The 134600-nt window shown below is 44.0% G+C and overlaps 5 protein-coding genes across 9 annotated transcripts; 2 read left to right on the top strand and 3 right to left on the bottom strand.

The window, feature by feature from the left end:
- Window positions 1–9612: 9612 nt before the first annotated feature.
- On the bottom strand, window positions 9613–15413 carry HSBP1 (heat shock factor binding protein 1). The gene is made up of 4 exons (XM_034426534.3): window positions 14970–15413; window positions 14326–14392; window positions 13294–13413; window positions 9613–11779 (listed from the first exon to the last, which is right to left on the bottom strand). Exons 1-4 carry the CDS (start codon window positions 15246–15248, stop codon window positions 11769–11771), a joined length of 477 nt encoding a protein of 158 aa, XP_034282425.2. The 5' UTR covers window positions 15249–15413; the 3' UTR covers window positions 9613–11768.
- Window positions 15414–26442: 11029 nt separating this feature from the next.
- KCNG4 (potassium voltage-gated channel modifier subfamily G member 4) lies at window positions 26443–59951 on the bottom strand. 3 transcript variants are annotated; one of them, XM_087876976.1, is made up of 6 exons: window positions 59358–59951; window positions 54791–54900; window positions 52348–52412; window positions 41584–41687; window positions 39109–39897; window positions 26443–29918 (listed from the first exon to the last, which is right to left on the bottom strand). In XM_087876976.1, exons 5-6 carry the CDS (start codon window positions 39850–39852, stop codon window positions 29136–29138), a joined length of 1527 nt encoding a protein of 508 aa, XP_087733102.1. In that variant the 5' UTR covers window positions 39853–39897; window positions 41584–41687; window positions 52348–52412; window positions 54791–54900; window positions 59358–59951; the 3' UTR covers window positions 26443–29135. The 3 variants fall into 3 exon arrangements, with proteins under 3 accessions (XP_087733102.1, XP_087733101.1, XP_034282427.2); XM_087876975.1 differs by lacking the exon at window positions 59358–59951 and having other exon boundaries at window positions 54791–55088; XM_034426536.3 differs by lacking the exons at window positions 52348–52412; window positions 54791–54900; window positions 59358–59951 and having other exon boundaries at window positions 41584–42188.
- WFDC1 (WAP four-disulfide core domain 1) lies at window positions 54624–74088 on the top strand. Of its 3 annotated transcripts, XM_087876977.1 has the most exons (8): window positions 54624–54863; window positions 55231–55365; window positions 63155–63333; window positions 68912–69107; window positions 70737–70820; window positions 70904–71044; window positions 72443–72484; window positions 73810–74088. In XM_087876977.1, exons 3-8 carry the CDS (start codon window positions 63187–63189, stop codon window positions 73866–73868), a joined length of 669 nt encoding a protein of 222 aa, XP_087733103.1. In that variant the 5' UTR covers window positions 54624–54863; window positions 55231–55365; window positions 63155–63186; the 3' UTR covers window positions 73869–74088. The 3 variants fall into 3 exon arrangements, with proteins under 3 accessions (XP_087733103.1, XP_087733104.1, XP_034282430.1); XM_087876978.1 differs by lacking the exon at window positions 54624–54863 and having other exon boundaries at window positions 55048–55365; XM_034426539.3 differs by lacking the exons at window positions 54624–54863; window positions 55231–55365 and adding an exon at window positions 62733–62814.
- A 3799-nt stretch (window positions 74089–77887) lies between these two features.
- Window positions 77888–110207, top strand: ATP2C2 (ATPase secretory pathway Ca2+ transporting 2). The gene is made up of 27 exons (XM_034426540.3): window positions 77888–78161; window positions 84692–84802; window positions 85930–86046; window positions 86637–86726; window positions 87060–87095; window positions 87191–87252; window positions 87661–87769; window positions 88272–88421; window positions 89886–89954; window positions 91001–91076; window positions 92058–92124; window positions 93135–93259; window positions 95519–95616; window positions 95911–96012; window positions 96666–96755; window positions 98122–98223; window positions 99032–99188; window positions 100350–100520; window positions 101296–101393; window positions 101490–101540; window positions 102885–103051; window positions 104439–104507; window positions 104608–104724; window positions 105936–106083; window positions 107184–107279; window positions 108970–109111; window positions 109535–110207. Exons 1-27 carry the CDS (start codon window positions 78057–78059, stop codon window positions 109651–109653), a joined length of 2844 nt encoding a protein of 947 aa, XP_034282431.2. The 5' UTR covers window positions 77888–78056; the 3' UTR covers window positions 109654–110207.
- Window positions 110208–110758: 551 nt separating this feature from the next.
- On the bottom strand, window positions 110759–123216 carry MEAK7 (MTOR associated protein MEAK7). The gene is made up of 9 exons (XM_034426542.3): window positions 122907–123216; window positions 121160–121352; window positions 118937–119133; window positions 117948–118178; window positions 116788–116932; window positions 114651–115091; window positions 113675–113793; window positions 111981–112160; window positions 110759–111036 (listed from the first exon to the last, which is right to left on the bottom strand). The coding sequence occupies exons 3-9, from the start codon at window positions 119105–119107 to the stop codon at window positions 110914–110916; spliced, it is 1410 nt and encodes a 469-aa protein (XP_034282433.2). The 5' UTR covers window positions 119108–119133; window positions 121160–121352; window positions 122907–123216; the 3' UTR covers window positions 110759–110913.
- Between the last annotated feature and the right edge of the window lie 11384 nt (window positions 123217–134600).

Here is a 134600-nt window from a genome sequence, read left to right as displayed (position 1 = left end):
GTAACTAATTGGGATGCATTTGAGACCAAAGGGTTGCTGGAATTTGCTGCATTTTTTTTTTTCATTTCTGCAAATTAAAACATCTTTCCGTTGTCTGTCTGTCTGTCTGTCTATCTCTAAAATTCTCATGTTTGTTCCTTCACGTTTATTCCTGAATATCTCTTCTCTAATCAGCTGTTTTAACCCCTGGCTCACTCCCAATCTAGAATCCAATCTCCTCTCTTTAGAAGCTGTGAACTTGTAGATGTTGTGAATTGCAATATTCAGAAGCCTGGATCTGTTTTAAGGCAATTACAATGGCTTTACAACAGGCTCCAAATGGCAACATCGCCACCTAGTGACCGGTCTGGGATGCTGGTTTTGCGTTGCTGAATTATTACAATTTCCCCAAAGTTAGATACACTCCCTGTTCTGAAAAGGACCTTGTCAATGGCCACACTTACTTGAGGTGTACCTCAAATGTACCTCCAAAGCACCTGAGGGCAGGACAAGAAGCAATGGGTGGAAACTAGGAGAGAAGCAACTTAGAACTAAGGATAAATTTCCTGACAGTTAGAACAATTAACCAGTGGAACAACCTGCCTCCAGAAGATGTGAATGCTCCAACACTGGAAGTTTTTAAGAAGAGATTGGACAACCATTTGTCTGAAGTGGTGTAGGGCTTCCTGCCTAAGCAGGGGGTTGGACTAGAAGACCTCCAAGCTCCCTTCCAACTCTATTATTCTATTCTATTCTATTCTAAATGTACTTTTTGGTTGTTTGCTTTTAGAAGCAGAAGTGAAATCCAGGGATGAAATCCAGCAGGTACTGACAGGTTCTGGAGAACCGGTAACGGAAATTTTGAGCAGTTCGGAGAACCGACAAATACCACCTCTGGTTGGCCCCAGAGTTGGGTGGGAATGGAGATTTTGCAGTATCCTTCTCCTGACACACCCACCAAGCCACGCCCACCAAGCCACACCACTACGCCCACCAAGCCACGCCCACAGACCTGGTAGTAAAAAAAAATTGGATTTCACCACTGGTGAAATCATCAGGATATCTCAACAGCAGCTCCAAAATTAACTATCAGGAATTAATTTAGTCTATTACCGTACAGCACTTCTGGATGTCAGCAACTTACAAGATGTGAGGCTATCAACTCCCTGAATTCTCCCAGCCAGCCGTGGAATTCTGGGAGTTGACATCTGCATATCTTAAAACGATGATGAGGTTGTGAAACACGGATCTATTAAAACAAAAACCAAAAAAAAGTATCTCAATAGGTTTGTGCTTTGTGGGCATCCTTGATGTGTGAAAAAGAATATTGTGTCTCTAGATTTTAAATCATAACACTGCAAATCTATGGGAACAGAAAATGGCTGGCTGGGGTATTCTGGGAATTGAACATCTTAAAATGGCTAAGGTTGGGAAACACTGGTATACAGGAACCCCTTGCCAATTGTTTGTGAAACAATTTGTGTTTATTTCAGCCAGTTATGACTCAGTTTGGATGGCAGAGAATTCCCTTTTGAAATGTACTACAAAGGAAGAGCGTTTGAAACAACGTGACTTGGCACTTATAGATTCAAAATGAACTCTCCTCACCTTCTTGAAAATAAGGATTTCACAGAGGTTCCAAACTTTTGGGGGGGGGGGGTGTCAATGCTAGGCAGGCACCCACCATTCTCTAACTCTTTTCTTTTGATGCGTAAGAGGACACCATCACCTCTTCACCTATTCTTGCATTCAAGAATTGACTGTCGGGACTGGACATCAATAGATGGGTCAAGATGGCATTTCAAAGCACTGCAATTTGTTAGATGGGGACTTTTCTGTTGCTTTGAGAGAGGTAGATTAAAGCTAAGAGGAAGAAAATCTCTTAAAAGTCCGGAATCAAACAGGAAAAATCATACATTCTCTCGTTGGGAAGATTGAGTGGATCTTTCATCATCTAGTTATCCGTTCTGTGGGATCTATCAACAGGACAGAATCTCTGGGTGAGACATAAGCCGGTTCGATGGCATTGAAGTCCACATTCAAAAGTTTGGGCCGATTTTGAGTTCTCCCAAAATTCTTCAACAAATGAGATGTCATCCAAAAAACATAAATAAAGGAAAATAAAGAAACTGGTGAAGAATCAACCGTTTATATCGACCATGAAGTGCACAGCTTCAAGTCAAATGCGTGATGGTAATTATGAACTGACAAGTGTTGGTACCAAATTATTTCAATGTTTAGGGCAGAAGAAATAGTTACTTCCCCTCAATTCCGAAAAGATAAAAGGAAAGCTCACTCTCTTATCCATTATTAGGAAATCTACACTGGCACCCCAGTCAACCGGATAAAAAGCAACATCAATCTTTAAATCTGAGTCTTGGACAACTTAAAAGTCTGCGTATCGCTTTGTATCGTTGGCTTTAATAGAGGTTTATTTATGGACGGTTGAAAGCAAGCCATCTATTGATTGACTTCCTGTTCTGGGCTTGGATAATATGGAAAACTCTGATTTAGTTAAACTGATCTAAAATGGGGAAATTGTGATTAAAGTTAACCAGGATCGCAACTATTGTATGGTCTAAACATGTTAAAATAAACTAATGACATGGCTTAGCGTCAGAGGTGGGTTTCAGCAGGTTCTGACCGGTTCTGGAGAACCGGTAGCGGAAATTTTGAGTAGTTCGGAGAACCGGTAGTAAAAATTCTGACTGGCCCCGCCCCCATCTATTCTCTGCCTCCCAAGTTCCAGATGATTGGGAGGAAATGGGGATTTTGCAGTGACCTTCCCCTGGATTGGAGAGGGAATGGAGATTTTACAGTATCCTTCCCCTGCCACGCCCACAAAGCCACGCCCACAAAGCCATGCCATGCCCACCAAGCCACACCCACAGAACCGGTAGTAAAAAAATTTGAAACCCACCACTCCTTAGCGTGGCTTATGAGAACATCCAGAGAATGTCCAGCAAAGGCAAGCTTTAGCCGGAAAATATGGCCTTGATCCAACCTCAGAAAAACTTTCTTTGTTCTTCCAATTAATTTAGCTTCTACTTAGCGTGTGGCAAATCTACAATTAGCCCTGAAATGAGACCAAAAAAAAAGGAGAGGTTCTTCTCGAATAAACGAAGGGAAGATCCCAAAGAGACCATCCAGATGGCTTTGTCAATGTGCTTCCTGTTGTATCCATTTCCGTTTAATTACTCCACTGTTAGCTTGATTAAAGCAATTCCATGGGTCTAGTATTCTCCACCGGGGTAGGGAAGCAATGGGGCAGAAAAAGTTGTCGGGGAGGTATTTTCTGCAGAGGGAAGGGATGCAAAACTGCCATAAAGTTTGACATTTGAGCCGCATCTCATAGGGTCTTTAACATTTGGAGAAAATGGGAGTTATAAATCAACTGGATACGCCTTTTTAGAAGAGTGTAACACCATAAAACAATTAAAATGTATCAGGACACATTTTCCTTTTGGAAGACGAAGGCTTCCTAATTTCCATTTTAAAAAAAAAGTAGTAATAGTAAGGAATCAATAAAACCAAGTTGAAAAAGATCCTTCAGATACTGAAGGGTTCCAAAACTCAGATCTTTCTTCTGTGTGCTTCCTCTTGGCACTTTCTTAAAACAGCAGTTCGAAAACACGTAAAAAAATGCAAGTGGAAAAACAGGGACCACCTTTGGTGGGAAGGGAACAGCGTTCCGTGCACCTTTGGCGTTGAGTCATGCTGGCCACATGACCATGGAGACGTCTTCGGACAGCGCTGGCTCTTTGACTTTGAAATGGAGATGAGCACCACCCCCTAGAGTCAGGAACAACTAGCACATATGTGCGAGGGGAATCTTTATCTTTACCTTAAGATATGATTTATCCTGGCTGGAATATCTGCTAGTCCAACACACTAACCAATAAACAGAGCTACAATGGGTGGGTTTTTGCAATTTGCTAAGCCCAAAATAAACCAGGACAATGAAAATTTAACCTCACACCTGCCAGTACCAATTAAGTGACTGCTTCAAAACTTTCAGAGTCAGCTTGATGTCAGCGTTCCAAGTAATGCACCCATAGAAAACAGAACTCCGAGGCAGGCAGGTTCCTCATTTTATTGCAGGGGTCTCCAACCTTGGCAACTTTAAGTCTTGTGGACTTCAACATCCAGAATTCCTCAGCCAGCTCTGCTTAAGATTTTCTTTACACCACGTCAGCCTTTGTACTTCCTTGCTTAAGCAGACTCATTGTTCTTATTAATGAGCCTCACCACTGTTGTGTCATCCAAAAATTTAATAATTGGGTTGGTGTTATACAAAACCATAAAAAAGCGAAAGTTAGAATATTTCGGACATGTGATGCGACACCTGGAAAACTACGCCATACTTCCTTTAATCCTCCAGGGAAAGATTGAAGGCAAACGAGCTCCAGGCAGAAGAAGAAGATGATCGTGGCTTCAAAATCTAAGGGACCAGTTTGGACAAAACTCAGCAGCATTTTTTCGTGCGGCTGTTGATCAAAATAGGATCGCCAACGTCCGATGATGGATATGGCACAAGAAGAAGAAGAAATTGCAAGTCATAAATACGAGCCAGTTGCAAGTGTCTGGATTTTGATCACGTGACCACAGGGATGTTGCAAGTCGTTAAGTGTGAAAAATGGTCATAAGTCACGTTTTTCAGTGCTGTTGTAACTTCAGTCACTAAATGAACGGTTGCAAGTCAAAAACTTCCTGTCTATACAGGAAACAGAAGCCTGCTTTCCTATGTCATAGCGTTAATGTTAGCAAAGTTTTGTTCTGCTTTTTCTAGTTCTCTTCAAACTGCAAAAGAATGGTATAAAAGTCAACTGTGGAAGACTTTATTGTGCATTAAAGAAGCCTCAGGGAACATAATGGAGAGTAGTAAGATTCCTTCATGAAGCTTTGCATCCCAAGAGGTTCTATTAAATACTTCCTAGCTCTTTCCACTTCCTTAAAACGCAACCACCCTTGAGATTTAAGCCTCGTTGTTCAAATTCCCAAATCATTTACAAGCCTATGTGTCTTTAGCTTGCTCTTGGGAATGTAAGCATACAAGTTAAGAGCTAAATTGCAGGATGAGCTGATAATTAATCCCTGGTAACATTTTTTTTTTACAGCAGGCTGCAGAACATGATGGATGAGGGGCTGATAATAAAAACTCAATGACGGCATGTTGACCAGTAGCAAATTAGCCACTGCTGGAAAGCAGGGTGATTGCCTGCTAGGAGTTTCCATTGTGATACACAGAACATTTATAGAGCCATTGTGAGTTGATGCCCTGATAGGAACTCATGCTTGAGCAGGGGACTGGACTAGAAGACCTCCTGAGCCCCTTCCAGCTCTATTCTGATTCTAATTTTTCAGCATACTGAAAAGCAGAGACATCACTCTGCCAACAAAAGTGTGTATAGTCAAGGCAGATGGTTTTCCCAGTTGCAATGTATGGCTGTGAAAGTTGGACCATAAGGAAGGCTTAGCGCCAAAGAATTGAGGTCTTTGAATTATGATGCTGGAGAAGATTCCTGCAAGTCCCTTGAACTGCAAAGCAATCAAACCGGTCAGTCCTAGAGGAAATCAACACTGACTGCTCCTTAGAAGTCCAGATCCTGAAGATGAAACTCAAATACTATGGCCACCTAATGAGAAGGAAGGACTCACTGGAGAAGATTCTGGGAAAGATTGAGGGGAAAAGAAGAAGGAGATGACAGAGAACGAGGTGGCTGAATGGAGTCACTGAAGCAGTCGGCGTGAGCTTAAATGGACTCCAGAGGACGGTAGAGGACAGGAAGGTCTGGAGGAACATTGTCCACGGGGTCACGATGGGTCGGACACAACTTCTTAACTAACAACAATAACAAAAATTTCAGGATGTATTTCAGCACCATGGATAGCGCCCTGATTAGAAGTGCTGCTCCATTGGGTCATAAGCGAATCTTTCACCCAATCAACCACCTCTTTAAATTGGATTTGGCATATTTATCCACCTACCAAGTCCCTTCTTGAGGGCTTGGCAAAGGCAGACTTTGTCATTGGAGGGGGGTTAAAGGACGCAGATTGTAAACTGTTCCAAGGAAAGCTGCGTTATTGCTATTATAGTGTGACACAAGATTCCCGGCCTGACAGTAAAATTCTCCAGCTATCTCAGGCAGCCAATGCGAGGCCAAGTTGCTGCCAGGAAAGTAATGGCACACAAATCTTAGTACAAACAAGATACAAAAAATAAGTTAAAATTCAGGGCCTGCGTTCTGTAATTGTAGACAGCTGTGCACTAGAGGGCAGTATATGATCTACGAGTGGATTTAGATTTAAACTTCCAAGAGTTGAGAAGCACCAAGGAGGAGGTCAGTCAAGGAGAAAGCAGTTGATTCTTTCTACTGCCCGAAGTAACAACCTTCGTTACTAAGTAATGGAGAAACACGCAGAATAGACCTGGTTGAACTTCCAAATCAAAAGTGCTTGTGATAGTATCCATAAAGGGAAAAACCCGACGGCCTACAGAACAGGACCTCTGCTTTCTCTCTCATGAGAGGGATTAAAAAAAAAAAAAATTTGTCCAGCTAGGAATCAGCATGAAGGAAGGGTTAAGCTTTTCTCTGAATGCTGAAGACCCTGATGCAAATCAGGGGAGCTATACAGATGGATGGATTTATAATTGCCTTTTGGAAGCGGCCGACATGATGGGGGTTTTATTGGACGAGTAAATCCATCTTCCTGTTGGCTCTACGGTGTCCATGAGATGCCTTACCAGGCTGAATGCTAACGAAGCCATTAGCTTGCTGACATTTAAAAATAAAATTAGAAAGGATAAATCTCCCAAGGATCTTTTGACAGGGAATACGGCACCTTCTCTGCCGCGGAGGGAAAGGAACACACACAATCTGAGAGTTGCGTTAATATCTAGGCCTGATATCAGGGGTGGGCTGCTGGGGATTCGCAGGGGTTTGGGAGAACCTCTAGCTAAGATTCTGTGCAGTTCGGAGAAACCCCAAATCCCACTCCTGGCTGGCCCTGCCCTCCCTCCCCTCCCCTCCCCTCCCAGGAGTCCCCACGTGGCCAGTTTTGGATGCAGGTAATGGCAGGGCACACATGGAGGCTCAGGGAGAGCAAAAAACAGGCTACCGGAAGTTTGGGAAGGCCGGAAAGGGACCCATTTCTGGCCTCCAGAGCCTGGGGAGGCCGTTTTCACCCTCCCGGAGGCTCGAGGAAAGCCTCCGGAGCCCAGGGAAGGCAAAAACGCCCCCCCCCCCATGGTGCAGGAGGCCGACTAGGCCACGCCCACCCAGCAACAGGGCAGAGAACCCCTTGCTAAAATTTTTGAAGCCCATCCCTTCCTGATATCCATTTTATCCAAAGGCTGTGTGTTCCCTAGGAGGGGGGAGGCTGGGAATTGGAGAGGGGGGACAAATCAGTGGGAATATTTCAGAAATGAAGAGGCGGAAGGAACAGGCTTCCTGCTACGAATCCTCTAGCATCATTGATCTGTAGAGTTTGTAAAAAAAAAATGCAAAACTGCACCCATGTTCCTAGTACGCCGATGTCAGCCCGTTGCTACTGCACACAAGCAACTTTTTTTGCTGAAAAGTGCAAAAAAAACCTATGCCTTATGGTCCCCTGTGGTCTTGAAACAGAAAACCTATATTCTTAAGATCGAACCATGTTGGGTTTTTTGGGGGAGAAAAGGTTTCTCTTAACATCATCTTTTCTTTCGAGAAAGAGCTTTTCTGTTCAGAGAATAAATCATCATCATTTTTTTTTTGGAAGCAGAACACTTGCAATAAATTGCTTGGGATATACAAAATATCCATTAGTAACAAATAAGTGATTAATTGGTCAGCCTTTGAATGCAAATCCCTATCCGTGCAGCACTTCATCTTTATACAGGTTTCGAAAAGTCCCCAAAATATACTGCAATATTTCATCTTGTCGTAATATCACCAGAGGAAGGTCATTTGGGGGCTGAAGAAGTATTCTTTACATCTTTTGTGTTTGGGTATAAAAAGGAGATCCAGGTACAAGTGCAACTGTGGCTTTTGCACTCGAGTCTTTAGCTATTAATAAAAGTTTCTGTGCCTCAGCTGTTCAGCATAAACAAAGGCTCAAGATTCTGCTGATGAAAAAGTATATTGGGGTTATTTTTCCCCCTGTTGGGGAAAATTTTGGATAACTTTATCGATACTGTCTGTTGGAACAAATTACAGGTCGTCCTTGACTTACGAATGGTCACTTAGCAAGCATTCAAAGTTACGACGGACCCCCCAAAAAGGGGACTTTTGATGGTTGTCCACCCAGTCATTATCACCATTCTTTGGGAGCTTGGCAAAGTGGCCACATTTACAGCATTTTGTCCTGTGGTCACTTGACAGCATTTTATGACAGTTTTGCCCCAAACTGTGACTCGTTTCTGGTTTTTGACAAAACTGCTCCCCTCGTCAACCATGAATTTGATTAAAAACTCCGGTGTTTGCTTTATGGCCACCACAAAAAAAAAAAAAAAAAAAGTCAAAAAATCGGGTTGGCCACATGTCCAACTTGTTTTGCAACTATTGCAATTTACAACCGTAGTGGGCAGGCTCCATTACGGTCGTAACTCGAGGATTTCCTATAATTTATTTTGAGTAATTCGGTATTTACACTTCCAGCTTTCCAAGAAAAGAACGAAATTGTTCATCAAATGATGATTTGGAATATCAATACTCCGCTGTTTCTGAAAATACTCTTACAGGAGAAGGGTTTTTACTGCTCCTTACATCCTGTTTACTGCTACTTTTTAAAGCCGAGTGCACTTCTTGAGAACTTCTGCTCCGGATTCATCTCCTGGAAAATGTTCATGAAGCTCTCCAATTTCTCAGCAAAACCTTTAGCCAGGTTGTCCCAAAGGAACTTTTCCAAAAGGCAACAGGGCTTTCTTGGCTGTTTTTTTTTTTTTCCCTTGAAAAGTTTTCGCTTCTCATCCCAGGAGCTTCTTCAGTTTTGCAGAATGTACAGAATTCTGTAAAAGGAACTGCAGAACTGAAGAAGCTTCTCGGATGAGAAGTGAAACGTTTTCAACAAAAAAAAAAAAAAAAACCAAGAAAGATCCAGTTTGTATTTTTTGGGGGAAAAAAGGTCCTTTGGGACAACCATGACTTGGATAACTGAGAATCTCCATAAACCTAAAGACTATCCGGACAGCAACCCAATTGCAACAGGATAAGCAAGCAACTGCCGTACATTTAATTGCCACACTTGGGACATATAGGAATGCTTTTCAACCACACACTTTAAAAACCCTCCAAAAATCAAAACTAAGAAAAATAACTTGCCGGAAACTCTACTTTGCAAATCAGCATTGGCCATCCAGATGCTTCAGGGAAGCTCAGAAGCAGATGGAAAAGCAAAACCCTCCTCTGGTTTGTCCAGAGCCGGTAACGTTAAGTGCCTCTAAAGTTTTGATAGATCCTGAAGGCGCCAATTCCCCTTTCGCAGCCATTAAAGCCTGCAATGATTGGCCCGGAGGGAAATAGAACTTAATTGCGCAGTAAATAAAGTGCTCTTTTATTTTCTCAGCCCAAAACCTGCCTCCGAACCACCACTTGTGCGTCAAGCAAACTGGAAAAGAGGCTCCAATTACATCATCTACAGTATAGAGAAATATTTAGTGCCATTTCAGCATTTTATTTAGACATGTTTAAGAGCAGGGTCAGAAAGATCTAAGGCTGGTTATACAGGGTATTATTTCAAACCGTCTCCCTCTGCTTTTCTTATAACACAACTAGGATGACTTCACAGACAGGTCAAAAAACGATTATTCGGATGTCAGCAACCATCACAAGTGTCACGAGTGTCATTGTTTAAAAATAATAATAAATGGCTCCTATGGTTAAAGTGCAGCTCTTCAGCTGTGACTGAATGTGATCATTTCCACCAAGTCTTTCTCTTTCTACTCTGCTCCATTAAGAAATATACAGCAGAAATTTTCCAGGGAGAGAGAGGTGGCCCAATTATCCCTGTAACATTTTTCCCATGCAACCCAGGAAATTTGCTGTTCACATTTCTCTCAGAGCAGACCCATAACTACCTATTAAAGGAACAGGAATCAAGTAGAAAAGCAACCTAGAACTAAGGAGAAATTTCCTGACAGTTAGAACGATTAATCAGTGGAACAACTTACCTCCAGAAGTTGTGAATTCTCCAACAACTGGAAGTTTTTAAGAAGACAACCATTTGTCTGAAATGCTATAAGGTTTCCTGCCTAAGCAGAGGGTTGGATTAGAAGACCTCCAAGGTCCCTTCCAAATCTTTGTTGTTCTATTCTATTCTTTAGGGATACAGTTTTCTTTCCGTATTTTTGTGGGATCAAGCACAAGATACGGCAAACTTCTTTGTTCAGCCACTGCCGGTGTACAAGGGAACAAACACACACACCAGAGGGCATAAAAGAGCTAAAGACCCAAACTTGGAAGAAAGAACAGAGTCCCGAATCAAGGAAAATGTCTATTTCCATCCCAGCGAGATCTACACAATGGAGCCAAGGACCCACCGTTTGTTTTTCTTAATGTTCCTAACCTGAAACAAACACACCCGGGAGAGGGTCCCTTCTGAGCTCTGGCAAGTTTATTCTGCAGCTTTAGGAGCTAGGCAGTAATGGTCTAATCCGCTCATGTCCTCAGCAGTTTAGCACTCCGAACACAAGACTTTTCTGTAAGAAGGCCGCACAGAGTAACTTGAGGGAGAATTTTAGCACGTTTTCAACAATTGTCCATGTTTACCTTGAGCTAAAACTATACATGTTCCTGAGGTTTAGAATGGCGACTCCAGTGGCATCGACCTCCATTGCTGCACACACTTATCACAATTCCATCGAACTCTGGATTAAAAAATACTAGACTTCCCTCTTCAACGATTACTAAAGCCATCAGAGGGAGATTTTATTTGGACACCGCAGAACCAAAAGTGCATTTTCAGCCGTGATTTTATAAAGTCGCATTTCGGGCATTAGAACAGCTTCAATATTAGATGCATCTAAGCAGTCATTTTGCAGCTACTGAGATGTAAAAGCCAACTGGCACTCCAAGGACAGAAGCCCACTGGTCATCTTTGAAAGAAAATGTGCATTTTATTATAAATCCAAGGAACTGGTCTCCATGGTTAGAACTATCAATAGTCCTGCTTAAGGGGTACCCAGCCAATAACAAAATACTGCTACCATGCCAATATTATTGACAATTTACTTCAAAATGATTAACCATTCAAATTTTTCAATTATCAATGTCCTCAAATCAATAATAGAAAATGAAGAAGAGTTACAGCTCAAGTGATCCAAAATGGATTGTTTCCTACGTTAAACTTATTATTAATAGAGTAAGAGATCTGTAAATGACTCACAACACATTTTCATCCTTGTGCACAAAATAGGCTGACGGAAAGCACAACATTATTGACCAAGTAAAAGGAATTACAAAAAAGGAACCAGGAAAAGGAACGTTTTTAACATCCAAATTCACAAAAGTCCACTTGTATAGCATTAGCACTATAGTTGACTCATCAAGCTATCAAATTATGTTTTAATAATTAAAATTAGTATAGAACACCTCAATTCCAAAAAGTGTGTGAAACTCACAATGCACAAGAAGTCAGAATAGAAACTGTTCCAAATCTAGTTATACAAGGTACATTAAGAACACAAGTTCTACAGCCGTAGAAAAACGTTTTTACACACTAGTCGTTGGAAAAATAAAAGAAAACAAAAAATGGTGTCTGGAAACCAGTCTAGGCTTGTAAAAATGTCTCTTTTCTGTGACCATCATAGATTATTGGCAGGCTGTTGAGAGAAAGGTAGAACAATTAGTAAAGATTGTTAGAAGAAAAACCAGTCACATTCCTAAGTGAAATTTTAAAAGGTTGCATCCTCCTAAAAAAGATATAAGTGGGATATTTACCTCATTCAGGCACTTAAAAAGCCCAGTCAGTACTTATTGACATTTCTAGACCAATTTTTGTTCACTTTTAAGTGTGCGCAACTCTCTACTTTTCCCTCCTCTTATAAGCAAATAAAACAAATAGATAACCCTTGACTTACGAGTGTAATTGAGCCTGGCAATTATGGTTGTAATTTGTGACGGCTTGTAGAGTTATGTCCTGACCGGATGTGTTTTTAGGATCTTTTCTGCAATGGTTGTTAAACGAACACCACCGTCCTTAAATGAACCCATGGCAAGGTGTTGCAAACGGCCATAAATGAGGGTCAATTGCTGAGCACCCAAAATGTAGTCAGTTATATGACCATAGGGGAGGAGGGGGCAACGTCATAACTTTGAAACCAGGTTGCAAGTAGCTTTTGTGGGGGGAAGAGTCTGTTGTAACTTACAGCTGGAAGTTGAAGACTATCTGTATTATATCACATGCAGGCTGAGAACCTTTATATTTATTAAATTCCTGTGCCCTCCATGTCTGTTATAAGGTGTGCAGCGGCAGCCAAAAAAGCCAATGCAATCCTAAATTGCATTAACAGAGGAATGCAATCAAGTTCAAGTGCGGTACTAATACCACGTTATAAAGCCTTAGTAACCCCACACCTAGAATACTGCATTCAGTTTTGGTCACCACACTATAAAAAAATATGTTGAGACTCTAGAAAAAGAGCAGAGATGCTTAGGGGACTAGAGGCTAAAACATACGATGAACGGTTACAGGAACTGGGCATGGCTAGTCTAGTGAAGGACCAGGGGAGATTTTTAACCCTGTTTGTGAGATAGTAAGACCCTGATGTTGGGAAAGATGGAAGGCAAAAGGAGAAAGGGACAGCAGAGGATGAGATGGTTAGATAGTATCACTGACACTGTGAAGAGTGAAGAGAAGGACCAGGGGAGACACGATAGACATGTTCCAATGTTTGAGGGGCTGCTACAGAGAGGAGGGGGTCAAGCTGAAGGCCAGACAAGGAATAATGGATGGAAACTGAACATGGAGAGATTCAACCTAGAAATAAGGAGGAATTTTTCTGACAGTGAGAACAATCAACCAATGGAACAGAAGCTGCCTTCGGAAGTTGTGGCAGCTTCATCACTTGAGACTTTCAAGAAGAGATTGGACTGCCATTTGTCACAAATGGTGCAGGGTCTCCTGCTTGGGCGAGGGGTTGGACTAGATGACCTGCAAGCTCCCTTCCAACTCTGTTAATCTGTTAAAGTGACTCCGGGCAGCTTACAAATTATTGAAGTAGGTGAAAAATAATGTAAAAGATTGGTGATCTCAACCCAGCAGCTGAGAGCCATCTCAGTCCTCCCACCCCATTTAATCTGCAGGAACATCGAATCATTTCCGAGTCAAGCTTACTTGAAGTCTTGGTGGTGGCCGCCTTGTTTTCTCCTCCTTCCAGTTCCTCCACTCCGGCCTGGGTCATGAGATCCGCGATGTTCTTCTCCAGGTCGTCAATGCGGCAGCTCATGTCATCAAGTGAACCCGAGTTAAGGAAAAAACCACCTAGAGAAATGAAACTGAAGGGAACCGCCCACCCCCTTTTGACCCTAGATCACGGCATTCCCACCCCCAACCACGTGACTGTCATTTTAGCAAGCCAATGGGGAAGCCAGCAGGAAGTCACAAGACACGTGGCGTTGCGCTTAATGACATGCAGTGATCCATTTAACGACTGCAAGCAGAAGTGACATTGAAAGTCAGTGTGGCCACGACCTCACACTTTTAATGACCACAGCGCTTAGTCATGGATTTGCAATTGTTAAGCGAGGAGCACCTGCACATACATATAGCAAGTTTCTTTGGTTTATGTGCATTATTTAAAAGGAGAAAGTGTCCAACATTTGTCCCAAAGGTGCTTTTTTTTCCCCAAGAGGCAAATGGACTTTCTGGTTTTTCTTTGAAGACGTTTCGCTTCTCATCCAAGAAGCTTCTTCAGCTCTGATTGGATGGTGGGGAATGGAAAGCTGAAGAAGCTTCTTGGATGAGAAGCGAAACGTCTTCAAAGAAAAACCAGAAAGTCCACTTGCCTCTTGGGGGGAAAAAAAGCACTTTGGGACAACCATCACCTGGATGGCGGAGAATCTCCATGCCCGACATTTGCACACCGAGTGCTAAAGCTGTACAACCTTTGGACAACACATTTGGGAAGTGTGATCGGGGACACTCATCCTCTCCTAATGCTGGAGAGGACTTTTTTTTTAAAGAGAGAATGAAACAGAAGCACACGCGTGACATTATTCCTGTGCAATTGTCACAGGGCTGTGCGGCTTTGCTTCAGTGTGTGTGTGTGTGTCCGTCCCCACACATGGGGAGTCTGGCCCAAGGAAACCATGTGGTGAAAATCTTCCTGATCTTGGCTTTTTCTTACTTCCAGGCTCAAAAGGATATTCCTGCCAATGATTTGGTCCGACATGATCTGGAACTTGTCCTGCATTTGTTGCAGGAGGGTCTGCACCTGATTTTTTTTTTGGGGGGGGGGTGGAGGGGAAAAAAAAGAATTTGGTTTTTAAGCAAGAAAGTACACACACACACACACACATACACACATTACAAAACTCAACTGGGTGCCACTGGCTTCCCTTGCAAGTGGGAAGAGGCCTGGCCCCAAACTCTGGGCCAAAAAAAAGAGACCCCCCCCTTAAGCCCCCCCCACTCACCCACCCACCCAGGCGAAGGACAACCTTGGAGAAAGGCAAAGGCCGCATTCCCACAACCCGCATCAACCCGGGAGGCTCTTAACCCGAGTTGGCCGTGTGAACGCAAACCCTGGCTATAAATGGAGACGCTCTTTTGAGCATCCCCACCTCCGTTTCCACGGCAACGGAGACCGCCCGCCCCCGAAGCGCATCGCCTCCCGCCGTATCCAGGGCGACCCCAACGGCCGCGCCCGGTTCCCTAGCAACGCTGCCACCGCCCCTCACCCGTCGCCATGGCAACTCCTCCCTCTCATTTCCCCCCCCCCTTCCCAACCCCACCCCAGGCTCCCCTGCGACCGGGAGGTCCGCTTTTCCGTCCGCGCCGAGGCCGCTCACCACGGCCGTGAGGTCCTGCACGGTCTTGGGGTCCGTCTCCGCCATGTCGGTCCGCTGCGGTTGCTTCGCCTCCCGGTCACCCGTCCAGGCCCGACTCCCAGGCTCTTCTGGCCTCCTCCGCGAGAACGCCGGCCCAACCGCGGACCTCTCGCCGAGTCTCGCGAGAGCGAGGCCCGAGAGTTGCATTGTGGGAAATGAAGTGCTTTCTCCGGTCGGGGACGCTCGCGGGCCTTTTAGGCTTTCTTCACTGACCCGGGGATGGTGGTGGTGGGGGAGCATAAGGACCTGAACCCTCGCACCGCTGTGTCTCTGAGGATGATGTGAATTGTAATCCCAGCGAAGGGTTCCGCCTTGAACCAAGGGGCGGGGGCGCTCTAGCCCTTTGCGCCTCTATTGCACTGGGCCAGTGACCGGAAGTGCCCTTTCAGTAGTTCGACGGGGGGGTACTTGGCCAATCAGCCGTGCAGTCACGTGACTAGACAGTTGCAGGAGCATTCTGGGAAATGCAGTTTCAGTTTGGGCAGAGTATATTTCCCTCCCATCAAACTTGCAAAGGGAGGGATGTTGGACTCCAATGATCATAGTGCTCTGCCAAGAGGGTTTTTTTTGACCCTGTTGTCCCAGAGTTCCAAGCAAAGCACTTGTTTTGGACTACAGCTCCCATAAACCTCAGTCAACATATCATATATCATACCATATCATGTCATAAATTTATTTGTCAAGCATATAGAAGAGGTAAAAGTACAAACATAATTTGAATACATGAAAAGAATAAGTAAAAAGAAATATTAGGACAGGGACAGTAGACCTCTTAGGAATGGGGTGAGGTATTAATAGAATGGCAAGAGTATGGGATCATGGGTATTGTAGTCCACAGCCTTTTCCCTTCCAGACTGTAATCCTATATATGAGATATAAAGATAGGGTTAGGATCTATATATCTCCTTATATGAAAGAGATTGCCTGGTTGAACTAGTTTGGCAATAAATTTAAATATAAAAAGTCATTCAACTCTGGGTATCTGTGTGTGTATATATAAAAATAGATTTATATACACACACACACACACACAAACGTGTGTATATATAAATATAAAATGCAGAATAAAAATTAAACAATATGGTTCTAGGTGCATGAAAATCAGGAGAATTAAATGTTTGTGTGGAGCCAATAATGGATTACTTCCAATCTATGGGATACACGCAACTTCAACTAATAAACTTTCAAATTTTGATGCTTGAAAGCAGTCCATGTTTATTAGACTAGACCACACAAAGTTTAAACACATCATTCTGTTGTATATTTTGAGGACAAACATGGACGCAAAAAGAAACGATTGCAGTGGAAGAATTTGGGGAAAAGATTACACAGAGACTGGCATAAAACTACTCTAAATACATGCTCTGTTTCTTAAACTTTTTTTCTCTCTGCAACCCTTCCCACTTTTACAAATTACGTTAGTTATTTGTTAGTTGAGTGCTGGGAGGATTGCATTGCCTTCATCAAACCACACTTGTTTTCACCCTTTCCTGTATCATTGGCTCCTTGGTGCTCTCTGAGCTTGGTTGCTTCCTTGCAGACATTTCACGACCCAACTAGGGAACATCATCAGTGCTAGAAGAGAGTGCGGTTGCTGTCTGTTTCTATACAAGTGGCATGCCCTGTCAGTGTTGGTGGGTTGATGGCAGAGGTGGTTTTCAGCAGGTTCTGACCAGTTCTGGAGAACCGGTAGCGGAAATTTTGAGTAATTCGGAGAACCGGTAGTAAAAATTCTGACTGGCCACGCCCGCATTTATTCTCTGCCTCCTGAGTCCCAGCTGATTGGGGATTTTGCAGTAACCTTCCCCTGGAGTGGGGAGGGAATGGAGATTTTGCAGTATTCTTCCCCCGCCATGCCCACCAAGCCACACCCACCAAGCCATTCCACGCCAACCAAGCCACGCCTACAGAACCGGTAGTAAAAAATTTTGAAACCCACCACTGGTTGATGGTTAGGAAGAGAGGGAGCATAACTCCACGTCCGGAGACCCAGATTCATTCGGGGCAAACTTTCAGACAAAGATCAAATGGTTGGGAGATCATTAACCAACGGGACATCATTACGAATCAACAGCTCCCAGCAATCTGGACTGGGGTCTTTAGCAAATCTATAGCCTCAAAATGAGAAAGGGAGGGGGGAGAAAGAGGTTGGGGTAGAAGGTTGGAGGAAAGCCAAAAATAATTTGACTAAAGCCAAAAATAATTAATTGGCTGCGTGTAACAGACTGGGAAACAGCCGGTTTGCCCTATGGATAATGTGTTTGGAAAGCAAGCGTCTGGATTTTCGTTTTAGGCCTGCTGAGCGGGCTAAAACTAACGAACATCGAAATCCGACTTGCTTCGTTACAGCTTTGTCTCCATCCTCCCTTCCCCCCCCCCCAGTGATGGATGGCAAGGTTAGGGGATGTCATGAAAAGTTATTGGAGCGGAGAAAGTTTTCTCATGCTTAATGACATCAAGCAGAATGTAGAACACGACGGCCGACTAATTAAAGAGAGGCAAAGTCTCGGGTCAAGGGAAGTTCTTCCGGATGATTTCGCTCGTCTGGGGTGGCGAAAACCTGAGAGCCCCCCCCCCCCCCGAAGTCGGTCACAAGGTTCTTTTTCCAGCACAAAGGTGTGACTGGGGTTGGCGTGGAGCTGATTTCAACACCCCCCCCCCAAAAAAAAGATGCTGAAGGGGTCAGCTTGCAGGGGTGTGAGGAGGAGATCTGATAAATGGCTTCGGAAATGTGCATGTTTTGGAAAGTAGCAGGAGGAAGCATACATTTGCAAGAAATGTATAGAAAATACAGGGGTTTTAGGCAAAGGTATCACCAAGTTGAGATGGGCAGCTTGTTAAAAGTTGTCTCGTTATCTATCTATCTATCTATCTATCTATCTATCTATCTATCTATCTATCTATCCCTCCCTCCCCATCCCTCTATCTATCCCTCCATTCCTCTATCATTTATCTATCTGTCTGTCTGTCTGTCTGTCTGTCTGTCTGTCTGTCTGTCTGTCTGTCTGTCTATCTATCTATCTATCTATCTATCTATCTATCTATCTATCTATCTATCTCTCCCTCTATCTCTCCCTCCATTCTATCATCCATCTATCTATCTATCTATCTATCTATCTATCTATCTATCTATCTATCTATCTATCTATCTATCTTCCTTTTTCCAATACTTACAAATGAATACCTTCAGCTAGAGTTTGGCAATTGATGCTATTTCCTACTGTTCTAAAAATGGGAAGCCTGCTCTAAATTAGATTTCTTTTCAAATTACTGTACAGGGACAGCTGAATTAATGCATTTTAAAGTGAATTTCAGTGACTCGCTCTCAAAACTGCAGGCTGCAAAGTCAAAGGACTTTGGGATGTGTCAAGATAATTCTAAAGCCTGAATCTCTGGTCTCCCTTCTCTGACAGCAATTAGCCCTGCCAAAAAGTATCTCCCCTATGTTTAATATTTGTAATAGGATTTTGTTCTTGTGTCCCCGCTGCAGATTTGATTCTCTGGCTTTCTCCCTGCCTCTCTAAAGGTCAGGTAAGTTGTTAGTTGCGAAGTCGTGTCTGACCCATCATGACCCCATGGACCACGTTCCTCCAGGCCTTCCTGTCCTCTACCATCCCCTGGAGTCCATTTAAGTTCACACCGACTGCTTCAGTGACTCCATCCAGCCACCTCGTTCTCTGCCGTCCCCTTCTTCTTTTGCCCTCCATCGTTCCCAGCATTAGGCTCTTCTCCAGGGAGTCCTTCCTTCTCATTAGGTGGCCCAAAGCATTTGAGTTTCCTCTTCAGGATCTGGCCTTCTAAAGAGCAGTCAGGGTTGATCTCCTCTAGGACTGACCGGTTGGATCGCCTTGCAATCCAAGGGACTCGCAGGAGTCTTCAGCTGAAGAGGTTGTAGAAAAAACTCTTTTAAAAGGCTCTGACGATGCCAGCTGAGCCGCACTATCATCAGAGGCTTTTTTTTAACTTTTAAAAGCATTTTTTCAGCCAAAGAAAAAATGCTTTTAAAAGTAAAGAAAAAAGCCTCTGATGATCGCACGGCTCAGCTGGGTATGGGAGGGGAGGGGGGGAGCAGGGATTTTTGCTACCGGTTCTCCGAACCATCTGCCGCCATCGCTACCGGATCGGGTGATCCGGTCTGAACCGGGAGCATTTCACCCCTGGGTCAAGGACAGTTAAGTGACCTGGGCATTTTCTGAGGCTAAATCCAGGAAAATAATCCTGCCTAGCATTTCTCTCATGGAGAACTTTCAACAACATCTTAAGGAAGAGCAGGGTTTCCTTCAACAGTGAAAATGCCTGTTTCAGAAAAACAGGAATAAGAATGAACTGTTATCATTCAAAGCCACATACTTTCTTTCTGGCCCATGGGGAAGAGTTGCAGCAGAGGACTCACGCTGTTCCTTCATCTGCAAAGGAGCCTGTAGCGAGACTTTTTGTATTTCTGCACCATCTGCTAAACAGAAATAAAACAAAGGATCCGATGTGCTCATCAAACGCCACAAATATAGTCGAGCATAAATCAGGGATGAGGGTGGGGGGTGGGGAGCAGATTAGTCTTAGACCCCTGTTTTGCTTGCGGGGAGGGGCTCTTGTCGAGACTCTCCTTTCATCCATCAGGGTGAAATGCAGGATTAGCGATATAGATTGGGAATATTGGATTATTTGCGATGATGTGTTATTGGGAGCTTTTGGGAGGGGTATCTCACACAGGCATAATATTTTAGGAAGGAAGGAAATTAAATAAAATAAGAAGGAAAGAGAGGAAAGAAGGAAGTTGAAATAGAAAGGAAGGAAGGAAGGAAGGAAGGAAGGAAGGAAGGTAAAGGAAAGAAGGAGAGGAAGGAAGGAAGTTGAAATAAGGGAAGGAAGAAAATAAGGAAAAGGAAGGAAAAAGGAAGAAAGGAAAGGAAGGAAGGAAAATGAAATAAAGAGAAAGAAGGAGGGGAAGGAAGGAAGTTTAAATAAGGGAAGGAAGGAAATAAGGAGAAGGAAGGAAGTTGAAAGAAGGAGGGAGGGAGGGAGGAAGGAAAATGAAATAAAGAAAAAGGAGGGGAAGGAAGAAAGTTGAAATAAGGGAAGGAAGGAAATAAGGAGAAGGAAGAAATAAGAAGGGAGGGAGGGAAGGAGGAAAAGAGGAAAGAAGGAAGTTAGTTTAGCAACATTATTCTCAATATTTGTGGAAAATTCATGGAAAAGTCCTAGTGGCTTCACGTTCAAAAGAAATCCCAAATGACAAAGATGTTCATTTGCTTATGGCACAGAAGACAATTGTGTGCTTTTACTCTCTCTGCCAATCTAGAGGTTTCTTTGCTTCTCAAACCAGAGGAACCTCTAGATTACATCACTGTTCCCATGTACTTCCTGCTGAGGATTGTGGGAAAAACACATCACCATTTCTCTGCGGTTTCTCTGAGACCTCTGCAAAGAGAAAGCAGGGTTGGAGGTCACGTGAAACTCGGGGGCCGCTGGTCGAGGGTCTCTGCCCTACTTGCATCCTTGCTTGAGGCAATCACTAATTACAAATGATGATTTGCCCATCGCTTTAATGAGTGGTTTCCTTCCCCTTTGCAGCTTCCTCTGAAATTTTTCCACAGCAAAATTGGATTATTATTTTTTTGCGGTTGGAGATTAAAGGAGACAAAAAGAGCGGATTCAACGTGCTGAAGCTTCTCCCCATCCTGGGAACCGAAAGAGGGATCAGACCAATTTAGAAAGGCTATTCAAGGAGTAATTAATAGGAAATGTTGGTTACTAACTAACCCCCGGCTGTGCTCAACAGGAAAGCAATAAAACCAGCAGAATCTACCGTTGGCATCGGGGGGGGGGTCTTGTTAGCGCTTAGCTCCATACTGCAAATGGCAGCACTGTGAGTGTGTTTTCTTACTCACTCACCCCCAAACACAACAAAATCAACCCTGCGAGATTACAGATACTTTTCCACTTACGACCGGCCACTTAGCAACTATTCAAGGTTACGAGGGACCTCCCCCAGGCTTCGAACCTATTTAATCTCGATTTGATTTGTCAAAACTAAGGGGCATCGGAATCAGTGGTGGGATTCAGCCGGTTCGCGCGAACCGGTAGCGGCGACTGCGGTATGCCCTCCCACCAGCCCGGACGTAATGCCGTCTTAGTTCACCACGTTTTGGAGGCTGTGGGCATGCACAGAAGGTGCGCGCATGAGCAAAGAGCCTGCGCGGAAGGCTGACCATGCGTGGAAGGTGGCATACATGCTTAAATTTGCGAACCGGTAGGGAAGGTAAGTGAATCCCGCCTCTGAATTCAGAATGTCTTCAGATGAGATGAACAAGTTTGTTGAACGGTGTGTCTCTCTCTCTCTCTAGAAATAATTGACCAAAGAAAAGCTTGCTTGCCTTCCAAACTCTGTTGGGCCAGGTTTTCAAGGTGAGCCAACTTAAGAAACCGAGACTACCAAGATTCCAGAAATTATAGGGTACATAACAGAGTCTTGAAGGCCTCTAAAGACCTCTGCTGCCTTTTTGAGGACATGTTCCAAGGCAGAACTGTTTGGAGGCTCTTTCTCCTGCTTTTTTTTTCTTTTTTCTTTTTCTTTCCTAGGCTGAGTAATGGTGTCTTCTCACCCACTTCCTTCTCAAGGCCAAAGTTAAATTTTTCTGCATGCTGGCAACCCTCAACTCCACTTCTGGACGTCTTGCCCAAGAAGAAAGAGGCAGAGAAGAACAAGAATCGCCACAGCTGAGAAGAAAACAAGAGGTTGTCCCTGCAAACAGAAAGTGGAGACAGATAGACAGACAGACGGATGGATGGACAAGGCAGACAAACAGAAATGCATACACATATTTTTGGTTTTGAAACCATTTCCAGCTGGGAGATTTGAAGGATTTGAGGGATTTGGGGGGGAGATTAAATTTTGACCTTCCTTCCCTGAGGCTTATGTGATTTTCAGTTTCTCCTTGATCAGATTCATGGGCTGTTTTTCGAGAAAGAGACGTTTTTGCTTTGTTGTCAGGATTTCAAGAGAGATTCCACGCCTGCCAGTGGTTGGAAGACAACAAAGAGAGGGCTTCAAGATTTCCACATCCCTTCGGTTCAGCCTTCCATCTTGGACACATCTGGAAATGAAGGAGGAGAATGCAGTGGAGAGGGCAGGATAAAAACCGGACTGCAAGCAAAAATTTACAGAAAACACTTCTGGGAAAACTCCATGAATTCATTATGCCACCACACTGACCACCTGAGAAGATCCAATGGTCCATATACTCAGATTTTGATGATCTTATTTTGAAGTCCATAAAAAAAGCCAGTTCTCCCCATCCTTCAGGTTGCTTGACACAATACAGATAAACTAGATGGACCACCACCTCCTCCTCCTCCTCCTCCTCTTTCTCCTCCTCCTCCTCCTCTTCCTCCTCCTCCTCCTCCTCAACTTCCTGTTGGTAGCCCTTCTGTTCCTGGTGCTTTGTCTTTGGGTGGACCTCTTTAGATCTCCAAAGCAGGGGTGAAATTCAGCAGGTTCTGATAGGTTCTGGAGAACCAGTAAATACCAGTTTTGAGTAGTTCGGAGAATCGGCAAATACCACCTCTGTCTGGCCCCAGAGTGGGATGGGAATGGAGATTTTGCAATATCCTTTCCCCAAGAGTGGGGAGGGAATGGGGATTTTGCAATATCGTTCCCCTGCCACGCCCACCAAGGCACGCCCACCAAGCCACACCCACAGAACCGGTAGTAAAAAAATTTGAATTTCACCACTGCTCCAAAGTCTTCCTCGTGGGATGTGGAACTTAGCAAGATGGTGAGCTTCTATCTCCATCAGCCTTCCGTGAGTTCCAGATGACCACTTGAGCCTGGAACATCTTCCTATGTTAACTTGAATGTTTCAATCTAGCTGGATCTTGGCCAGGCTCCACCGAAAGCTTTCGGCAGTCCAGATCCTGGTTTGAAACGCTACCTTCTCCATCGATTCCACTGAAATCGGAAACTTTCCGCTTCGTAACAAAAACAGCAGCAGGAGTCTGAAATTTCTCCTAGCTTGGGCACAAAGGAAGAGGTACAATAAATTACAGTAATTCAACCCATCTGTTTTGTTTTCTTTTTAATTCTCTGGAGTGCTCAATAAATTTAAGTAACCGGGCTTAGGTAATCATTGAGCCCACTCACTGCCATTTTACAGACCAACCCAAGGAAGGCTGGATTTTATCAAGCTTCTTTGTGTCATCAGTTTCTGATCCAAAATGGAGGCCAGGTAGGACATCTGAAAACCAGGATGGGTTACCCAATGTTTCTTATCCCAAAACTCTCCCAGTTTTGGAAAATCCCAGAACACGATTGATTTGCATCTGGCTTAACACACTGAGGAACTCCATGTGAGTTTGTAAACTATGAATCCTGGCTCAGTGCAACATGTGACCCTGGCCTAATGGTTGTTAATAAAGAGTTGAGCCCCAAAGATTCCTGCAAATGAGGCAACCAGATTTAAAAGATAAGAAACGATCGACTCTTTTAGGAATATGTTGTAATTTCTTTTTCTTTTTTTAAAAAAATCCGTGTTAACACATAAGGTCTCTTTGAAGTGATGCAACAATGCAAACCAACAATCTAGGGCAGTTTGCCAAGATGCCAAAACTGTTCTTTTAATTAAGCCTGGTGATGAAATGATATGAACGGTGGTTCTTTGCTGACCCAATCCTTGCTGATTATGACTGCCTGGACCACCAGACAGAATTAAATCACGTTAAGTACAAAATGTTCTTTTCAACATGTTGCTTCCTTTTTTGGAACGAAGAAAAACGATATACCCCCAGAGAAAGCACACGAAAGATGAAATCGAAGAAAAGGAGGAACAAACCGGGACTCAGCTGGCTGGATCGAATCGTGCAAGGAGAAACCTCAAACAACTTTAACTGGCTTCTGACCGCTTTATCTTTAATCATAGAACCCAGAAGATGGAATCATAGGCTGGAAGGGACCTCGGAGGTCTTCTAGTCCAACCTCCTCCTCAGGGGTGGGTTCTAAATATTTTTACTATCGATTCTGTGGGCGTGGCTTATTTTGTGGTCGTGGCTTGATGGTCATGTGACAATTATTTAGGATGTAGCAGAGGTACTGGTCTACCAGGCTTTTAACTGCTTGCAGAGCTGTACCGATCTACCCATTTGTTCTTGGAGTGTCCTGGTCTATCCATTTGTTTTTTGAGCATCCTGGTCTACCACCAAACTGCCTTTTAACACTGATCAGCTGTAGGGCAGCCCTTTGAAGCCCCGCGGCAAAAGTTTAAACAGTTTTTTTTCTTCTAGCCATCAGCTGGGACTCGGGAGGCAGCGAATAGATTGGGGGCGGGGCCAAATAAAAGGTAAGAATAACGCTGGCAGGGCGGGAGGGCCCAGCTCCCGAACAAAGAGAACCAGTTCGGTGACATCATATCGTCACCGCTACCGGCTCGGCTGAACCGGGCTGAACCGGGAGGAACCCACCACTGCTCTTCCTGCTCAAGGCAGGAGATTAGACCATCCCAATCAAATGGTTGCCAGTAAAAAAAAATTGTGTTTAAAAAAAACAAACAAACCTCCAGGGATAGAGATTTTCAAAAATAGAAGCCTGTTTTGACTTCAGTAGTGAGAAGTGGTCCTTTGAGCTAAATTACTTGCAATTCGCATGCAAAGTGTCTTTTACATCAGCCACAAGTACCGCTGGAACTCGGCTCCTCCATCAAGAGATTGATAGAAAATGTGAATGAAAATAGAGGCATATTTAATTGGGCTTCTACCCTGTTTCCCCAAAAATAAGACATTCCCTGATAATAAGTGATGCTTGACAACTGACTCACATTTATGACCGTTGCAGCGTCCCGGGGTCACGCAATCCCCTTTTGCAAAGTCAAGGGGTAAGCCCGATTCGCTGAACAACCATGTTATTAGCTTAGCAACTGCCGTGATTCACTTAACAACGGCGGAAAGAAAGATGGTAAAACGAGACACAACTCACCGAACCACCGTCTCGCTTAGCAAAATAAATTTGTAGCTCAGTTGCGGCCGTAAGTCGAGGACTACCCGTACCATGCTTGAAATAATATGCTGCAGTCTCTCTTTTGCTCACTTTTTTGTTTTTTTTTTATTGTTTCTTAGCTCGGTAAAGAAGACGTGAAAAGAAAAATTGGGGTTCAATGTTCAATGGGAGCAGGCTGGATTTTCCAGGATGGGGCGTTTCTTCTTTTTCACACTTCTTTTGGGGGAAGAAGATGCTAAAACTGAGTTGTTTATTGTGCAAACCTCATGCAGCTAGAGATCAAACAGTGGGACGAGATCAGTGGTGGGTTCCTCCCGGTTCGGCCCGGTTCGGCCGAGCCGGTTCTCTTTGTCCGGGAGCTGGGCCCTCCCACCCGCCCCTGTGTTATTCCTACCTATATTTCTTCTTTTTTAGCCCAGCTGATAGGTGCAGCAGAGTGGATTGCCGCACCTCAGCTGGGCAGATACCTGCCATGCTTGCGTGGAGCGCATGTTTTGCGCGCATGTGAGAGAAGTGAGCATGCACGCGGTGATTGCGCGCAAAGCGCGTGCACGAAGAGAACCATTAGTAAAGCCGGTTGGAACCCACCACTGGACAAGGCATAAAAAAAGCATCAGGAAAGGTTCCCCCTCCCCCATTTGGGGCATTAGGGGACAGAAGGATCCATGATGAAGAGACTTTTGGGGTTCGGCATTGTGGTACAAATAGCCAAGAAAATATCGGCGGCTCCCTAGGTGGCTCAGTGGCTAAGACGCTGAGCTTGTCGATCAGAAAGTTCGGCGGTTCGAATCCCTGGTATAGGTCTCCTGCGTGAGCAGGGGGGGTTGGACTAGATGACCTCCGAGGTCCCTTCCAACGCTGTTACTGTTACATCTCAATCGCTGGATGCAGCCATTCCTCTGCTTTGAAGGCACAGACAGCACTAAAAGGGTTTCTCGATGCTCCAAGAACTCTGGGAAAATTCTGTGCTGTGGCTGCCTTTTCTTATTTAGCCCAAGTTTGGAGGGTGAGAAGTTTTATATCCAAACGTATTTCATTAATCCAAGCGTTTCCATCTTCCTTTAAAACATTAACAGAACCCAGAATGGGCTGAGAATCCGCTAGATGATCGATGGCTGAGCTGAAACTAAGTTACTCAACTAAAATTAGCAAACTGCCTCAAAACCGCCCCCACCCCCCGAATAAGTTTCCCAGGCCTAATCCACATATCAAAGGATGAGGTCTGCAAACACGGAGTTAATTAAAATTAACTCTCCCAGCATGTTCACAAGTATACATACCTACACCCACGCCCTTCAAGTGTCATCCTAGTATCAACACGGTGACACTTCCATACCCTGGACAAGCTCTCCCTATATAAGTTTTGCCGCTGTACCCCGTTTCTCAGCAGCTCTCCCTCAAAGAAAAATGTTTTTGCTTTTAGAAATAAATATTTCTTCTTTCCTCACATCATGTCTGGATCTCATTTTATTTATTCTTGCTCAGTCCCGGCTCGAGTTGGAAACCCAAATTATTCTTCTGACAGGAGGGAGGGAGGGAAAGAGGGAGTGGGATGGAGTGGGGAGGGGGGGAGGGCTGCGGTCCAGATTGCCACTATTTTAATCACCCTGATGGAACAGCTGGCAGAATTTGCAGCCTTTCGCTGCCAGATATTCCTCTCCTATTGACCTTCGGTTGGGTGGAAAGGGACTCGTGGGCACCCAACAACACGACTGGTGATGGGCTCTAGTGCCAGCTAGACTGGGAAGCTCGGGATGGGGGGGGGGGAGCTGGATTGAATTTTTATTAGATTTTTATTCCACCTCTATTGCTTTTTAAGTAACTCGAGGCGGTGAACCTATCTAAATACTCCTTCCTCTGCCTATTTGCCCCACAGTAACAGTTCTGTGAGGGGGTGTGAGCTGAGACAGAGGGACTGGCACAAAGTTACCCAGCCAGCTTTCCTGCCTAAGGTGGGACTAGAACTCACCGTCTCCTGGTGACTGGCCCAACATCACCCACCTGGCTTTCATATCTAAGGTGGGACTAGAATTCCCAGTCTCCTGGTGACTGGCCTAAACTCACCCAGCTGGCTTTCATACCTAAGAGGGACTAGATCTCTCTATCACCTGGTGTTCGGCCCAAAGTCACCCAGTCAGTTTCATGCCTAAGATGGGACTAGAACTCACCATCTCCTAGTGACTGGCCCAACATCACCCACCTGGCTTTCATATCTAAGGTGGGGCTAGAATTCCCAGTCTCCTGGTGACTGGCCTAAACTCACCCAGCTGGCTTTCATGCCTAAAATGGGACTAGAACTCATAGTCTCCTAGTGACTGGCCCAAAGTCACTAGATCTCTCTAGCACCTGGTGATCGGTCCAAAGTCACCCAATCGGGGTTTTTTGGCTAAAGTGGACTAGAACTTACTCCTGGTGACTGGTCCAAAGTCACTCATTCAGTTTCATGCCTAAGATGGGACTAGAACTCACAGTCTCCTAGTGACTGGCCCAAAGTCACCCAGCTGACTTTCATATCTAAGGCAGGACTGGAACTCACCATCTCTTGGTGATTGGCCCAAAGTCACCCAGCTGGCTTGCATATCTAAGATGGGACTAGAACTCACCGTCTCCTGGTTTCTAGGCCAGCACCTTAACCACTGACTACACCAAACTGTCTCTCATCTCATAAATCTAATATGTGAGTAAATAAATAAACAGGCAATTTTCCAGGCCTTTCAAAATGCTGCCTGGACATATTTCTATTATGTCTATAAGTACTGTATGTGCATGAAGGCTGAAAGAAGCAGGTTTCAGCTGGAGTAGCTATAGTTGTAGAGTTTACAAAACTATGTTGGGTTCTAGAAGAGACTTTAAAAACTTCGCCCCTCGTTCTCCTCCTCCTCCTCCTCCTCCTCCTCCTCCTTCTTCTTCTTCCTCTTCCTCTTCCTCTTCTTCTTCTTCTTCCTCTTGTAGGATGTGGGGGAGAAGGGGGGCATTCTATTAATTTGAAAGCTTTTACAGAGTGCGGTGGACTTGAAAAAAAAACCCATTAAATTTAATTTAAAACTGGTGTTTCGTTTGTTCAAATTCCCCGTGGTTTGATTCATTTTTTTTTTTAAATGTAGCCTCTCTGGTGATTTTTTTTTATCCTGGCTTGCCTACGTTGGAGCCTTCACACTACTCAAAGCAAGGTATTGTCCCTTTGGCAAGAAAAGTGTTGCAAAAACATTTGCTGTCTACAGGGATAAGGAGGGGGAAAGGGAAGGGAAGGAGAAAAGGGAAAAGGAAAATAAAAGAAAGCAGCTAGGAGAAGAGGAGAGGAGAGGAGAGGAGAGGAGAGGAGAGGAGAGGAGAGGAGAGATGGGAAGGGAGGGGAGGGGAGGGGAGGGGAGGGGAGGGGAGGGGAGAGGAGAAGGAGAAGGAGAAGGAGAAGGAGAAGGAGAAGGAGAAGGAGAAGGAGAAGGAGAAGGAGAAGGAGAAGGGAGGAGACAGGAGGGAAGGAAAGAGGAGAGGAGAGGGGAGGGACAAACGGACAACATAACAGCTAAGATGAGTAGTGATCAGGAGGGCTATTTCTTCCTCTTTTGGTTTACACCTTGTCCAAGAGCCATCTGGTTGGATTCGAGGCCGGTTTTGCACAATTTGGTAACTAAATGGGGGAGTCCTCCAATATAATGGATTCTGGATCTGCACATCACCGCATCACAAATTAACCCAAGCTAAATCTAATCAAGCTCTAGCAATGTTTCGTGACAGTTTAGTGCAGCGTTTTTGCTCTGGCAAACTCTGGAAGCCCAGGACTCAAACTTCTATCATCTCTAACACCGTCCAACGGAGAAGATGGGGACTTACAGCTGAAAATTCCCAGTTTACAGAAGGCTATTTTAGGACCACAACTTGATAGACCCAACAGTCAGTTTCTTTTTGAGATGCTGAAGACAGCAACAGGATTTGATCGTCTCCGTTCCACTCTTTAGATGGTAATCTTGTCCATTTCTGTCTGATCTCACTCAAGCATCCATGGTTGCATCTCAGCAAAAGATGGGTTGCAAGCGGTGGATTGCAAGAGCTGGAGACTACCTATCATCTTTGGGAGGGAGGCTTGGCAAATCGATGGTGGTGGTGGCTTTGAAGTCCACATTCCGTGGCCAAGGAGGTGAGCCTTATCCTTTGAAGATATACTTGATGGGGTATTCGCTATCGTCGGAAGCGAAGCTCTCGCTCTCATTGAAGGTATCTCTTTCGCTGATGGTGTTGGCACTTTTTATTCTCGAGAGTTGGGCATGCAGTCGCTTGTGCCGTTTCCTCAGCTCCGCGTAGGAATGGGAGAAGGTATGGAAGATGGAGGTAGCTGGAAAGGCCATAATTAGAATCCCACTCAAGATGCTACTGAGAGCCACCATTTGGCCTGGAACGCTCCTCGGGACCATGTCGCCGTACCCCACCGTAGTCATGGAGATGATCGCCCACCAATAGGAGGCCGGGATGCTGGTAAACTCCAGGACCTTGCCAGATTCGTTCTCTGCAAGGTAGACTAGGGGAGAAAACAGGGTGATGGCCACGCACAGGAAGAGCATCAGGAGGCCAAATTCGCGAGTGCACCTCTGCACGGTGAGGCCTATGGTTTGTAAGCCCAAAGAGTGCCTCGCCAGGCGCATGACGTACAGTATCCTCAGCGCCCGTAAGACCCGTAGCACCAAACCCACCTTCTCAAAATAAGAGCTCCCACTCGGGCGGTGGTCGTGCTCCGAAACTTCGTCATCCCCCATGATGAGGGAGACATAATAAGGAGAAATGGCCAGGAAGTCAATAATGTTCAAGGGCCCTTTGAAAAACTGGCATTTGCTCTTGGCTTGGATGAACCGCAGGCAAAATTCCAGGGAGAACCAAGCGACGCAGATGGTCTCTATGATGAAGATGTAGTAGCACTTTTGGGAACATTCACCCTGGATGCAGAAAAGGGGGAAAAGCCAAAATAGTGTTAGTATTCTGCAGTTCAGTTGTATAGCAGTTTAATGAAAAGAAGGACTAGGAGCGATATGATAGCAGCGTTCCAATATCTAAAGGCTGTGTTGTGGCCCCGCCCTCTGAGCCTGTCCCATCGGAGGAAGAAAGCTCCGAGCATGAGGAAGAGGAGTCAGCCAGGCCTCCCTCTCCAGGCCCCTCCCCTCTGGCACTGTCTCAGGTGCCGGCCGAGGGAGAGGAGATTAGCAGAGAGACAGGTGGCTCGGATGAGAGCGAGGGAGAAACATCATTCCTGGACGCACGCCCCCGAAGGCGTGATAAACGATTGCAGCAGCTCAGGAGGCGTACTAGGGATTAGAACTGAGTCACTGGACCACACCCCAGAGACTATATAATAGAGGGTGGTGGCCAGTGATCCTTGTGACGAACAAAACTAACCTTGGATAGTCACTAAAGCCTCGTCCGGAACTGCTGAGAGAAATATTATTCTGCTTGGACTTTTTGTACGCTAAGTATCTTATCTTTCTGTTTTGTGGAAATAAACGCACTTGGCAGACGGTGTGTAAATCACTGCCAAGTTGGAGATAAGACCTGGGTGTGTGCCAAAGTGTTTCCTTAACCCTCGGCTGGCTGTGTTTGTGTGTGTGTGTGTGTGTGGACGGGGAAAGATCAGGCTGCCACAAAGAAGAGGGAGTCAACCTATTCTCCAAAGCACCAGAAGTAGAGGTGGTATTCAGCCGGTTCGGACAAGTTCACTCGAACCAGTAGCAGAAATCACGGGTGGGCCCGCCCTGGCTCTATGCCATCCTATTTAAGCACGTTTTTGAGGCTGGGCACATGCGCCGAAGGTGTGTGCGTCAACAAAGTGCACGCATGGAAGGGCGGGCGCATGCATCGACAGGCCACGTGTGAGCAAAGCGTCTGTACATGTGCGCATGTTCACATTTGCGAACCGGTAGGGAAAGTAAGTGAATAGCACCCCTGACCAGAAGGCAGGATAAGAAGTAACAGATGGAAATCTATCAAAGAAAGCTCCAACTTAGAAACAAGGAGAAATTTCCCAAGAGTTAGAACAGTTAATCAGTGGAACGACTTGCCTCCTGAAGTTGTGAATGCTCCATCTCTGGAGGTTTTCAAGAAGAGAGTGGACATCCATTTGTCTCAATTGGTATAGGGTTTCTTGCTTGAGCAGGAGGTTGGACTAGAAGACCTCCAAAGTCTTTTCCAACTCTGTTATAGACACCCAAAACTCTTATCTTCCCATGGAAATTTCTATCTTATCTATATCTAACTATCTCTGTCATTGAAGAGTCAGATAAACTGATCTATTGTTAAAAGCTTCTGTACAGGAATCTTCTCAACTAATGGTTGGCACCTGGTTAGAATTAGATCAGGGTCAATGGCACTCAAGAGGGGTTGGACTTAGTTTGCTTGTGGCTATGTAGGGATTCTAGGCTAATCCCTCTTTTCACTCCACCGCCAGGATAGTTCTTCCATTCCTTCTCCTCCAACATCTATCTATAGCTATCTATGTATCTGGGCTAAAATGCACAACTCATTGAATCTTCTTAAAGAACTCAAAAGCATTCTAACGGCTATGAAAATACGACCCTATCTTAAAATGAGAATCATTAAGGGACATTAGCTCATTCCTTTTGATTAAGCCCCTCTTTTAGCTGAAGGATTTCCGTCGCTTACAATAAGATGCAATATAACCATTTCCTTCCTAATGGAGTCATGGAGGGCATGAAGAGCAGTGAATTTAATATTGTTGTCTTTGGGAAGACTCATCACTACTTGGAAGTAAAATATGTTTCTTGCTCACAGAGAGTCCCTTATAGAAAGATGAGGCCAGGGTTTCTAGGAATAGGCCATGCCCCATGAGCTATCTGGTTTGATAGAAACAGAATTGGCAGTTTTGACCCATATATTTATTTGTATGCTCCCTGAAGCATCTTGACCATTGTAGAACATGAGGCCAGTTCTGCAAAAACAAATCAAAAGCCTTTCCAGCTTAAGATGTTCTTTCCAACAGCATCCAAGGAAGACCAACAACCGAACAGAAAGCCATCTGGTGTTGTTGTTGGGGATTCCTATGAAATATCTCCCTTGCTCCTCACGAAATGTCACATCCCAGGATTCCCTGGGGAACAACTCCATGTGGGTGATCTTATCTCATGGTCTAGCCTCCTACCAGCCAGATGCTATATTTGGAACTTCAGAAAACTCTTTTCCTATGAAAATAACATCTATATCTATCTGTCTGTCTGTCTGTCTGTCTGTCTGTCTGTCTGTCTGTCTGCCTGCCTGCCTGCCTGCCTGTCTGTCTGTCTATCTATCTATCTATCTACAGTATTTAGATATTTAGATCCATCAATCTATCTCCATCATCCATCCATCCACTCACCCATCCATCCACTCACCCATCCATCATCTATCTATCTATCTATCTATCTATCTATCTATCTATCTATCATCTATCTATCTATAGTGTCTGTCTGTCTGTCTGCCTCCATTATCCACCCACCCAACCCACAGCCACCCATCATCTTTCTATCTATCTATCTATCTATCTATCTATCTATCTATCTATCTATCTTATCTATTGATTGATTGATCGATCCATCATTCAATCTCCATCATCCACCCATCCACTCACCCACCCATCCACTCATGCATCCATCATCCATCCATCTATCTATCTATCTATCTATCTATCTATCTATCTATCTATCTATCTATCTATCCATCCATCCATCCATCCATCCATCCTACAGTATCAGTCTGTCTGTCTCTCTATCTCCATTCACCACATTCACAGAACACACAAAAAAATATGAAATGGATAAAGCTGTACCAATTAGCTAGCTCTGCTCAATTGACAAGAGGCAAAATTCGTAAGAAGTAAACACTGCAATGCAGGAGTGATGGTTGCATTGGAATTAATTGCAAGGATGTAGATCGGGCTTTGCTGGCATGTTTTAATTGTGTAATTTTAGGAAATGTATTTCTTGGAAGAAGATCTGCTGGAAAAAATTAGCTGAAAGTTTTAGAAAGACCGATTGGTCATAAATATTTACTCTCCCCAGACTAACACCTTCCAGAATTCATGAAAATGGTGTATTCGGAATAAATTGTGGATGACAAGGTTTCTAACGGATCTGGAAAAGATTTTTTTCAAAGAAATATGACAAATAAGGAGATCAATGAGTCAACGCTGTTTGTGGGTGTGAGTGCCTCTGATTCTCAGCAGAGAAATCTCCAACCCTATAAGGCATACTAGTAAGAAATTCTTGACTTCAAAGCATATTTTACTCAACGGTCATGCAAAGTTGATAACCCCGCCCCCACACACCCCCCACACACACTCAGATTTCAAAAATGGACTTTGCACTTGTTCCACTACCTAATCTTTGTTGTTATTCCCGTCTGTTTTAATAAACACACAACCAGACCAAAAAATACAGCACATTAAGTCCAGTATCAAATGCCATCCAATGCTCTTTGAAGGTAATCTTGACTGCTTTCTACCTGGATCTTTGTAGTCTTAAGAAGTAATGCAGACTAGAATTCTTTCTCTGAAACTGGCCTATCCAGGAAAATTCCTTTTTGATGTCAGGTCTGGCCAATGGGAAGTTGTAAGAGAGGAGCAATCTCATACTAACTACCGTGCCTGGAGAATATAAACTCCCATTTCTGCATCTGCAGAAAGTTCTGAAAAGCATACCATCGTGAAAAATTTCTGGGTTTTGGTACAGAATGGAGGGCTGATTTTACCTACTGGTCAACCCTGAAGCTGACCTGATCGAAGCTTAAGTGTAGCTTAAGTGTTGCCACACTGGATAAGGAGAAAGGAATAGAGATAGCTGGGGGTTTTGTAGCCGAAATAAAATACTTTCTCTTGGGAACCAAGGATAGTCTCACACCTGGTCAGAGGAAGGAGGAGTGATGTCACCAGGTGTTCTGACCAAGGCTTCCTGGGAAAGCATAAATCACAATTTTAGTCCCAAAAAACCTCTTTTATTGAGACGGCTGTGAATTATGTTCATTCACAGCCCATAATGAGTCCCAAGCAGTTTGTGAATAGTCTGACAGAAGTCTGCCACAGTCTTTTGGGATAAGGCTGATAAGCACCCACCTTTATCTCCCTTGAAATGCTGCCAAAGACCTAATTGCCAATTAGCTTTGCAAGGCCAAACGGAGCACAAAGTCAAGACAGAGCTTCAGAGTTTAAACCGACCAGAACAAACAAAGTTGCTTCCTGCAAAGGCTCATGTCCCTTTGCTCCACTTTTATGTCTTATGGGAGGGGCCAATCATCTCCAAGCCTTACTCCCAAGTTGCCCCTTTTGTCTTAACTGTTCTTGCCTTCTGGCAGCACTGCGCATGCATGCACTGGGAACAGGCTCTCCCTGTTCCTCTGCCTTGCTGGTGTCAGACTCCAGAGACTCCGGAGGCAGCACATAACTCCCAGATGGCCCTGGCCCCCTCTCTGCCTCTGACACAGAGCCCTTGTCCGAGCCTTCCCCAGACTCCAGGACTGGCCCATGTTCCTCCCCAGCCTCCTCACTGTCCGACTCTGCTGCCGGCTCCGCAGGCTGCCAGCAGACCACAACACCAGGCAACCAGACAGCGCCTTGATTGGACCATGGGACTGATTGTTTGGGGTTGAGGGAAAACATTTACTTTTAATTAGGTGAAAACCATGGGAACCTTCAGAGTCAGTTTTCACTACATCTGTGCCAGTATGATATATCTAATAAAGCTATTCTTTGAGGAAGCTACCTGCCTCGGAGTTTTGCTCGCTATGGGTCTATTACAGTGATGGGTTGCTACTGGTTCTCCCCGGTTCGGGAGAGCCGGTAGTGGAAATCTTCATAGGAGAGTGAACCGGTTCGCTCTGAATGTCATTTGGGCTCTTCTCCCCACCCCCGTGCTACACCTACCTTTATTTTGTTTATTTTTTGCTCAGCTGTAAGGCGTGGTAGAGGGGATTGCCATGCCTCAACTGTTTTTTTCCTCAATGCGCTTGTGCGAAGCACAATTTTGGCGCATATATGAGCGATGCGAGCATGCGTGCAGCAATCGCGCACAAAACGCATACGTGATGCAAACAGGTGGTAAAACTGATTAGAACCCACCACTGGTCTATTACTTGGAACCCTGACACCTACATTCAACTGGTAAAAGAGACATTGAAACACTGATAAAAAATAGTTGCCTGTTTGGATCCAGAAATGAAGAAACGTAAGGTTTCCTTTGAGTTAAATTCAACTCTTGTTGACTTACGGACCCCAAAATGCAGTTTTCTTGCCAACTATCCAGAAATCATTTGTCACTTGCTTTCTTCCAGACTTTCTGGTCTATCTGGAACTCAATCAATTTTTGTCAGTCTTTCAACCAAGAGTTAACCAGGATTGTCCCTCTTTAGCGCCTTCGAGATCAATCAAGGTATCTGGATATAGGTGATATAGGGATAGAGAAATATAGATGTCAGCAATAAAGACAGAATACAGAATAACAGAGTTGAAAGTATCTTGGAATTTTTTTTAAAAAACAACAATATGGATGGATTAACGATGTGTTGAAGGTTGACATTCTCCTTCCTTAATATTGCTAGAGATTTTTCCTCAATAAATAAATGATTGGGTATTTGACATCAAAATTCTCCTACCACTTATAACCATCTGAAAACGGCTGAAGCTTCTCACAGCTGCATTCCTATTACAAGGGCCTCTGAGTCACATTTTTTCTGCATTGCTGGTTATATTTGAATAATTAATCCAAGCTAAATCAAGCCATTCAAGGTGAGAACTGGGCAATTAAAAAAAAAAAACTATTAGTAAGAAGCTACAGTATGCAGCAGCACCAAATGTAAGCCTACGTTGTCCCTCTTCCTTGAGTGATAAATCCATAAGCTCCAGTAAGAATCGTTCTCTATGGATCATTGGGAAGGTTTTATTTGGTAATGCTATTTAACACTAAAGGTTATACAACTACCCCTTCCCTCCCTCCCCAAAGCAGAGATCTGATTTTAGAAAGCATTAGGAAGTTTTAAAAAGGGAGTTCCACCTAAGAAGAAAATATCTTTTAAGCTCATTTCTGTGGCAGGGGGAAAAAAAAGAGAGATTAGGGTGCAACTGTTTTGATAGGGTATGACTGGCAGTGTGATATGATCATTAGCACGCCGGATGTTGAAAAGACCGACCAGGATTGAATGCACAGTCAGCCATTAAGTTTAATTTCCTTTAGCTTAGACTGTGTGACACGACTCTTTTAAGTGGAATAGGTGGATAAACCTTTGGCAGAAATGGTGGTACAGAACCAGGAAAAGCGTAAATGTTTTTGGCTTTGTTTTTTTTAAAGAAAAATATCTGTCTTTAAAAGGTATACTAAGGGCAACTCCCTCTTCCTCTTCACAGTTTTGGGAGATGTTTCCAGAATTCCCCAACCCCTTTTTTATTTTTATTTTTTGTGCCAGCACATTGAGATCCAAAGATTTGGCACATTAAGATTTTGGCTTGGCCTTAGACATGCTATTATATCTGGAGTTGGTCACAAGGTGAAATTTCAAGAACAACTTTGGCACAAGCTTGGCAAAGAGGACCTTTCAGGACAATCTTTGAATGTATGGAGCAATGTCAAAATTGGATGGATGGATGAAGAGAGAGAGAGATGATAGCTAGATAAGAAGATAGCTAAATAGATAGGTAGGTAAGTAGGTAGGTAGGTAGATAGGTAGATACATGGGTGGATGGATGGATGGATGGATGGATGAAGAGAGAGAGAGAGATAATATGTAGGATAGAGAGAGGGGGGGAGGGAGGGAGAGGGAGAAATAGGGAGAGAGAGAGAGAGAGATGATAGTAAGAGGGTAGATAGGTAGGTGGGAAGATATATAGATGGATGGATGGATGGACGGATGGATGGATGGATGGGATGGATGGAAGGAATTGAAAGATGTCACCATATCAAATCCAAACCATAATGAGTTCTTCAGGACCATGATAGAGGGCTAAAGCACCTTTCCATCCATTTTTCAGTCTCTTTCTGTTGTTACCAGGAGCTTGTTCTGTAAAAATTGGGCAATGAACCTGTTCATTGCCTTGTTAAAAATTCCTGCAGCTGATTTCTGCAGATCATCTCCTTGTTAAACACATACACACACAGTTATTTGTGGTTGGATTTTTGTGGTTATTACTGTTGTTATTTCAGGTCAGCTGGCAATCTTAAAGAAAGGATAACCTATTTCTCGACCCTCATTTCCCCATGAAAATCTCCCACTCCTCGCCACCCTTTGCCTTCAGAGAAAACATAGAAAATGGAAAGATACTGTATATATATATATATATATAAAAAGAAGAAGCAACATCTTCCAGATACGTTATTGTGCTTCCATTGTCAGCTTCACTCACTCTCCCTTTCATCCTTTCTGATTCTCTTGAAGCCCCAGGCCTTGGGGATTTCAGTCCACAAATAATGCATGCCTTGGATAGAAGCATCCAGAAATGCTACATACATCCATACATCTACACATCCTATCTACCTATCCATCCACTTCTGGCTCTACAGGTGACCAATACATGTAAGAATATAAATTATTCTTCTTGTAAAACTCAGGGCCAATCAAACAACGTTTTGATCTGAAATCTGTTTTAATTGCTCCCTCCATCTGTCATTAAAACATGCCTCCACGTGGATGCACTTTCCTGAGGTTAAGATGTTTCAGATCAGTGACAGCATCTTCTCAGAGGAAACGGGAGATTGACAGCACAACATTCAAGAAACAAGTCCTGTTGAGTTCCACTAAATTGAGGAAAATGATGTGTGGAATTTCAGGTGTGCTCATCCAACTCCGACGTTTCCCCTTCAAGGAAAATGATCAAGCTACAAAGGGATTCTGAAGGCCACCATTTCAACATCCCTTTTGCACCTTGATCATTCAGCTCAAAGCCTCATGGCTTTTTCGATGCCACGTCCTCCGTGGTGGGCAAAAATGTGTGGACAACAGTCAGATAATGCAAAAGGAAAAAAAAGGACACTTGAATAACACCTGTAGCAAGGTGCACTTTCGTAGCCACGTTCCTGCTTATGGGTTCTGCCTCCAATCCCCAAGTCTAAATCTAGATGGTAGGCATGTTTACTCAGAAATAAGTATTGCTAGATGAAGTCTATCAAGTTAGCTATCTTGGATGAAGACGTTCCATCTAGGATGCCCAATGACTAACTAGTCGCATAAATCAAATCAAAACTTGATTATGGAATCAAAACATGGACCAGAAATTAAAGAGTACCATATTGTCACTTGTTTGAAATTAACCCCACATGACCCTTACAAAGCAGCGCCTCAACCTATCTCCATCGATAGGCTTAACATAGATTGGACAGTAACTTTTTGGTCATTTGGGCAACACTGGAATTTGTAGTCCTACTCCATTTGTTAGGGCACCAGATTAGGGGAGTTTGCCTTGGAGATCTCTCTTCCTCCCTCCCTCCCTCCCTCCCTCTGTCTCTCTCTCTCTCTTAAATGGGCAGGAGATATTAGAAGTTACTGTGCAGTATTTGTGATGGCTGATGGGTTGGGAATGACTGGTTTAGTCTTCATGATAGCAACTTACAAAGTCTTTTTCTAATGAAGGAGAGAGCCTCAAAATTACTAACTGGGTAGTATTTGGGGTGGGGTGGGGTGGGGTAAGACATGATTTAAGGGTAAAGAGCCTTTACAGTGCTTCCCTTATCTTTTCATGAGATGGTATGTAGAAATTCAGGGACAAAGAAATGATGCTTCACTACTCAATGTTGGACAGTTCCATGTACAAGTAACGCAAAAGCCAACCTGCTCAACCTGATATCCAGATGTGCGGTATGGCCCTGACCTTTGACCTACACTGAGCAGGAATAGGTCCATAGATACAGAGAGCCAAGTCTCCTGCCAAGAGACAGCTATGAAATATCTGCTCTAAACTCTAATGGTCTATTGAGCATAGACCAGGGGTCTCCAACCTTGACAACTTTAAGACTTATGGACTTCAACTCCCAGAGTTCCTCATCCAGCAAAGCTGGCTGAGGAATTCTGGGAGTTGAAGTCCACAAGTCTTAAAGTTGCCAAGGTTGGAGACCCCTGGCATAGCCCATTCATCTTTGATTTATTTTGCAAGTAGAACATCCTTACCCTGTCTTCTTCTTCCCTCAAGTCTGGCATAGTGCTGATACAAAGGCTTATTGCTGTGGTTGCCACAAAGAGGACGGAGAGACAAGCAAAGATTTTCCCAGGGAGACCCGACTGGGGGTTTTCCACCATGTCCCTCAAGTTGTTCATGAAACGGCCATATCTGGTCTCCTCCTTCTGGGCACAGGCCATCAACTTGGCCCTCTGCAGTTCATCTTCTTTGTGCTCCTCCGACAGTTCCTCTACCTTTTGAAGGAGCTTCTGGAAACAGCAGTTCTCCAACCTCGACTCCGCGATCCCCCAATATTTTAACTCCTCTCGAAAAGACAGGATGCACGTATTACGAAGGAGCATCAGCTTGCCCGCTGCAAGGAAGCTGACAATCATCCCAAAAGCACTCGGGCTCCGGTCAAAGAAGAATTCGTGGGTGTCTTCATCGTAGTCATCACAGATCTGGGTGATTTCCTCATAGCTGTTGCACGATTTCAGTTTGCTCAGCCTGGAAGAAGGGAACTCATCCAGTGTACTCCAAGGTAGGAGATATTTACTGCCACCAACATTGATCATGACCTCCTTCTTGCTATCAATGGCTGGGAGTTGATCCGAGCAGTAAATTCTCTGGACCTTCTGGTAATGGATCCCTTTGGTGGGCGGGGACTTGACTCCTGTGATGGGAAGCAGATGGCTCCAAGATTTGCTGGAAGCAGAACCATAGTCATGTTCTTTGCTCCCAGCGAGAATAGGCATCTCTCAGGATGATCATGGAGGACTTGAAGCAGCATCTGAACAATGCTAACGAAGGGAAATGGGGGGGAGGGGGGAGGAGGTTAACAGAGATAGAGAGACAGAACCGTGGTCACCGGGAGATGGAAGAATCAAAATAACCAGGTGTCCAACCCAATTTTCTTTCTTTCAACTCTGCTTTGGAGAACATCTAAGTCATTTCTGAACAGAGGATGCTGTCTGATGCACCATGGCATGACAAGCAAAGACTGCCACTAGATCTGCTGTTTCAGGCCAAAAAGTGAAATAAAAATCCATGCTATGTGGAAGTGCCAGGACTTGACTAAGAGACCTCCTACGTAGAGCAGTTATGTAGTTTTTAAAACATGAAGACCACCTCAAGGAAATCACCTGTAAGAGTCATCGCTCGGAGGGTTCCATGAAGGAACTAGTTCCAATGTGAGCAGAATAACTCAATTAAAAAACAAGCAATAAGAGTGCCCGGCAGCATCAAGTCCATCTGGACTACTTTCCAACAGAGGATGTCAAAAAAAGTTCATCCACTACATATGAAGGAATCGATTTTCCTCCACCAATTGACCCTGTCACCTACTCTTCAGAGGCAGGTGGTCCTTTGCATGGAAGATGTTTCAACCGATGGTTGACCAACCCATCCTGCATTTATCTAATTCTTTTTCAGCTATCTGAATTGGGGACTTTCCCACAGCTGGATCCACACTAAATTAATTAGGTTGATACGGGGAGGATTGCGCTTGCTTGGCCCAAATCTGTTGCAAATCAATTTTATTAGATGACAATATTTCCGGGACAAAGAATATCTAGGTGAGGTTAATGAAGACCTTTGTGTGTTTCTCTGCTTTAGGAGATTACAATCATAGTTGTCCATCCTTAGCTGGATATTTTGCATATTAACATTTGTTTGTTTTTTAATCCTGGACACGGTAAACAGGGTTTACCTTGTTTTAAAATAACGACTGACACAAGCCCAAAGAAATTCCTAGCCGTATTTTCTAAACGAAGAAGCTGATTGCATTTCAGATCATGAGTTGGACAAAAGCCTGTCAGGATTACTTAATTCCAAACTGATTAAGCTTTCGCTTTGAACCAGGGGGGAACATCTGCAGCTAATCATGCGAAATTCAAAACAGCCTCAAGTTTCGAAATTGCCAAGCTACTGGGTGTGTTTGGAGGGTCATCAGAAAGCACTGGAGGAAGTTGCAAACTTGCATATGATTCCCTCTTCTCCCCTCCCCCCCCAAAAAATTCCCTTGTCGGCTGTTTAATAGAAATATTGATAAAAAGTAAGCTAAGATTATAGCTTAACGGTAGCAGCATTAGAGAGTTTTTCGAAGGCTCCCCAGCTTTTATACAGTCTCGCAAGGCTTCCAAACAACCTGGTAAGGTAGAACAGGATGATTTTGCCCCCAAAAGGTTGCATCTGGAAACATTCAGCCCTATTTTGTCCCTTCCCTTCTAAAGAGGATGCTGTAGAACCCCGCAACTGTGAATGGCTGGTTGAACAGATACATGCCTGTTTTTTCCATGCAGGGTTTATTTTTCCATGCATCGGAAGGCAGCCTAGGCTTCTGTGTGGTTTCCGAGCCTTCAGGGACTTGGTAAACCATAACCCAACTGGGGGGGGGGGAACCAGGACCTTGGTGTCCTTCCGTCCCTCTCGTGCCCTGCAGCAAGCCAACAGCCGTTTCCCAAACCAACTTTCCCAAAGTTACTTACTGCGCTAAACACCGCCTGGATGCAAGCTGTTTCCCTCACCAACCAGAGCAGGAATTGGATTTGCATCGCTGAGCAGGACTGACAGCTCGATCGACATCTGTCGCCTGGATTCCACCGAGAGAGAATAAACAGCTCTTGTCAGCCGTCAGGGATCTGCCTCTCTCCCTGTGAAGGTTAGATCTCCAAGCATCTTTCCCCCCTCATTCGCTTTTCTGCAAAGGAGCGTCCAGCAGGAGCTTCCCAAGAGCTGGAAGTTCTTCTTCTCCTTCTTCTACAGTCAAAGGCAGACAGGGGAGCTTTGCTTTCTCCCTGGAGATTGTTAGCATGGACCAGAACAAAGCAAGGAAGGGAGGGAGGGAGGGAAGGAAGGACTCTGAGATCCTCTTTCCTTTCCCCTCTTTCCAGCATCCTCCAGTCCTTCTTTCCTTCCTGATTGCAGGAGACTCAACCATTCATCAGCAGTCAGGATAATATCAGAGACAAATTTATTGGGGAGTTGAGGCTGGCCAAGACAATTGGAAAGCAGTCTTCTTGTAGACCTTCTGGATACTTCCAAAGGGGTGCAGTTCCCTTGCTTTTTATTGACTTTGGGAGTGCCCCAAATGGAAGGTTTGGCGGGTTTTCTTTTCTCAGGAGCCAGGATGTTTCAACTAAGGTGTTAAGTTTCAACTAATTCAAGACCTAAACGTGCTGAACAAGATGGAGAAAAGGATGGAGAAAATGGGATTTAGGGTGCTGGGGTGGGGGAGAGAATGGCTAAAATAACAGATCAAAGGAGTCCACCGTTTGCTAGGTGAAAAGCCTCCCTCCCCATTCAGTTCATAAAATGGGACCTGGGCGGGGGGGGGGGGTCCCAAAAGTCTCCACGTTTTGGGAAGCTACGTTCAAGAGAATCGTCCATCCCCACCTAGCTAGGTTTGACTTTCTACTTTCAACAGGTGTTCAGGAATCCTGACAAAATTTGTGAGTGTGTTGCATGTACTTGTAAACACACACACACACACACACCAGACAGACAGACAGACATGTAGGCAATATTCCATTCAATTCCCACAACTTTTTTCATTATATTCTAATGTTGTTATGATTGCTTTGGCACTAGAATCTTTCCTTCCTTCCTTCCTTCCTTCCTTCCTTCCTTCCTTCCTTCCTCACCTTCTTTCTTCTCATTTCTCCCTCCTTCCCTCACATTCTTTCCTCTCCTTTCTTCCTCCCTTGCTCTCTCCCTCCCTCCCTCCCTTCTTTCTTTCCTTCCTTCCTTCCTCCCCTTCTTTCCTCTCATTTCTCCCTCCCTCCCTCCCCGTCTTTCCTCTCCTTTCTTCCTCCCTCCCTCCCTCCCTCCCTCCCTCCCTCCCTCCCTCCCTTCCTTCTTTCCTTCCTTGTCATGGACTTCTCAGAGATAAATACTCTGCAAGGCCAATCCTACCATTAGACAAATTTAGCACCCAAATTCAGCCCCTGGTTTTTTTTCTGTTCTGTGCATTCCCACTCAGTGGCGACCATGAGTGGCCTCCGTGGCACATGGGCCTATGCCAGGGCCTGGGGTTGAAGTAACAATGTGCCACCAGCCTGATTTGTTTCTGCATATGAAATCTCTGCCTCAGGCAGCAAACTGTCTTAGGAACTTTAGCTCTGCTGAGGTGATTTTTTTTCAAGCTTTTGCTGGTGGCCAAATTAAAAGAAAATGGTTGCCTATAGCTCAGGATTGTCTCTTGATAGCCCATGGTGAAATCTTTGCTACAACATTACCCCATGGGCTACTTAATATTAATGATTTTTCTTTAAAAGAAGAATCCTAGAATATTTTGCATTTCTAACTTTTCTTTCAGGAATTTAACATTTCATGCGCCTGATTTCATTATCAACACTGTGGTCTGTCATTATCCATCACAAACACAATATGGACATACACAAAACACACTGTAGATTTCATTCCTGGATACATTCTTTTTTTTTTTTAATCCAAATTGCTTCCCCAGATTCTACTGCCATCTGAAATGTTTTCAAGTCTGCATTGCCAAAAAGAAATAAAAGGTCAAATAAAATTAATACTGCCAAAATTTGTGTAGGCGTAGCTTAGACAGAAAACTTGGGTTGATTATACAGTAAAGCCAGCCCTTACAAATAACAATAATTCAAATATTAAATGCATCCAACAAAATTACATCAGTAATAAAAAAAAAGGAACACGGTGAGTAGCAGGTAGCCATGAATGTTGGCCAAGATGCCAGAAGAAGAAACATTGCATTGGCTGTAGAAAGACAACAAAGTTGGAAGTCTTAGCAGACTATTTCAAAACAAGGCTGCAGCCATTGAAACCAAAAGAAACCATCTCTTGCAAAAGTCTTGAACCTGGACAATTATGAAATGTTGATACTAAAAGTCAAAGTCTAAATTCTCGAAAAGGAGTTTCCAGCAAACCTCTTTTTAAAACTCTGTAGAGATTTTCAGTCCTCTAGGTCATGGTTGTCCCAAAGATGCTTTTTCAAGAGGCCACTGGATTTTCTGGTTTTTTTCTTTTGAAGATGTTTCGTTTCTCATCCAAGAAGCTTCTTCAGTTCTGACTGGATAGTGGGGAATGGAAGGGTTTATATTCCTTGCAGACAGCTGGTCATTTGCATCCTTTTAGGGAGTTGTTGAGGCCACCTGGAGGTTTATCTGTGTCCTCAGGGTCACCTGAGTGGTGCTCCTGGTTCCTGTCGTCTGCAATTTTTTCCTCTGGAAATCCATTCCTACTCCCACCATTCAAAGGGCGCTCAAATTGTATAGCTAAAAGTCTTGTAAAGATTATATAGCTATACAACCCTGTTTTCCCGAAAATAAGACCCAACCGGAAAATAAGTCCTAGCATGATTTTTCAGGATGCTCGTAATATAAGCCCTACCCCCAAAATAAGCCCCAGTTAAGATTGTCAGCCAGATGGGTGCATTTAGTACCATATTCCCCGCCCCCCCCCAAAAGACCTAACCAGAAAATAAGCCCTAATGCTTATTAAGACACAGTTTTATTTTTGGGGAAACACGGTATATAAATCCTTCCATTCCCCACTATCCTGTCAGAGCTGAAGAAGCTTCTTGGATGAGAAGTGAAACATCTTCAAAAAGAAACAAGAAAGTCCATCTTTCGGATTCTTTTTTAAGACCTTCAATGAACCTCTATATACAGTCAAGCATTTTGGGTCTCACTCATGTTCTGATCTCCCATTACAGATGGCCCTGAAGATGGAACTTCTTGTAAATTAATATTTTTGAGGGTTCTCTTATCAAGGTAAACTATCTTGGTGTTTGAAGAACTTTAAGCCTCTCTTTTCCTACTTCTGCCCTTGGTTCAATCTCCAGAATGGGTAGTTTGTAAAAAAAAAAAAAAAAACCCCAAAAAACCAACAACAACCAAGGAAGTAATTCACAGGGCTGGCAAGGAATAAATGTGTTGGTTCTTATATTTCACACATGTATTAATTTCTTCTCTGTGACAAAAGACTATGTTTTGTATTCTGCATTTTCCTGCATTTATCCAGACCAGATGGGAGAGATTAAAACATCTGTAGGTGTCGGTGGCAGAGCTGATGAAGAATAAAAAATAATACTTTGTTGCTTTGCATTCATTCTGTTTTCCTCCACTTTTCTTTCCGGAGGTACGTTATGATCAACCGAATGAAAAACAAGTCATTTAGCTGCCTCCAGATTGTCATTGTTGTAGGTGTTGGTGGGAGAGAAAGGACAGAAATGAAGTCATAGGCATCCTGACATCACTGAACAACTGATGCATCTTTGCAAAAGGATGGTAACGGCTGCTTCTTGAGAAACTACAAGACCCATCTGCCTCATACAAACAAGACAAAACTCGGTGTCAATACAGGAGAATATTTGTAGCTCAGGGTTGAAAGGAGGGATCCTTGCTGTCTCTCAGCTTGGTGGTTTTCTTGCAGATGTTTCCTTACCCAAGTAGGTAACATCATCAGTGCTAGAAGGGAGTGGGATTTGAGGAGAGGAGGAGGACTGTGGAATCCTTGGTGTTCTCTGAGCTTGGTGGTTTTCTTGCAGATGTTTCATTACCCAAACTAGATAATATCATCAATGAAACATCTGCAAGAAATCCACCAAGCTCAGAGAACACCAAAGATCTCCCTCAAAAATCAGAGTGCTCTTCGGTGACAGATAGAGGGATGAGATTGCCGTGCAGATTTTTGAAACTATCTCTGGCTCAGTTGGCAGGAGTTCTCCATAATCTCATTTTTGCACATCTGAAAGGCAATTTACACTGAAATTCTCTCCATTTCCTCAAGATGATATCCAACACTTGCAAAAAGCAACCCTTAGAATCCTTTGATCGTCTTTGCAATGTGCTACAAAATTCAGCCAGAAAGAGAAAATGGACTCAGAGCGCTGAAAAACATCACCAAAGATCTTTCCAATTTTTAACCCAGTTTCTTTAAAGTATTTTTTTTCCTTGCTCTCTGGCTGGGGAAAAAAAAAAAGAAGACTAATCCCACTGTTGTCCCTGCTGTCCATAACAACATGCTGCAAATCCTGTATTGGGGGGTGGGGGGTGGGGGGTGGGGATGCACCATTTCTCTTTCTTTTTCTACTTTCGCAGAATAAAAAGGATTTATTTTAAGCGGCCACCTCGAGACCAGCACATTTATTATCATCTAAGCTTTTCTAGATCCCAGGTCGTTTAATCAGATGGACTACAAAGCTGGAAGGTTTATTTTGTATTTATGCTGTAACCATTTTTTGAGCCTTTAGGGTGCCCAAAGATGCTTCTCTCTCTCTCTCTCTCTCTCTCTCTCTCTCTCTCTCTCTCTCTCTCTCTCTCTCTCTCTCTCTCTCTCTCTCTCTCCTCTTTCTCTCTTCTTTCTCTTTTGTCTCTCTTTCTTTCTTCTCTCTTCCTTCTCTCCCACTCTCTTCTCTTTCTCTCTTCTCTCTCCTCCCTCCCTCTCTCTTCTCTCTCTTCTCTCTCTCTTCTCTCTCTTCCTCTCTTCTCCTTCCCTCTCTCTTCCCTCTCTCTTCTCTCTCCTCCCTCCCTCTCTCCCTCTTTCTCTCCTCCCTCCCTCTCTCTTCTCTCTTTCTCTCTCCTCCCTCCCTCTCCCTTTTCTCTCTCTTCTCTCTTTCTCTCTTCTCTCTCCTCCCTGCCTCCCTTTCTGTCTGTCTTCTCTTTCCTCCCTGCCTCTCTCTCTCTCTCTTCTCTTTTCTCTCTTTCTCTCTTCTCTTTCTCTCTCCTCCCTCCCTCTCTAACTTTTTCTCTCCTCCCTCCCTCTCTCTTCTCTTTCTTCTCTCTTTCTCTCTCCTCCCTCCCTCTCTTCTCTCTTTCTCTCTTCTCTCTCCTCCCTGCTTCCCTCTCTGTCTGTCTTCTCTTTCCTCCCTGCCTCCATCTCTCTCTCTCTTCTCTTTCTCTCTTCTCTTTCTCTCTCCTCCCTCCCTCTCTCCCTCTTTCTCTCCTCCCTCCCTCTCTCTTCTCTCTCTCTCTCTTTCTCTCTTCTTTCTCCTCCCTGCCTCCCTCTCTGTCTGTCTTCTCTTTCCTCCCTGCCTCCGTCTCTCTCTCTCTCTTTTCTTTTCTTTCTCTTTCTCTCTTCTCTTTCTCTCTCCTCCCTCCCTCCCTCTCTCCCTCCCTCCCTCTCTCTCTAACAATCTTTTCTTTTCTTTTCCTTTTGGCTCTCCTAAACTCACCAGCATTTGGGAAGCAGTGATGTTTTTTCCCAACAAGAGCTGTCACATGTGAACAGGAGGCATGCCAATTTTATATATAATCTCCACTAAATTATATATTCCAAAGGAGAGTTTGCGACTCCATTGCCTAGACGAGGGTCGTCGAAGCAATTAAAGTTGATTTCCAAAGCAGACACAACTGTTTGATAGACCAGGGACGACAGACAAGGGACAGAATATTTGATGCTGGAGGTCTGGCTCGGCCTCCTCTTCTTCGGAGGACATTCATGATTTCTCCTGACCTTCCAAAGCCTGAGTTTGAAAGGTGATCTGGAGGTGGGAGAGGGGGAGGTGCCTCCTTTTCAAAGGAGCAGGCAGATTGAGTTGGATTAATTATAACAGAACGGTGTTTGCATGAAGGAAAGTGTTTTCAAATCATTTTCTGGGTCAATTGTTGATTTATAGCTGCTGTAGGAAACCAGATGGGAGTCAAGACTTCTGTATTCTGCAGAAATCACAATTTCCATGTGAGCCACAATAGTGTGGCTTGGGGGGGGGGGCGTTTCTGCCTATATTTCAAAGGGGAGGGGGAGGGGGTTACCGCTTTGAAATTTCACATTGTTGGGAAATGTGAACAGAAAGCTACATATGTCTTTTTGAATGAGCTCCAGTTGTCCACCGTGAGAACAACACGGGAATTAGGATAAATATTTCCAATCTTATCACTTGGGTCACAATTTCTATTCTGCCTTAATCTTTTCTTTTTTTCTTTTCATTCTTCCTGTTCTTTAAATAATTACATTATGCAAGGCAGCCCATTTTCAAACCGATGTACAGTACATAAAATAAAATAAAAATGAGCGAGGAAAAGAAAAAAGAAAAAATATAATTCAACACAACAAATAAAAATCCTCAAAAAGACCAAAAAACCCCAAACTTGTAATTACAAATATATTCTAGGTTCCCCTGATTTTATAAAACTTTGAAAGAGGAAACTAAACTTTGAATGTTCACTGAATGTAAATCAAGAACTTCCAGGAACCGTAGTGGTGCAGTGGTTAGACTGCAGTATTGCAGGCTAATTCTGCCGACTGCCAGGACTTCGATCCTCACCAGGCTCAAGGTTGATTCAGCCTTCCATCCTTCCGAGGTCAGTAAAATGAGGACCCAGATTGTTGGGGGGGCAAAAGACCGACTCTGTAAACCGCTTAGAGAGGACTGTAAAGCAACTGTGAAGCGGTACATACATCTAACATGGGCCAGTCTTGGAGTCTGGGGAAGGCTCTGACGAGGGCTCTGCATCGGAGGCATGGAAGGGGCCAAGGCCGTATGGCAGTTATCAGCTGCCTTTGGAGTCAGACATCAGTGAGGCAGACGAACTGCTGGAGCCTGTTCCCAGTGTGCGCATGCCCAGAGTTGCCAGATGAAGGAAACAGCTAAAGAACAAGGGTCGACTTGGGAGTAAGGCCACGGGTGGACGATGAATGGCCCTTCCCAGAGGGAATAAAAGAGGAGCGAAAGGGGAGTGGAGTTTGCAGGAGACAATTAGTTCATTACTGCATTCTTGGCAAGTATTATGGTGTCTGAAAGATATCGGCCTGGCCACTCTCCAAGCCTCCAAGGTTGGTAATTGTGAACTATCTTGAAAGACTTTGCTGGAGAGGAATTCACTGTAAATTAAATAAAAGGGGTTTATCGGGATGAGGACTCGGCTTTGTGCTGCTGAGGAAGCCTAGGTCAAAACAGCCATGGTCCTTCAAGAGGAACATCCCGGAGAGTTTGATCATAGGCACAAATGACACAAGTTGCCCAACACACACACGTCACATTTCACAATCAGGGAAGAGGCACACATTTAGAAGACAATATTGTTCTGCACAAGTTTTGGTGTTTTAATTTATGTTTCTGGGATAAAGAGGGTGGCCAAAGACTCTTGCAGCCAACCACTTTTAGCGAACAAGAACAAAACTCTCTGAAGTGGAGAAGAGGACATGTTAATATTTTATCACTTTAATATTTGATGTGCCTGGACGTTTACTTCTGAATTTAAGATAGAGCTTGTGGGGGGGGGGTGAGCCAACATATTAATTTCTCTCCCCCCACACTACAAACTGCAAGGACTGCAGCTTTTAGCACTGATGGATTCATTTAATAAAGCATTGCTGCTACCAAAGTGCAGGATAAATATGGACATGAGTTTTATAGGAAGGTGGAAAGGCAGAAGTTGGACGAAGCTTTGAATGTTAGGTTTTGTTTCATGCTGGTGACCGATCTCTTTCAGAATGTGGTCCAAGCAACCTTGGAGAACCTCAAAGACGGTAGGCATCTCATGATAATTAAAGGATAAGTAAATTAGGCATCAATGAAGAAATACATTAGTTAATTAGATTGAAAGACTAAATCAGGTAAAATAAAGATGCAACACGGGTCTTGTCACTGGTTCAACGATGTCCATGGAGCATGGTCAACAAAAAAGCCAAGATGGCAGCCATAACAATGGGATCACAGTTCTGGCTTTTTTAGATGTGTGTCACATAATTATATCATAAGGAAGGCTGAGTGCCAAAGAATTGAGGCCTTGGAACTCTGGTGCTGGAGAAGACTCCTGCGAGTCCCTTGGACTGCAAGGCGATCAACCTGGTCAGTCCTAGAGGAGATCAACCCTGACTGCTCTTTAGAAAGCCAGATCCTGAAGAGGAGACTCAAATTCTTTGGCCACCTAATGAGAAGAAAGGACTCACTGGAGAAGAGCCCAATGCTGGGAACGATTGAGGGCAAAAGAAGAAGGGGACGGCAGAGAACGAGGTGGCTGGATGGAGTCACTGAAGCAGTCGGTGTCAGCTTAAATGGTCTCCCAGGGATGGTAGAGGACAGGAAGGCCTGGAGGAACGTTGTCCATGGGGTCGCGATGGGTCAGACATGACTTTGCAACTAACAACAACAACAGCAATCACATAACTTAGGTGAGATGGCATCTTTATCCCTAGCCTTCTGAGGGTTTTCATGCTATTGTATAAAATGAGACAATATCATTTCAAAGGTGTAGTGTAGGTGTATAAGATAACTAGAAACACATTTCTGTTTCAAGTAACCTGCACCATGGTATCTTCTCTCTGGTCTGGCTTTATTTGATATACTATCTGAGGAATATCATTCTTTCATTGATTAAATGAAGGAAACTGATCTCTCTTTGCCTCTCTTTATTCTTTCCTAAGTAACACTCCCATAATTAAAAAACAACAACAACAAACAAGAGTGTTTGTCTTGTGTAGCTTTTCTCCGTTGTGTCATTTAATCTTCCCAACAGAAATGCTTTTAAGAAGACAGCCTTTTGTCTGAAATGTCATAAGGTCTCCTGCTTGAGCAGGAATTCCGTAATCCTTAGAAACGTACTCCAATTTTCTCTGATCAAAATGGGCCATGCATGAAGGGAAGTTGTAGGCCAGGGGGTGTCCAACCTTGGCAACTTGAAAACTTGTGGACTTCAACTTCCAGAATTCTCCACCAAGGGAATTCTGGGAGTCGAAGTCGAGAAGTCTTAAATAAACCACTTTCTAATGAACCACTTCATTCCATGGCTGGTTTTCTGATTCTAAATAAGAGAGGAAGCTACTCAATCAAATTACCACATTTACACACACACACACAAACACACACACACAGAGAAGATGCTGCTCCCATCTGTCTGAAGTGATGTCATAAGTTCACACCCACGCAGCCTTAGTAGCAAACCAGTCTAACGGTTCCCGTCATTAATGTTACAGATTTTGTCGGTCTCATTATAGAGCTGTCTTGATGTTCTGCCGAAGTTTGGTTTTTGCAGCCAAAAGTAACGTTCGCAGAGGTGTGAAAATCTTCATGGAAACTCTCCATTTCCTATCAAGTTTAAGCTTTACCCAAAATAATTTTTTTAAAAAAGAAGAACAAGAAAGCCAGATGGAAGCCTTCGAAATGAAAAACGCTCAGATATGTCATCTTAATGGGAATGAATATCATCCTCTCCCTTTTTTAAAAGTTTTTTTTTTTCATGGTGGTGACTGTTTTTATATATTTATTGTTGTTGTTGTTTTTAAGGAAGCGAGGTATGCCATCCACTTTTCATGAGAGCTGAACAGCTGCAAATATACGATAGGTAGGTAGGTAGATAGGCAGGCAGGCAGGCAGACAGACAGACAGATGATAGATAGATGATAGATAGATAGATAGATAGATAGATAGATAGATAGATAGATAGATTATAGACAGACAGACAGACAGACAGACAGACAGATGATAGAGATAGATAGATAGATAGATAGATAGATAGATAGATAGATAGATAGATAGATAGATAGATAGATGTGAAGAAAGCTGAAAGTCAATCCAACTTGGGTATTTCAACTGACCATCGGAAATAGATGCCAAGCACCTAAATTGACCATGGGGATGTTGCAATCATTGTGTGAGGATTGATTGTAAGTCACTTTTTTCAGTGCCATTGAAACTTTAAATGGGTTGGTAGAGGAGGAGGAGGGGAGGAGGAGGAGGAAGAGGAGGAGGAGGAGGAGGAGGAGGAGGAGGAGGAGGAGGAGGAGGGGGATGACGACGACTATGGGGTCCTTGGTACTCTTCAAGCTTGGTTGCTTTTTTGCAGACATTTCATGACCTAACTAGGTAACACCATCAGTGCTAGAAGGAAATGGGTTTGCAGGGAGGAGAGGAGGAGGAGGAAGAGGAGGAAGAGGAGGAGGAGGAGGAATGTAGGGTCCTTGATGGTCTCTGAGCTTGGTGGTTTTCTTGCAGAGATTCACTACCCAACTAGGTAATATCATCAGTGCTAGAAGGGAGCAAGGTATGTGGAGAGGAGGAGGAGGAGGAGGAGGACGACAACAACAACAACAACAACAACCATGGAATCCTTGATGCTGTCTGAGCTTGGTTGCATTCTTGCAAACTTTTCATATCCAAAATAGGGAACATCAACACTGCAGCTGATGAAGACCTAAAGACGTTCCCTGGTTGGCTCATGAAATGTCTTGCAAGAAAACAACCAAGCTCAGAGAGCACCAAGGACCCCACAAAAACAGCTGCCTTTTACAAAAGGAGAGAGAGAGAGAGAACTCTAACAAATAAATACCTGGATAAATCTGAATCGTCCATTCATTTTGCTGATTTGATCCACTCCGAGTTACCAATTCCAATCTGAAAAATGGAGGCAATTCAATACTTCAGATTGTTCAAAGAAGATCCCTTTGGAAAATAGAGTCAATTCGGGGCCTTCTTCTAATCATCATTTGCCTGTTCGATCCACATTGCGGATTCCAGATCGAAACATTGATTTGATCTAGAGATTTATTTATTTATTTTGTCAGATTTATATGCCGCCCTTCTCCCGCAGGACTCGGGGTGGTTCACAACAATAAAACAACCAGACAATAAATAAGAGTTAATAATATTAAAACCAATTTAAAATCCCCAATCCCCAAGTTAAAATCCACAACAGATCAGGGAAGTTGGTGAAAAAGCCATGTCTTTAGGTCGGCGCGGAAGGTGCGGAGGTCGGGGGCCGTCTGGAGCTCGGTGGGCAACCCATTCCTGAGGGTCGGTGCGACCACAGAGAACGCCCTCATCCTGGGGACCGCCAGCCGACACTGTCTAGCCGAGGTGACCCGGAGGAGGGCGGCTCTATGTGAGCGAACTGGGCGGTGGGAGGCCGGTAGGAGATGATCCTGCAGATACCCTGGGCCCATGCCATGAAGGGCTTTATAGGTAAGTACCAGCACCTTGAAGTGGATCCGGAGGACCACCGGCAACCAGTGCAGCTCGCGCAATAGTGGTGTTATGTGGGAGTAGCGGGACGCACCCGTAACTACCCAATTTGCCCACGAATCAAAGCTCCAAGTCAAATTTCTCACACGTGCCGGAGAACAATATCTAAAATGCAGCCCTTCTCCCGCCTTCCCAATTAAGCATATGCCGCCATCTGCTTCGGTTATAACAATCTGCGTTTCCTGCTTCGTGCATTATTTGCCGATCAAAATTGATCAAGGAAAAAAAACAACATTCAAACAGTATCTGGTGGAGGAGATATCTTCTTCTTTTTTTTTTTGTTCTCAGCGTTTACCAAAAAAAAAACCCTCCACAAACGCCTTCCTGCAAAAGGTTTTGTGTATTTTAAAAGCCGCCTGTTATTGAGATTGTCGGCTTTTGAAAGGTCAAAAAAATGTTTTTCTGCCTCGGTTTTCCGTTTTTAGATTTTTTTTTCCACTGCCGTCTGTCGCTCTGAGAAACGAGAAGAATTGCAAATTTTGATTTGATGGTAGGTATCGGGGAAATGCTGATTGGGAATCACAGAGACAGCAATAAGGTGGAACAAAAATGAGAATGCAATGAACCAGAAAAATAGCTGGCCTGCTGCTGTGGTTTTAGGGCAGTGTTTCTCAACCTTGGAAGCTTGAAGATGGGTGGACTTCAACTCCCAGAATCCCCCAGCCAGCGCTTTATACGGATAGCCCTCAACAGTTTATTTCGTGACCAAAGTTACAACAGCACTGAAAAAAGGGACTTACGACCGTTTTTCACACTTACGACCGTTGCAACATCCCCATGGCCACATGATCAAAATCCAGAAGCTTGGCAACTGGCATGTACTTATGACAGTTGCAGTGTCCCAGGGTCATGCAGGGTCCCGTTTTGCAACCATCTGACGAGCAAAGTCAATGGAGAAGCCAGATTCACTTAACAACTGTGTGGCTAACTTAACAATGGCAGTGATTCGCTTAACAACAAGAAAGGTCGTCAGCAGTGCTGGTATTCCATAGTGGCGACCCGTCCCGGCACTATGCGTCCTATTTAGCCACGTTTTCTAAGCCTCGCACATGCGTGCAAGCCATGCAGAAGGCGCGCAGGCACATTTTTGGTGTGCGATGAACCGGTAGTAAAATTATATGAAACCAGGGGTGAAATGCTTCCGGTTCGGACCAGATCACCCGATCCGGTAGCGATGGAGGTGGGTGGTTCGGAGAACTGGTAGCAAAAATCCCTGAGCCGCACAATCATCAGAGGCTTTTTTTTTTTTACTTTTAAAAGCATTTTTTCTACAATCTCTTCGGCCAAAAGAGGTTAGCTTAGCTTAGCTGGGATCATCAAAGGCTTTTAAAAGAAAAAAACGCTTTTTTTTCTTTTAAATGCCTCTGACGATCAGGCAACTCAGCTTGGATCGTCAGAGGCATTTAAAAGAAAAAAAAGTCTCTGCCGATCAGGCAACTCAGCTGGGATGGTCAGAGCCTTTTGAAAGCATTTTTTTACAACCTCTTCGCCAATGTTTTTAAAAAAATGGTTTTAAAAGTAAAAAAAAAAAAAAGGCCACGCCCACCCAGTCACATTACCCCCACCATCTGTTTTGCATAAGAAGAACACTTCCCTAGCAAGCGAAAAGTTGCCTGTCAAAACAACAGTGGAAAGGACTTTGCGTGGGAACCTACATCCTTTGAGCATTTCTCCCCGGCATTCATAAAAATCTTAAATATTATCCAAGCTGGATGAAATGACAGTTTTAAAATACCGTTAATCCAAATTACCTTCTGCGTGAACCAGCAGGACCCAACCTTCATTGCCGAGCTTCCAAAGACCCTGTTCCCAGCTTCCTCCCTGGTAAACAATCACCTTTGCACCAGCACTGGCAGAATCCCTGTAATTAAGAAAGCCCAAATTAAAAAGTAATAAAGATGAAACAGTTTTGTCCCTGACGCTGTAATCCATCTACGTGAATGCCAAAACAGCCCAGCGGAGTGGCCGTAGTAATCAATTCCGTATCTACCACGGGGTTGCAAGCTGTGTATTTTTAGACTTGGTCCTACTCTAGAGGGACGTCGAAACTCCTTCGGCGATGCCTGATCTCCTCGGGCGTCTTCTTCCAGATGTGAAACTCAATAAACCTGACACACATTTGTTCTTGATAATTAGCCCCACTCGGTGGATGCCAAAACTAATTTTCTTCCTGCTTTGTTTCTCATCAAAGGGCACCGTTCTGGGATGGCTGTGGTTGATTTGTAGCCTTCTGTGCCATATGGGAAGACCCTTGAATTCCAGGCAAATCGGAAACCGGCTGCGTAAATCAGATGGCCTTTGTAGACAGCTAGAAAGAGGTTTGCAGGTGAGTTTTGTCCTCTGTTGATGTTCATCTAATCATTTTCTTTCCTTTTCTTTCTTTCTTTCTTTCTTTCTTTCTTTCTTTCTTTCTTCTTTCTTTCTTTCTTTCTTTCTTTCTCTTTCTTTTTCTCTCTCTCTCTCTCTCTCTTGCTTGCTTTCTTTCTTTCTTTCTTTCTTGCTTGCTTGCTTGCTTGCGTTCAAACTAGTTACTTTATTGTCTCTGCCTATAATACAGGATATATTGGGATTCGAACTTGGGCTGCCTGCATATGAGGCAGTTGTATTACTTGTGGTTCAGAGGTTAATACAACTGCCTAATATGCAGGCAGCCCAAGTTCGAATCCGAGTAAGGGTATGGCTAGCTGATGAGAGCTAAATAGCTTGAAATAGATCTATACTAGTCTCCCTTTATTTCTTTATCAGCAAATATAAATTTGGTATAAAATGGTTTGTCATGAATGTAACTGCTTGAGGGCTCCTGGATTGGAGCTGAAAGGCGAAAGAGAAGCAATACGCTCCCTCTCACATGCTGGGGCAGACCAGGTGCCTCGATAGAAAAACACTTAATCTCTCCCCTGGCTCCACAAGGCTTAAAGTTGTCAAGTTTGGAAACCCCTGATCTACTTGCCTAATCATCATTTCCTTTTAATGACCCCATTAATCCCTTGCGGGCAGCTGAATGGAGCTGAGTGGTTACTGGCCAGATGCCCTTCCTGTCGCCAGTGTGGAGTTTTGATCGAACTCATGGCCTCCTGATTGTGAGGTGAGAGCTCCACCTCTAGGACACCACACCACTTGGTCTACCTGCCTAATAAACTCATCCAATTAACTTTTTTTTTTAATTTTGATTTATATGCCGCCCTTCTCCGGAGACTCAGGGCGGCTTACAATGCGTTAAGCAATAGCCTTCATACTTTAGTATATTTTATACAAAGTCAGCTTATTGCCCCCACAAACTGGATCCTCAATTTACCTACCTTAGAAAGGATGGAAGGCTGAGTCAACCTTGAGCCTGGCTAGATTCAAACCTGCAGTAATTGCAGGCATCTGGTCTTAATAACTAGCAGAATTGGAGACACTCAAACTCAAATCCCTGGCAAAGACAAACTCAACTTCAAATCTGGAAAAAAACAAAAAACAAAGGTGCAGACCATGTCAATAATAAAGAATTGGGAATGGTGGTGGAGAGAAAATTAGAACTCTTAAATTTAAGCTGCAAGGGAAGAAAACAGCTAATTTGTTGGAAATCAAAGCAAGCCAAGCTTTCTACTTTGTTTATAAAAGGGGCCCAAATCCAGATGCAGCCGGACATTAGCGGAAGAAGAATCTTTATTTAAGACTAGAGGCCTGGTGTTTTTCTGGTTTTAAATTAGGACTCCTCTTCTACCAAAAACAATTCATTAAGAGAGTTAAGGGAGCCGGAAGCCCTCATGAAAATATCCGCTTCTTCTGTGGACAATTTTCAGCTTTTTTGGTCTCCTTAGCTAAAATAAAACTCTGATTCAATCTTGGAGAATGGTATCAAGCCAGCCTCACAGATCCTATTACAAACACGTTCCTTGACATAGTGAATTGCCTTCCCTTTTCCTTGGGCAGCCACAGCTACAGAGAGGAAATCTGAGATTTGAATCAAAACATAATGGCAAGGTCTTTTGCAGTGTCCAAAAAAAAAAAGTCAGAACAGTGCCTGTGATTCTGATTCTGTCTAGCATTAAATAGCTCCAGGAATTTATCAATTATCTTTAAAGATATTTTAACAGATTAACAGAGTTGGAAGGGACCTTGCAGGTCATCTAGTCCAACCCCCTGCCCAAGCAGGAGACTCTACATCTGCCCAGTGGTAGGATTCAAGTAATTTAACAACCTGCCCTAATGATTTCTTCCAACAACCAGTTTGCCAAACTGCTCAGAAAGTTAACAACCGGTTCTCCCGAAGTGGTGCGAACTGGCTGAATCCCACCACTGCATCTGCCCCTACCTAGGATCGAACTCACAACCTCCTGAGGCCACTTCTAGGTCACTGGGTCTATAACAGGTTCACCTCTGATGTTTTATTACCTGACTAGGTCACATTATCAGTGTGAGTCTGTGGTTTGCTCCTGTTTATCTTTAGTAGCTTGCTCTATCTGTGTTTGTGAAGGTGTGACTTTCTCCTTAAAGGTAAAGGTAAAGGTTCCCCTCGCACATATGTGCTAGTCGTTCCCAACTCTAGGGGGCGGTGCTCATCTCCGTTTCAAAGCCGAAGAGCCAGCGCTGTCCGAAGATGTCTCCATGGTCATGTGGCCGGCATGACTCAATGCCAAAGGCGCACGGAACACTGTTCCCTTCCCACCAAAGATGGTCCCAATTTTTTCTACTTGCATTTTTTAAGTGCTTTCGAACTGCTAGGTTGGCAGAAGCTGGGACAAGTAACGGGAGCTCACCCTGTTATGCGTCACTAGGGATTCGAACCGCTGAACTGCCAACCTTTCTGATTGACAAGCTCTGCGTCTTACCCACTGAGCCACCTGACTTTCTCCTTAGTAGTTCCTTAATTCTTTACTAGTTGGAATGTTTCTTGAATCAAGGAACTACCAAGGAGAAAACCACACCCTCACCAATTCAGCCAGGGCAAGCCATTTGTATATAAACAGAGAGCAAACCCCACTCCCTTCTAGACTTGATGATGTTATCTAGTTGGGTCATGAAACTTCTGCAAGAAAACAAGCCAAACTCAGAGAGCACCAAGGACCCCATAGTTCAACCCCACGCTACAAATATTCTCTTCCGTTAGTACACAAGATAATTTGTGAACTGGATAGCATCTTTCAATTTTGCATCTTCACCTTGGAGATATTTCTTCCAGCAGAGGGAGCTCAGTAACAATCCACTTTTAAAGCTGTCATCGCCCAGAAAGTCTGCATTGCATAAATATTTGAGAAAAAGCAACGTGTTTAATTTCTAACAGAGCTCTGCAGTCCAAATGAGTTTAGAATGTTTTCCTTACGCCCTGGATTAAATCCTCCCTTCAGATGCTAATGAAAACACGAGATTTGCTTCAACTGAACTTGTGTAAATCACCAAGGTTTGTAAAACACAGTTTATGGCAAACCGGGTTTGCTTGTTACTGTTCCATCTCAATATTCCCATGAGGACCTCAACGCAGCAATCCAGGAGAGTCCCCCTCGTTTTATTCTCACAATAACAAGCCAATGGCTGTTTCAGAAACACACTCGCCCCCAGACAAAGACTTTACACTTTAGAAAACATGGTTTTGATCTCAGTAATCAAGAAGGAATTTGAATCCAGGACTCCTCAGGTTGACTATACACTCTTCTTATTTACTCATCCTTGCTAAGATTCGGTCCAAAAATGCTTTGGCCATCTGTGAAACCATTCGTTGTTTGCATCCCTATCAGAATGTTTCTGAACTAGCTGGCAGCTGATATCCTTGGCTGATATCAAAGATATGGCCTCACTCAACCACAAAGATATGGTTAAAGAGGGGGGTGGAGGAGTGGGGACATCCTGTTTTAAGCCTTGGAATACTCAGTCATGGAAACCCCCAAGTGGGACTTTGGGTCCATCACCCAGAGAAGAGAAGAGAAGAGAAGAGAAGAGAAGAGAAGAGAAGAGAAGAGAAGAGAAGAGAAGAGAAGAGAAGAGAAGAGAAGAGAAGAACAGAGTTGGAAGGGACCTTGGAGGTCTTCTAGTCCAACCCCCTGCCTAGGCAGGAAACCCTACATCAAATGGTTATCCAACCTCTTCTTTAAAACTTCCAGTGTTGGAGCATTTACAACTTCTGGAGGCAAGTTGTTCCACTGGCTAATTGTTCCTACTGTTAGGAAATTTCTCCTTAGTTCTAGGTTGCTTCCCTCTTTGATGAGTTTCCACCCATTGCTTCTTGTCCTGCCTTCAGGTGCTTTGGAGAATAGCTTGACTCCTTCTTCTTCAGCACACCCAACCTCAGAGGTTGTCTGTCTTTGGGATAAAATGCAGAAAGATTCTTATACTAACCTTTTTGAGCTCTGGAAGAAAAAGTTGGACTATGAACTGACCCAGTAAATCAATCATTTCAGTCAAGGACCAATTGAGAAGGCTGGTTCTTCTCCACTCCCCAAAGGGACATGATGTAGCTGGAAGTTTTTATGATGGATCAGAAAACAAGCCATGACACAGTTCATTTTGCGGTGACCTCCTTATTATCCGCAGCTTTCTCAAGGCAGCGCTCTGAATGGCATTGCCGGTTGATTGACGCTTCCCTACACAAAAGCTGAGGTCACCGTGAGAGCATCCCAAGGAGGGGCAACGCCAAATGGACATCTCCATCGTCTCTGGTGATGAGAACAGCTGAACTCTGTTCTGCAGCTTTGAGGCCAAGCTGCCTTGGCAGTTCATAACCTTGAATGACAAAAGACTTTTGGGTTGGGTTTAAGTAGACAAAAGAGCCAGAAACTGGTCTGAAGGTCCCCAATGCTTGGATGGATGAAGACTGTGGGGACTTAACATTTTGTTTCTGGTGCCAACTGGAAAATTCTTTTCATAAATGAAAATCCACACACCCTTGAGAAGAGACCACCCTTCTGCTACTTAACTTTCTGCTCACGGATTGGGTGAAAATCGATGGGGCCAGGGTGCTAATGGACTTTTTTCTTAATTGTAAGGAAGGGACTTGATGGTGGCTTTAATTCAGAGCAGTCCTTTGGCCCCAAATCTCCCCAAATGCAAAAACAAAAAAAGAAAAAAAAAAGAAAGAACTACACTGTTAGTCTCTTCTTTAAAAAAAAAAAAAGAAGTATGCAGGCCACACTTCTTCTATTCTTCCAATGTGCAGCTGTGAGTGCACCATACCATGTGGTCCTTGGCTCAACTGTAGGAAACACAACAGGAATGCGTTTTGTACAGACTCTCTGTCTCCTTAGACTTCACGAAATGTGTTGCAGGACTGGATTTAAGGTCCCTGCCAAGCCACTGTATATAACAATGCAAGCCGATGGACGAATTTACCAACAATTGCATGAAATCCCAACGCTGCATAAAACATAACTCCAGCAAGTTTTCATTTGTGCTTCCTAGGAACTAATATTATCTTGCCTATCCATACTGTTGGAGATAATATGTAGTACAGTGGTACTACACCTTCAGAGGTGGCATTCAGCTGGTTCGTACCACTTTGGGCGAACTGGTAGCGGCAACTGCGCCCCCCCGCCCCCCGCAGTTCCTCCCTTCCAGAGAGCACTTTCCCCATTTCATTAGACGAGGACCCTGGGCGGTCTTTGAACAAATCCCCAACAGGCGTCGGTGACCAAAATGCTTTGTCTTTGGTTACGGGTGACTGATTAATGTGATGTTGCGGAGTCCTGACAGCAGAGGTCTTCCTGCGGTGCTGCTGCCGCTTTCCACACGAGGCGCCCAGAACAAAGATTATGTTACTGGATATCTCTGTGCTCTTTGCTGGGCATCCATATTTGGAGGCTGCTGGTGCCCCAACTGTCACAACCGACTGAAATCCAGACATCAGGGTAACATGTCAAGGATGGAAGATTGAGTCAACCTTGAGACAGTCAGGATTGAACACCTGGCAGTGGGCAGAGTTTGCCTGCAATATTGCATTCTAACCACTGTGCATCATGGAAGGAAGGGAGGAGGGAGGGAGGGAGGGAGGGAGGAAGGAAGGAAGGAAGGAAGGAAGGAAGGAAGGAAGGAAAATAGCAACAGCACTTATATACCGCTTCACAATGCTTTTACAACCCTCTCTAAGCGGTTTTACAGAGTCAGCCTCTTCCCTCCAACAATCTGGGTCCTCATTTTACCCACCTTGGAAGGATGGAAGGCTGAGTCAACCTTGAGCCTGTTAGGATCGAACTCCTGGCAGTGAGCAGTGTGAATAACTACAGTGATTCGCTTAACAACCGTGGCAAAAATGGTGATAAAACTGGCACGACTCACTTAAGAATTGCCTCGCCTAGCAACAAAAATTCTGGTCCCAATCATAGTCAAGGATTACCTGCATTTTCTTTTTTTCAAATGTAAGAATCCTTGGTGTATTTCTACGTCTCCGTGCCAATTTATCCTTCCTGTGGGGTGCCTTCCTTAATAAGGCACACGTAGTTCGTTTCACGCAGTGCACAGTTGGGCAAAAAAACAACCCCTCAAATGAGGCCTTCAGTTTTCCTTTAAGTTTCAAATAATGTGAACGATCGTTGTTTGATAGAGATAAAGGCCACATGGTTATCAAGTTTTGTTTGTTAAACTGGCTTCCATAGAGGCCGGCTAGGAGGCAAACAAACGATTGCAAACCCACCAAAGGAAAACAACATCCACAAAAATAATGAAAGAATACAATAATAGATTGCTTCATGATATAGGGAGTCCACATTGAGTTACCATAACTAGAACCAACCATTCGATTGTTAATCTAAGATGTTGTTAAGTGAAAACATGACTCTGCTTAGGATCTTAGTTCATTTTTCCTTTGCTTTACAGATCTGCCAAAATTGTAAATCCGAGGATCGGTTGCAAAGTGGGTTTTTTTCCCCATCAACATCATAAATGCAAACGGTTGCTAAATGAGGATTATCTTATAAGAGAGACTTGTTCCTTGTCTGTTTAAGATTTGGGGTTTCCTTGACTCCTAGGATGCATCGTTAGAAACGCATCAGAAGTGCAAATACAGAATACAGAAATCAACACAGCGTTCTTTGGTTTTAGCTAGGTTTGAATCTATCCCTGTTTCATGGTTATCTCTGTTTTTTTTTGAAATGGTTATTCCAACCATTGCAGATTCTCTGGTGTTTTCTGGCCCAACAAGATGCTAAAACGATCTTCTGGATTCCTTGCAGGACTCTGAGATTCTTAAACGTCTTTGGCTTCCCCGCAATATGAAATAAAAGAAAAGTAAAAATAAAAGGGTTGTATACCTTGGTTGGCCACCAGGTAGAAAGAAAGAAAGAAAGAAAGAAAGAAAGAAAGAAAGAAAGAAAGAAAGAGGGAGGGAGGGAGGGAGGGAGAGGAAAGAAGGAAGGAAAAAAGAGAGAGAGAGAGAGAGAAAGGAAGGCAGGCAGACAGGAAGAAAGAAAGAAAGAAAGAAAGAAAGAGAAAAGAAAAGAAAAGAAAAGAAAAGAAAAGAAAAGAAAAGAAAATTAGAAAGAAGAAAAGGCCCTTAACAGCTGTGATGGACTTTCCTGGAAAAGCTGTTTGCTCCAACATGTCCTTCCTATTCCTTGGAGACCGTTTTTATCACATCCTTCTTATTATTTTCCCAGCTTTCTCCTTTTCTTCGCTCCCAGCGGCTGACATCCGATCCTTTCTTCCCCTCCTAATTTGAATGACCTCCCTCCACCACCCACCACCTCTCTCTCTCTCTCTCTCTCTCTCTCTCTCTCTCTCTCTCTCTCTCTCTCTCTCTCTCTCTCTCTCTCTCTCTCTCGTTCTCTGTGGGTCCGTTTTAGGAGAGCCAGATGTTGAGACAAAGGTCTAAAAATAATCTTTTCATCTATCTTTCCTTGGAAAGCTGGGTGGCCGGGGAGAGGTGGGGAGACCTCCGCTTGGGAGCAATCGCAAGATCGGGAGCAACGGATCCAACTTGGAGCAAGGAACTTATTGGCAACGCCACAGCATCCTTTCTGGACCCGGTCTTGAACCCTTTTAAGGACAAACCGTCTGGGAGAGAAGAGAATTTGACTTCGGCGGATTAGCTAACTTCCATTCCTGCCTTTTTCTTTTCTCCTGCAAAGAAAGCTGAAGCAAATTCCATCCTCCACAGGGGTTTGCAATTTTCTTTTCTTTTTTTTTTCTTTTTTTTTTTTGGATAGGGCCCACAAAGGCAGCTGGAGGAGGACGTAGAATGGGGAGCAAGCTGCATTTTTGCACCAGGTTCTTCACAACAACTTTATGCCTCGTGTTTCTGCTCTACCCGTCCTGGAACTATGCAAAGAGGCGCTGGAGAAGACAACTGAAGGCTTCCCCATTGAAGCTGGCGGAGAATTACGACGTAAGTAAAAGCTGCAGTCAAGAAAAGGGGAAGGGTAGAACTGCGACGCATTGCAGGAATCCTCCGAGGTCACTTAGTCTGACCTTCTGCTGAAGATGTAACAACATGTACGGAATGTAGGTTTTATAGTTAGGCTTCAGGGTGGTTTGCTAGTCTTTGAAGGAAAGAAAACTCACAAGTAAGTCTTTCAGCTTTCTCTCCAGAAAAATCGAATGATTAGAAGCTTCCACACTTGGCTAAGTTCTGTCAACATCTGTCTTCAGATTTTTGTCATAGTTTCATCGGACTTTCCATCCCCATCAGGTCTTTGCTCGTCATACATTTTCTCTGTCCTAAATCCCCCGAGAGTTTAACAAAACGTAAGTCTTCTGGCTTGGGTTGAGTTGTGTTGCTTGGCACACATCTGGAGAAATATTCTTTGCCAAAAGGGATGTGGTCTAATCAAGCAAAGACTCCCTTAAAGATGTTTTTTTTTATTTTTACTTTAATTTCACTTCTGTTTCCACAAAGGGACAAGTTTGATACGGTTACTCTACCCACTTATGTACTTACACCTAATTTAGGAGCAGGGAGGTAACTTCTCTGCTGCGAAACTTTACTTTTCTCTTTTTAATTAACTTTGCTCTGTTAATTATCTTAGCCTATTGAATTGAAAAAAAAAGTAATAATTGTGGAATTTAGGGTGATAAATTGTGATTTCTTTTCCTTACTTGCCCATGGTGAGTTATAGTTGAATTTACACCAGGTTACAGCCTGTTTATTGTGCTTTTAATTTATGGGTGGGTGTTTTGATAGCTCCAATAACTGAAATCTTAGTTATATATGCTTTCTGGACTGTTTTAATGTTTGCGGAAGTTAAAATATGTAGGAACACTATGTATTTCTTCAAATATAAGTCCTAAGAGAATCAGAGAGAAACTTATTCTTAATTATGTGTTCATCCTGATTCTGAAACTGCAGAATAGAACTGAATTCTTCTTAAGAAAACAGTTTCTTAATATTGGCAAAGAGGTAGCCAATAATCTATGCATCCAAAAGTTTTGTGTTGCCTAAAATGCTAACTCACAAATATACGGTTTGTGGCTGCCACTTTTCAAACACATATAGCTTCTTAATATGAGTCAGTTTTTAACAATAACCCTTTGGTTAGTGGGATGTAGGAAACCAGCGAAATTCATGAATTAATTGTTTTCAAACACTGGCATCTCTTCAAAAATAAATAATAGGGGAGGGAAAAGCAGAATTAAAAAAGAATTAACTCTGGAATACTTTTTTTAGGAAATAAGAGCTTTCAGGCATAATGAGACAACACGTTTAAGATCAGATATTTTATTAATTCACTGGATGGCTGCCTTACAAATCTTGTTTACTGGTATGAAATGCTTATAATGCAAAGGTGATTTTCAAAAGACAGCTGGACTTTCTTGCAGGATTTTTTTCCTTAAAAACATTTTGCTTCTCCAGGTTTTCAAGGAAAAAGACACGCAAAAAAAGACAAGTTGTCTTTTGAAAAGCACCTTTGGGACAATCTGGATGATTGAGGCTCTCCCATGCACGTGGTCAGAAGGCCAATCCCACATCTGGCAACATGAAATCTTGGTATTTTACCTGGCAAATATGATTGTCAAGAGATTCATGATCATTAAAAAAAAAAAATCTCTCTACCATATGAACCTTTCTCCTCAACCAAGAAGAGAAGCAATCTAGAACTAAGGAGGAATTTCCTGACAGAACAATTAACCAGTGGAACAACTTGCCTCCAGAAGTTGTAAATGCTCCAACACTGGAAATTTTTAAAAAGATGTTGGATAACCATTTGTCTGGAATGGTATAGGGTCCCCTATAAGGGGTTTGACTAGAAGACCTCCAAGGTCCCTTCCAACTCTGTTATTGTTCTGTTCTGTTCCGTTCTGTTCCGTTCCGTTCCGTTCCGCTCCACTCCACTCCACTCCATTCCATTTTTCCACTCCACTCCACTCCATTCCACTCCACTCCACTCGCCTCCACTCCATTCAATTCTTCCACTCTATTCTACTCCACTCCACTCCACTCCACTCCACTCCACTCCATTCCATTCCATTCCATTCCATTCCCCTCCCCTCCACTCCCCTCCCCATTCCATTCTGTCATAGCCCACATCCATGTCTGCTGATAAAATTGTGCCAAAATTTACATAGTTTTCCAAACACTGTCTTGAACACATGCAGGATTTTGACCTGGAATTTCCCCAGCGATTTATTTGGCCTCAGCCAAATAAATCAAATCTTGGTTTAAATAAATAAATCAAATCTTCTTGGTGGGTTCCAGGATAAGATTCTCCCATGGTGTGTTCGGATACAACTTGGCTCCTTTTTCAAACAGGCTTCGTGGTGTTCTTCCCACGTCTTCCCAAGACCCAATCTCAAAGACCTTCCAACCTGGTTCTGGGGAACCATAAAGGAAGCTGTGGCACCAACCCAGAGCTGTGGACTGTTGGGTGGAGTTGGCTTCCCCAAGGGAGGAAACCAACTCTGGGGCAGGTGGAAGTCCCAAAGGGCCTGGAGAATTGTTTGAGGTTAAAAGGCCAAGGTGTTTTTTTATCGCTGTTTCTTTGAAAGACCGTTTCCTCTCTTTGTAACAAGAAGCCCTGAGAATTTTCAGGAATGAAAACTTTTTTAAAAAAGAGAGGGGGTGGTGGAAAGAGGAGGAATGGTGTTCTCCACTGAACTCAAGGACATTTTTTTAAAAAAAATTGATTTATATGCCGCCCTTCTCCGAAGACTCAGGGCGGCTTACAATCCGCTAAGCAATAGCCTTCATCCTTTTGTATATTTATACAAAGTCAGCTTATTGCCCCCACAAACTGGGTCCTCAATTTACCTACCTTAGAAAGGATGGAAGGCTGAGTCAACCTTGAGCCTGGCAAGATTCAAACTTACTAATTGCAGACAGCTGGAGTTAAATTACAATGCATTAGTCTGCTGAGCTATCCAGGCTCCTGGATAGCTTGAGAGGATTTTGCTAGTTTGTTTTAGATCTGTATGTATAAATAAAAGAAATTCTTTGGAATGAGTGAGTATATGGGTACCTTTTGATGGTGCATTAGACTTGGTTACTCCTCTCCTTAGTTTCTCCAATATTAACAAATATGCAAAGGGAGACTCCCAGTGGCAGACTTTATGATTAACTCTCATAGATTAATCAAGTTATAGGTGAGGTAAAGGTTCCCCTCGCACATATGTGCTAGTCGTTCCCGACTCTAGGGGGCGGTGCTCATCTCCATTTCAAAGCCAAAGAGCCAGTGCTGTCCACACAGGGACTAAGTCAGAGACTTAGAGACTGCTGACATCCTTTTCCTTCCTATCATATCATTGTGAGTTGCAAGGGGCAGCGAGATGCTTCCTTGGTCCCTCAAGAGGACCCCCAAAAGAGCCTTGATAGTACAGGGGTTTAGTGCACCCTGTAATTAACACAGCTGCCTGCAATTTCTGCTGGTTCGAATCTCTCCAAGGCTCAAGGTTGACTCAGCCTTCCATCCTTTCTAAGGTAGGTGAAATGAGGACCCAGTTTGTGGGGGCAATAAGCTGACTTTGTATAAAACATACAAAAGAATGAAGGCTATTGCTTAACGCATTGTAAGCCGCCCTGAGTCTCCGGAGAAGGGCGGCATATAAATCAAATTAAAAAAAAAAAAAAAGATGACAGATAGTTTTTTTTCCCATATATACTAATAGAAAGTCACTTCTCCACTACTATGAGAATAGTACAGTACCTAATTGAAAGGATTAAATCTCAGAGGTCTGAGACAGCTGGAGAGATAATGGAACAAAGTCGGAACAGACAAAGAAGGACATCTGGCAAATTCACCTGAAGGGAACTTTGTCAAACCACAGCAAGTGTGAAAATGCGGTGTTATTTGGATGTTACCTATATCTGCTGGCTAAAAACATCTGCTCACATCACTTGGTGGGAATGGCCCAATTTAATGGGAATTCTGTTCTTCTAAATTTGGTTTGTGTCCAGGCTGTGTAGGATATAATCTTTCTCATCTGAAAAGATTAGTAATAATCCTTTTGAAAGGATTTTTATTCCTGGTGGCAGGTCATCTGCGTATCCCCCGAGCTAGCAGAAACACTCAGAATGCCTCTCATTAATTAGAAGAGAATGTGGGCCAAAGTAGGAGAAGCTGTGAAGTCAAATTTAGTGCCTTGACCTTGGAGATGTCGGAGCCATTTTGGGGGGTGGGGGGTGGAGGACAAGAGACAATCATCCTTCCGATTGGAAGGATTTAACTTGTATATCTGTAGCTCAGGGTTGAACTGAGAGGTTTTTGGTGCTCTCTGAGCTGGCAGGTTTTCTTGCTGACATCCCATGACCCAGCGTGGTAACATCATCAGTGACAGAAGGGAGTGCTAGCAGTATTTGCATCTGGGAACAATGCAGCTTGGTGGTTTTCTTGCAGGCGTTTCATAACCCAGCTAGGTAACATTATCAGTGCTACAAGGGAATGGGGTTTGCAGAGGAGAGGAGGGAGAGGAGAACTGTGGGATCCTTGGAGCTTTCAGGGCTTGGTGACCATGTCTTTGTTTCAAAGAGATTTGCACCAGATAAATCCTCATGGTTTTTTTGTGAGTGCTTGGTGCTCTCTGAGCTTGGGTGATTTCCTTGAAGACATTTCGTTGCCCAACTAGGCAACATCATCAGTGCTAGTAAGTGTGGAGTTTGCTCTATGTTTAAATATAATAACTTGCCCTCCCTGTGTTGGTTGGGAGTTTGCAGATCACGCACCATCTGTTTATTTGTTCCCAAATGCAAATACGGATAAAAAATCAATAAACTTCTGTCATCTCCTTTGGCAAACATATGAAATTTAATCGGCATTGCATTCTGGTGTTTTTCACTGCTCAAAACTAGGGATGAGAAGATAGTTTCCATATGGAGCCATTCTCAAGCGGAGGACTCTGCAGAATTGTCCTTGCTAGCTAATGCCACCTTGTGGAACATCTAGGTATATTATATACAATTTTCAAAAATCTTTCAGAAGAAAAACATGCCTTGCAAACTTTCTATTCCTCGGTTCGCGTGAAAACCTCGAACCAGGGGTGAAATCCAGCAGGTTCTGACAGGTTCTAGAGAACCGGGTAGCGGAAATTTTGAGTAGTTTGGAGAACCAGCAAATACCACCTCTGGCTGGCCCCAGAGTGGGGTGGGAATGGAGATTTTGCAATATCCTTCCCCCAGGAGTGGGGAAGGAATGGGGATTTTTCAGTATCCTTCCCCAGGAGTGGGGAGGGAATGGAGATTTTGCAATATCCTTCCCCCAGGAGTGGGGAGGGAATGGGGATTTTTCAGTATCCTTCCCCCAGGAGTGGGGAGGGAATGGAGATTTTGCAGTATCCTTCCCCTGCCACGCTCACCAAGCCACGCCCACAGAACCGGTAATAAAAAAAAATTGGATTTCACCACTGCCTTGAACAATCCATCAAGTTACAAAGGTGAATAGGTGTGTTAGCACGTTTGATAGAAAAGGATGGGAGAAGGTGTTTGAAAAATGCTGAAGGGGGGGTGGGTCGAGTAAAAAAAATCTATTTTCTTCCAGGATTATGAGGACTCCCTTCATCCCCATAGCGCACACTACCAGAAGAATGACCGGTGTCCGCCCCCATCGCAGACCTTACCAGAACGAGCGTGTGAGGCACCCAGCTGTCGATCGGACTCTGAATGCGAGAAACACAAACGCTGTTGCTATAATGGATGCATCTACGCCTGCTTAGAATCGGTGCCCCCACCCCCAGGTAGACCAGCCCCATAATAACTCATGCTGGAGGTGCGATCGGAGTAGGCCCATCCCTGAAACGCTTGAAATGTCTCGAATGTGGGGTAGTTTTTAAATTGTCCTTCGAGTCCTTCACAAGGACGGGTGCAAGGTAAATGGAAGCAGCATCTGTTTAAAGTGGTAGACCTGGTTGATTCCCAAGATGCTATTATGGGAGTCTACAAAAAGGATGAAAGATGCACAGGGACAGGATGTGTTCGTATCAGGGGTGAAATGCTCCCGGTTCAGACCGGATCGCCCGATCCAGTAGCGATGGAGGTGAGTGATTCGGAGAACTGGTAGCAAAAATCCCTGCCCCTGCCCCCCCCCCAATGCCCAGCTGAGCCGCACAATCATCAGAGGCTTTTTTTTACTTTTAAAAGCATTTTTCTACAACCTCTTTGGGCAAAAAATGCTTTTAAAAGTAAAAAAAATAAAGCCTCTGATGATTGTGCGGCTCAGCTGGGATCGTCAAAGGCTTTTAAAAGGAAAAAAAACCCTTTTTTTCTTCTAAATACCTCTGACGATCCCGGCTGAGTTGCCTGATCGTCAGAGGCATTGAAAAGAAAAAAAAAGCCTCTGCCGATCAGGCAACTCAGCTGGAATCGTCAGAGAGTTTTGAAAGCATTTTTTTACAACCTCTTCAGAGGTTGTAGAAAAAATGCTTTTAAAAGTTAAAAAAAATAAATTGGCCATGCCCACCCAGTCACATTAACCCCCCACCCCCCAAGCCATGGCCACAGAACCGGTAGTAACAAATTTTAGACTTCACCACTGGTTCCTATGGCATGGATCATCAAACCATGGTTATGGCCAGTGGTGCGACCCACTGGCATAGCCTCTTCTGTTCATCTCGTTAAATGTGTCTTCTTCCTTGGTGCTATCTGAACTCGGTTGTTTTCTTGCAGACGTTTCCTTATCCGAATTAGGTAACGTCGTCAGTGGTAGTCTCGTTGATGTAGATCAGGGGTTCCCAACTCAAGGTAAGGGGGCTGGATCCGGACTGTGGGGTGCTTAGATTTGGCCCATGGGGCTGCCCAGGAAACAGCGAAGGACCAGCCTGTGGTGCCTCTGCCAGAGAAAACGAAGTTCAGGAAGGCCACGTGTGGTCCTCCCGGACTCTGTTCTTCGTTGCAACAGCCTCCTGCAGCCCTCTGCCAATGAAAACGGAGCTCGGGGGAGCCACACACACCCCTCCCCACACGAGCTTCGTTTTGAGTGGCAGAGGACTGCAGGAGGCCGTCACGGCCGAAAACAGAGCTCGGGAATCCGTTTTTGCTGGCAGAGCACACAGCCCACCACAGGCGCCCCACCTGCCACACAAGTGATGTCGAGCTGGCCATGCCCACTCTGGCCACCCCACCCCCCCACTCCCTGCCCTCCAAGGTCAAACACAACCCTGTTGCAGCCCTCAATGAACTCGAGTTTGACACCCCTGACGTAGATGATGTTACCTATTTTGGGTCATGAAACGTCTCCAAGAAAACAACCAAGTTTAGAGAACACCATGAGGACCTCTCATTTCAACCCTGAGCTACACATATTCTCCTTTATGGATGCTTCTTCTTCATAATAAGAAATATTCTGTCTCTTTTTTAAAAAAAACAAGTTTTAGACTGGCTGATTCAGCCTAAACCTCGCTGGTTGGGTGGAAATGGCTGGCTCCTGGACGGCCCAGAAGAAGTCCTACAAGGTACAGTAGCAGAACTACAGCAGTGATAGCACCAAAAGTGCCATGTGGGGCCTTCGTTGATCTTGAGATGTTTGCTTCCATAGCTGAAACATGCAGTACCACCAAGGATGGAGATGACCCACTTCATTGTCCAACGGGATTTGAATGCCACATCATTCACCCTGGGAATGCCGCCGAGGGCATCCCCAACCAGGGACAGTGCATCAAGCTACGTGGGAACTCGGGTGAGTTACTGGCAGGAATGCGAAGCATCCAAGTTCATAAGTCATGGCCCTGCGGGATAATATGTGAAAGTCACATTCATAAGGACTTCTTGCAGAAGACAGGCGTGGGGAGGTTGTGCTAGTTAGAAGTTGTCCTAGAAGAGGTGGTGAGAGGAGGAGAAGAACTGGAACCAAGATGTAGAAAAAGTTGAGGAAGTTCAGTTTTGCCCTGTCTCTACATTCCAAAATTTAGATCAGGGGTGTCCAAATTCAATTCAAATTCAAATTCAAACCTTTATTGTCAGTGCACAACATATGTGCAATGAGATTGGTTGAGCTCCCTCAGTGCACACACCCAACACAAAACAACTCACAGTGAAGACAGAAAATCCTTAACCCAATAAATCATATTAATGTCCTATTGCACCAGTGTGAACATGTTACCTGTCGCACTGGCCCTGCAAGTCCATTGTACTACGTAGTTATGATGTTATTTCGCATTCAGGACAGGATAAAAACTCAAACTCAATTTCATTGAGGGCCACATCAGGGTTGTGACCTTGGGGGGCTGGGGTGGGTGTGGCCAGCTTGATGTCAGTCATGTCAGGGGTGCCTGTGGTGGCCTAAGCACTCTGACAGTGAAAACGGGCTCCAGAGCTCCGTTTTCGGCTGCAACGGCTTCCTGCAACCCTCTGTCAATGAAAATAGAGCTCCATTTTTGCTGGCAGAGGAAATGCAGGTTGGTCCTTTGCAGAGGTGGATTTCAGCAGGTTCTGACCGGTTCTGGAGAATCAGTAGCAAAAATTTTGAGTAATTCGGAGAACCAGTAGTAAAAATTCTGACTGGCCTCGCCCCCATCTGTCCTCTGCCTCCCAAGTCCCAGCTGATCAGGAGGAAATGAGGATTTCGCAGTAACCTTCCCCTGGATTGGGATGGGAATGGACATTTTACAGTATCCTTCCCCTGCCACGCCCACCAAGCCATGACCACCAAGCCATGCCACGCCCACCAAGTCACACCTACAGAAATAGTAGTAAAAAATTTTTGAAACCCACCACTGGTCCTTTGCTGTTTCCAGGGGGCCCCCGTGGGCCAGATCTAAGCCCCTGGGCCTTGAGTTTTGACACCACTGATTTAGATATATCCAAGTGTAGAATGATCTTTGGGAATTGGTACAAAAACTAAAATTAGGCATTGCTGTTTCCTGCTGTAGTTCTCCATCCTTCTTGGTTTCTCTGCCTCTGTGAAACCTGCTCTTAGAACTAAAGCACAGCTCGGTGGTTGGTTCCCAACTCAACTTTGTCGTTTCCTTTTTGAAGAGATTTGAAGAGAAAAGAAGGCTCACCACGCTTGTTATCTGTGCAACATGGGCATTTGTGAAGATGCTTAAGCTTTGATTTTTTTTTTTTCCTTCTCCAGATGGATGGAATCTAAGACCCAAATACTACAAGGACTATTTTGGTAAGTTTCAGCACTAAAATAACAAAATAACAGAGTTGGAAGAGACCTTGAAGGTCTTCTAGTCAAACCCCCTGCTTAGGCAGGAAACCCTATACCAGTGATGGCAAACCTTTTCGGCATTAAGTGCCGAAAGGTCGCGCGGAAGCATTGCTCATGCATGCACACCCTCGACGGGGCTGCGCTCCAGAAAAGCTGAATTTCTGGGTTCTAGCATGCATGCACGCCCAACAACCAACTCGCCAGCACACATGCACAGGCCAGTTTCTGGCACTGCCGTGTGCGCAAAGGGATCACGCTCCAGAAAAGCCAAACTTCCGGGTTCTGGCACTCATGCAGACCTGACAATCAGCTGGTTGGCGGGCATGCACTCACCGGTTTTTGGCACTGCCGCACACACGAAGGACAGCTGATCATTGTGTGTGCATGCATGCCAGAAACCCGGAAGACAAACAGGCAAGGCCGCACATGCCGGGTAACATGGCTTCACATGCCACTTCGGGCACGCGTGCCATAGGTTTGCCATCATGGCCTTATGCCATTTCAGACAAATGGTTGTCCAATCTCGTCTTAAAAACTTCCAGTGTTGGAGCATTCATAAAAAGCAGTTCATGATTAAATCGTATTTCGGAGAAGCAGCAATCTGAAGAACACGGATCTAGAAAGGTTGATTACTTAGGTCATCCTCAATTTATAACCGTTTCTTGAACGTTTGACGTCCAAAGTTACAACAGTGCTGAAAAAAAGTCCTTCTTACAATTGGTCCTCGCAATTATGACCATCACCCCATCCCCATGGTCAGACAGTCTCAAGTTGGGGACTGGGCAACCAGCTCGCATTTTCGACCAGCTGCAGTGTCTGCCAGTCACATGATCACAAATTGGCACCTTTTTCCAGCAATTTCTGACAGAAAACCCCACATATTCAGAAGGATGGATTCACTCTTACAACTGTGGTGTTCGCTTAACGACTATGGATTCACTTAACGACTGTCATAAAAATGGTCGTAAGATCACGTCGGACTCCACTTACGATTGCAACAACTTACGACAGAAACCCTGGTCCCAATTGTAGTCATAAGTTGAGGTTCATCCTTCATTTTACCATAATAAACAAGAAAGAGATCTTTGGGTTGAAGAGGCCGGACTGTGCAGAATATAGGAAAAGATCTGGAAACCAGGAGCCAAACAAAAATGCGACAGGAAGTGAGATTGTTTTCATGGAAATGAGTTAGTTTGCCTTGCCATTTCCTTAAAAAAAAAAAAAAATCTCAAAATTAATTTAGGTTTACTATTTTAACTGCTTGTTTTTCCGCCGTTCTTTTGCAGGGCGCAGTTCCAGCAATGTCGTGGGTTATGTGAAGCAAACGCAGAAGCATCTTGGTTAATTCAAGGAGGACTCTTCCGCCAGCCAAGTGTGATGTCAAAGGGAAAATAATAACGACGTTAGATGGGCAAAGGATAACCATAACTGAGGGACAAACATTTTTGATCTCTTGGTGCCAGGCTAGCTTGAATTTTTTTTCAATGTGCCTCATATAAACCTACTGCCGGGGAAAGGGGTTAGATGGTCTTCAACCCTTATCATTAAAACCAGGATGGACAAGAGTGGTTTTTTCTAGTAACTCTATACCCGTGATGGTGAACCGGTGGCACTCGTAGCCATATTAGTGGGCACGCCAGCTCAGCTCTGGTGTGCATGCGTGCACCGGCCAGCTGATTTTCGGGCCTTCTGGGCCCACCAGAAGTAGGGAAACAGGCTGTTTCCTGCCTCCAGAGGGCCTGGAGGGTGGGTGGGGAAAGCCCATTTTTCTTTCTCACCTAGAGAGGCTCTGGAGACTGGGGACAACAAAAAACGTCACTTCCTGTCCAACCGAGAGTTGGGAAATGGGCCATTTCAGGCCTCTGGAGGGCCTCCGAGGGGGTGGGGAAGGCTGTTTTCACCCTCCCCAGATGCATAGAGAGGATCTGGAGCCAGGTGAAAAAGAAAAACGGGCCTACCAGGCCATTGAGTGCCAGGAGTGGGGGGCAAGGGGGGTTATGCACGCAAGCACAGGGTGGGGTGCATTGAATTATGGGTGTGGGCACGCGCATGCGTGAACCTCCCCCTCTTCCTGGCACACAATGGCAAAAAGGTTAGCCATCACTGCTCTATACTTTAATACCGTGTTTCCCCGAAAATAAAACTGGGTCTTATATTAATTTTTGCAATAGTTGCAATAGTTTGCAAAAGTCTTAAAGTTGTCAAGGTTAGAGACCCCTGGATTAGAAGATCTCCAAGCTTTGCTGGCTGAGGAACTCTGGGAGTTGAAGTCCACAAGTCTTAAAGTGTCAAGGTTGGAGACCCCTGTTCTAGTCCAACCCTCTGCCCAAGCAGAAGACCTTCCACATAAATGGTTGTCTAATCTCTTCTTGAAACCCTCCAGTGATGGAGCATCCACAACTTCTGGCAAACTATTCCACTGTCAAGAAATTTCTCCTTAGTTCTAAATTGCTCCTCTCCTTGATTAGTTTCCATCCATTACTTCTTGTCCTGCCCTCAGGTGTTTTGGAGAATAGGTTGACCCCCTCTTCTCTGTGATTGCCCCTCAAATATTGGGAAGACTGCTATCATGTCACCCCTAGTCCTTCTCTTTGTTAGACTAGACATACCTAGCAGTGGTGGGTTTCAAAATTTTTTACTACTGGTTCTGTGGGTGTGGCTTGGTGGGCGTGGCATGGCTTGGTGGGCGTGGCTTGTGGACATGGCAGGGGAAGGTTACTGCAAAATCCCCATTTCCTCCCAATCAGCTGGGACGTGGGAGGAAGAGAATAGATGGGGGCAGGGCCAATCAGAGGTGGTATTTACCAGTTCTCCGAACTACTCAAAATTTTTGCTACCGGTACTCCAGAACTGGTCAGAACATGCTGAAACCCACCTCTGATATCTAGCTCTCTCAACCATTCATTGTATGATTTAGCCTCCAGATCCCTTATCATCTTTGTTGCTCTTCTCTGTAGAGTTTTTAGGGTCTCAGCATCTCTTTCTTATCCAAAAAGCCCCTTCCCAATTCTATCAGCCACGTGAAATGTTATGCAATAGGATCAGGTGGCAAATCAGGCCCAAAATGGACAACGCACTTTGCACATGGAAAAAAATCTCCAGGATCCATTTGCAAATTTCAAATTCCAGATACTTTGAATGTAAAAAAAAAAAAAACCCATTTAAAAAAAAAAAACCCTAGATAACCTTCCATAAAGCAGCTATTTTATTCCACCTCTGGACAAGAATTCCTCAACCGTGCAATTTTCACACACGGATCTACGGACTGTGACACAAGAATGTTCTTTTCAACTTGGAGGGAAGCGGCGTCAGGTTTTCGCTCTTTGAATTGAGGAAACCAATCAACCCCAGATAATTTATTTTAGGAGGGTTGAAAAAAAAAAAAAGAGCACGGTTGGTTTGATCATTGTGTAAAACTCCCGACGACACAGCCTTTCCATGGGGTAACTATGACCTCTAGTTGTTCTGCCGAATGTTAGCTGTGTTCTCCTCTGTAAATACACATTGCTCGTGCAAACAGAGGAAATTCCTCTGCAAAGACCAAAGGAAAGCAGAGTCCTTGAACTTTTTCCAAAAGGTTAGGTCAGCGTAGACTGGATGTTTTTTGGAAGGTCTTTTTGTACAGCAGTGCCTCTCAAATGTGGCCGCTTTAACTCATGTGAACTTCAGCTCCCAGAATTCCCCAGCCAACATTGTTGGAAACGCTATGAACATTCATTTAATATTTGTTAAAATAATAATAATAGTAATTTGCAACTGAAATATGAACAGAAGGGGATGTCAACAGCGTCAGCCCTTTTAGAGGGGCAGAAACATAGGTCTTCATTCTAAAATGCGTGCAATTTTACATGGGTTTTTTTTTACAAAGGGGTAGAATGTAGTTTTCTTCCACAAGTGACTCCCACCGTTTCATTACAACCTTAGGGTCACCCTCTTTTTAGGTAAATGCCAGAAAATTGAGCTCCTACCCAAACTCAGTAACAGTAAAGTAACACAACAGAGTTGGAAGGGATCTTGGAGGTCATCTAATCCAACCCCCTGCTCACATAGGAGACCTGTACTAGGGATTCGAACCACCGAACTGCCGACCTTTCTGATCAACAAGTTCAGTGTCTTAGCTACTGAACCACCTAGCTGGGCTCACCAAACCAGTCTCACCTAGCCAAACTCACCAAACTCCAAGGTCATGAGAAGTTTTGAAGAGGTGCTTCGTCTTGGGAAGGCTTCAAGGACATTGGGCAAATGGATGCATCGTCATCTCCACCCTTAAAAAGCAATGTCTTGTTCTACCGGCTTCCTTTTGGGGGTTCTTCAGTCCAAAAGATTCTTCTGGATGCACCCCAGCAGATCATTGGGAGGGATAAACAGTCTTAGAAAGATGGATACCAACGCCTTGAAGCCAAGAGTGGACACCTCAAGGCAGGGGTGGGGTATCGGGGAACCATGTCAGCTTACAATAGCAAAAACATGAGGAGTCTGGTGGAATCCTTTCCACAGCTCGGGGAAGTTTCTACTTTCCATGAAGTTTGTTAATTTTTTAAAAAATGCTGCCAGACTTCTCTGTAGAGATTCTCAGTCCTCGGGATCATGGTTATCCCAAAGGCCGCCCTGAATCTCCGGAGAAAGGCGGCATATAAATTGAACTAACTAAATAAATAAATAAAGGTGCTTTTTCAGGAGGCAACTGGATTTTCTTTGCTTTTCTTCTTTGAAGACGTTTTGCTTCTCATCCAGGAAGCTTCTTCAGCTCTGACAGGATGTGGATGAGAAGCAAAACGTCTTTAAAAGAAAAAAAAAAAAGTCCTGTTGCCTCCTCAAAAAGCACCTTTGGGACTACCAGACTTCTCTTTTTTTTTTTTTAATGCCATAAAGCAGTAAACGAGAAGTACAACAGCAACTTCACAAACTCACAAAGGCTGAATCACTCACTTAATCTGGATGCCGGTTTGTCTCATTTCTGGATTGATTCAATCCCAAGACACAAAATAACCTACATTGGGCTTACTCGACACGAGACCCCTTTATACAGACAAAACACATATGGAAATGCACCAACCACAAGTTCTGTGCTTGCAACTCCTGCAGCACAGTTGAACAGTTGCAGAAATTGGCTAGAATTACGGTGATGCAAGAGTAGGAATTCAGCCCAAATTGTGACCTAGGGCAGCAGATAGGACTTTAATCCTCTGGTAAACATACAACGCCGAGTTTCCCAGGACTTGGAGGAAGGCTGAGCCTCCGCAGACGAGACCTGCTCAGGTAGGTCAGCTGTTCTGAGCAAGAACCTGGCCCCTCCCAGACATCTGTTGCGAGTGAGTGGCAGGCAGGGCATTTGCTGCGTGTCGGTATCAGGTAAACGCCCCCGGATCACCTTTCCGTGCACCTCCTGAGCTAAGGAGGGAATGTGAGCGTTTCAACCAGGGGGAAAAAAACATATAAGGTAATTCGCAGAAGCAGCAGCTGCAGCTGTGGCAGCTTCTTCTTGAGCTGCGTGCCCTCCTGACCTGTGCCTGCTCCCCTCCTGCCCACCAAGATGGGAGCCAAGCACTGCTTTGCCAAGTTCTTCAAGGATGGGTCCTCCTTCCTCCATCTGGGTCGGAAATACCAGTCCCTGGGCAGCAAGGAGACAGGAGAGCAGGTCAGGAGGTTTGCTATGGAGGGATCGTTGGGTTGGAACTGACCATCTGACTTCTCCTCTGGGTCACTTTGGTTAATCTCCAGGGAGAAATTGTAGAGCAGTGTTTCTCAACCTTGGAAGCTTGAAGATGGGTGGACTTCAACTCCCAGAAACCCCCAGCCAGCGCTGCTGGCTGGGGGATTCTGGGAGTTGAAATCCACCCATCTTCAAGCTACCAAGGTTGAGAAACACTGCTGTAGAGGTTCTCCATCATCCAAGTCACGGCTGTCCCAAAGGTGCTTTTTATTTTTTTTCCAGGAGGCAACTGGACTTTCCTGTTTCTTTTCTTTGAAGGCGTTCCGCTTCTCATTCAAGAAACTTCTTTAAGCTCTGATAGGATAGTGGGGAATGGAAGGATTTATATGAAAAAGGGGGGGGAACATACAAGAAAGTCCAGTTGTCTCCTGAAGAAGCACCTTTGGGACTCCGGGGAGAGAGAGGGAAATGTGGGTCTTGCAAAGAGGGAGAAGAGCTGGTGGAGTCGCTCAGACCTGCGTGTGAGTTTGTCACTGGCTGCAAGTCTTAATAGGGACACAAAAGTGTTATTGTTCGGCTGAACCACCTACCGTATTCGGCTGGTGACTTCTCAAGTGACTCTCCCTGTTATCGCCCCCATTCAAAGTCTCTTAAAAGTAATTTTTAATCGTTCTCATGGCATTTTGCACAGTCCTTGTTAGACTTTGGGATTGATTCTCTTGGAGCGTCCGTTTAACATCATGGGAAGGAACGTCCTGGGAACGAATGAGTGGTGGAAGAATGGGAAAGGGGGAGGATCGACGTAGGCAGAGGAGGACAGAATGAACGTTCAACATGAGTCTCAACTCAAAGGGTTGACCTTCTGCTCTTCACTACTCTTAAACTTCCTCGCCTCTTCAGTTGTTGGGTTCATGCAGCTCTCTAAGCCCACATCCTGGTGTAACAGAACATAGTGGCTGGGTTGACACCAACATTAGCCCTAAAACCAATGGTAGTTTGGTTTCCCATTACACATTCACCTGGTAACCTACTCATCTCCCGTTGTCCCAGTTCACTATCCTGTGAGAATCCAAGAAGAACCGTTTCACATACCCAACTGAGAATTCTTCAGCACCCCAGAGCTAACTTGCCAAATGAGGGAACTTAAACTGCCTGTGTATTTTTTCTCTCCAAATTTTCCTTTCCCCAGTTTGTTCTGTTCTTATAAGATTTATGTGCACAGCCTCTGCATGAAACTATGCTAATAAAACTCAGGGCAAACATTTCTGTTATGGGAAGGGAGAAAAAAAAAACCCTCTTAAAAGTGCTTAATCTTTCATCGCACCTGATTGCTATCCTGATAAAATAGCTAGAACGGATACTTTTAGCATCATGTGCTATTTCAAAAGCCATTAAAGAGGCAGGAAAGTTTCAAGCTGGTTATATGTTTATTTAGATATTCAATACCTAAGGAATGAAATTTGGCAGGTTTTGGGGTTGTTTTTTTTTTTTTTAAAGCGATCTGAGAAATAAATGGAGCCTCTTTTCCTTCCCCTTCGGGGGGCCTGAAATAGCCAGCAGGAAACCAGTAATAAGATGCAATAAAATCAGAGAATAAAGGAAACTGTTGCAGATTAAATCTGGGCCCTTTTAAGAAACTGTTCACCTCACTCTTCCCTGCACTAAATATCTCCTAGAAACTAAGCAATGGAGAGGCAAACAAAGTTTTATTGAAAAATGGGTCCAGAAAGTAATCAAAACTGCTCCTGGAAAATTTAATAAGCCTCTTTTTTTAGAGCAAGGAGTTTAATGCATCTCTTTAGCTGGAATGCTGGTTTTTCTCAGCAAAGATCTACCTCTGTTTAGAATGGAGGTTAATTGCTGGTAATTAATCAGGAAAGGAAACCCTTCTTTTTTTTCTTTCTTATTTTTGCCAGAAAACAGAAGATAAGTTTGCTCAAAAACAATACAAGTAGTCCTTGATTTACGGCCAAGAATAGAGCCCAAAATTTCTCTTGCTAAGCGAGACATTTGTTAAGCAAGTTTTGCCCCATTTTATGACCTTGCTGGCCACAGTTGTTGTTAAGGCAATCCCTGCAATTCTTCAGTTAGTAACGTAGTTGTTAAGTGAATCTGGCTTCCCCGTTGACTTTGCTTGTCAGAAGGTTTCAAAAGGGGATGACGTGATCCAGGGGCTGTTGCAACCGTCATAAATACGAGTCAGTTGCCGAATGTCTGAAATTTTGAACATATAACCATGGGAATGCTGCAACAGTTATTAAGTGTGTAAAACAGTCGTAAGTCACTTTTTTTCAGTTGTAACTTTGAAAGGTCACTAAATGAACTGTTGTAAGTCAAGGACTACCTGTATTCAAATCCTAGCGCTTACAATGTCAACTGGCGGCCCCCAGGGGGAGAGCCTTCTCTGTGGGGGCACCTACTATCTGGAACGAGCTCCCCCCGGAGATACGGAGGATCCCGGATCTCCGTACCTTCCGCCGCGCGCTCAAGACCTTTTTATTTCATCAAGCTGGCCTGACCTAAGTTTTTCCCCTTTTTAAATGGAAATTTTAAATTTGGTTTTAAATTATTGGGGTTTTAAATTTGTTCAGCCAAATTATTTAATTCGTTTTATTCTATTTTAAATTTTGTATTTATATGTTTTATTCTATGGCCGAAGGACTCCCTGAGTCCTTCGGGAGTAGGGCGGTATACATATTCAATAAAATAAATAAATAAATAAATAAATAATATTTCTATGCCGCCCACTCTCCGAGGACTCTGGGTGGCTTACACCAAAGACAGTATACTAAATAGTATATTGCCCTCAACAATCCCACCTCGGAAGGATGGAAGGCTGAGTCAACCTTGAGCCAGTGAGATTTGATCCGCTGATCTACTGAACTAGCAGTCAGCTGAAGTAGTTGCAGTACTGCACCCTAACCACTGCCCCACCTCGGCTATATCCATCTTCTTGGCCGCGCTATAGAAATTTATTTATTTATTTATTATTCGAATTTCTATACCGCCCTTCTCCTTTCGGACTCAGGGCGGTGAACAGCCAAAATAAAAACATTTATACATAAATACGATTAAAAATAGATTTAAAATAATTAAATTTGGCCCATAGTTTAAAATTTATCAATTTAAAATGGTTTGCTAATGTCTTGTTCCGCAGAGGGGTTGTAAAAATAGCCAGATGGCAGAAGCTCTTTATCTTGGCTATTATTTTTTTTTTAACCACACCCTGTGCACCGCACCTCATTCCTCTGGATTGATTGAGTGATTGGATTTATCCACTCATTCGTTCGTTTTAGCAAACGTTTGCTCCCATCCAAGGAACTAGCTTCTAGGCCCCAAAGAAGTCAATCACGACCCAAAAAATAAGAGATGAAACCTCCTGGCCTGGACCATCCTGTGGTTGTAGCACTCATTCAGAACTTGTGAAAAACCTGAGTTGGGTTTTATCCAGGGGTGAAACGCTACCAGTTCGCTCCAGTTCGGGCAAACTGGTAATGATAAAAACTACCGGTTCTGGCAAACCAGTAGTAAAAAAAAAGCTACCGGTTCAGTTGAACTGGTAATTTAAGAAAGCTACGATCCGACGATCACCTGTGCCGCGCAGTTTAGCTTTGCTAGAAAGTAGGATTTCTTGCTTTCTAGCGAAGCTAAACTGCGCACCACAGCTGATCACCCCCTCACTGTTCTACTTACCTTCCCAAGCCTCCTTTTGGCACATACTGCACGCACGCATGCCCGAACCAGTAGCTTTTTAAGCACCCCTGGTTTTAACTTGTATCCCAAATGTTGTCCAGTTCAGGATCATTTGTCTCCCCCATCTGAATGGCTCTTTTAGTCCTATGAAGTCCTATGAAGTCCTATGAAGTTGCTAACCCATAGCAGACGCTGGTTTGAAAATGTATAGGTATTTGCAATAATAAATGTTGGGTGTGCCCAACTATAATATGATCTTTTCCATACTGCTTTTTCTATTTCCTTTTTTAGAATATTTACACTGCCTTCCTGGAAAGATCTCCATTTCTTGATCTTTTTTATATATACTCAGGCAACAAATATTGTAAGGTTAGCACGCCAGATGAGAGCAGAGTTTAATTTTTTTTATTAAAAAAAAATTGTATCAAGGACACAGGTTTTACCCATCCATCCATCTATCCATCCCCCAAATTTCACGTCAGTTGTTCCCGAAGCAGAACAAAACTAAAAACTAAATAATAATAATAATAATAATGAAGAAAGGCACCCAGGAAAAAAAAGATTTTAAAAAGTGCCATTTCCCTAACTAACTGGAAGGAAGTTGTACCTGGTTTCCCCATCTGGCTTCTAAAATCACATTGCTCAAATGTTTACAAGATTTCCATCACACCCATGAAGCCTATAAATCTGGTTTATTTGAACCGAGAAAAGCTGTAAAACACCCTGAGTGAAGAATGTGCAACCTTGGCCACTTTAAGAGTTGTGGACTTCAGAATTCCATATTGGCTGAGGAATTCTGAGAGCTGATGTCCCCATGTCTTAAAAGGGGCCAAAACTGGACCAAAAGCCTTTGATTCTGATGTCTATATAAATATGTATCAAATCTAATCCTTGCAAGTCTGACTCGTAGAAAAGCATGTTTAACATTCCCCACTCCTGTTCGGTGTCCATGTTGGCTTGATTAAACTAATAATTCTGTTTCCTCCAAAAAAACCAAACAAAAAAACCCCATCTGGTGAGAGATGACCTGCCTATTTTATTTATTTAGCTTGCCAAGGGCAAAGTTTGTCAGAAGGAAATCTTGGCACCACAAACCAAATGCAAACACAAAAGTCTTCCCTTTAGATTTCCTGATACGTTGCAGCCCTGGGCCTATTCTGGATGCTTCTGTTAATAAAAAAAATCATTTATCTGCTTCTCAGAAATTTAAGGGCAGTGTTTACTTTAATTCCTAAACTTGAAGTCACAATGAACTTAATCAAAAGAGCAAAGGAGAGAAGGCGGAAAAAAAAGAAGACCTTAGAAACCAAAGCAAACAATCAATCAGAGTGCTCATTTTCACAACTCAGGACTTATGAAACTCCTGGCTAGGGATATTAATTACCATGAACAAAGAAATGCCACATGTTCAAAAACTACCTAATTTAGAGCCCACTGGAGCATATTTCTCAACCTTGGCTGCTTTATGATGATGGACTTCATCTCCCAGAATTCCCCACTAGCATGCTCTAAGATGTGTGGACTTCAACTCCCCAAAATCCCCAGCCAGCATGCTTTGAGATGTATGGATTTCAACTTCCTGAAGAATTCTGGGAGTTGAAGTCCATGGTTTTTAAAGCATGCTGGCTGGGGAATTCTGGGAGTTGAAGTCCATCCATTTTAAGGTTACCCCGGTTGAGAAACACTGCTCAAAGGGAACCATGGAAGGAAACCTTAAGTGCATCCACAATCAATCCATAGCCCCATGAATTTCTACACCGTTTTTTGTGGCCTCCAGAAATCCTTTCCCAAGGAAACTGGGATGCACAATTTCAAAAAACGGAAGTGTGTTTTTTTGCTGTCTTAAACGCTGACTGAGTTGGCATAGGGCACTTCACGAGGGCTGTTACCAACCTGCCAGCTCCATTCCCAAAACACTTGGTTAGGATCGGAATGGATGGGTGCCTTGGGTGAATGCAGATCCTTTCAGTGCATGGTTCAATCTGGGAAAGTGTGTTCATGCACTAATCTGGTTAAATGCATTGTACTGCTCCTGCACTGGACCATAGGGGGAAAAATGAACAGTAGACAGTTTCCTCCTGATCAGCTGGGACTCAGGAGGCAGAGAATAGGTGGGGGCAGCGGCAGTCAGAGGAGGTGTTTACCGGTTCTCTAAACTACTCAAAATTTCCACTACTGGTTCTCCAGAACTGATCAGAAGCTGCTGAACCCCACCTCTGGAACATGGACATGAACGAAGGAAATGAATACAAATAAATGGGGGCAGTAGGACAGGGATGGTAGGCATGCTGATATGCTTATGCAGGCCCCCTTTACGGACCTCTTAGGAAGGGGGTGAGGTCCACAGTAGACAGTTTGAGGTTGAAGCTGTGAAGGTTTGTAACAACTGAGTCAGGTAGAGTATTCCAGGCATTGACCACTCTGTTGCTGAAGTTGTATTTTCTGCAATCGAGTTTGGAGCAGTTTACCTTGTTATCAATTGTTTGCCCGTGTGCTATTGCAGTTTACCTGTCCTTGGCAGGTAAAGCTGAGTGTAAATCTGCAATGGGCAAATTAACCAAACAGGTCAGAAGTCCCATAATTCTGCTGAACTGAGTTTGAAAGGCCCCACTCCTGATCAAGAGGGGGAAACAATAACGCCTTCATCTTTGTCAAAGTTCATTTGACGTTTGCTAGTAGTGACAAAGAATTGGCATTTGTGTGTGAAAGTGGGAACTTGGCCCTCTCTCTACCCCAAGCAGGGATTTATGACAAGGATCAAGGAGAGTCTTAATTGTTACCCACTGACTAATGTTCCTCAATTTATCGTTTGCATGATGCAGTCAGAAGATGAATCTGAACTGAAGACACTTCATCAAGAGAAGGAAATTGAGGCCATTCCACCCAAAACAGCTTGCCAATGTCAAGTAGAAGAGCTGGCCAAAACCTTGCAGGTAAGTGTCATCGAATTCTTAAAGGGAGGACTTTAGTATTATCCCTATGGAAGGATAACCGTCCATGGCTTAAAAAGATCTGTTCAGAATAAGGTAAATATTGTCTATTTGAAGAGCTTTTTATAAAGTGAAGGAATGTTTGCTAACCTGCTTAAAACCTTTGAGCTGAAGAATGTCAGCCAAGAGGACTGATAGATACAGTAATTCGTTGTTGTTTTTTCCCCCGGCCACAATATTTTCTCTGCATAAGAAGACAATCTCTTTGCAAAGATTCAAGCCAGTGCAAGTTCTTTGTGAATAAGGAAGTTTATAGCAATAAACACAGATTGTGATCTTTTCCCACTAATGATCGCTAGCCACAACATTAAAAGTTTGTCCAAGAACTTGAGAAGTCAACATTTTGATTCACCGCCTCTTTCCTTTTTATCACGGTGGAAAACGAAAAGCAGTTTTAATTAACGGCACTCTTTTCTTTTGAATTGACGAGGCAAATGGCAAATGTGAAAAATGAAACGTGACATTTCAAATCTCATTGCACACATAAACACACATACAAACACAAAATCGAGTCAGCTTGCAAACTGGTCAAGTGTTTTATCTAGGCTATCTCAGTTCAAGTGTTGGAATGAAGATGCACACATTGGCCCCAACCAGAATTATGTTAGGAGACTAACAGATCGGGTCTCCACTTAATTATTTCTCCTGCCTTTAATGAGGTGGAAGGAGAAGACCTCTTCCCTAGGATGTTATGTGCTTTGCAGCTCTGATCATCCAGGTTCCTACTTCCTGGAAGACGTTACTTGAAGAGCAAAGGTTCCCCATCTTGAAAAGTTCTTCTAGAAGATCAGTGTTTCTCAACCTTGTCACTGTTAAGATGGACTTCATCTTCAACTCCCAGAATTGGACTTCAACTCCCAGAATTCCCCAGCCAGCCAAGGTTGAGCAAACTCTTCTAGGTGTTAATGATGGTGGAGCCAAGCACTAGGAAATCCAAATGTCAAAAAAAGGGGTAACTGTCTGATCAAAGTCCATTTGTTTATTGACAGAGATGTCTAGCTCCATTGCGCCAAGCCAGTTTTGACCCAAAGTCTTGACCCTACTCCTTTGCTCATTGGTGTCTCTTCCAGGTTGACTTAGACAGAGGACTTTCAGAATTCTCAGTGCTGCACCGCAGAGTCAAGCATGGTTGGAATGAACTTGTGGCAGATAATACTGAACCAGTGTGGAAGAAATACCTTGACCAGGTAGCACATTTTAGCAGCAGGAAAAGGTGTGATTTGTGGTGTAGACACAATATTCTTTCTATGGTTGAGACGGGATTGTAGTGATGGACAGTAAGTTGAAGATATAGAGAGAAAAGTGTACTTTCAATGTGTCCAGAAGCTCAAGAGAAATCTGTGGTTAAGGTGGCTGGAGAACTTCTGCAGTTGGTGCAGAGATCTGGATCTATTGCAATGAATTCTGGGTGTGAACTGTAGCAACATTTACGGTAATTTTATTATTGATTAGTTGATGAGGGACCATCAAGACTTTGTTGACTCCTGGTAACCAGATAGATATATCTTCTCTGTGATGTCCTATCCCTAAACTGGTCCTTCAGCTCTTACAATGATGCACCCATAACCCCTTGAACTGAATCCCTCTACCTTTCTGGTGGTTGTCCTCTTCTCCTCTTTCCTTCTACCATTCCCAGCATTACAACATTCTCCAGAGAGATGCGTCTTCATACAACACATCTAAATTAGGATAATCTGAGCCTAAGTCTCACAATAAACTGTTAAACAAAGAAAACAAGAATGCCCTTCATCAACATCAACTCTTTCTTCCATTGTAGTTTAAGAACCCTCTGATCCTTTTGCTACTGGCTTCTGCCGTGGTTAGTCTGATTACTAAAGAATACGAAGATGCCGTGAGTATTACAATGGTACGTGGCTTCTCTCTCCAATGGAACCGTGACCTCTGCAGCCCTTGGCTTCAGCATAATCAGAAGGGAACACTGCCAAAGGACAAGAAGAAAAATCTAAGGATTTTTAATTAAATCTCTCCACCTTTTGTTTCTGTCAGATGGGTTGTACGAATGACTTCCACACACACATGTGTGTGTGTGGGGAGAGAATTGAGAATGTTTGCACCCTTAAAAAAAACTGCAGTTAGTTATTATATCCAGATAGTTGAGATGGGATTTGCCAGGAACTGTTTTCTGGCATTAAAAATGTATCTGGTTTATCTACCAATTTCATATTTTCTTCCCCAATAGGCTGTTGTTATTGTTGTCACAGTAGCGTTTGTTCAGGTACGATAATTTTCCACCTTGGATTATTATTACTATTAGTGGGAGTAGCAGCAGCCATCAGTGAAGTCACATCAGTTGTGCTTCTTTTCCTGCAGGAGTATCGCTCTGAAAAATCGCTGGAAGAACTGAGCAAGTTAGTTCCACCAGAATGCAACTGGTAAGCAGGATCCTTGGAAGATATCTCATTCCTTGTGGTGGGAGTATGTACAGCCTCTCCTTCTCTTCCTTTCTGCTTTGGAAGTCTTCTGGCCACAATCTTTGCAGCCAAAATTCAGACAACGTCTGAATTCTGCTCAAGGAACTCTTAGCATCAGAGCTTCTTGTACTCAGCTGGCCAGTTGCTTCAACCTCTTGACTATGGGTCATCTTCTCTGCTTGATGAATGTGAATAATGGTGAAAAACTCCTATTTCCTTATCATTAGTATTGGTGATTTATCTATCTGATCTCTCTCTGTGTGTCTGTGTATATCCTTCCTTCTTTCCTTCCTATCTTCATCCACAACCCATTCACAAATGTGCTTTGCCATGTGTAACACCTTCTTCTTTGTCTCTCTGTAAATCCAGCCTGAGAGAAGGAAAAATGCAACACTTTCTCGCTCGAGAACTTGTGCCGGGAGACGTTGTCTGCCTTTCCATCGGAGATCGCATCCCTGCAGACATAAGACTCACAGAGGTAATGCTTGAGGGACACACAAGGTTCCTGAATATCCCCTAGGCATGTGATCACATGAGACAATCTGGAGTGAAGTTCAATAGATAGGCCCATGTTGCTGGTCCTTACAATTCCAAACCACTAAGAGTAGGTGAATTGAGGAAGTCCATGCAAACCTCTTAGTTCTGTGTGTCTGAAAAGTGTTTTCAGAGTCCCGACTTCAAGATTTTTCTGTGGCTGGAGATGTAGCACATCATGGCTCAAGGAGAAGAAGCCCAATTGTAGATTCCTTGGGTGCAACTCATTTCACAACCAGTTTGCTTGTTGTTCACAACCAGTTGGCCATGGAAATTCTGGCCCCAAATGTGGCCGTAATTTGAAGATCACCTGTATGCAAGCTCATTTATTTATTTATCTAATTCCTGTAGTCACCCATCTCATGATTCTCCTAGTTTAGGTGAAAGAGCAGCGTGGACTCAAATGAAGCAGTGATCAAATGCACTCATCCTGATTTTCTTTGAAGGTGATAGATCTCCTGGTGGATGAGTCCAGCTTGACTGGTGAAGTGGAACCTTGTAGTAAGAACGATGGCATCTTATCCACTTCGGGAGACATAATGACTCTCACCAACGTGGTCTTCATGGGAACTCTTGTGAGATATGGCAAGGCTAAAGTGAGTGGCTTTCCATCTGTCACATAACAAAGAGAGTTGGCGTGTGCTTGAAGTTCAGTGTGTGCTAGGAGCTGTTTGAAGATTTTCAGTGTTGACATCAATCCTAGCCTCATCATTCCATCTAGCTTTTGAGAGGTGGGAGTGATGACGTCCGTTTGGAGGCTCTGAATCTGAATCAGTTCTTCATATCTTGAGCCAAGAGAGCTGTAAAACAAGTTGAGCTTTCTTTCATTGCAATCATTCTTCTCTAACATAGTTAGGCTCCCTCTTGCTGTTGGGAATGTTGATCTTTCACCTGTCTCTGACTTCTGAGATGTTTGCTGCTCTGAAAGGTGTTTCTGGACACTTTAGACAAAGGGTAGCTCCAGCTTTTCCAGGTCCTGAGAAAACCCTGCAAAATAGTTGTCTGTTGAGGATGCTACATGGTTTCATCCTCTGGGCTTGGTCCCTTCCTTTCTGATCCATCTTTCTATCAACTGTAGGACCTACACATGATGAAAAGATGGGCTTTCTTCCTTCTCATAATGAACCCTGACTAAATCAGCCAGAACTAAATCTATAGAACTAGAAGAGATTGACTTCACTAGCAATGGACCACTCTGTGGTCCAAAATCGACATTTTTCATTCGATGTTGAGCTGGTGGATAGCTCTCCCAAGTGGGAACCATGGAGTTGCATGGTGGCAGCTTCTGAAATATAAAATCAGCTTCTGTCTATCTACAAGAGCCAATGTATCCCCTTGAGCATGAAGAAATATAAGAATATTATCTATTAAGAAAAAACTCCTTTTTGAGCAGCGATATGTCTCCATATTCTTGGTTCCTCCACTTCTGAATCTAGATTTCTTCCCTGAACTTCCATCCCAGCTCCTCCTGGACTTTTGGATTCTGGCCTGCTTCTCAAGAAAAATTTCCCTTAAGATGTAAATGCCGTGTTTGCACAACACTGAATCATAAACTACCCACCCATATTTAAGTTAGCTTGTAGTACAAAGCTTGCTCACACAATTAGGTTATGGTTCAGCATGTTGTGTGAATTCAGCATATTGGGTGTATTGAATAACCTTTATTCACAAAACAAAATGCATAACCATGTTTTCATTGTTCCTACTATGTGAAAAATATGCCACAGTTAATATGAAGGGGAAAACACTAGCTTGGAGAAAGAAGACTATTTAATTTTGAAACAGTAAAAGTGAAAGGCTCCTTTCCCAGTTCAGTAGTCCTAATCTAAAGCTTTTAGCACAATAGAAAGACCTTAAAATTGCATTTATAGTTGTTGCAGAACTTACATAGTTGTCCCCCAAATATTTTAGAAGTATGCAAGGGGCTGGGGAGAGTAGGCTGTAAGAAATTCCCTACATTGTTTCAGAAAAGTGTCTGCAACTTTGGACTGTGAATTTTAGAATGTAAGCAAAAAGTCAGCTTTGGATATACCATTTTCTAACCTCTTTTTATTCTGTAGGGGATTGTTATTGGAACTGGTGAAAACTCACAGTTTGGGGAAGTCTTCAAAATGATGCAAGAGGAAGAGGTAAGACAGGGGTGGGCTTCAAAAATTTTAGCAAGGGGTTCTCTGCCCGGTTGCTGGGTGGGCGTGGCCATGGTGGGCGTGGCCTAGTAGGTCTCCTGCACCATGGCAGGGGGAGGCATTTTAGCCCTCCCCAGGCTCCGGAGGCTTTCCTTGAGCCTCCGGGAGAGTGAAAACAGCTTCCCCAAGCTCCGGAGGCCCTTTGGAGGCTGGAAACGGGCCCAAACTTCCAGTAGGCCCATTTTTCGCCCACCCTGAGCCTCCATGCATGCCTTGCACTTACCTGCATCCAAAACGGGCTCCGTGGGGATTCCTGGGAGGGGAGGGGTGGGCGGGGCCAGCCAGGAGTGGGATTTGGGGGTTCTCCGAACTGCACAGAATCTTAGCTAGAGGTCTACTATAGTACAGCCGCAACCTAGTAGAGCTTGCAAAGATTCAGGGTTGAGTGGAGCATCTATTGATCAGGATCTGGCCATGACAGTATATCATTCGATTTCTGTGGGATCTAGAATTCCAGGTACAATTTAAGATGTTTGTCCTTGATGGCCATACAGGTCAGGTCTACTGTTACTATACAGTTATAAGAACAGAGTCTTGCAACTCTGAATGTGCTTCCTGAGCATTGATGATGTTACCGAGTTGGGTAAACAAACATCTACAAGGAAACAACCAAACTCAGAGAGCACCAAGGATCCCACAATTCAACCATGAGCTATAAATATTCTCTTCCATTGATACCATCATCTCCTTTATCTTTATGTAAACTAAGGAGGGGCATTCTCAAATTGCCCCAATTTAAACCCTTCTTATCTGATCTTTGCCTTGGTGGCAGCTCTTCCTCCTGTTCTTTATGATATTCCCTCTACACTGAGCCAGGGAGGACTTTAGAGATGACACGTAACACTTTGAGTCACACTTGGTAGCTGACTGGAAGCCAGTGCAGATGCTGAGATGGTATTATTATGTGGCCAATCAGTTTGACTGATTTCTATCATGTCTTTTGCCCTTCTCCTTCCATTTCTTCCTTCCTTCTGTTCTAATGCTTCAAGACTCCAAAGACACCTCTGCAGAGAAACATGGATAAATTGGGGAAACAACTTACTATTGCTTCCTTTGGGATCATTGGTGAGTTTTACTTTTATTTTTTTGCTCTTTCAAAAGCTTTGGAGACCACAGACCATATGAGCTGTTTCAGTCTTCCTCTGTCCTCATCGGTGTTTCTCAACCTCATCAGCTAGAAGATGTATGGACTTCAACATGGTTAGCTGGGGAATTCTGAGAGTTGAAGCCCATACATCTTTAAATTGCTTAGGTTGAGAAATGTTAGCATGAAATGTGGTCAACATGAAATACCTTGATACCCCTCTTTAGATGTTCATATCTGTGGATATGAAAATACATATCCATGGATATACTAAAAAGCAGAGACATCACCCTGCCAAAAAAAAGTGCATATAGTCAAGGCTATGGTTTTCCCCAGTTGCAATGTATGGCTGTGAAAGTTGGACCATAAGGAAGGCTGAGCGCCAAAGAATGGAGGCCTTTGAACTCTGGTGCTGGAGAAGACACCTGCGAGTCCCTTGGACTATAAGGCAATCCAAACGGTCAGTCCTAGAGGAGATCAACCCTGACTGCTCTTTAGAAGGCCAGATCCTGAAGAGGAAACTCAAATACTTTGGCCACCTAATGAGAAGGAAGGACTCCCTGGAGAAGAGCCTGATGCTGGGAACGATTGAGGGCAAAAGAAGAAGGGGACGACAGAGAATGAAGTGGCTGGATGGAGTCACTGAAGCAGTCGTCATGAGCTTAAATGGACTCCAGGGGATGATAGAGGACAGGAAGGCCTGGAGGAATGTTGTCCATGGGGTTGAGATGGGTCAGACACGACTTCGCAAGTAACAACAACAACAATCCATGGATATGATCAGGAAGTTGAGAAATGGTGGTCTACATGAAATGAGGGGTCTTGATTCCCCTCTTCAGATACTTATGTTTATGGGTACAATCGGAGAAATAAGCAATTTTTTGAGCACATAGAAGGCCTCGGTTACTTTGCCAGATCTGTGATGCGGTGGAGTAAATAAAATGATGTCTATGTTTTTCAAGGTTTACTCATGCTGATTGGCTGGCTGCAGGGGAAACATCTCCTTGACATGTTCACCATTGGAGTGAGGTAAGCTTGAGAGAGATTTCTTCCGCATGTAGACGTAGCATGTTGAACTATCAACGAACCCGAAGCTGAGTTGTCATATCATGCTGAGACTTGGTTTGTTGAACTATAATTGGTTTTTAAAAATTGTAATATTTGATTCTAACTTCAGTTAACCCATAATACTTGGGATCACTCATGCTAGGTCAAAGCCAGATATACTACATTATGAATCAGTATGATATGCAAACTTTCTCACAGAGTCAAAAAGGAACGTATCTATTGGACTTCCTGCTCAGTGAAGGAATTCCAGCCTCTAATTTAAGACCAATGCAGAGAACAGATGTTCTCAGAAGTCTTCTCATCTTTAATAAATTACAATAGATTTCTTCTATCTGGCTATCTGAATATGCTGTATGACGATTCCCAACACCCTAGATGTCAACCCTGAAGTGGACCTGTCTGAGGCCATCTTTGTGGCTTCAGGGTTGCAAGACAGAAAAGGGGACAGGCAGGGGGGAATAGTTAGCTGGGGTTTTGCAGTCAAAACAAAAAGTTTTCCTGTGGGAACCAAGGTCACTCCAACAGGTGGCTGGGAGAGGAGGAGCAAAGTAACCAAGCAACCAGCCAGCACCTCTATTGGACAATGTGACTGATGACTTGGGGAAAGGGGAAAACCTTCAGCTTTAATCAGGTGAAAACCGCAAGAACTTTCAGAGTCGGTTTTCACCAGTTGTGCCAATATGATGTATCCAAATAAATTGGACTTCAGTGGGTGCATTACTTGGAACCCTGACACTAGAGACATCAGGTCAAGACAGCAGAACTAGAAATCTTCTTGAAAAGTCAACTTCGACCTAACAGTCTAATAGACATTCCACAAAATTCTGCATTCCTGGGTCATTTACCCATATCATGTCTTCTGTCTGTACTCTAGAATGAGGGTTTTGGAGCAAGTTGATGCTTGGGTATACTTCCTTGCAGGAAGAGGTAGTGGTGTGTAACATCAGTGGTAAATGATTGTGTGTGCGCAGCTTGGCGGTGGCTGCCATCCCCGAAGGCCTGCCCATCGTAGTCACGGTGACGCTAGTATTGGGTGTCTTGAGAATGGCCAAGAAACAAGTCATCGTAAAGAAGTTGCCCATAGTGGAAACTCTAGGTGAGTCAGACACATTCCATGTTAAGGGGGGGAAACTGATAATAATAGGGAATATACCACAATTGAATTCACTAATGCCAAGGTTAATTCAACTATGACAGTTTCCATTATTTTAATTAAGGTGATTCCATGAGCGCTGATATTTATTTTAAAGTTTCTCATTCTTTTTCTGGGTTCTCGTTACCAATAGACTGCATGTAGCTATTTTTGAAACCTGTATCATTTAAGATTATCAAATTGGCTTAAATTTCTGTGTTAAAATACTTCTTGGTAAAATATGGAGCAAATTTTTCATTTGCAAAAATACTAAAGACCTTTAAAGTTTGGCAGTACATTTCTCCAGAGACTTGCATTTGCAAAGGGAGGAACAAAAAATGGATATGCCAATAAATAATCTGAAAAAAGGAGAAATGTTCAGATTTAATTTCTTCCTTCAAAGTTTTCAGATGCACTCGTGTATTAAAAAATTGCATGCTTCTTTCTCCTTCCTTAATTTCTTTTTCTACTTTCCTTTGACCTTCTTTCCTTCCTTCCTTCCTTCCCTCCCTCCCTCTCTCCCTCCCTCCCTCCCTCCTTCCTTCTTTCCTTCCTTCCTAACACAGTAAAAGAGGTTAAATGCAGCATTTTCTATGGTCCCCAAAACTGTTTATATGACACAATTTGAGGAATGATCACTGGATTTCAGGAACACTGGAGAGAACGTAATTTTAAAAATCTCTAGGAGGGTACAAATCTAATATTTAAAGCCTGGAACAGCCATCTGTCAGACATTTTCAGGGGGAAAAACTACCATAAGAAGCAAATGAAAACAGACAATACAACGAGTGCGTCTGACCAGAGGACATTAATTCCAGGTAGAGAGAAGAATTAGTGATTCCTCCTCATGATTTATTCCTGAGAAGATATCTTTTATTAGTTCAAGCAATCTGAAAAATGCAAACGATATAAGTCTTCCTGGAGATAATAGCCCTTCAGAATCGCATCCAAGAAGGTTAGATGAAGGAGATAAAATTAATAACATTTTCTAGCACAAGATAGAATTGATGGCTGCTGGCTTAGTGGTTCTTAAATGGTGGCAGAAATATAGGATAAATCTTTTAGATGGCCTCTGAAGTGGCCAACTTTTCTGGTGGACCTCCTGAAGTTACCTAGAGTGCCACCCTAAGGCAGAAAAGATTGGGTCAAATAGAATACAGAATAACAGAGTTGGAAGGGACTTTGGAGGTCTTCTAGTCTGATTCCCGTGTTCAAGCAGGGACTTTGCTGCAGACAAATGTTGTCCATTCTCTTCTTAAAAACCTCTAGGGTTGCAGCATCCACAACTTCAGGAGGTAGCCTTTCCACTGATTAATTGTTCTCAAGGTCAGGAATTTTCTCCTTAGTTCTAGGTTCCTTCTCTCCTAAATTACTTTCCATCCATTGCTTCTGGTCCTGTCTTACTGCAGTAATGGAGTCTGGGAGGGATGCATTCAGCCACGCCTCGCAGACAGATATAATGTCGAATATAGCCGTATTTAGTAAGAGGAGGAATTCTGGCATTTTGTTTGCGAGGCTCCTTGCGTTGAGTAGCTTGCATTTAAGGTCTGTAGTGGTGGATCTTGAGGAAGTTAGGGGCGTGCATGCCTCGTATCAGTGGTGGGCTTCAAAATGTTTTACTACTGGTTCTGTGGGTGTGGCTTGGTGGGCGTGGCAGGGGAAGGATACTGTAAAATCTCCATTCCCATCCCACTCCAGGGGAAGGTTACTGCTGGGACTTGGGAGGCAGAGAATAGATGGGGGAGAGACCAGTCAGAATTTTTACTACGGGTTCTCCGAACTAATCAAAATCTCCACTACCGGTTCTCCAGAACTGGTCAGAACCTGCTGAAACCCACCTCTGCCTAGTATCTGTTGTTGGGGTGCTGGTTGTTGGGACGTGGGCTGTTGGTCTTACTTTTTAATACAGTGAGCGCAATAGTCAATGTATAAATCAGTCTCTCCTTGGACTTGACGTCTTTTGAGTTCAGAGTGGAGTTCATGGGAGCAGACACGTTGTAGTATGGATAGGTCAGGCCGTGAGCGAAGTTTGTTCAGGTACTTTGGAGAATAAGTCAACCCCCTCTTCTTTGTGGCAGCTCCTCAAATCTTGGAGCACTGCTATCATGTCACCCCTAGTCCTCCTTTTCATTAAACTAGACAACTAAATCTTTGGTATTTGGAAGGTCCATGCTATTAACTTACTAATGTAAGACCCAGTTTGGACAAATCCTTTCTTCTCAGGCTGTTGCAATGTGATTTGCTCTGATAAGACTGGAACTCTGACCACCAACGAGATGACCGTGACTCAGCTTGTGACCTCCGATGGATTTAAGGCAGAGGTACTCCAGATGTTTCCTCAGCACTAATGGGTTTAATCTTAGCCATTCTTATCTAATGTCTTAGATTTGATTTTTTTTTTTAATGTGATTCATACTTGTCCTACCTCACGGACTCTAATTATTCGTTTCCATCCCAAATTTCCTTGATTTATGACTGTTTCCATTGTCCAATTCTTTAAAAAGAGAGAATTGCCTTCTAATCAAGATTTTGTCTTTGTAATGAAGATAGAAATGGTTGGCTGTTTCCTTGGGATATTTCTTTACATTCTTTCTTACTGATTTATATTCTTCCAGGTGAGTGGAGTTGGATATAACAAAGAAGGAAGCGTATGCCTTTTACCATCTAAAGAAGTCATCAAAGGATTTTCAAACATCTCCGTGGGAAAACTTGTGGTGGTAAATTATTTGATTACTTCAAATAACAGGTTATTCCAATAACCTGTTACCGTATTATTAATAACAGCGCCTTGAAGGTTGAAAGCAAATGCAGCATTTTCAGAATATTGAAATGCTGCTTGTGAAGTTTCATTTCCAGTCCTGAGGCACCCATAAATATGTTTATTTACTCATAAAATCATTTCTGAGGCCTCTGGGGCAGCTTCCAAAAATCTTGAAGAACCTTTTAACAATAAGAATAGGATAAGAGGGAACAAAAGTCATGAACTCAACATCTTTGAAAAGTCCACACTGAACAGAAAAGCTATACCATCTAAATCTCAATAAAGGGGAAATCAGTATTTTTTTTTTAAAACCAGAAAATTCCGTCCACAAAAATGGTCTGTCCCATTAAACGATGACATATTTGCAGTGGACAACATATTGCTGGAGAGATGCTGTTGTTCTCTTCTTAGGAAGTTCATTTAAAGTAAAGCAAAATTTCATGACACAGAAAATGTTTGTTTATTGGAGGTTAACTTTTGAGACTGTAGACTTGGCTCTTGGTTTGAGAGCTCACCCTTGAATTAAGTTGAACCCAGAGCTGATGTACAGAAGGTGATTCGTTCACCCCTCTCTGCACTCCCTTAAAAGCTGAAATGATATTTTTGCAGGCTGGTTGTGTCGCCAACAATGCCATGATAAGGAAGGCAGCCGTGATGGGGCAACCCACGGAAGGAGCCCTCCTTGCCTTGGCTATGAAGGTAAGGTCCTTCACTGCGATTCATAGGCTGATTAATTTTATATTTCATTTGGTTTTGTTTAATCTGAAAATGCATAGAGGTAGCCTCTTACTGTACTGTGATTGTCAAGATAGGAGATATTTTTTTAACATTCTGATGATTGTGCGATTAAAAAATGAATCAATCAGGATATTATACAGTTGTCTGCATATCATGCAGCCCTACCATTTCTTCTTAATTTCCCTTAAAAGGCCTGGATTTTAGTCAGTTAAAAATATGCACAAGCATGGGCGCACACAATATCCAATGAATTGGAATAATGCCACATAATCCTGACCCCATGCAACACTTCCATTAGATCATTGACTGGAAAATAGGGGGCTGGGAAAGACAGAAATCTTCTAATAGAGGAAAATTATTTCCAGAAGTATCGATGTGTGTGAAAGAAGCAGTTCAGCACTGGAGAGATGGAGAAAGACAACGCTGGAACAAAAGAGGCCATAATCATCTCAGCACCTCCTTTGGGGGGAAGCTGGAGAGATTTAGAAAAGTGCCGAACCCCCATTCTCCAAGGGTGGAAATTGTGTGTTGCCAATGAGTAGAGTAGAGTAGAGTAGAGTAGAGTAGAGTAGAGTAGAGTAGAGTAGTGAGTAGAGAGTGGAGTGGAGTGGAGTGGAGTGGAGTGGAATGGAATAGAATAGAATAGAATAGAATAGAATAGAATAGAATAGAATAGAATAGAATAGAATAGAATAGAATAGAATAGAATAGAATAGTTGGAAGGGACCTTGAAGATCTTCTAGTCCAACTCCTTGATCAAGAAGGAGACCTTGTACCATTTCAGATTTCAGGTTATCCAATCTCTTCTTAAAAACTTCCAGTATTGGAGCACCCACAATTTCTGGAGGCAAATTGTTCCATTACTTAATTGTTCTCACTGTCAGGAAATTTCTCCTTAGTTCTAGGTTGCTTCTCTCCTTGATTAGTTTCCACCCGTTGCTTCTTGTCCTGCCCTCAATGTGTTTTGGAGAAGAGCTTGACTCCCTCTTCTTTGTGGCAGCCCCTGAGATATTAACAGAGGTGAATCCACTGGCAGGAAGGTGACTTAACTGGGACTACAGTCGGCTGCTTGTATATTTGCAATAAAGCAAGGTGGATAAGGAATGTGAACGTTCAAAAGGAAACTCAGTCTAATCAACCCCGGTTTGATAACCTTTTCCAAAACCTGACATTGCAGTTCAAAAGCAACATAGACATTCGGCACTAAAATATTCAGCTTTTGACCGGAGGGGTGTTGATGCGATTTTGTGTTGATCTATTCTAGTTCGACCAAGGCTGTGAGTAATGAATTCGTGTTGACATTCTGTCCTTCTCTTATCTGCTTTAGATGGATCTGGATGATATAAACGATACTTACCTGCGGACAAAAGAGATCCCCTTTAGCTCAGAGCAAAAATGGATGGCTGTGAAGTGTGCTTTGAAAAATCAGGTATATATAAGAAAGCAACTGTGTTGGTTTTAGCCGCCTCCAGACCAAGCATAGAAACTAAAAGAAGAAATCATTCGTGTAGGAATCCGTTCCAGTTAAAGGCATGTTGTTACTTACCGTATTTTTCAGACTATAAGACACACCTAAATTTAGAGGAGGAAATCAACGAAAAAAAGTTTTTGGCCTCCGCGCGCCCCATTTTTGGGCCTTTTTTCAGGCCTTTTCCAGCCTTTTTCCAGCCTATTTTCAAGACTTTCTTCTGCCTGTTTTCTAGGCTTTTTGGCCCATTTTCTAGGCTTTTTTCAGCCTGTTTTATAGGCTTTTTTGGGCCCATTTCCTAGGCTTTTTTCAACCCATTTTCGAGGCTTTTTCAATCCATTTTTGAGGCTTTTTTCAGCCCATTTTCAAGGCTTTTTTGGCCCATTTTTGAGGCTTTTTGGCCCATTTTTGAGGCTTTTTTCAGGCTGTTTTTTCCAAAAAAAGCCTCAAAAACAGGCCCCCAAAAAGCCTTGAAAATGGGCCAAAAACAGAGCTTTCCAAACATGGTGCTCAGTTTTCCTATATACTTGTGGGATTCAAGCCATGTCAAATAAACTACGACGTAGCTTAGCATGAAGATTCACTTCACAGCTGTCTCCGTCACATGCTGAGTTAGAGAAAGAAAATATTTCCTTTCTTAATATGGGTATAGCATGCCATGGTTTAAAGATATTGTGTATATAATGAGAACCAAATTAATTCGGGATGTAAAAAGGTCAACAGTTCTAAACCTTCTCCTGGTGGTATCTTCCACCTTCTCCTTTCCCAGGACCAAGAAGACATCTACTTCATGAAAGGGGCCTTTAAAGAAGTGATGCAGCATTGCACCATGTTCAACAACGGAGGGATTGCTCTGCCCTTGACTCCCCAACAGAAAGCTTCCTACGCCCAAGAGGAAAAGCGCATGGGTTCCCTTGGCTTGCGAGGTCAGTCCGTGCCTGGGACTCATTTTACCCCAGTCTTACGTGCTCAGCAAATGACGGTTCTTGAGCAAAACCAAAGTCTTTAGCCATCTAAGGAAAACAGCTCCATACTAAGGATAGCATTATCGAAAAGACCCCTCCATGCTCACCAAAGCTCTTTCAAAGAGCATTTGGAGACAGGAATGTCAACAGTGGAGGTGATGGATGGCTGTGGTATTTTGATTACGAATGGTGCTATGGATGTGATGGACTATTGTGAAGTGACGGTTTCCTAGGAAGGAAGGAGCACATTGTTATGTCCTGCCAGCGGCCAGCAGAGCTGATGGCAGACTCAGACAGTGAGGAGTTTGGGGAGGAGCATGGGCCAGACCTGGAGTCTGGGAAAGACTCCGATGAGTGCTCTGTGCCGGAGGCAGAGATGGGGCCAGGGCCATCTGACAGTTATCAGCTGCCTTCGGAGTCGGATATCCCGCAACAGAGGGATGAAAGAGCCACATGCGGCTCCGGAGCTGCAGATTGCTGATCCCTGATTTAGAGTAATGGAAAATTAAATAATACAATACCCACTTTTAAAACCAGCTACATGGATCTATTTTCTCCCCAAGATAAAATTCAGAAGGGAATGAGTTTGGTTAAGTTGTTGTTGGTCACTGTCTGCTTCTGGAGTTGTCATTCTGGTATCTCAATGTCACAATATTATCGGACTACACCCTGCATTTTTAAGTCTCCTTGACAGGAGGTTGACAATCCTGGAAGGAACATCCTCAAAGTAATAAATGAAGCAGGACTGTTCCATTGTGCAATCAAGGTCAATGAAAGGATGAGTGTAAGCGATCGGGAAAGGCCATAATCCAAAAACCTCTTACAAACGTTGTAAATTAGTGGAAGGTTCTTATAAAAATGTAAATATCCTGGTCCTGAAGAGTTTATTTTATAGGCAAGGGCCAAAATCTAGAATGTATTTTTTTTTAATTTGGATGGATAAACAAATTGAAAGCCAACCCAACTGAATTAAGATGGGTCAAGCATGACCTGATAGCAGAGAATCAAGTTGCAATGTTCTGTACCAACTGCATTTTTCTGAATTCTCCAGAGGCCACTCCATGCCAGTAATTTAACTGGAAAGTAATATGATTCATCCCAGTCCTCTTTTTCTCATCTTAGTGCTTGCCTTGGCTTCTGGCCCAGAACTCGGCAGACTAACCTTTCTTGGTCTGGTTGGAATCATCGATCCCCCACGAGAAGGCGTCAAAGAAGCCGTTGAAGTTCTCAACGGCTCAGGTGTAGCTGTGAAAATGATAACCGGAGATGCCTTTGAAACAGCTTTGGCCATTGGTAAGCAAGACATGAAATACAGTGATTTATTTTATTTTTTTTAGAATGGGAACGTCCTATTTGCTTTGATCCTTATCTTGGTTCCATCTTAGATAAAGATGAAGCTGAGCTGAAAGATTCAGGTTGGACACAGCAAGGCTGTCTCCCACTTAAGCTAACTCAACTGTGCAAAAATTCCCACACAACAACACTATTTTCTTAATTACAAATTGCTTTGCCCTGCTCGTTTAACAAGTCAGAGGTCTTCAACCATTTGTCATCTGCATGATCTGATTTCATTAAGGAAGAGGCCAATAATTTCAGAAAATGCAGATCCTTTCTCCTCCCTTGCCAACTCCAAAAAAGTCACATGTCATGGCCCTGCAACCTTTGTCAACGGCAAAAGTTAAAACTTTGCAGAGTCCTAGCTTTGTTTTTATTCCAGGTTTCCTTCTCTGAAAGTTCTGAAGAAGGTTGCATGGATACTTCTTTCCAAGAAGTCCAATGGAGTTAAATCTGGATCCAAGTCAACATCCTTGGTGGCTTCCTTGAGATCATTTATAGGTTCCTTCACTCAAGAGATGCAGCCAGAGAATCACAGACCAAAAAAAACTCCAAAACCTAGAACTGTCCAGAATGCCCCATCATGAAAAGTCTCAGAGGAGGTCCAATTTTGAAATGAAACACTAAAAAAAGCCTCCTTTTGAATCATAATGAACCATTTCTTCTTCCATGAGCACACGTTTTATAAAAGTTAAATACCATTATGTGCTTAAGGCATTTATTTTCCTTGCAGGGAAGAACATCGGTCTTTGTAACGGGAAAATGAACGCTATGTCTGGGGAAGAACTGGAGAACATGGATGATTCAATGTTGTCTTCAAGAGTCCAAAATGTAATGGTGGCTTGAAGGAGTCATGAAGAACGTGATGTTGGGCAACTCTCTTCTCAAACAAAGCCACGTACATCTCTTCTTTCCCTCCTCTTCCAGGTGTCCATCTTCTTCCGAACAAGCCCCAAACACAAAGTTAAAATAATAAAGGTACCCTTTAAAACTATAAAGTGCCATAATTTTTCTCTTCCTTGCAATAATTCTGCTTCTTGGTCATCTCCCCTTAATGTGTGAGTTAACTGCTGACTGCAAAATTAAGATTTGTTCTTTGTCTTCGTTTTTCTTGCAACTCGTTCTGAAACTAATGAGCTATTCCTTCTATGCTGACAATCGGGAAGAAACTATTCCGATAGTGAAGAATGAAATAATTCTAAAACTAGGATGTATTTTTTTTTTTTTGTATCAATGGGTTCACTTACAAAAGTTAAGACTGCGTCTTTTAGCAGTAACAAAACCAGACTGTTGCCCTTTCATTGAGCAAAGGAAATTTCCAACTCTGTTCTGCTTCCTTAAATAGTGAAATTAACAACGAACTGGAAAAAATAGACTGAACTTGTTAGTAAAAATATATTGTGGCCTTGATCAAATTATTACTGTTTTCTTTGCCTGTTGGCTGCACCAAAGTGCAAGTTAACTTTTATTTGTTGTTGATTTGAGACTTGTGGCTTTTTGTGGGTTAAAAACCAGCAGAATTAATTAGCTAAAAAAAGACTCCCAACAACTAATCCACAATCACCTTGTTCCAGTTTATGACAATCCTGAAGGGACAATCAGATAATCATTTAAATAGACCTGGATGTAAACACCCATTTGGCTAATGTGGGATTAAGGCATCAATATGAACGTGGTTTAGTTTGAGTCTGGCGATTATCTTTGCATGAACATTTATCCTTGGATTTATGGGCAAAGTAATCTCTGATAAAGAGATTTCAATAGATCACAAATCTTACTTTTTTTAATTGGAAGAATTAATGCTTACGGTTTCTAACAGCCGACTTAACATCTGTGTACATTTTAGCATCAATAACCTAAGATTTAGGTTATTGGATATTTAGCTCTTTTCTCGATGTTAAATGTCCTCAACTTATGACCATTGTTTAAAAACCGTTCCAAAGTTACGATGGCACTGAAAAAAATGACTTATGACCAGTCCTTACGTTGTTGCAGTGTTCTTGGGACACATGATCACCATTGGTGACCTTTCCAGGGGCTCTTGCCAAATGAAGTCAAGGGGAGTGGGGGGACTGGATTCACTTAATGACTTAATGTGATTCGTTTAATGAGCACAGCAAAAAAAAAATACAATTGGGCGTGACGTATTTAATGACTGCATTGCTTAGCAGACGTTCTGGTTCCAATTGTGGTCATAAATCGAGGACTGCCTAAAATTTACATCGGCTTCCTTTCCCCCCGCCCCAAGTCAAAGCTTCTGTCTACCTAAGAAATCCCAACCAGAGGAACGCCGAGGTTTAAACTCACCTGTAATTTCTGTAGGCTTTGCAAAAGACTGGGGCCATCGTGGGAATGACGGGGGATGGAGTGAACGACGCCGTGGCTTTGAAGTCTGCCGATATTGGGATCGCGATGGGACGGGCAGGCACGGACGTGAGCAAGGAGGCTGCAAACATGATTCTTGTGGATGACAATTTCTCAGCCATCATGTAAGTGGTTCATGCCGGAATTATTTCTCTGACACATACACTTTCTCAAACCCTTTGATAGCAATAGCCCTTAGACTTATATACCGCTTCACAGTGCTTTCCAGCCCTCTCTAAGCGGCTTACAGAGTCAGCCTCTTGCCCCCCAACAATCTGGGTCCTCATTTTACTGACCTCGGAAGGATGGAAGGCTGAGTCAACCTTGAGCAAGTCAGGATCGAACTCCTGGCAGTGGGCAGTGAGTTAGCTTGCAGTACTGCATTCTAACCACTGCACACCATGGATGGATGGATGGAGGGAGGGAGGGAGAGAGGGAGGAAGGAAGGAAGGAAGGAAGGAAGGAAGGAAGGAAGGAAGGAAGGAAGGAAGGAAAGACAATAGCAATAGCAATAGCGCTTAGAATTTGATACCGCTTCACAGTGCTTTCCAGCCCTCTCTAAGCGGTTTACAGAGTCAGCCTCTTGCCCCCAATAATCTGGGTCCTCATTTTACCAACCTCGGAAGGATGGAAGGCTGAGTCAGCCTTGAGCGTGGTGAGATTTGAACTGCCAAATTGCAGTCAGCCGGCAGTCAGCAGAAGTAGCCTGCCGTACTGCACTCTAACCACTGCACCACCCTGGCTCATTGATGTTACCGTGAGTCACCACACAGCCCACCGAACACTCTTGAGTGTACACTCATGCCCACTTCTTCCACTGAAAATGAAGAGGGTAGAATTTGGGGGGGGGGATAAAATGTTGGAGGCCAACTGCTGATATTAAAAGTTTCCACTGGTTCCTGGGCGACAGTAATAAAACCGAGGCAGTTAACGAACATCAGAATGTGGCTATGGAGATTCTCAGTCCTCCTGGTCATGGTTGTCTCAAAGGTGCTTTTTCAAGAGGCAAGTGGACTTTCTGGTTTTTCCTTGAAGACATTTTGCTGACCACCATCCGGTCAGAGCTGAAGAAGCTTCTTGGATGAGAAGTGAAACGTCTTTGAAGGAAAAAAAATGGAAAGTCCAGTTGCGTCTTGAAAAAGCACCTTTGGGATGGACGTCAGAACAGTGTGTGAAATGACTTCAGGGTTATTTCTGTTTATATATATATACATACTTGATAAATACTGATAAATACTTGTGGCTCAGAAGGTTAATTGAACTGCCTAAATCTATCTATCTATCTATCTATCTATCTATCTATCTATCTATCTATTCATCTATCTATCTATCAAGGCAGTTCAATTAACCTTCTGAGCCACAAGTATTTATCAGCAAAATATAAATTTGGTATAAAATGGTTTATATATATATATATATATATATATATGGTTTACAAAAAAAATGGATGATGTTCTTTCCAAGCTCAACTATTTAGATCCAAGTATGGAAGTTGTGTTTTCTTCCCAACAGACACGCCATAGAGGAAGGGAAGGGCATATTTTACAACATTAAGAACTTTGTTCGATTTCAACTCAGCACGTAAGTCATGACTGGATTCCAAGAAATAAAACCCAGCCTGTTTTTCAAAGAGGGTGGAGAAGGTTGGTTAAATTGTCTCTCCTGCTTTTCCTCCTTTTAGGAGCATCTCCGCTCTAAGTTTAATAGCTCTGGCCACCATATTCAATTTGCCAAATCCACTCAACGCTATGCAGATCTTATGGATCAATATCATCATGGATGGCCCTCCAGCTCAAAGGTGAGGACCCCAGTGTGAAAATTAGGACCTTCCCATCCCGAAATCTAGATCTGATTCCTTTCTGCTTCTTCCATAAATTTAATTGTATAAAATATACAATTAAAATAGAACTTGAAAATCCTTGTTTGAAATTGGATTTTGAGGGAAAGCTGGTTGATGCCCATCCTTTCACCAAGCTACAAATACACCAGACAAATATATGCGCTCAGTATTTGTACAACCATCACTTCTTTTGAAATGAGAGTTTAGAAAACTGTTATCAAATCTCTCACTTCATCCCCTTCTCTTTTTCCCAAGGATTCGGATGATACCAAGTGAAGAGAATATTTGTAGCTGAAGACTGAATTGTGGGGTTCTTGGTGCTCTCTGTGCTTGGCGGTTTTCTTGCAGACATTTCATGACCCAACTAGGACTGTGCTAGAACTGATGATATTATCCAGTTGGGTCATGAAACCTCTGCAAGTAAACCACCAAGCTCACAGAGCACCAAGGACCCCATGATTAAGATGGTAGTACAACTTATTTTCTTCGTAACTAGTATTTCAGTATCCCTACTTACTGTCCAATATTTGGTCCGGTGTAGTCCAGCATGCCTAAGAGCAGTGATGGCTAATCTTTTTGCCATCGCGTGCCAGGAAGGGGGTGGGGGGCGGGGAAGGTTCGTGCACACGTGCACACACCCATAATTCTATGTGCCCTGCGCATGTGCAAGCAACCCCCCTCCCCCCCCGCTCCTGGCACGCAATAGCCCAGTAGGCCGTTTTTCTTTCTCAACTGACTCCAGATACTCTCTATGCATCTGGGGAGTTGGAAAACGGGCTGTTTCAGGCCTCCGGAGGGCCTCCGAGGGGGTGGGGAAGGCTGTTTTCGCCCTCCCCAGATGCATAGAGAGGATCTGGAGGGAGAAACAAAAACGGGCCTTCCGCATCCCCCCCAGACCCTCCGGAGGCAGGAAACAGCCTGTTTCCCTACTTCTGGTGGGCCCAGAAGGCCCGAAAATCAGTTGGCCAGTCCGCATGAGCTGGCATGCCAGGCAACATTGCTCTGCGTGCCACCTGTGGCACCCATGCCATAGGTTCGCCATCACGGCCGTCGAGTTTCAAAATCTATCCGTGGCAATTTCCATAGTAAATATAAATAACCAGTTAGTCTGTGTTTGTAAAATAATGTCTTCTTTATTATTATCATCATCATCATGGGACCGGAAACAGCTTGGGTGTTGAGCCAGTAGACAAAGATGCTATCAAAAAGCCACCAAGAAATACCATGGATACAATTCTCAGCAAGTCCCTGATTCTAAAAATTATCCTTTCGGCAACTGTTATCATCCTGGGGACCATGTACGTCTTTTGGAAGGAGGTGAGATCGTAGTAGATGATTGTAAAACCATTCCTGGTTGCATCACTCTTTTTTGACACCGTTGCTGTACTTTCCTTCATGTGCGCATTTCGTTAACGTGAATTTTTTCCTCCTTTAACGCAACCAACTCGAAGAATGAGCCTTCGCTACTTGGCTCTGGATTTGCATTCAGGATGAGGATGTGCAAATTGGTTGAATTTGAAACTCCAGACCAAAGTGGGTTTTTTTGAAGACACACAATTTCTTTTTCAGTAGCCTTTCTCAATAAAGAGATGTACGTTTTTTGCAGGCGTCTATGGAGATTCTCAGTCATCTAGGTCAGGGTTGTCCCAAAGCTGTTTTTTTCCAAAGGCAACTGGACTTGCTTGGGTTTTTTTTTTCCTCTTGAAGACGTTTCGCTTCTCATCCAAGAAGCTTCTTCAGAACTGAAGAAGCCTCGTGGACGAGAAGCGAAACGTCTTCAAGGAAAAACAAAGGAAGTCCATTTGCCTTCGGAAAAAGCACCTTTGAGATTTCCTGGAAGACGATTCAGCAGTTCCAAATAGGCTCTGCATCCGTTCGCACTCTACAGGTGAGCCTGAGGGCGCAGATAAACCTCAGTGACTCTCAGAGAGAGCGCTAACGACCAGAGGACTGCAAGGAATAGAAATCCTTCCGTTCGCCACCATGCAGTCAGAACTGAAGATGCTTCTTGGACAAGAAGCAAAACGTCTTCAAGAGAAAAAACAAATTAAGTCCAGTTGCCTTTAAAAAAAAAAAAAAAAAAGCACCGTTTGCACTTTTTGCAGGTGGAAATTGCCAGAGTGGCAAAATTGGCCTTTTTTTTTTTTTTTTTTTTGCATTAAGCTTTGATCGATCTTCTGGTGGCTCATCTGTCAGCAGGTATGGATTTATGCCCGTGATATTTATATGCTTTGGCACTACTGCCTTCCTTCTAAATCTTTCTCAAAAGAAGGGCAACCCGTTTTCAAGGCGATTATGACTTTACCAACAAAAGGTTCATTGTGAGGTGTGGGGGGGGAGCTTTAGTATTTATGCTGACACTCAAGTTTTCTCTTCCTCCTCTTTTACAAAGACGTTTTATCACCTTGCCTTTCCAGATTCCGGAAAGTGGCATAACGCCCCGTACGACAACAATGACTTTCACTTGTTTTGTTTTCTTTGACCTCTTCAACGCCCTGACCTGTCGTTCTCAGGTGAGTGGAAGCTAATTCAGCAGAGTCCATTGAGAAAGAAAAGGGCTTTGCAAACTAGGAACAGGCACAACATTTTAACAAGAGCCGGCTTGATTTTTGTTTTCCTTGGGGAGAGAAGCTGGGAGGAACTGTGCTGTCCCCTTAAATTGCTCCTCTCTTAGCTTAACCCCGGTGGCGCAGTGGTTAGAATGCAGAATTGCAGGCCAGTGCTGCTGAATGCCGACTGCCAGCAGTTCGATCCTGACCGGCTCAATCAGCCTTCCACCCTTCCAAGGTCAGTAAAATGAAGACCCAGATTGTTGGGGGCAATAGGCTGACATTTCTAAACCGCTTAGAGAGGGCTGTAAAAGCACTATGAAGCGGTATATAAGTCTAAGTGCTATTGCTATACTCCCACTAAACAATTCCCTGACTGTTGTGCCGTGGCCTCCCACCATCCAGACCCAGGAAAATAACAATCAATTGCTTCCTTTCCTTTCTTTCCTGTGGCTAAGTCTTACTGAACCCAAAATTCCCCGTGTGTGAATGTAGACGTGCACAAGTGTGCATGCGTGAGGATACACATACAATACATACAAGCTTAAATTAAACAACTATCTATAAAGCTACAGCATCAAAATACATATTTGTGCAAGCACAACAACCAGCTTTAAAGTAAGAATTCCATTTTTTAAAAAAATTTGCCTGTCGGTCTCCAACATCTTCTAGAATTGTTTTTGCTAGGAATGCTATTATGGCACAATGGTTATAACCCTGTTTTCGGTAAACTGAAAGTTACTGATTGGAAAAGCAGGAAATGTGTATTATTTACAGAGAGAGAGGCAGAGAGAGAGAGAGAGATCTAGCGCTGTTTCTTTTAATAAGCTCAACAGTCTCCTGTTTTAGTGTTTCTCCAGTCATTTGAGGTAGAAGATTTCTGGACATGAAATAAAATTCTTGGGGTGAATCTGTAACAAAACATTAGTCAAACTGGACAGGAGCATTCAAGACAAGATACGGAGGGTAGGGGAATTGTTTAAAATCAAAGCAAGAACAATTTAGCAGGAGCATAGAGTGATTTCATACCTTGCTACCCTCAACAAAGAGTCACTGCATCTTTGAAAGAATTTGAACAGGGAACTGCTAATTTTATTTTGTCTCAGTAAAAGAAAAGTTAAAGGCTAATTTCATGCATCACAGTAAGTCATGGTTTGCTTTACCTCGGATGCTAAGTAAACCATAATTTACTGCAGCCCTATATTGTATTAAGCCATAAATCGTGGTTAAACAAGCATGCTTAACTTCATATTACGAAGTAAACCAAGCAGACTCTGGTTTGTTAGGATATATGATCAGACTATGCAGATTAAACATGTATGTACATTTAAGACATCTGAAGGGGTTTTTTTCTCCCCCCCTTCTAAATACAAAACAGCAAATTGGCACTTGCAGGAGAAATACTAAATTCACTCAAAATTCACTCCTTGAACTTCCTTATTGATGCCAACAATAGTAAGAAAAGCACCTGCTTTAAAAAATACCTGCATTGACGTTGCATTGATCTATCGAATACCTGGTTTAATTAATCATCTGATTTGTTTTTTTTTTTTTTAAAAACTATTTTGAAAAAAAACAACAGGCTGGGTTCACAGAAGAAAAAAAAAGACCAAATGACTTATTGAATGATCTGATCTTCCTTTTTCTCCTCCAGACGAAATTGATACTAGAAATCGGTCTTTTCCGAAACCGCATGTTCTTATATTCGGTGGTAGGATCGATTTTGGGTCAAATGGCTGTTATTTACATCCCTCCCCTGCAAAAGATCTTCCAGACAGAGAATTTACGAGCGTTGGGTAAGTCCCAGAGCTACCCTTTCGAAGGAGGAATTTCAATCTTTCCAAATAAAAGGTTTTAAGCTCTCGGTTATATAGATCGCTGGGACCCTAATCACACGGTCTGCGAAATTCAGCTTCTAAGCCTCGGGAACGGAAGAGAAAGCAGCTCGTTTTCAAAATCGCCCGTCTTTCCTTTTCGACAAGTCTAAATGGCAACCTTCGAAAAACGTGAACCGTGAAAATGACGAGGTTCAGGGGAGACATTATCCTCCTCTTTATTTTCGTGTCAGCGTCCTTATGGCTGCCATCCACTGTAAGAAACTGTAACCCTCCAAAATGCAGTTTCAATGGAAGTTGAATTGATTCTCGGTTGCCAACTGATGCCACCTTGGTGTTTTTGCTCTCCGTATTAGTAACCCTTTCATTTCCTTCTCTTGACAGACCTCTTGTTCCTCACCGCCCTAGCGTCTTCCGTCTTCATCCTCTCGGAACTGGTCAAAGTGTGCGAGAAATATTGTTGCAGGTCGAAGGCAGATCACAGACCACTGGAAATGGTCTGAACGAACAGGATGCCAACAGCGCGAGGGCAAAGACCATCGGGCGCGGGGCCAAAGGAACGGTCAAATAAGAGACCGAGTAGCCCTCAGCTGCATAATGGATTGGGAAAAGACATTCAGAAGAGACCCTCCCTAGTTTCTCAGGCTGTAAAGGTGACGGCAGAAGACCTGGATTTCCAGACTTGAAAGGTTCTGCCCATGTAGCCTCACAACGAAGTGGAATCAGCTCATCGGGCCGTGAATGGTTCCTATCTGGTTAACCTGGCGTGGCTGCAACCTTGCCCTCCAATTGGGTTCAAAGGAAATGTCAGATTCTGCAAATCCCTTGGGAGTAATACGGGTCTCTTCTAATCTCGGAAGGTCCCCACAACTCTTATCACAGGCTGATCCGGTTTTCTGATCACCAGCCACTATCCGGTCCTGCAAAGTTAAAACGATGCCTGGATTCCATCTAAGTCGTCTGACAATTGTGTCCCCCTTCAAAACAGGCCCCAAAATTGAGGAATCACCTGCCTTTTATTTATTTAAGCTATAATAAAGACACTTGTTAATAAAGACTTGTTAAGTCTCCCTTGGTGTCTTCTGGGGTTGGGTCAATGGGGTATTGCGATCTTGGTGTTCAATTAGGATTTTTTTAAAAAAAAAAAAACATTGGCTGGATTCACACATTAAGAGTCTGCTTTTTTGCTAGCTCATGAAGCTAGAAATTCACAGCCAACATTTGTCCGGTCTCTTAAAAAAGACTCAGGCTGAGCCTGATCCAATCGTTTATATTGGTGCAATGAATTCAGATATGAAATCCTGATTTCCGGATATGGCACCTCAACAGACCCCAAATATGCTTTTTACGGAGCATTTAAATTTTCCCAACAAAATACGGATTGATTTGCACGGAAGACATTGAGTTTCGACAACTCTTGTGAGTGAACTGGGGTCCCTCCAAGGAATACTTTTCCACCAGAAATCTGGGAGTCCCCTGAGATGGGCTTGCACCCATAATAAATGTGAATAAGGTGAAAAGAAGAAGGTCCTGAATTTAGAACAATACACACCCAATCCTTGGGGGGGGGGCACGGACGGGGACACCCTGCAGATAATACATCCAAAGTTTGTAAAGACACCAATTGTTATTTAACCAAATCTCATCACGCTTAAGAGACTGGGCCACGGATACCGCCATGTGGAAAATAGAAAGCTTGGAAGATGTTCCAGCAAAATCCTGGTCAGACTTGAGGGGGAGGGAAAAGTTTCCAAGACGAGATCTCAGTTGTCTTCATCATCATCAGGTGGTTTCCGAAACCCATCACTCTGGCGGCTTTTCCCCATCATCTCTAGCAAAGCTTGGGCCTCTGGGTCGGCGTCTAAGATGCTCTTCTGTCCTTTTCCCTAAAGTCAAACCCAGAAGAGAGGTTGGGGAAGCAAAACAAAACAACCACCACAGCTGAAGGTGAGCAGATCTGGGCTGCAACCAGCTCTGACCGACTATGTTTGTTCCTGAAACCTGAGCTAAAACAGTTGGGTGGATTCCTTGCCCGTCCTACCGCCTGGCAAACATGGAAAGGTTCTGCTTTGACCTGATCAGTGAAACAGGTTAGGTCAGATGACAAGAGCTGCCAGAAAAAGCCAATTAAGTCAGTTAAGTAAGTCTCTTGGAGCTGGGGCGCCACGGGGGAGGAAGGAATCAAAGCACACTGATTTTTTTATTATTATTATTATTCAAGTTGTTCAAAAGAAAGAAAAAATGCAGCTGCTAAGCCAGAGATCAAGATACACAAAGCCTGCCAGTTGCATAAAAGATCTTAGAAACCAAATACCTGAGAATTTAAGAGTCCATGTCCTGCATTAACCTATCTGCCTTGCTCGGAGTGGAACTCCATGGATGGGAAGAGACTGAATATGCACAACCTATGAAGCCCAGGTTAACACCTCAACGGGCTACGGTCCAAGCAAGTCAACCATGTGGTGATTGAAGCTGATGGGTTGGCTCACCCCATGAACCAAGGGCTAGATAAACAGTTCGGGTGAAGCGGCCCAAACCGGTAGCATTTCACCCCTGAGCAGAGCCCTATAGGCCCTGTTTCCCCTCCCCTTCTTCTCTTCCTAGCTTGGTCATGTTTTTGGTTGACTTCCATGCAACCCCAATCTTGGGGAACTTTTCCATTTTCTGCTGCAGGACCCCTTCGGCTTCTCCCCAGGGTGCAAACGAGAAGCTTAAGCCAACTTTGGACTTATGGATTTCATGCCCTACTACGGAGCAGGCAAGACTCCTGCCCAAACAGGAAGTTTACATCACCACCTAAGGTGGCTTTGCTCGGAGTGGCAAGACTTACATTTTTGGCTTCCGGAAGGTCTCCCACGGCCCACACCTCCATGGAATCCAGCAGGAAGTTCTCCTTGGCCGACAGCTGAGGGCTGTTGTACGTGGTGCACCGAGGCTTGGCTTTGCTGTGGCCTTGCCCAAAGTTACTGTCCACCCAGAGGCCAAAGTATTCGAGTTGACCTCCCATGCCCTGGAAGGACAAAAAAAAAAAAGGCAGGCATGTGATCAAGTCTGTAGATGTAGGAAAAAGTTAAGAGAATGCAAGAATGAACCTCCAGCCAATGGACACACCTGCAAGGATTACAGGTAGCCCTTGATTTATGACCACAGTCGAGCCCAATTAAGTGTCGAGCAAGTTTGGCTCACTTTACCTTTCTCACCATAGCTGTTAAGTGAATCCCTGCGGCTATTAAGTTGGAAACATGGATGTTCAGCGAATCCGGCTTTCCCACTGACTATGCTTGTCAGAAGCCTGCCAAAGGGGAATCAGCCTTGATAGTACAGTGGTTTAGTGCACCATGTTATTAACACAGCTGCCTGCAATTTCTGCTGGTTCGAATCTCGCCAAGGCTCAAGGTTGACTCAGCCTTCCATCCTTTCTAAGGTAGGTGAAATGAGGACCCAGTTTGTGGGGGCAATAAGCTGACTTTGTATAAATATACAAAAGAATGAAGGCTATTGCTTAACGCATTGTAAGCCGCCCTGAGTCTTTGGAGAAGGGCGGCATATAAATCAAATTAAAAAAAAAAAAAAAACGTGACCCCAGGATGCTGCGGCCGTCATAAATATGAACCAGTTTCCAAGTGTCCGAATTTTGATCATGGAACCACAAGTGAGGCTGCAGCGGTCGTAAGCATGAAAAGTGGTCATAAGTGCCGGGGGTTTTTTTCAGTGCCGTTCGGTCACTAAATGAAAGATTGCAACTTGAGAACTACCTGTAATCCATTTTTAAAAAATTAGCTAAGAGCGAAAGCTGGATACGCTTAAAAAATGATTGGGGAGAAGAGCTTTGGACGTCTGCTACTCATTAAAGCAGCCTCTCTGGGAGCCACATCGGATTTGATGGAAGTTTGGGCACCCTAGTCTCACCTTGGCAAGGACACTGAAAGTCAGCTGCCTCAATGAACAGCGGAGAAGGTTTGCCAATTGCAGAAAGTCCAGAATGTCTCTTTTGACACAGAAATCTCCAACCATGGTAACTTTACGACTTGTGGACTTCAACTGCCAGAATTCCTCAGCCAGCCATGGAATTCTGGGAGTTGAAGTCCTCGTGCTGGCTGAGGAATTCTGGGAGTTGAAGTCCTCGTGCCGGCTGAGGAATTCTAGGAGTTGAAGTCTACAAGCTGGCTGAGGAATTCTGGGAGTTGAAGTCTACAAGCTGGCTGAGGAATTCTGGGAGTTGAAGTCTACAAGCTGGCTGAGAAATTCTGGGAGTTGAAGTCCTTGTGCTGGCTGAGGAATTCTGGGAGTTGAAGTCTACAAGCTGGCTGAGGAATTCTGGGAGTTGAAGTCTACAAGCTGGCTGAGGAATTCTGGGAGTTGAAGTCTACAAGCTGGCTGAGGAATTCTGGGACTCCTCAGAAGTTACCATGGTTGGAGACCCCTGTTTTGACACATTTTCAAAGCTTGGGTAGCTGTACAAGCCATCATGGGCAAAGCCTTGGGGCCAAAGCAAACTCGAACAGCTCACTGTTTGTTACTCACAAGTCCGTTCGGCATGGTCTGCTGTCCGTGATTGAGGTACATGTAGTGGTTATTGTAGCCACTGCAGGTGAAGACTGCCAGCGAGGGGGAAATGGAGAACAAAAAACATGTGTTGTTTCCTGTGAGAAACAAATGAATGAAGAGTTACGGACCAGAGAGAGGAAAACAGAAAAGAGGCATCCCAGCAGAGCCTAATTGGAAAAAGTGAAGTGGCTAGTCCTCATTCATTTCCCATTTTGACCGGAGAGCTAGCTGTTGGAAGTTTCTTCTAGGAGAAGACTGCCACCTAGTGGATAGCAACAGCTGTCACACTTTGTGTATGCATGGGTGTATCTACTTATCTACCACTAAAACTCTCATTTTGTGGTTATCCGTTTGTCTGTTTGCGCCCTCAAGAGAGCCCAGACGGTGCACTGCACAGCAACAATTTTTGAACCAACGTACCACACTTGGTACAAGACGCAGCTTACTTTTTGGGGAGGAAAATAGGAAAAAAAAAATCTGCCTACCAGATATTCATCTGGCTATCGTCCTTAAGTCTGGTCAGCTTCAGCACATTCGTTTGCTGTTTTTTTATCCCCTACTTGGGGATAAAAAACAGCTTCTCAGGCATAGCTGAGAGGAAGCAGCAATGAGAAAAGCAGGCAAAAGGGGAGGGGGGATGCTTCACTCGTTAGAGCTGAAAAAAAGCTTCTAAAGAACAGCTGAGAGTTGGAGATCTAGTGCCTCGTTAGGGCTTCGTTAGGGCTGAAAAAAAGCTTTGAAAAAGCTACATTCGGAGGATAAGATGCACCCAAATTTTCGGCCTCTTTTAGGAGGGAAAAAAGTGCGTCTTGTACTCCGAAAAATACGGCACTTAAAATCTGCTAACTTAATGCATGAAAGATCCGTTTATAACTTTACATGGTCTAATTTATGGACAATTCTGCAGCCTGGGGACGACCTTTCATCTCACCTTGAATTCCAAGGAGCTCACCTTGAAACTGGGGCTTCACCTCCCAGGAACAGGAGGAAAACCCGCCGAAGATGTAGCCGTCGGTGTCCTTCAGGACCAGGAGGCAGGGCCCTTTGTTGACAACATGTCCGCACAGCTGGCTAAAGCTCTCGCCGTGGATCCCGGAGGCGAAGAGCAGCTGCCACTTATCCCGAAGTTCAGAAGGCAGGTGGGCATTGAGGTAGGTGATGGAGGGGAGGTCGAGCAGGCTGACGAAGGCGGACCCTTGCAGGCCTCTGCATTCCGGCAGCAGACGGAGGGTCTCGTCGGCTTCGTCGGAGAGAGGCTGGAGGAGGAGCAGGCCCTGCTGAAGCACCACCTTGAGGAAGGTGGAGATCTGTGGGACTCGGAAAAGCCAATCCTCCAGGCTGTTTTGGTCGCACGCGGCATCCAGGACAGAGTCTCCCTCCATCTTCTTCCCCTCTGAAGCAAGAGAGATGGGTTTGGCCAGGGCCAAATCAGAATTTGGCAAGACGAAACCCACATACTATATACATACCAAATGTCAGGCTTTCTCCATTTAAGAGGGGTGGACTTCAACTCCCAGAATTCCCCTAACCCTAATATAACATCTGCCTGTCTCAGAGTGGATTCAACAGGTAATCCTCAACCTATGACCATAATGGATCTCAGGGGCTGCCCCAAAGAAGAGGCAGTCAAGCTATTCTCCAAAGCACCTGAAGGCAGGAGAAGAAGCAATGGGTGGAAGCTAATCAAGGAGAGAAGCAACTTAGAACTAAGGAGAAATTTCCTGACAGTTAGAAGAATTAACCAGTGGAACAACTTGCCTCCAGAAGTTGTAAATGCTCCAACACTGGAAGTTTTTAAGAAGATGATTTGACTGAAGTGGTGTAGGGTTTCCTGCCTAAGAAGGGGGTTGGACTAGAAGACCTCCAAGGTCCCTGCCAACTCTGTTATTCTATTCTCTCTGTGGAATGGAGTCTGGAATTTTCATCATAAGTCATGACCATTGTAAATTGAGGCCTCCCAGTGACTAACCCAATTTTACACTTTTTTCTTTTTGTGGGGCTCGTAAAATGAATGTGGCGGTCCTAAAGTGAACACATCAGTTATTCGTTCCTATGGGTGAATGGGTTGTTGTTGTTTTTGCCAGAAACCAGTCAAAGAGACTTAACATTAACAAAATACTTCCTAAAAACTGCAGGAGTGGATGAGTGTGCTGCCACCAGAACTCCAGAACTGGGTTATAAGTACTTTTGGATGGGAGTCCGTCATAACCAAACAGACCTTAAGCCAAGGACTACCTACAGTAGTGGCCAAAATTGTGGAAACCTTTTGGGGAAAAGTGTATTTTTGAGGTTTGATGGCTAATAACACCACTTTTTTTCTTTGGAGTTTCAAGATAATCCTATTCCACTGCTGGAATGGCCTGGGAATAACCCAGACCTTCACCCAATGGAAAATCTATGGCGCCGACTAAAGAAACTTGTTAGTCAGAAGTGACCCAGGAATAAAACCCAGTTAATAGAAGCCATCATTCCATCTTGGTTTCACATGATAACAGCTGCAGAACTAAAAGATTTGGTTCACCCAATTGAAAATCGATGGATCGGACTAAAGAAACTTGTTAGTCAGAAGCAACCCAGCAATAAAACCCAGTTAATAGAAGCAATCCTTCAATCTCGGTTTCACATGATAACAGCTGCAGAACTAAAAGACTCGGTTCCCTCCATGGGAAGACGTTGTAAGGCTGTGTAAATTCATGCTAAAGGTTACTCAACGAAGTATTAACTGACATAGTGATAATTTTTGTCTATCTCCTTTTTTCTACGTGTTTCACTTTTCTTCTTTATACTGTAACTGCTATTCTAATAGCAAATCCTTCATAAAAGTTATTGCATCACATTCTTGATTAAATGATCTTTCCATTGATATGTAATTTTATGGTATTACTCCCCCCCCAAAAAAAGGGATGTTATTAGCTAGTTTTAGAAAATACAACTTTTCCCAAAAGGTTTCCACAATTTTGGCCACTACTGTATATGAGGGATGTTAAGTCAGAATATTATGTCTCTTTCACTCTTCCTATGCTAGGCTTTGTTTTACGTCCTGCTGTTGCTTAGGTCACAACTTAATAACACGAGCGCTTGCAGCTCACCTGCAGACTTCAGTTCAGAGGCCAGCTGAGTAGCCAAGGCTTTGATCCCAGGGACTGAATTATTCAGCTTCTTTGGATTCCACCCTTTCAGCAGCTTCCTGTAGCTTAGCACGTGGACCACGGAGGTGATCAGATCCCCTGCAAACTTCAAGGAGGCAATTTTTTATTTTTTTTTAAATTTGATTTATATGCCACCCTTCTCCGAAGACTCAGGGCGGCTTACAATGTGCTCAGCAATAGCCTTCATCCTTTTGTATATTTATACAAAGTCAGCTTATTGCCCCCACAAACTGGGTCCTCAATTTACCTACCTTAGAAAGGATGGAAGGCTGAGTCAACCTTGAGCCTTGGCGAGATTCGAACCCTGCAGTAATTGCAGGCAGCTGGTCTTAATAACCAGCTTAATAACAGGGTGCCTTAAACCCCTGTACTACCAAGGCTCACTATGAGGGTTTTTTTTTTTAAAAAAAATGGTCTCTGATGTTTTTGCTTCTAGAAACAAGCCCTCTCTCTCGTAAGGACCGAAAAAGTGCTTCTCTGAAAAGATTTTGGAGACTTTATTATGTTTTTACCTTAATACAATATTCTTACCTTATATATTAGATTTTAGTATTTGAAATGTGGAATTTACAGGCGGCTGTTAACTATAAGCTGGGTTGACAAAATCAGAAATGAGGAGGGGGATAAGCTGCCTGGGAAAGCCAACGGAAATCATAAAAAAATCATAAAAGAGGGCAAGTTAGAATATTTCGGACATGGGATGCGACACCTGGAAAAATACGGCATCCTTCACTTAATCCTCCAGGGAAAGATTGAAGGCAAACGAGGTCCAGGCAGAAGAAGAAGATGATCGTGGCTTCAAAATCTAAGGGACCGGTTTGGCACAAAACTCAGCAGCATTTTTTCGTGCGGCTGTTGATCAAAATAGGATTGCCAACGTCTGATGACAGACATGGCACAAGAAGAATAATAATTATACTTTCACATACTTTATATAAACTCTATTATTTCCTGCTGCTTTAGTTCAACATATATCTGTGTCTGTATGCGTAATGTCTTTTATTAGGGTTGCGTATCAATGGTGAGAGATGCCATGTGCTAAATAAAGAAACAGACCTCTGCTTTCCCCCTGAACGCAAGCGAGATGTCGGCCCACTTACCTCTAGGATTTGGCTTCCCTTGACAGCCTTCTGAGCACCTGAGACCATCTTCAGGACAATCCCCCTTTTTTCCTGGGCGTTGCCCTTGAAGAGGATGGAGGCAAAGGCCACGAACTGCTCCTTCGCCACGCAGGGGATGGGCTCGGGGGAATTGTGAGTTTCCTGGAGGCTTCTCATCCCATTGTACAGTCTCGTAACCATTGATGGAGGCAGGGCATCCTTGACGTAGGCCTAGGAAAGGGACCAAAGGCATCCAGAAAAACATACCTAGTCCTCGACTTACGACAGTTCATTTAGTGACCGTTCAAAGGTACAACGGCGCTGGGGGAAAAAAGGACCTTATGACCGTTTTTCACACTTACGACCACTTACGACCACTGTTCAAAATTCAGAAGCTCGGCAACTGAATCATGTTTATGATGGTCACAGTGGCCCTCGGGGGGCGGGGAGGAGGAGGGAATGTCACGTGATCCCCTTTTGTGACCTCCTGACAAGCAAAGTCAGCGGGGGAAGCCGGATTCACTCAACGACCGGGTGGTTACTAATTGAACCACCCGCCGTGTTTTCAACTTAACGGCTGCGTCAAGCAAGGTGGTAAAATGGGGACAAAATTCACTTAACAGCTGTCTTGCTTAGCGGCAGAAATCTGGGGCTCAATTGCAGTTGTAAGTCGAGGACCACCCGTAAGAAGTAGCTTACCCCCGTCACCAGAAGAACAAAACCCTAGAACAGCTCCTCTGGCATGTGCCACAGGCCGAGTCACAGCCTCACAGGGTTGTTGTTACGGGAGGGGGGGGGGAAGAATTGTTGTTGTGAGGAAAAAGAGGAGGAGGAGGAAGAGGAGGAGGAAGGGGTATTATGTAAATTTTGCCACCTTGAGTGACTTATAAGATAATAAAGGCAAGGGGAAAAAAAATATAATAAACGAATAAATTATAGGCAGTCCTGGACTTACGACCCTAAGGGAGCCTTGCCCGTTGCTTCCTTACCTTGAGTGCTTCAAGGGTCACCCCAGTCTGGGCCTTTTTCCCCACCTTCACGGCAACGGCCTCGTCCGCTCGAGATAAGGCGCTAAAAACGCCATCGACGTCAGCGAGCTCATCAGGAAGAAACCTGGAGAGGTGTTTCTGGTAAGAGCCGTTGCTTTCCACGTTGCCCATTTTCCTTCGGCCAGGGGGAAGAAATCCTGCAAGGGATCGGAAAAGAAATACATACATACATACATACATACATACATACATACATGTGCAAAAAATTAAAATCTCGGGTGTTTTCCCACGTCATTATAAATAAGTTGGTTAAAATATTTAAAATCCTGGTTAAAATCCCAGCTTAAAATCTTCTAAAAATCCTTACAGAGCACTCTGCAAGGTCCTTTAAAACCTCAGCTAAAATCCTACCAGTGACTTTAAAAGTTTTTCTTAAAGCAACGTTTCGACAGGCTCACAACCCTCTCATCTTCAGGCTCTTGTTTCATTTAGAAGCTATGGGTATATATATATATGTATATAGGAGGGGTAAGTAAGCTTCAGCAGCAGATGAGGAGGGGCTCAGCCCTGCGAGGACATGAGAGGGTGGGGAATAAGGGGAGGAAGAAAGCAGAGGGTTGCTTTTGAGGGATACCGAGATGGCCTTGAGAAAGGTATTCAGTAGCCCTTAGGTCAACACCAGCTGAGTCTGCCAAGGGAGGAGGAAGTAAAAGAAGAAAACCCGAGATTGCTCTGCCCTAAGGAGGGGAAGGGAGGGGACAGAGAAACTCGGTCAGTCTAGTGGGGAAAAAGGACCAGGGGAGACACGACAGCAGCGTTCCAGTATCTCAGGGGCTGCCCCAAAGAAGAGGGGGAGTCAAGCTATTCTCCAAAGCCCCTGAGGGGAGGACAAGAAGCAACGGGTGGAAATTAAATAAGGAGAGAAGCAACCTGGAACTAAGGAGGAATTTCCTGACAGTGAGGACAATTAATCCAGAAGTTGTAAATGCTCTGTCCCTGGAAGTTTTTAAGAAGTGATTGGACAATTATTTATCTGAAATGGTGTAGGGTCTCATGCTTGAGCAGGGGGTTGGACTAGAAGACCTCCAAGGCCCCTTCCAACTCTGTTATTCTTCCTTTCCTTTCCTCCTTTCCTTTCCTTTCCTTTCCTTCCCTTCCCTTCCCTTCCCTTCTTTCCTTTCTTTTCCTTCCCTTCCCTTTCCTTCGTTCCTTTCCTTTCCTTCCCTTCCCTTTCCTTCTCTTCCCTTTCCTTCTTTCCTTTCCTTTCCTTTCCTTTCCTTTCCTTCCCTTCCCTTCCCTTTTCTTCTTTCCTTTCTTTTCCTTCCCTTCCCTTTCCTTCGTTCCTTTCCTTTCCTTCCCTTCCCTTTCCTTCTCTTCCCTTTCCTTCTTTCCTTTCCTTTCCTTTCCTTTCCTTTCCTTTCCTTCCCTTCTTTCCTTTCTTTTCCTTCCCTTCCCTTCCCTTTCCTTTCCTTTCCTTTCCTTTCCTTTCCTTCCCTTCCCTTTCCTTCTCTTCCCTTTCCTTCTTTCCTTTCCTTTCCTTTCCTTCCCTTCCCTTCCCTTCTTTTCCTTTCCTTCCCTTCCCTTCCCTTCCCTTCCCTTCCCCTCTCACTGGGATTTTTAAAGAAGAGACTGGACAGCCATTTGTCTGAAACGGTATAGGGGCTCCTGCTTGAGCAGGAGGTTGGACTAGAAGACCTCCAAGGCCCCTTCCCAATCTGTTATTCTGTTACGTTAGGACCCTGTTATTAAACCCAGCAACAAGCCCACAACCACATGGAGTCCTTGCGCAACCCATTTCCCCGACCTGAAACACCTCAAAAGGCCCGAATGAGAAATCGGAGGAGGCGAAAAGGATGTTACAAAACGCAGGGAACTTCTCGAAAGCTTGTTCTCCGCGAACACGGGCAGCGCCAGAAAGCAACCCAACCAGGAAAGGTGGATTCGTTAAAGGACGGGTTTTCTCTGCAGGTGGTCCTCGACTTGCAACCAAAGTTGGGACCAGAACTTCTGTTGTTAAGCAACGAGGCTGTTCAGCGAGAGCCGGGCGCAATTTTTACAGCCTGTTAAGTGAATTACTGAAGCTGCTAAGTGAACCACGTGGTCGTTGAGCGAACGCACACACATATGGAAAATATCAGGAATAATAATATATCACGCGCAATGAATGCTGCCTGCTTCTTTGCTTAGCAGAATGAAACCAATCAGAAAGAAAAAGGCAATTACCTCTTTTTATAAATACGGGCTTCCAACAAAAGTAATTGCTTTTTCCTCTTCTTCTTCTTGATGTGACTCCCGTCAAAGGTTTGCCCAGAATGTGGAGGAATTTAACGGATGAAATACGGGTCCTTTATGTTCTCATCTCGTCAAACAAACTGTGTCTTGGCTGGTGGTAGACCGATATTCATGGAGCAGGGACCTGGTTAAAGAAAAAGGGGGGAAAAAAACACCCAGCCTTTCTAAAACACACAATTAAGACACCAGGTTTAGCTTTCTGATTTTCAGCCATTTATAAATAAAGAGGTTGCTGGTGTTAAAACCATTTACGCTTCCCCTTTTGGTGGCTGCACCAATTAACCGTGGTGGAACTGAAACCTGGAACCTAGCACCTGAGAGGCGGAGAAAGCAGAGGTTTTTAAACTCGGCAACTTTAAGAGGGGTGGATCCCAATGTATTTACGATGGTTGCAGCATCCTGGGGATTATGCGTTCACCATTTGCAACTTTCATAGCCATGTTCCAACAAGCAAGGACAATAGGGGGAAACTGGATTCAATTAATTAATTAATTAATTAATTAATTAATTAATTAATTGGTTCGATTTATATGCCGCCCTTCTCCGGAGACTGAGGGCGGCTTACAATGCGTTAAGCAATAGCCTTCATACTTTTTGTATATACCTGCTTAGTAGGGCTTTCGGGCCCCCCCTAAGTGGTGTTCTTTTTTATACAAAGTCAGTTTATTGCCCCCACAAACCGGGTCCTCATTTTACCTACCTCGAAAGGATGGAAGGCTGAGTCAACCTTGAGCCTGAGCTCAATTGTGGCAAAAAAAAATAATAATAATCATAAAATCAGATGCAATTCATTTAACAATTACCTGGCTATCTATCATCTGTCTATAGCTATCTATCCTTGTACGCACATAAACACACACATTAAAAGACAGAGGCTTTTGAGAGGTGCCAAGTCCAGCTTCTCCATGCCCTGGATGAACTGAGCCGCAATATATATAAAAATAAATATAAATTGTTTGGCTTGAGGTCCCTGCGGCTGCTACACTCCAATACTAAAAAATATTCCCTTTGGGCGCAGCCAGAATTCGAACCTGGGAACTATAAGGTAAGTCTTTCTATCATAAATATCATAAAAAATAAATATATACGTTCAAAATATATGCAATTTTTTTTTTTAAAGGAATAGGGTTGCCATAAGTCTCCATACTTTTGGCTGCCAGAAACCAACCCAGCTTTCCGGCAAAAAAAGAAAAAGAAATGTTACGTTTACACACTTTAAATCATTTTTCACCTGTTTTATCGCTGCCCAGAGTAGCCCCGTAGCGAGACGGGCAGCAAATAAATTGAGCAAATAATTAAAATCTGCCAAAGAAAGAGTGCAAAAGGAGGGAAAGGCAGGGAGGCCAGGGGAAGCCTTAAGCAAACAGCCCAAAGTGCATGCAGAGGCAGGAAAATTTAATGAGTTGCCCAAGACTTGGGCAAGGAATGCAAGCTGGCCTACCTTGCAAGGTGGTTGTGCAAAGAAAATTTTTAAAAAAGAGACGGAATCTTCCTCTTTACTTATTATTAAAAACATGCAGAGAAAACATACCTATTTGGACCAACCCAGCTGGAAAACTTGGTAAAGGAAGCGAGAAAGAAAGAAAGGGGAGGGGGAAAAACCCCAAAGCTCCTCCCCTTTATATTCATGATACATTAATATTCATGAGGCTCATGAATGTCAATGAGGGCCACCCACCATGCCTCGCGCCGCGCATGAATAATAAAGGCGGCCCCGGGCGGACTCCGCCCCCTCCGTCAAGGCCGAGAGTTCGCGGCAGCCGCCACCTGGCTTCGTAGGGACGGTGCCGGAGGCCCGGAGGGATCCCCGCCGCTCGATTTCCCACAGCGGCTTCGCTGTTCCACGGCGCCGCCCCCCGCCCCTCCGCCGCCGCCCTCCTCAGCTCCGAGCAGCCGCCAGCTGGGGCCCCGCCCCCCGCCCCAGAGCCCGCTTGAGCAACAGAGCACTCAGCCAATGGGAGCGTCAGAGGACCTCCGGGGAGGAGGGGCGGTTCTAAACGTTACGTCACCGCCTTCGTCATTCATGTGGCTTTAAAACGCCTCAAAAGCGGAATATCACTGCCATTCTAGGCATCGGCAGCTCAGTGGTAAGAAAGCCTCCTGGGAGTTTGTGCAGTCACGCCGGAAGTGAAGTACGAAGGGGTTGACTTTCTAGATGTTGTACTCTATGGTGTGGAGGTTGAGGAGATGCGAGCGCCCTCCTGCGGGAAAGAGCGTCTTCCTTTTCAGCTGTCGTAGCCAATGAGAACCCTCCTAAGGGCGAGCCGGACAGAAGCCTCAAAGGTGTCTTGAAGTCGCGAGTTCGAATCCCGGTTGCGCCCAGGGGAACTTTTTTATTTTTATTTTTAAACTATCACAAATTTAGCAGGCACAGGAGGCTAAGGCAGATTATTTTATTTTATTTCTCCTGGAGGTTTTTAATTCTGTGTCTGCCCATCCAGATCATGCCCAATTTCATGCTTCTACAATAATACATGCCAATAGGAGAGCTGGTTGCAAAAGACAAACTCTGCATCTTAAAGACTCTCTTCCAGCTCGTTGAACTACCGGTGCAGAAATATCCAAGTCTGTTCCAAGTGGAAAGATTAGACTTTGCCATTGGCCGTTGCCTTTGCTCCAGATCAGCCTCCCCTGCCTTTAGCAAACCTCCCATGGAGCAGGGTGGCAGCTTGGCTGGGTGTGAATAAAAGTGCCCAGGATGGTGCCAGCCGCCTTGTGCTTTTTGGGCTGATGCCCACACGATGGCAGTGGGATGTTTATTAACGCACAACGCGTTCCAGGAGAAAAACGGGCCTTTTCATGGTGTGCCCAGCTGTTCAGAAGGGATGAAAGGAGAATTGTGCAACAAACGAGGACCGTTGCGCTGTTTCCCCTCTTGAATTCCACACTGATCGCCTTGAATAAGCCATTTCGGCGGTCAAAATCACCGCCTTCCACATTTTTTCATTGTTGTGCAATTGCCACAAAGATCCGGGCTACGCTTCCGCGTGATGCCATTGATGCCAAGGAGAACAAAACCGTGCTGGGGTTATATTGTAGGAAGTTAGCACTCACCCCTCTCCTTGGAAAATGAAATATTCTAGGAAATATTAAAAAGGCAGAATGTTCTATTTCCCTGGATGAGAAATGGAGAAACATGTTTTTAGGCAGGACACAGACTCACTCCTAATAGCCCCCACCCTCCTCAATAGCCCACAGCAGATGTCCACACTTAAGAAGTAAAGAGATAGCTAGGTCTATTCATAGGCAAAGGCCCTCACCCAAGATCCAACAAAGGTAGGGTTAGCCCACTGGTGGGTTTCAAATTTTTTTACTACCGGTTCCGTGGGTGTGGCAGGGGAAGGATACTGTAAAATCTCCATTTCCTCCCGATCAGCTGGGACTCAGGAGGAAGAGAATAGATGGGGATGGGGCCAGTCAGAATTTTTACTACCAGTTCTCCGAACTACTCAAAATTTCCACTACCAGTTCTCCAGAACTGGTCAGAACCTGCTGAACCCCACCTCTGCTTCCATCCTTCTGAGATTGGTAAAGTGAGGACCCAGATTGTTGGGATCAAGAGGCTGACTCTGTAAACTGCTTAGAGAGGGCTGTAAAAGCACTGTAAAGCAGTATACAAGTCTAAGGGCTATTGCTATTTATGTCTCTTTTTTTCTCTCTATTTGTTTCTCTCCCTCCCTCTCTCTCTCTCTCTCTCTCTCTCTCTCTCTCTCCCTCCCTCCCTCCCTCCCTCTCTCCCTCCCACTCTCTCCAAATGCAGTAAGGCTGACTCTGCCCACTGCCAGCAGTTCGATCCAGATCCAGTTCGAAGGTTGACTCAGCCTTCCATCCTTCTGAGATCGGTAAAATGAGGACCCAGATTGTTGGGGGCAAGAGGCTGACTTAGAGAGAGCTGTAAAGCACTGTGAAGCAGTATATACCGTAAGTCTAAGTGCTATTGCTATGACCCTAATGGGCAGGCTCCATTATGGTCATAAGTCAAGGACATCCGCATTATTTAAGGAGGACAAAAAAAACCCCTTCCTTATAAGGAAAAAAAGCATTGCATTGCACACCTGAGACAAATTAAATGCATAAATGACGCTTCTACCTCTGGCTTGTTAAGTCATTTGACCACCGCTGGTTAAATTTAATTTAAGGGTAGATTCGGATTGCAGCGAAGGTTCGTTTATTGTTGCTAATTTTTTTTTTCCCCTTTTAACCATAAAAGGCAACCTTGGCTGCTGCTTCGCTCCCACTGGCCCCCGTTCTCTCTCGTTCTGCACAGTCATCTTCCTGTGGTTTTGTTTTCTGCTCAGCGAGGTTCCCTTTGACTGACAGCTCACCTGATTCGCTGACATTCCTTCCGTGAATGTATTGACCATATATGGTTACAAGCCTGGAGAAGCTTTTAGGGTTGAGCTGAATCAGAAGCTGGTTATCCCCCCTCCCGAAGCGTCAGACGGTCCTGGGGGAAGAAATTTCGGGGGGTTTTTTTCCCCACAAGGTTGCATTTGGTTTTGCAGATCATCAAAAAGTCCGAGGCCACAGAAAGGCGTGGGCAGCCAACCCCTTTTCTCCTGTGGACCTTTCGAGCTCTCTTTAAACGGCTTAAAAAAGGAAAATATTTCAGGCTTTTGAAATGGAAAACCTGGGGAAGCAGGAGTGCCGATCCCAAAATAAGCATTTTATTTCACCTGTAAATCAGTGGTGGGTTGCTCCCGGTTCGCCCCAGTTCGGGAAAACCGGTAGCGGTGGTGGCAGGAGACTCCGCCCACCCGCCCAGAAGTCACCAAAAACACTCTGCGCGTGCACAGAAGCGCCGCACGCTCGCGCTACCGATAGTGAACCGGGAGCGCCTGGATTTGAATCCCACTACTGCTGTAAATCCCTGGAGGTAATCCTCGACTTAACCACCACAAGGTTGATCATGATTGATCAACATGGTTGAATATCTACCTCTGTTCGTCTTTTGACCATATTCAAAAGAAAAAAAACAAGTTGCCTCCTGAAAAAAGCACCTTTGGGACAACATGACTGAGAATCTCTACAGACTTTTAGCTATACAATTTGGGATGGACACTTTGGAATGGTGTGGGAGGAGGAATGGATTTCCAGAGGAAAAAATTGCAGACTCCAGGAACCAGGAGCCCCACTCAGGTGACCCTGAGGACACAGATAAACCTCCAGGTGGCTTCAACAACTCCCTAAAAGGATGCAAATGACCAGCTCTCTGCAAGGAATATAAATCCTTCCATTCCTCACCATCCAGTCAAAGCTGAAAAAGCTTCTTGGATGAGAAGTGAAATGTCTTCAAAAGAAAAAAACAAGTCCAGTTGCCTCTTGGAAAAGCACCTTTGGGACAACCATGACCCGGAGAACGGAGAACCTCCATAGACATCAAGGACTATCTGTGACATCCCACAGTGATGTCCACAGTACACAACCTGAATGCTTCATGTGCGAAACAGCCCTTGAAACTCCTGAAGGAATAGAAGATTTTAAATCCAAAACTTCAATTCCCCTAACGGAGTTATTAATGGCCAGCTCTAAATGCATCTTCTAACAGCAACGAAAGAGCCTATTAATTTATAGCACACCGCAGCGAAGGCTGAATCAATAGCAGATTGAACCGGGGGGGGGGGGGGGTTGGGAATAAGAACCGACCAGACCAGCTGCTTTAAATAACTCCGTGTGTTGAGGGGTTTCCGCTGTTTAATCAGGGCCTGAAGCAAGCCGAAGTCCTTTCCTTGGTGTATGAAGTGAATGCGTTGCACTTTCGTTCTCACTATTTGGACAAAAAAAAAAAAAGCAGAACCCAAATCGGGGCTAGATCTCATCCTATGCAGGGAAGGCCCTTCGTCAAGCTATATAAACTTGGGAGGGCTTGATACCCACTTGCCAACCGAGCTTTAATGCCAGAGCATTGCAGCTTAATCCCAAAGATGCTTTTTACAAAAACACCTGGCCTTCCTTCCTTCTTGTTTTTCCCACCTTTGAAAACATTTCATTTCCTTCTCGGCTCAAGTTCTCCGCAGCTGAGCAAGGACCACGTACATTTCACAAGATGCCTTTTAATGTTTGCCTGGGCTAAGTAAATGCAGAATTTTAGAAATTCAATCAGAACAGAGCTGGGAGGGACCTTGAAGGTCTTCTAGTCCAACCCTCTGCTCAAGCAGGAGACCCTGGCCTATACCATTTCAGACAAGGGGCTGTCCGGTCTCTTCTTAAAAACCTCCAGTTGTCAACTTGCAAAGCTTTCAAGTTGCCATGAGCAGGAGGGAGGGAGAACTGAAGTGCATTCCATACATTCTTCCTGACCGCAATCAGAAGGAGGGTGTTAGGTTTCACAGCCAGCCAAAGTGGTTAATTGGAGAATGTGATTTATAACATGGCCAGAGAGGAGGGGAGAGACAGGGTCATAGGGGAACGTAAATCTACGTAGGATCAGTCCTAACTGCGTCCCAGTATTGCCGGAATGTTGCTCCTAATAAATGACTATATTTCCTTTGAAGTTTGGATCATGGCTCATGAATTAATTAGGGCATCTTTCGGAAACTTGACACCAGTGATGATGGAGCACCCACAACTTCTGGAGGCAACTGTTCCACTGGTTGATTGTTTTAACTTGTCAAGAACTGTATGATTTATGACTTATCTCTTGTTTGTATGTACACTGAGAGCTTGCACCCCAGAGACAAATTCCTTGCGTATCTAATCACACCTGGCCAATAAAGAATATTCCATCCCCCTCGAGGTGACCTTCAGATGAAAGCATCTCTAGAGCAGGGATGTTCAGCCTCGGCATCTTGAAGACCTGTGGACTTCCGCTCCCAGAATCCCCATAGCTGGCTGGGGAATTCTGGGAGTTGCAAGTCCAGAGGTCTTCAAATTGCCAAGGTTGGGCACGTTGGGTTACGTGGGATGAAATGAATATTTGGCGGTTGGCCCGTTATGTCAAGGCGGCCTGCACACATGGCTACGCTTGATTTAACTGACCAGCAGTGTGAGCAAAAGTTGATCCTTGGCCCCGGCAGCTACTCAGGGAATCAGGGCAATAATGCTTAATTAATCTCATCTTCAGCCAGGTCCGTTCGGAGGGCAGGAAGTGAGAGGTCGCCCGACTTGGGAGCAGCTGCTTTGCTCTTCAGCCTTTCCAACTGGATGGAGCCATTTCTGCCAGCCCTCCTGTGATTGAAGAAGACATCAGAGAGGGAGAGAAAGTGGGGGGGGGGGGTTGTCTGTGTAAAAATCTTTTTTATCTAATTGTGGATGGAGAAAAGACCATGTTGAAAAGCCTGGGACTGTGCAGCCGGATCCTTTCATCTGCCGAAAGAATAAATCCCAGGATTAGGAAGAAATGAAACATTGATTATGCCGGATCTGTTTCTCAGTAACTTTGAAGCCTTACAGCGTGAAATATCCTGCCATTATATTAATAGAAGACAAATGGTGACCTTTCCTTTCCCTCTCTCTTTTTCCTTCTTTCCTCCTTTCCTCCCTCCCTCCCATCCTTTTCCTTCCTTCTCTTCCTTTCTCTTTTTACTTCTTTCCTAGTCCATTCCTTCTCTCCTTTCCTCTCCTTTTTTTGTCCTTCCCTTCATTCCCCTTTTATCTTCCTTTCCTTTCCTTCCCTTTTTAATCTTCCTTTCCTTTCCTTTCCTTTCCTTTCCTTTCCTTTCCTTTCCTTTCCTTTCCTTTCCTTTCCTTTCCTTTCCTTTCCTCTCTCCTCTCCTTTCTCCTTTCTTTTCTCTCCTCTCTCCTTTTTTCCTTTCCTCCTCCCCTTCCCTTTCCATTGTGCCCCCGAAAATTGTTTGAAGGTTTCCTTGTCTAGGAAAAGGAACCGTGGAGCCAAGCCTGGAAAGCAAAGCAAATTTTCTATTGTGGTGAAATTTATCTTCCATTGTCCACTCTGCCTCTTTTAGGATGCTTTAGATTTAGAATTTCTTTTGAATTTCTCTGGTGTTTTTTTTCTTTTTCTTTTTCAAGTCTACCATGTGCCTAGAGCTCCTGAAGGCTGATCTTGTTTTCTCTTGTATGCTGTTCCACCAGACTGAAGGCTTTCTAGATATTTGTACCCTCTATTCCAGGGGTCAGCAACCTGTGGCTCTGGAGCCGCATGTGGCTCTTTCACCCCTCTGCTGCGGCTGCCTGTCTCTCAAAATATGCGTCACAACCACCAATGTGCAACACCTGCCAGCACGTGATTTATTGAGCTTTTCAACCCCCAGTAGGCCAACCATGGATAAATCCAAAAAACAAAGAAAAGTTTCCGAAGAAAACAGAACGTTTAATTCAACTACATAAGCTAGTTTTGTGGCCACTCAAAAAATAGTCAGAAGGGTTTTGTGGCTCCCGGTGTTTTCTTTTCTGTGGGAAACAGGTCCAAATGGCTCTTTGAGTGTTTAAGGTGGCAAACCTCTGCCCTAGTCTGAAAATGCCTTGTAGAGTAGGACTTGTCTCCACTCGGGCTGGAATTTTGACTTTTTTTCCCCTCAAGGATAGGGCCCATATGAAGGATCTGCAGCCCCATACTTCTCTTTTTTGGTGGGGGAGAGGCCGCTTTATATTATATTTTTAGGAAAGCAGCTCAGGAATCCGTACCATTGCTTTTGGCAGTCGCACTAAGCCTTGAGCCAAGCAGTTAGATTAAAATATGGATGCTGGGCGTCAAAAAGCAAGGATCCTTTTGTTATCTCCTCAACCTTCTAGAATCCAGCACATCGGATGGCCCTAAATTGTCAAATTACAACCGAGGAAGAGAAAATAATTCATAAGGAAATCCATATCTGCCTCGCCTGTCTGTTTCCTGCCCAACCTCTGCTCCATATCATCTTCCTGGTCTGGTCCCAGTTCCAAGATCTCCTTCAGCTTTGTGAACAAAAGTCTTGGCTGCACTTCCTTTTGGAGAACCGGTCAGTTCCCTGCCCGACCTTCTCGCTGTCCCTCAGCCTGACTTTCGTGGAGCATCGGGGAATTTCCTAAGCTTTGGAAACTCTGAATAATTCTCCATTTTGCTGAGTCAGCTGAGACACACAGCCCGAATACTCTACCCAGACAGCTGGATAGTCAGGAGGATGACTCTACAGGAAATTCTGATTGTTTCAGCAGTTCAAGAGGCCCTTTGGTGGGAAGTCACATTTTACAGATTCCCCGGAGCAAGAGTTTTAGCCTTCCCCACTCATGAATTCAGAATATGCCTGGATTTTTTTGGGAGACAATCTCTCCAAGCCCATGAACTGAACCAGCTTTAAATCTACTTCGAGAAGAGACCTCATTTATATATCATTATTACCCCATTCATAAATCTTCCCAGCCTATTTTTCCTCTCTTTCTCTCTTGGTGAGAAAATATGTACCTCCACACAGAGCTGGCCTTGAAGAAAATAGATGGAAGCTGTTGGGAAAACATGAACTTAGCCCTAGGAAAACAGGAAAGGGTGAGAAAGAAACTCAGAGACAATCCCCTTTGAGTCTCTTTGGTATAAGAGGCAAGAAAGGAGCAGTATTTATCAAGCTGTTGTCGAGATTCTGTTACTGTAGCCTAACTCAATGAAGTAAAATTCAACTATTAATTATGACATCTGGTTCCTAACGTGGTTTATGATGAAGTGAGATCGTTAAGAGGCAGTGATTAGCCCGAACATGGTATATCTTGATTAAAAACTAAGCAAACTCCTAATAAGGAGAAATTTCCTGACAGGGAGAACAATTAATCAGTGGAACAACTTGTCTCCACAAGGAAGTTGTTGTTGTTGTTGTTATTATTATTATTATTATTATTATTACATGTATTAGTTGTGGGTGCTCCAACACTGGAAGTTTTAAAGAACAGACTGGACAATCATTTGTCCGGAATGATTCCTGCTTGAGTCCTGCTTGAGCAGGGGGTTGGACTAGAAGACCTCCAAGGTCCCTTCCATAGGACTTCTGCTTGAGAAGGGGGTTGGACTAGAGGACCTCCAAGGTCCCTTCCAACTGTTATTGTTATTTGGTCTGTTCTTGGATGGGAAGTTAGAAAGAAAACACTGAAAATTGTAAATGACTAACGGGTTTCACCCTGGAGTCGGGGGCAGTTGGCTTTGACTTGGAGAAGACTTTAATTTTGCTTTCTTTCTCCCCCAATGACCCGATTTGAGGTTCATTCCATGACTGTGGGGACAAATACATCTTGGAGGTGGAGAAAAAAAAAGCTGGATTGCTATGACAACTGTTGTCAAGGAGCCTGATAACAATGTCCTTGGGAGGGGGAGGACGGGAAAGAAAGAAAAAAATAAATCTGATTTTAATCATGGTACTTTGCAATCTCCTCGAACAGCCTTTCCAGTGAATGTTGTGTCTCTCATCGTTGTCTTCTAGTAAACATCTGGATTCTTGCAGCCCAAATATCACCTCCCAGATGCAATGGATTTGCAAGGCTTGTTCAGGTTCCCCAAAAGCTACGCATAAAACCTTCCCATAAACAGAAAGAAGGGACAGTTTGGTTTATACAGGGTAGTCCTCGCCTTACGACCATAACTGAGCCTAACACTTCGGTTATTAAGTGAGACAACTGTTGAGTTTTAAGACCTTCCTTGCCATAGTTCTTAAGTGTGAAGTTAGTCACACAGTTGTGAATCTGGCTTCCACATGGACTTGGCTCGTCAGAAAGTTGCAAAAGGGGATTACGGACCCCGGGATGCTGCCACCGTCATAAATATGAATCACTTGCCAAGCGTCTGAATTTTGATCACCTGACCACGGGGATGCTTTAACCATCATGAGTCAGTTGCCAAGTATCTGACTTTATGGGGATACTACAACGGTCGCAGGTGTGAAAAACTGTCGTAACGTAAGTCACTTTTCTCAGAACTGTTGTAACTTTGAACGGTGAGTACACGAACTGTTGTAAGTCGAGGACTAGCTGTGCTAAGGATTCGTTCGTGATGGGAATTTGCTTTCATCGTTTTTCTCCCGGAAGGAAACTGCCATCTCTGTTGACTTGGATTAAGTGGGCGAGCCATGAGTTGCCGCCTGGCTCAAAGTCACTCAGATATACGCCTAAGCCTCAGTTAATAGGCTGAGAACAACCAAGAAATCCTCAACGAAGGCAAGATTAAGGACACCTCCGTAGGGTTCCAGGAACTGCAGCTGGTTTTGTCACTATAACAACACACTAATGTGCTTTTCAGATTGCGAGCGTGTGGGAAATAGATGTAGGTCAATGAGCACAATTTCGTACGCTCGGTTAGAAAGCATCTTGAGCTGAAAGCCCTAGAATCACAGGATGGCTGTGGGGCTGCAGAGATGGGGAAGGGGACTGCTGCCCTACCACCCCTCTCATCCCCATGATAATCATCAGAGGTAAAGGAGTCCCTGTGTACCCCAAAGGTGCTTTTTGCAAGAGGCAACTGGACTTTCTGGTTTTTCTTTGAAGATGTTTCACTTCTGATCCAAGAAGCTCCTTCAGCTAAACGTCTTCAAAGAACAACCAAGAAAGTCTTGAAAAAAACACCTTCAGGACAACCCTAACCTGGATGACTGAGAATCTCCATAGAAGAGTCCCTGTGTATTTTTACTCTGCTAGTCATTGCCAACTTTAAGGGGCAGTGCTCATGTCCGATTCAAGGCCATTGAACCCAGCGCTGTCTGAAGACACTTCTGCAGTCATGTGGCCAGCAGGATTCACAGAGCCCTGTTATCTTCCCACCAAAGTGGTACCTATTTATCTACTCGCATTTGCATCCTTTCGAACTGCTAGGTGGGCAGGAGCTGGGATGAGGACAGGAGCTCACCCCATTGTGTAAGTGCTCAGGTTTCGAATTCAGGCTGCCCACTTTGTAGCCAACAAGTCCAACTTCCTAACTGCTGAGCCACCCCACTGGCCCTATCATCAGAGACATGGGTCAAAATACCTTCCCTTTCTTAGCAAACCCTCCAAGGGTCTGTTGTGACTCCGTTGCCTGAGCCTGGGCTATCGACAGATGTAGACTCTGAGAGTGAGGGAGAGGAGTTGGCAAGGCCTCCCTCTCCAGGATCCTCCTCTCTGGCAATGCCTCCGGAGGACACCGAAGGCCAAAAGATAGGCTCAGAGCCAAGCACGTCCCCGCAGCCACAGGTGGACAGCGACGAAGAAGATAAGTGCTGGCTGGACCCTTGGCAGAAGTGCAGGGAGAAGCGTGCGCAGCAGAGGGGAAGGTGTGCCAGAGATTAGCTGAGTCACTGGACCACACCCCACAGGGTATAAATGTGGGTGTGGTGGCCGGTTCAGTTTGTGACGAGCAAAAACTGGAAATAATCCATGATCTCTGTGTTACTGGACTTTGCCTTCTTTATCGGACTGCATTTGGATTAATCCTTGTATTGTTGAAACTCTGCCTGTTTTATCAGAATGCTTGCAGTCTAATCTTTGTTTTGTGTGAGTAAAATCTGAATTGGCAGCTAGCCACCGGGTTGCTGCCAGCTTTATCTTCAAAGAGTTTTGTCGTGTGGCTTATTAACTCCGGGCCGTCTGTGGGGGTGCGTGTGTGGTACGGGGACAGAATAGGGTCTAATGGTCATATACTTCCTCGTCCCTGGACACATAATGTGTTATTCATCTGAATGCTTGCTCTCCTGAGGCAAAAAAGGATTAGGAAGAACATAGGAGCCGGGCTCTAGACAGACCTGCATGCAAGATTTCTACCTGTTTCCCCAGTATGCCCCCTCTCACCCCCCTGTACACAATGTCCTATGCAGTAGGGAAGAGATTCAGCCGCTGAATCTCTTGGCATCCTCTTGGCTCATTTCGAAAGGTCATTGCATCTAGGAAAAAAAAGGATGCAATCTAAGATCATGTAACTGTGGAGATGGAAGAGACCATAAGGAACATCTTACACAGTTCTCTCCAATATGCAGGAAGATTAACTAATCAAGGCGAGAAGCAACCTAGAACTAAGGAGAAACTTCCCGGCCGTGGGAACAATTAGTCAATGGAACAGAAGTTGCCTTCAGAATTTGTGGGCGCTCCAACACTGGAGGTTTTCAAGAAGAGAGTGGATAGCCACTTGTCTGAAATGGTCTAGGGCAGTGTTTTTCAACCTTGGTAGCTTGAAGATGGGTGGACTTCAACTCCAGAATGGGAGTTGAAGTCCACCCATCTTCAAGCTACCAAGGTTGAGAAACACTGGTATAGGGTCTCCTCCTTGAGCAGGGGGTTGGACTAGAAGACCTCCCAGGTCCCTTCCAACTCTGTTAATCAGACGATCGTCAAGAAGTCGCTGTCCAGCTTCTTAAAAGTTTTCAGAATCCACAACTTCTGTAGGAGACTCTGATGGAAGCCTTTCAGGAAATTTTTCTAAGATATTGGTCATTTCTAGCCCTACTTTCTGTTGGCCTATAAATATTTATTGGTCATTTTCCTTGTAGCTTCCCTC

The sequence above is a fragment of the Pantherophis guttatus genome, chromosome 11 (genome assembly GCF_059756535.1).
Source record: "Pantherophis guttatus breed Tessera chromosome 11, ASM5975653v1, whole genome shotgun sequence".
Taxonomy (NCBI): domain Eukaryota; kingdom Metazoa; phylum Chordata; class Lepidosauria; order Squamata; family Colubridae; genus Pantherophis; species Pantherophis guttatus.
The sequence above is the reverse complement of the archived record's forward strand: the minus strand, read 5'-3'. Positions and strand labels throughout refer to the sequence as shown.

Bases quoted from the DNA above. Each gene is read 5' to 3' on its own strand.
- WFDC1 (XM_087876977.1), top strand. From the start codon at position 63,187: ATGGGGAGCAAGCTGCATTTTTGCACCAGGTTCTTCACAACAACTTTA. The intron at 69,108-70,736 runs GTAGACCAGCCC...AAAAAAAACAAG, and splicing joins ATCGGTGCCCCCACCCCCAG to TTTTAGACTGGCTGATTCAG. The intron at 71,045-72,442 runs GTGAGTTACTGG...TTCCTTCTCCAG, and splicing joins CAAGCTACGTGGGAACTCGG to ATGGATGGAATCTAAGACCC.
- ATP2C2 (XM_034426540.3), top strand. From the start codon at position 78,057: ATGGGAGCCAAGCACTGCTTTGCCAAGTTCTTCAAGGATGGGTCCTCC. The intron at 84,803-85,929 runs GTAAGTGTCATC...TGTCTCTTCCAG, and splicing joins AGCTGGCCAAAACCTTGCAG to GTTGACTTAGACAGAGGACT. The intron at 96,756-98,121 runs GTAAGGTCCTTC...TATCTGCTTTAG, and splicing joins TCCTTGCCTTGGCTATGAAG to ATGGATCTGGATGATATAAA.
- HSBP1 (XM_034426534.3), bottom strand. From the start codon at position 15,248: ATGCTCCCCCACCACCACCATCCCCGGGTCAGTGAAGAAAGCCTAAAA. The intron at 14,393-14,969 runs GTGAGCGGCCTC...AAAAAAAATCAG, and splicing joins TGCAGGACCTCACGGCCGTG to GTGCAGACCCTCCTGCAACA. The intron at 13,414-14,325 runs ATATCCTTTTGA...ACTCGGGTTCAC, and splicing joins GGACCAAATCATTGGCAGGA to TTGATGACATGAGCTGCCGC.
- MEAK7 (XM_034426542.3), bottom strand. From the start codon at position 119,107: ATGGGCAACGTGGAAAGCAACGGCTCTTACCAGAAACACCTCTCCAGG. The intron at 115,092-116,787 runs GTGAGCTGCAAG...CTCTTGCTTCAG, and splicing joins CTCTGAACTGAAGTCTGCAG to AGGGGAAGAAGATGGAGGGA. The intron at 111,037-111,980 runs GTAAGTCTTGCC...GTTTGACTTTAG, and splicing joins ACCTTCCGGAAGCCAAAAAT to GGAAAAGGACAGAAGAGCAT.
- KCNG4 (XM_087876976.1), bottom strand. From the start codon at position 39,852: ATGCCTATTCTCGCTGGGAGCAAAGAACATGACTATGGTTCTGCTTCC. The intron at 29,919-39,108 runs GTAAGGATGTTC...TTCTGCATCCAG, and splicing joins TGAGGGAAGAAGAAGACAGG to GGTGAATGTTCCCAAAAGTG.